At 40.7% G+C, this 143,667-nt stretch overlaps 8 protein-coding genes across 16 annotated transcripts; 4 read left to right on the top strand and 4 right to left on the bottom strand.

Moving 5' to 3' along the window:
• Positions 1–11,479: 11,479 nt before the first annotated feature.
• slc52a3 (solute carrier family 52 member 3) lies at positions 11,480–21,174 on the bottom strand. Of its 4 annotated transcripts, none has more exons than XM_050065515.1 (5): positions 20,902–21,173; positions 18,969–20,019; positions 15,375–16,458; positions 13,451–13,574; positions 11,480–13,219 (listed from the first exon to the last, which is right to left on the bottom strand). In XM_050065515.1, the coding sequence occupies exons 3-5, from the start codon at positions 16,379–16,381 to the stop codon at positions 13,007–13,009; spliced, it is 1,344 nt and encodes a 447-aa protein (XP_049921472.1). In that variant the 5' UTR covers positions 16,382–16,458; positions 18,969–20,019; positions 20,902–21,173; the 3' UTR covers positions 11,480–13,006. The 4 variants fall into 4 exon arrangements, with proteins under 4 accessions (XP_049921472.1, XP_049921473.1, XP_049921471.1 ...); XM_050065516.1 differs by having other exon boundaries at positions 18,969–19,113; XM_050065514.1 differs by lacking the exon at positions 20,902–21,173 and adding an exon at positions 20,149–20,325.
• Positions 21,175–26,505: 5,331 nt separating this feature from the next.
• Positions 26,506–33,373, bottom strand: LOC126402206 (ubiquitin-conjugating enzyme E2 variant 1-like). 2 transcript variants are annotated; one of them, XM_050063977.1, is made up of 4 exons: positions 33,322–33,373; positions 32,111–32,259; positions 30,673–30,798; positions 26,506–28,041 (listed from the first exon to the last, which is right to left on the bottom strand). In XM_050063977.1, the coding sequence occupies exons 1-4, from the start codon at positions 33,341–33,343 to the stop codon at positions 27,895–27,897; spliced, it is 444 nt and encodes a 147-aa protein (XP_049919934.1). In that variant the 5' UTR covers positions 33,344–33,373; the 3' UTR covers positions 26,506–27,894. The 2 variants fall into 2 exon arrangements, with proteins under 2 accessions (XP_049919934.1, XP_049919933.1); XM_050063976.1 differs by having other exon boundaries at positions 33,316–33,368.
• A 4,137-nt stretch (positions 33,374–37,510) lies between these two features.
• Positions 37,511–45,797, bottom strand: peds1 (plasmanylethanolamine desaturase 1). Its single transcript, XM_050063975.1, has 6 exons — positions 45,578–45,797; positions 44,529–44,648; positions 44,268–44,359; positions 44,035–44,179; positions 43,696–43,908; positions 37,511–41,673 (listed from the first exon to the last, which is right to left on the bottom strand). The coding sequence occupies exons 1-6, from the start codon at positions 45,711–45,713 to the stop codon at positions 41,552–41,554; spliced, it is 828 nt and encodes a 275-aa protein (XP_049919932.1). The 5' UTR covers positions 45,714–45,797; the 3' UTR covers positions 37,511–41,551.
• A 4,926-nt stretch (positions 45,798–50,723) lies between these two features.
• Positions 50,724–52,300, top strand: cebpb (CCAAT enhancer binding protein beta). The gene has a single exon (XM_050065178.1). The coding sequence runs from the start codon at positions 50,922–50,924 to the stop codon at positions 51,819–51,821; it is 900 nt and encodes a 299-aa protein (XP_049921135.1). The 5' UTR covers positions 50,724–50,921; the 3' UTR covers positions 51,822–52,300.
• Positions 52,301–61,441: 9,141 nt separating this feature from the next.
• klhl12 (kelch-like family member 12) lies at positions 61,442–90,051 on the top strand. Of its 4 annotated transcripts, none has more exons than XM_050065765.1 (13): positions 61,448–63,143; positions 79,933–80,013; positions 81,971–82,197; positions 83,238–83,391; positions 84,070–84,287; positions 86,173–86,322; positions 86,439–86,553; positions 86,655–86,761; positions 86,848–87,043; positions 87,170–87,328; positions 87,434–87,532; positions 87,617–87,803; positions 89,090–90,051. In XM_050065765.1, the coding sequence occupies exons 3-13, from the start codon at positions 82,015–82,017 to the stop codon at positions 89,214–89,216; spliced, it is 1,695 nt and encodes a 564-aa protein (XP_049921722.1). In that variant the 5' UTR covers positions 61,448–63,143; positions 79,933–80,013; positions 81,971–82,014; the 3' UTR covers positions 89,217–90,051. The 4 variants fall into 4 exon arrangements, with proteins under 4 accessions (XP_049921719.1, XP_049921722.1, XP_049921721.1 ...); XM_050065763.1 differs by lacking the exons at positions 61,448–63,143; positions 79,933–80,013 and adding exons at positions 81,040–81,177; positions 81,277–81,387; XM_050065762.1 differs by lacking the exon at positions 79,933–80,013 and having other exon boundaries at positions 61,442–63,143.
• Positions 70,038–80,890, bottom strand: ptpn1 (protein tyrosine phosphatase non-receptor type 1). Its single transcript, XM_050065767.1, has 10 exons — positions 80,751–80,890; positions 80,317–80,615; positions 78,487–78,577; positions 77,070–77,170; positions 74,562–74,660; positions 74,317–74,454; positions 73,982–74,191; positions 73,630–73,791; positions 73,340–73,500; positions 70,038–72,178 (listed from the first exon to the last, which is right to left on the bottom strand). Exons 2-10 carry the CDS (start codon positions 80,371–80,373, stop codon positions 71,890–71,892), a joined length of 1,308 nt encoding a protein of 435 aa, XP_049921724.1. The 5' UTR covers positions 80,374–80,615; positions 80,751–80,890; the 3' UTR covers positions 70,038–71,889.
• A 139-nt stretch (positions 90,052–90,190) lies between the features above and the next one.
• Positions 90,191–106,698, top strand: tuba5 (tubulin alpha 5). Its single transcript, XM_050065766.1, has 5 exons — positions 90,191–94,439; positions 98,783–99,008; positions 103,039–103,187; positions 105,452–106,132; positions 106,208–106,698. The coding sequence occupies exons 1-5, from the start codon at positions 94,437–94,439 to the stop codon at positions 106,505–106,507; spliced, it is 1,359 nt and encodes a 452-aa protein (XP_049921723.1). The 5' UTR covers positions 90,191–94,436; the 3' UTR covers positions 106,508–106,698.
• Positions 106,699–112,514: 5,816 nt separating this feature from the next.
• Positions 112,515–138,117, top strand: kdm5bb (lysine (K)-specific demethylase 5Bb). Of its 2 annotated transcripts, XM_050064288.1 has the most exons (28): positions 112,515–112,914; positions 114,331–114,408; positions 114,712–114,834; positions 114,936–115,106; positions 115,653–115,709; positions 116,926–117,081; positions 117,210–117,303; positions 119,978–120,096; positions 120,352–120,510; positions 120,732–120,851; positions 120,939–121,097; positions 123,090–123,271; positions 123,409–123,571; positions 123,705–123,824; positions 125,890–126,084; positions 126,351–126,532; positions 126,687–126,811; positions 128,653–128,803; positions 128,948–129,062; positions 131,153–131,508; positions 132,240–132,378; positions 132,483–132,662; positions 134,449–134,610; positions 134,723–135,208; positions 135,305–135,389; positions 135,518–135,726; positions 135,809–136,063; positions 137,173–138,117. In XM_050064288.1, the coding sequence occupies exons 1-28, from the start codon at positions 112,762–112,764 to the stop codon at positions 137,308–137,310; spliced, it is 4,632 nt and encodes a 1,543-aa protein (XP_049920245.1). In that variant the 5' UTR covers positions 112,515–112,761; the 3' UTR covers positions 137,311–138,117. The 2 variants fall into 2 exon arrangements, with proteins under 2 accessions (XP_049920245.1, XP_049920246.1); XM_050064289.1 differs by lacking the exon at positions 115,653–115,709.
• Positions 138,118–143,667: the final 5,550 nt, after the last annotated feature.

Below are 143,667 nucleotides of genomic sequence, written 5' to 3'. Positions count from 1 at the left end.
AGAAGCTAAGCAATGTTCTGCTGTGGACAGGGCTGCACCAAAACTTTTTTTGGCCACTTAAAAAGACCCACCTAAAAAAATCAGTATCAGGTATGCTATGTTTGGATTTTCTTTTCTTTTTTTGCTTAACTATACACACTTACCAATCGAGGCAGTGGTCAGCCAAGAACTTCCCTGTTCTGCAAAGTAAAATGAGTTATTCAATGGAGTCTGGTGGCTTTGAGATAACAGCTTCAGTTCCCCATCGGAAAGATCTGTCCTCAACAAAGCAGTAACAATATTCTCAATATCATGTACACTTAAACTGATTATGATTTTTTTTAGGTGGCTAAAAACTAACCAAATGAGGCAGTGTTTGCCCAGCCCATTTCATTTTCTGCACATGACGTGATGGTTTTGTACCCAGAAGTTATTGTGAACTGACATTGTGAGTCAGTCTATAACGTCATGTTTTGTCATGTTGAGCATCAACATGTTGTTTTGCTGTCACTTTTCTTGGGAGGACAGTCTTGTTTTAGCAGGTAATAATCAAGTTTATTGCCAAGTAGGTTTTTATATACAAAGAATTTGCCTCGGTTCTTTGGTGCATAACAATAAACATAAGCAAATTAGAATTAAAAGCAAGTACTGCAAAAGTCAACAATCATAAACAGTCAACAGAAAAATTAACAATAAAAAAATATGTAATATAAAATATATTTGTTTTTGACGAAAAAGATTAAATATGCAACATATTGGCCAAGAAATGTGCAAACATTCACAGTATAAAGTATAGAACTTAAACATTTGACCTGATGATGGTGCAGATGAAAGTTTTAGGGATCACCATAGTTTCTACAATTGATCCTGAAGGAACCATGAATTTCGGTACAAAGTTTCATGCCGATCCATTAGAAGTTGTTGATACGTTTCACTCTGGTTCAAAGTGGACTAACCAAGTGACACTGACAGCAATATAGCCGAGCTGCTACGATGGCTAAAAAGTGCTTTAACAATCAACAAACTATCTTGCTCTGCAGAACTTTTATGGGCGCTTAATGATGGGTAGATCCATACTGAGCAGAGCTTCCTCTCCTCTGCTCCATTTCCTCTGCACTTGGCCGATCATGTGGCCACCAACACAGGAGACATACTGTAGCACCACTACCTGTTATGGAGGGAACAGGATGCGATGCTCAGGTTTAGAGTGTCACCCTCAGGCCACAGAGTGCTGAGTCAGTCGCCACTGACAAGGTCTCCTCGCCCTGCTTTCACCCTGACAGCTGAATTATTCATTAAAGGAGAGAAAAGCACAGGGGACCCTGCTAATTTCTCAATGGGATTGTTGGCTGTCCTCACAGTGGGCTGTCCAATGAAAAGACAAGCGTCAGAGCGTCGGTTTGAAATGATCTGTGAGTATTTTACTCAATATATTTATGAAATAGGCATCACCCACTCTCCACACAATTAAAAGTGCTCTTAGTGACTCATTGACTTGTGGCAGAGCGGACAGATCTTATGTTTCCTGAACTGATATGGCATTAGCTGCGTTCAAGGACACTGAACGGCGATGTGTGGGAGTCTGAATCAGACCCTTGCAGATTTATTGAGTGCACTCACACCATCGGATATATCCAGAAAGCGGCTCGAGTTGTTTTAAAGGTTGGGAACTTTGCCAGTTGTCGTCATCACAGAGAGTGTGTCTATGTTCGTGTCCTTTCATAACTGGCACCGAGCCAGTGAGGCATGCAGAGGTTAACTTAGCATATGACATTCTCTCCAGCGCCAAATCCCCGTAATGAACTAAATCATGTTAAAGTGAGAGCGTACAGGGAGGGAGGCTACCGGTATGAGCATGACACATTACTGTTTTTCATCTCCGACTATTCTACTTATAGAGCAGCAGAGCAGGCACGAGAGAGAGAGAGATCAGTAATCTGGATGAGATAATGAAATAAATCATTAAAGCTTAAGAACCCACACTGGTTACTAACAAACTACTGACGAGACCTGCGATACCAGTATAGGGAAATACAAAATCCAAATGTCTCATAGACTTAAGACAAGTACATTGCAAATTAAATATATTTTTGATCACAATACATGAAGGAAATAATACAGAACAATGCAAAACAGGCATCTTTTCTGTATCAATTAATCATTTATCAGATTCTTATGACCAGAACAACCCTGAGTCGAGTTACGTCTATCGGAAAGGTTCAGTGTTTACAAGGTCAAGGGTATCAAAAATCATGTTCCCACAAGATAGATAGTAGAGACAAATATTCTTCACTGTCCTACTCAGAAAGATTATGGTCTGTCTGTCAAACTGAAACAGTAAAGGAAATGTTTCGGCTTTTATCCTGGAGATAAAGGTTTAAAGGGACAATTCACCCCCAAATCAAAAATACATATTTTCCTCTTACCTGTAGTCCTATTCATCAATCTAGATTGTTTTAATGTGAGTTGCCAAGTGTTGGAGATAACGGCCTTGGAAATGTCTGCCTTCTCTCCAATATAATGGAACTAGATGGCACTAGGCTTGTGGTGCTCAAAGTGCCAAAAAAATACATTTGAAAAACTCAACAGCAATGTGTCTTTCCGGGAATAATGATGACCCGGTTACTCAAGATAATCCACAGACCTTGTTGTGAGCAGTTTCATGCAGGGACGATTTTCTTACTACTAAACTACACACACCAATTGTATCACCACACAGAAGGAAGCGTGTGTCTACTCATGGATGACAGGCTTGTGCTCATGTGCTGAGCTGCTAGCTAGCTTAGTGGTGCTAGGTGAGTTAGCAACACGCAACAAGTCAATGTTTTGGAAGCCGGTGACATCAAGCTACAAACTGATGCCCGACACTTGTTGTTGTTGACGGGCGTGATGCACTACAAGTAAAAGCAGAGCTGGCATTAACTCTTTTCAGCACTCCAGTGACAAACTGAAGCATCAACCAATTATAGGATTTTGTTTCTAGCTTTGGTACTGTGTTATTTAATGTAGTTAACATTAGCTGATGCTATACTAGCTTTGTGTGGCAGCAAAATGTTAAAATGTGGCTCACACATTGATCAAAAGCAGAGATGTTTTTTTTAACCAATTGAAAACTTCAGATGACATTTAGCGGAGGTGCTCTATGGCAGACAAACACAAGCCTGTGACAACATAACTACGTTAATGAGCGTTGGAGAAGCACTTCAACGACTCAGCAATAACGTTGCTGGTCACGCTGATGCTTTTTTGCTTGTAGTGTGAACATAGCAGTAGATGCACACTTCCTTCTATGCAGTGACTAGGTAAGTGGGTGTAGTTTGGTAGAAAGAAAATAGTTCCTACATGAAACTGCTCACAACAAGGTGTGTGGGTTATCTTGAGTAACTGGGTCATGATTTCTGGAAGGAGACATTTATGTTTTGGGATTTTTTTTTTGCTGCTTTGAGCACCGCAAGCCTAGTGCCATCTTGCCATGTAGTTCCATTATATGCAAGAGAATATCTCCAACACTCAACTCACACCAAAACAATCGAGACTGATCAATAGCACTACAGGTAAGAGGAAAGATAAGTGTTTTTGATTTTGTGGTCCTTTAGCCTTAGAATAAAAAGCACTTTGTACCCTGTGCTGTAACCTTGTTACATGTGTAAAAAATATTGTCCATTAGTCTCCTGCCTTTATGTCTTTGGCTTGTTTATTTGTTCTTACAGTTGAAAAAAATATATATTTTATGCATGTAGACACTGTATTAAAATCATAGGGATATGTTTTACTTAATGAAAAAGCAAGACTCTCTCTAGGGTTATTAATAATTTCTCTGGACCCTCCCTGTGACTTAGAACTGCGACACCCTCCCACAAATAGCTCAAAATAATATGCAGTTTGTGGTAGCACTTTATAATACAGTCTGTGATTTACAGGGTTTATTCATTTAAATCAGAAACCAAAAAGATACTTTTCTGCTCCCATTTAAATGACTATGAAAGAAAACAAAACTATAACGAGACAAAATACCATTTAAAATGTGTGTTTAAGGACATCAAGTCTTTATGTCATGATCGTTTACATTGCTCCTCTGCGTTGATTCTCTTATTGCATTTCACTGAAATAAGACACTCTGGATAGAAAGTCAGCATTTCCTCTCACAAACACAAACACATACACAGGAGTATTTAACGCTGAAGGCATTCAACACCACCCTCAGAAGCCTTTTTTTTTTTAATGTTCCCAGAGAAGATAAGGTGGTCATGAGCGGCAGTATAATGCAGACTCAGCAGGAAATAAAAATCTGTTGTTACAGTATGTTAGAGGGACTGCATCTATTTGTCCTTTTTACCTCAGGTTTCTTCACTCCATGCATATCTTTACATCTGTTTATAGGGAAGATAAAGGGCGCAATATGCTCATTTCATTAGGATGTATGGATCTAAACTCCCCCCCAGCTCTCTAATGCTACCTCTGTTTGTACTAATTACACACCGAGCATCTTGCCACATTTGTTTGTCACCTCTTTCCGCTTTAAATATCGGTTTCATGACTACAGAGAGAGTGAGAGAGCTGCACCTCTGGGAGAAGCGATGTCAACAGGCACAAAACCACAAATCACATATTTTCTGCAACCTCCCACTTCCAACACACACGTGCAGCTTCAGATAGATGCCGACCTGTGCACAAGCACATTCACCCGCAGCCTCGCAGCAACAGATGGACGGCCTTGAGGCAGAGCCTGAGAGAGTTGTGTGAGGGGAGAGCTGCCAATTGATTGCTAAGATCAGGTGTGCGTCTACACAAAGGCACCTCCTGCTCTTTTCAAGTATCGGGGCTACACTCGCCTCAGGACAAATGGAGACACAAAACAACAGTGGCATCTGTGGCAGGTAATGATCCCTTCACCAAAAATCTGGATAATGACATACCTCGACCATTTGTTGCAGTTAAAATCACTGTTGCTCACTCTGAGCTCCACGTGTGTCCTCCAGCAACATGTGCCGGAGCTGTGAGAGCGGCTTGGTCCAGTTACAGCCATAGATCAGCAGTCAGCCGGTGCTGGAGTGGAGCCAGTGAGAGCGAGGCCGGATGAAACGGTGTCAGCTTTTATCTGTTGCTGTTCCAACCTGCATCCATAAATTGGGCTGCGCACATTGCATAAGGTCAGAGGTGGATAAGAGCACACTACATCAGCTAATGAGCACATTACTCTTTTTCTGAACCATGTTTCGGTTCTCTAAACACTGGGAGCAAACACCACAGCATTTTGTATTCTTGTCCTGCAAAAGGCCAACACTTACTCAAAACAACTTGACTTGTGTCAAAGTAAAGAAATGCGTCCACCAAAGCTGCCAAAATAATGTCCATCATAATTACTTAAAGTGGCTATAATCTATATTTGTATTAATATAATGCATTAAATAACAATGTGGAAGGGGTTGCTTGTACTGCTGATCCACAACTTTACTGGTTTTCTTCACTGTCACCTAATCTGTTTTCTCACGTGAACTGTCTGGACAATGTCTGGAGAATCATGTACATTGTCTGGACTCTCTCTTTTACACATGTGGCACACAACAAGAGATTGTCTGTGTCAGAATCCTCTCACCAACTGAAAATACTCCATTTGGTTTAGGCAAGGGGGTGGCACCTGGGTAGAGCGTGCAGGAGGCAGGACATGACGCTGATTACACGTAATTTGGTCGTAAACAACAGAGTCTCTTGCTGTCCCTTTAATTTGTCTGACATTTTCAGCTTCAGCCCTTACCAACAGAAGTTCCCAAATGTCATCAACTCTCCAGTTAGACACTTTCGTTGTGGTGTCTGTGTAAATGACCTTTCTTCACCCTCCGATATTTGTTTTCTTCCGGTTTTGCGCAAGCTGCATGATAGAAACGTCATCAACACGCTCAGTCGCTTGCTGTGAATTCTCCGGACAATTACCTGCTCTATTCACACATGGGCTCAATCACACATCACAACTGTGTAGTTTTTAGCAACCTACAAAAAGGCCCACCTAAAAAAGATCCATATCAAATTAGGTGTATGTCATGTTTAGAATATTTTCATAGCTTTACCGTGCCGTCAGACAATCCTTTCCGATGGGGAACTGGAGCTGTTTCTCAAAGCCACCAGACTCCGTTGACAAAAACAGTCATTTTTAGGGCTGTCAAGGGATTAAAAAAATTAATCTAATAAATTACATGCTCTGTGATTAATTAATCTAAATTAATTGCATACATCAATTTTAGCTGTGAAAGTACTTAAAGAATTTCAATTCAAATGAATTTTAGGAGATGTGTCGTAGTAAAGCTGCTGGATTTTGGACACAGTTGTCCTCCTGTCCTCTACCACAGACACTGGTCTGCAATCCATTTTGCGAGGGAGTTAATTAATCGGTGACAGGTAGACTTACTCAGTTTGCGTTTGAATGCCTGGTTGAGGGTGGCTTGACGTAGTTGCTGCTAGCGTTAGCATCAGGGGCTGTGCCAGCTCGGACGTCCGGGTTTGCTGCTAAATGCTTTGTGTAGATGTTTATTTCAGGCTTTTAGTACTCTGATGATACAAATAATGGCAGTTGCTGGTCTACCGTTTCCTGTATTGGTTAGCATGCAAGGTAAAGCAGAGAAATATTGTTTTCCTGCGGCCCCACAGCAGTGCACTGCTTAGCTTCCTTGCCGGAAGACGCTAGCAAAGCATTACAGTACATAAAATAAGGAGAAACGTCAGACAGGCTGGACCACCATGTTTAACTATACACCTTTAAATGTTACAATTATGGCTGTAAATGTCAACAGAAATAAACAAGTTTGCTGATTTCACATATCTCCACAATTGAAATCAGTGGCCAGTTGTCTACCCAGAAGTGATTGTTGTTGGTGTGACATCATGGTGATTCAGTGTATACTTTTTCATTGCTGGTCTGTTGCCATGGGGAGCAGCTTCAGTCTCTGTTTATTTCCTGTCAGCCGCTGCATTAACAAACATTCCAGCAGGAAATTCACAGGGACCCATTTATATTGCTGTCAAGTTAGAAACGGTGTATGTCTGACTGAAACAGGCGTTTGAATAGTAATCACACTGTATCCAGATAAGAAAGCACAAGACAAACAAATCATATCACCACCTGTTCACTAAAAGCTCCGCTGACATGTTGAAACACAATCTCCACCTGGCTGTGAGTGATCCCATGTCATGTTTCCCCACAATGCCACTGTGGCGTGGCTCAGACGAGCACCCCGCTACCCCTGGACTCAAACATCAACCAACAGGGTCTCCCCTTGATCCCCTCTCCTCTCCTCTTGCTTTAGTAAACACGATAATAGCAGTGCTGTGTTCGTGTGGGCTCCATGTTAACACTGTGGCTGTCAAAGGCCATCATGCCCCTTCAAAGGATGATGGCTCTCTAAAGTGGGCTCTCTCGGTAGCAGCCATTTTCCACTTGACTGGCCCCACACACGAGGGGGGCTGGTAGCCCCTAGCAGCTGGGCGAGACTGGTCACTGGGGGGTGGGGAGAAGGAGATGAATGGGCTGGATGTAAGGGGAGGGGGCTAATAGCAAGAAAGGAAGGGCGTCTATATGCATCAAGAGGTGTGTTTGCTATTTTCTCCTAAAATATACCCTTTATTATTTCCCCCTCCAAAACACTCCTGATAATGTACTTAATGCTCAGGTGTGTTTACACATTTAGTTCGACCTGCTCGTTACTTTTCATCAAATACTTACACCTCCGCTCACTGGCATCAGGGTAAAGCTTTATTTTGCACGTCAGCTGAAACACTTTGTTTCTCGGCGAAAACCTTGGCAGATCTCTTGCACTCCTTGATGAGAAACAGACTGCCAATATCTCATCAGGAACTGGGAACAAAAGCCCATTGAGATGTTATGATATGAATGATAATTCAGCGAGTGTGTGTGTGTGTTTGCTCGGCCATATGGGCTTTGTGTCAACACTCTGGGTCCAGCCAGGTCTCGCTCGGGACCGGCAGAGCAGGATGCATTTTCATAAATCATTTCTTGACACCACATCAAGGTTATGTGGTTGGCAGTCTGTAGCCTGTAAATTGCCTTTGCATTGACAATGCAAAGGAGCTCCGCTGGGATTTAAGTAGTTCAGTAGCTATTTATGGCCCGAAAATTAGGATGACCTTTTCCCAAACTGTGATAATGGTGCCGTTGATATAAACCAATTCACCGAAGTGAAATGTATTCTTATTTACTGGAAACCATTTGTGCAGGAGCTATATGTATACAGACAAGCTAGCTATTGTTACCCCTCCATGATGCACCGGCTGCATGCTACTCACAGTGTGGAGGTAATAATTAGCTCACTACAGCAGGGTAACAAGTTAGCACCCCCGTCCTGCTGTGCATCTCTGTAATTGGTCCCCTCATGTGGCACAGTCGGGCCCCAGAACAAAGGGTTCCCAGAGGGGGAATCTATGCTGACCCATGCTGAACCCTCCACAACAATGACAGGCAGGAAGCATTTACATATGCTGACAGACTTGTCTCTTCCTAGGGTGGAGTGCTAGGCACTTCATTAAAGCAACATCAATACCTGCTGATAGAAAACGAGGAGTGGGCCCGTGTGCATCGCTGTCTGCTCGGAGACACTATAGTGAAATGACATAGGGCTGTCACATCCAATCTCAAATAAATGGACGGCGTTTATTAGATGGGGTGTGTGTGGAAATTGATGGGAGAGAGGCTGTGAGATGCTGTCTGAGCTGAGCCTGTCTGTGAATTGTCTGCATGCATCAGCAATTGGTTTACCCACAAGCTGTTCACCTGAGCATCAGCTGCCAAAATCTGTCGGCCTGTGGGTTCACCCGAGCAAATTTCCACACTTTCTGAGCGTCGTTTTGTTGTTTCCGTCAACAACGAAGAAAAAAAAATTACTGCCTTCCTTTTGTGTGGCCAAATGTTAACATGCTGCTCTGCATTCGTGCCTCAGAGCGAGAAGATCGCGCAAAGTCAGACACAGGTGACATATCTGTCGATTCAGCAGGAGTGCAGGTGGGTTCATTCATTCATTGCATCATGGTGCTGTGAATTCATTCTCTTATCCCGTTAAAGGAAGGGTAAATCCTCCTTCCATTTGACACGCTGCTCATTTAGCTGAGAGGCACAGTGGCTGGCTGCAGGGAGGGGAGCTGTGGGTGGGGGAGCAGTGGTGATAGTGTTGGTGGTGGTGGGTGGGGGGCTGTTTGGGAGGTGTCGTCCTGAGCAGATGGACCTCTCAGTGGCGTAGTAAGTGGAGTCTTCACATGGCAGAGGAGACTGCAGGATCTCACAGGACTGGGACGCAGCATCCAGGTGGCCTCAGCCCCTCCTGACCAGCTGGAGGAGCGATGGGACCATCTGACGCTCGCAGGAAAATGATACACTTTTCTTTGCTGCTTTGTTTTGTCTCGACACAAAAGCCCTGAGCCAATCAAGGAATTTAGCTAATGAAGCTTAGAGAAAATCCCTTTGATTACATATTCAATGTCATGGTAACAACAGGAGGACAGCATTTACATGCAGTCTTCAGGTGAATACTTGCAGTTTAATCACCATAATCACCTCTTTTTTTTTTTTAAATTTCAAGACAAAAATAATAAACCTGATGTATTCCTTGAGGTGATTTCCTCCAAACCCACTCTTCAAATCTGCATCAACAACTGACTGCAGTGATTTCTGTGCAGCTTACACACGTTGCAATGTAGATTCAACAAATCCAAGTGAGAAAGTCCCATCTGTGCTTCTCCTCCACTGATCCTGGGCCCTGGAGGCTACATCGGGCTAATTGTGGCCCCATTTTCCTCTCCTTATCTTTTTGTTTTTACTCAGTGTTGGGGTCAGGGAGGCTCCCAAGTGACCAGCGGCAGGAGCAACAGCCATCGGCCCCCGCTGAGCATCAGTAATTAGAGCCCCCCCTCCTCCTCCTCCCGGCCGGGGAACCTCTCGCTCTCCTTCTGAAGGGCAAGGGGGCAGAGAGGAGGAACAGCTGCTGATGGGAAACCACTCTCCGGTTCCCATGGATGACCAGCGTCCCTCCATCGTCCTCAGAGGATGTGCAGCAGCATCTTTGATAGGGATGATGGGGGCTTGGACCAGACATATTATAGGATCTGTCTGGTTTCTCATGGCTGTTTATCTTGCCTCTTTCTTTGCTATCACCATTTCCATGACTAGTTGGTGATTTCTTAATCTGGTGGTGCTTTACTACTGAGAGCATTTCACTCTGTGTTTGAATACTGGCATTGCAAGACTTACATGCATCATGTGAGCTATAAATTACTATAAGTGGACAATAACATTAGCATGGCCTTTGTGAAGCTTATAATGGTCACTTTAATTAAAAGTGAAACTGTCCACTGGACTATTTAATGGTCCATTTTCACAGGTGGTGACAAAATGTTAGTTAAACCCAGGGGTGGAGGAATTACTCAAATCCTTTACTTTAAAGATATACTATGCAGCAATTTCCTAAACAACAATGTATAGACTCATACAGAAGTAATCCTTCCCAATCATCACTTATGACCCACTACAAGTGTGTCACAGTGTTTTTATCTGCAGAGACTTTGCCCTCTGCCTGAGTTTTCTTATTTTCAGTGTTCAGGACGTTTATGGGCGTGTATCCCCACAGCGCTCAGGTGAGGTCGGGGCTTTATAAAAAGAAAGCGACCAGGTGCCAGACTCAGCAGCAGGCATCCTAGAGGAACAGCGCCAGAAAAACGCAAATATAGCAAGGTGAAACACCCAACCAGAGTGAATCTGGGGTTTGCTTTTACTTTCACTTTCGCTGACATGTGCTTGCAAACAGTAACTGACAACCCTGCATAGTGTACCTTTAAGTCAAGTACCAGTACAGCAATTACAAGAATAAGTCCTGCATTCAGAACCACCAAAATATCATCAGCAAAATGTGCTGAAAGCATCGAAAGTGAAAGAACTCTGTCTTCAGAAAAATGTCACCTGTGACTGATGTAGTCGTACTTTGCTTTTAAAACTGATGCAACAATGTGTAAGCAGCCTTTTATTGCTGTAGCTGGTTGAGGTGGAGGGTTCCTAATCTTGTTTAATTTTTTTCTGTAAAGAAAAAAGATTTCTGTTTAATCTGCAAAGTAATTCTATCCATCACATAAATGTATGTGGAGCAAAAAGTTCAATATTTCCATCTTAAATGTTGTGGCGTAGAAGTGTAAAGTAACATAAAATGGAAATACTCAAGTACATGTGCCGAGTAAATCTGCTTCCCATCACTGGGTCCACCTAAATACAATAAATAAAGTCTAAACTGACAACAATTTATTATGAATTAAACTATTTAAACTTTACAATGTTAATATTTAGGACTATGTTGTGATGTCCAAAGTAATATTCACAGTGATAAAATGCACCAACAACCTGTTTTTAATAGTTGCATGCCTGTTTAAATTTAAAGACAAATGCGCCATATGAAAGGTGTATAAATGTCAGCATTAAATGTTCAGCTCACTTGTGTAACATAAATTGTAACTGTTTTATTTTTTCACATGCACAGTATAAATGTATTTCACTTTCAAGGACTACAGAGTGTGGAGTGAGAGGTTTTAAATGTATAGAAGTGTGCTTGCGCCATCTAGTGGGCAGACAAGTTGACAGTCTCAGGATTGGTACAATGCACCTTTTAGCCTAAAACTACTGTATCAGAATGAATGACAGCTGTGTCACAGTGTTTAACTTATATTTATACAGATTAATAGTATTTCCCATCATAGTGTATTAAATGACTTTAAACACACATATTGATAAAGTTAAGTGCAAACATGATGTAAAAATCACAGCTTCAAATGGAAGAAAATAAATGCAAAAACATCACTTTTATAAACAAAAAGCTGAAGGATGATAAACTCTAAGAAGAACCACAAAGACAGAGTTCTAGACTTAGCTTAGCTTAGCATAGAGACTGGATTTAGGGGTAAACGGCTAGCCTGACTGTCCAAAAGTTTTTAAAATTCTGGTTGCCAGCACCAATAATGTTCATCAATTAACATGTTTTATCTTATTTAATCTGCAAAAAAGAACAAAATGTAAAAACTACACTCCAAACTAACTCCCTGTAAAACCACAGCATTTATACTCGTTGATTTGTGCATGGTTTTAACAAGAAAAAAAACAAACAAACAGATTAATTAGTGAACATTGGAGGTGGCTGTAAGCAGATTTTTTTCAAACAAAGCTAGGCTAGCAGTTACCCCCCTGCTTCACATTTTCATGCTAAACTATGCTAATTGAATCCCACCTCTAGCTGTATCCTTAATGCTGCAATCCATTGCAAGTCGGAAGTCGACAATACGGAGTCGGTGTTCCTGACTTGCGATCTAAACGTGTCCCAGTGCATCTCCTCAGGAAAACATGGACACCTGCAGCAAACTGATGTTTGTTTGTAAGGTCTCTGAGCTTCACAAGCATCTCCAGACGACCCACATCAGTTACCAAAGCGCCATTAGCAAAGAAAAAAAGGCATATAAACTAAGTCAAGTGCTTGTCTTTGCTAGTTGAAATAACCTACAACAGCTCAAAATTGTGTAAACAGGTGCAGTAATAGTGTGAGCCACTACAGTCAATAGCATGAAGTTGTTTTACTCATGATCTTCTGTGAGGCACAAATCAACCGAATAGAAATGGAGATGGCAGCTACAATGTTAGAGCACGTTTCACAACACAAACATTACATAAAACACTAAATAAGGTAAAATAATTCATGAAAATTTCATTCTGCTTGGTTCACTGTGTGTCGCCATGTTGCTCTGACGTCACATTGCTCTGACGTTTCCAACTTGATGACTTGTGTCATACTTGAATGATCGTACCATTGAACTTTCCTGTGTCGGAGGTCATTTTCTTCCAAGCTCCGAGTACAATGGATTGCAGCATAACACACAGCTATGAGAGTGGTATCAGTCTATTCATCAAACGTTTTGTAAGAAATTGAAAAAGCTTGAACTATTCTTTTAACGGAGAGTGTCTCCAGCTTCCTCTGTGCTTCAGTTCTCAGATTTACTGTCATAAAGGACATTTAGTGGTGCAGAAATCTCCCGACTTGAACAGCCGGTAGACGTTAACCAGTGGGAACATGGTGACCGAGCCAACTAACGAGCCAATCTGTGCTGCGGCTCCGCACCAGACCAGGGCGCTGTGGCTCCGGTCTCTGAGGATGACACCCACCATGACTTTGACATATGACAGAGTTCCAGTGAAGAAAAGCCATGAGAGCACCTGTTGAGAGCACAATTAAGAATTATTTTAAGAACAAAATTGACGCATTTGAATGATAATCTGAGAAATGTTGAACATCATTGTCTGAAAAACAAAACAGCCCAAATATGAGGGTTGGTTAAGTCAGTAAGCAGAGTTGCTCAATACTCAGGTCTTTAGTAAAGCAGGGGTTGAACTTTGCCACAGTTATTACCCAGATAAAGCCAGTGAGGATTGTTGGGTTTTACTTACAATGATTATCTCTCCCAGCACTGACCCTTGAAGCAGAGGACATGGACTCAAAGCTGCCATAGCCATGTTATAGCTGCCAAATCCTGTCCCCAGTGCCGTCATCACGCCAAGAAATACCAGTGACCTAAAAACAACAGAGGTGTGTTATCAGTAACTTCTAAGGAATGCACTTAGAGATAAAAGACAGTCGCTCTTTAAAAGGATAGTTTCATTGACTTTTATTGTCCCACATAAACAATGTGCCGAGGACATTCTTTTGAGTTGTCTTTGTTGTACTAGCTTCTGTAACTCATTACATCCTGTCATTCAGGGTTTATTTCATCGGCCTTTCTGAGAAAATGAAGTTTTCTTGAGGTTTAATTCTATATTCTGAGGCAAATTAGCATCCACTACAGCAGTTACTACTAGACATTGAAACCTTGATTTCATGATTTTAATGAAGTTAAAAAACAATTTGTGTGCACAGAAAATACTCGTGAAAATTTACAAGCACAGCATTGCGAGCATGTAGGCCATCATATCTTGGTTTCATCCATATCCATAAAACTGACAAAAAGCTCTCTTTTCAAAGTCTCTGCTGTTATATAAACAAAAATATTAGATAATTTAAAAAAAAACCTGACTACTTTCTTTTAGGTATTAGCTTCGTTATTAATGTCAGTGGGATTTTGAACGAGGTTTTCTTACTTCTGGAGCAGAACCTGGAAGTTCAGCTTTCACTTTGGCTCTGTTAGCTTCAAATAAACTTAACAATATATACTTAATATATACTATATACTATATTTTTGCTCAGAATGAGGACTGTGAATTCAGTGGATTTTTGTGCTCTGTTTCAGTCCGACTGTTTTCAACATTTCTCATTGTACAGCTAAACAGTACACTAAAATATATTTCAGAAAACATCTGAGGTGAGAAATAAGCTGAAGCTGTGATAGATTCTGGCACATGCCATTAGAGGCAACTGTCAGTGTGTCTGCACTATTACCACCCTGGTGTACACCTGTGGTGCGTTGTGTAGATAGAGTCTACACACTTGACAGTTATTGTAGCCAGCAGTTTGCCAGATCCACCGCTAAATTTCAACAGTAAGAACGATGTTTATGTCACCGTGACCATATGGCCCATACAAACATATACAAGTCAGGGGAGACTGACAAGACACAGAACTGATGAATGTCTTTCAGGCTCATAAAATCATTCATTCACTCATTTTCCGTAACCACTTATCCTCTTGAGGGTCGTGGGGGGGCTGGAGCCTATCCCAGCTGACATTGGACGAGAGGTGGAGTACACCCTGGACAGGTCACCAGACTATCACAGGGCTGACACGTAGAGACAGACAACCATTGTCACTCACATTCACACCTACGGACAATTTAGAGTCACCAATTAACCTGCATGTCTTTGGACTGTGGGAGGAAGCTGGAGTACCTGGAGAAAACCCACGTTGACACGGGGAGAACTTGCAAACTCCACACAGAAGGGCTTCTACTACATAAAATCAGATTGTGAACGTTACTGTCCATGCAGGCAATTATTTGTAGACTAGGAAAGCTACCATGGCTTTTGCCCTGTAGGCCGACATTGTTGTTTGTTTAATCAGCTGAGAATTACATGGTTGCTGCTGCTGGCTGACATATAACACTTCATTTAAACAGTTTTCCCGGCCTTCGCCATTAACGTGTTAAGCTGTGCACGAGTGCACTGAAATGGAGCTCATGTAGTGCTGTGTGTATGTCGTGGCAGTTTCAGCAGGTGTGGCAAAAAAGTTATTTTCATCTGTATCTCTAATGGCCGGTATTGATAGGAGAAATGATTACAGCACGTAAAATCAATGCACATATGGGCATCTGGGTTACTTTAAGTCAGACTGCTGTGAACCTATCCTTTAATTTAAAATCAGTCTACACAACAATCATGTTACCTGTTTTGGAAGAACATTGCAATGGTGCAGGCCACTGGATTGGCCACTGATGCCAGAGCAGCAGAGAGGTGATAGGCCAGGTTTCCGTAGGGCTTACAGGAGTACGTCTGCACAGAGGGCAGCAGGCCGTTGGTAGCACCATTAACCCACACCACCATAAAGTAGATGAAGGTCAGCTGGTACACTGAGTGTTTTGGGCCGGGCAGCAGAAGCGTGCTCTGGGCTGCCCCCTCACCCTGGCATTTTACACCCTCGCCATCAGTCTCTGCTCCGGGGTTGTCCAGGCCGGAGCTGACAGATGCCACGGTGTCTGGCACAAGGTTTTCAGTGGACAGCTCAAGCGTCCGAGGGAGCCTGTTCAGTGCAACAAAAGCAGCCAGGCTGATGCACATCATGGCTGCTAGGAAGATGAAAAACACCTCTGTGGAGAAGTTGGGGGGAAGATACTCTGTATGTAAAGACCACATGTTTGAGTCTGTGTGGTTTCCTTCAGTCTGAGATGAGTTGACACATTTAGAGATGCCCACACTTTGTGCCAGAGCGACTATGCCAGGAATGAAACCACTGAGCCCCTCTCCAATAAAGTATGTGGTGATGTATTTGGCTGGAAGCTGCATCATGAAAGGCAGGAAGGTGACTGAGGAGGTGCAGTCCACCAGAGAGAGGAAGAAGGTGATGATGAAGAAGGCAGTGCTACGTGGCGCCCCGGCCACTATTGTAGTCTTGTCCCACAAGAAGACGAGCAGGATGCAGGAGAGGATGCCGATGGAGAGGATGGAGTAAATGACAACACGTTCATTAAGACGACCCGGGCACAGTTTGTGCATGATGGTGACCAGAAGAGGTCCCAGATTGGCCAGCTGGATGATGACTGTCAGGTAGGAGGGGAGCTCCCAGCCCTCTGGGAGAGTGTTGACGATGAGTGGCAGCTCCACCCACAGACCGTTTACTGCCACCCAAGAGCCCAGGCCAAAGGCACAGGCTAGTATGTGCACGAGCAGAGCCATGGTGCAGCCGGGTCAGTCCGAAAAAAAATTGAAGAAGCTGCCTCCCCAAATGGTCCCACGTCTGCTGTGCGTCATACCTAGAACAAAAAGCCAGGAACATCAAACTTCACCATTACATATTATTCCAAAATAAGAAGTTACTAGGTCTTAAATGTTCAAGAAATCCATCCAATCATTTTCATCCGCTTATTCGGGGCCGGCTTGCGGGCGCGGCAAGCCAAGCAAAGCACCCCAGATGTCCCTCTCCCCACCAACCCTTTCCAGCTCCTCCTGGGGGACCCCAAGGTGTTCCCAGGCCAGATGAGATATGTAATCCCTCCAGCGTGTTCTGGGTCTGCCCCGGGGCCTCCTACCAGTTCAAGAAATGTCTTGTAAACTAGATTAATAAAAGGGTTAATCCGCGCTTACATCAGGTGGCATCTTGCCGTGCCAAAAAGTTTGGTTTTAATTTTGGCAGGCAGATTTTGACCAAAAACAAATATTCACATGCATTGTATTGAAGGCAGAAATCTCAGAGATAGAGGTCTTAAAAATTTTCCAAATAAACCAAAACTACCAGTATGATTACCATGCAACTAAACACATACTTTTTTTTTTCTTTTTCTTTTTTTAAGATTATTTTTGGGGATTTTTGCCTTTAATTGACAGGACAGTGTGGAATGGGGAAACAGAGAGATAGTAGGGGGATGACATGCAGCAAAGGGTTGCAAGCCAGAATCAAACCTGCGACCGCTGACCGATCACCAGTGTCTTTTTATGGTTTTAAAGGGCACAATACAGTAATGTGATGTAATATTCTGACCTTACTAGACTGTTCTAGCTGTTCTATTATTTGCCTTAACCCACTTAATCATTATATCCATATTACTGATGGTTATTTATCAAAAATCTCATTGTGTAAATGCTTTGTGAACACACCAATAGTCAACCCTACAGTGCTGTCACAATATCAGTATCAAGGTATTTGGTCAAACATATTGCAATATTTGATTTTCTCCATATCATCCTGATGGCATGACCACTGCAGACCACTGTTCAACACACAACAAACTAGTTGTGATTTGGCGAGGCGAGTCATTGCTGTTTTTCCAGCGGCTTTTTAGGCACCAAATGTGGGTACCTCTTGCTTTGTTTCCAGTGGGCATAGAACCGTGAAAAGCAGTAATTTTTACTGAGGCATTTCTGCTTTTCCAGCAGGGATTGCACCCCCAAAACCAGGTATTTTACAACAAAACAAAGCATTTTCCTAGGCATTTTTTTCTGGTGACTGGGTTGTCACCTGACAGAGGGGAGTTGTGTTGCACATTATTTACCTATAAAGCTCTACTGTTAAAACTGCCAATTTACCTGCTCTCTGATCACATATAAATACAGTTATTTTAATGTTAGGTGACCAGGAGTCCCACACTTATTTTCTTTTTAGCTTATGAAAAGTAAAATTGAGTTAAAGTGAGCTATTGGGTGCAGAATTCAGCATTGTTCGCCATGACAGCATGTGTGCTGTGGAGATGTTGAAGGTGCAAAAGAAAGTGATGAAGAATAGATGGCAGCTGTGGGAAGGGAGGAGCCTGAGCATGAGCCAGTTTATATAGCCCAAGGGCCCAGCTGAGCTGAATCAGCTGACGACCCTCTGCTGTCAGCCAACATGTCGTTTTCACAGGACACACTTTGACTTGTCACAGAAGGAAAAGCACGGGTGTAAATAATCAAACCAATGATGGCTGAATTTCATTTAGCTGGTATTGTGTATGCTGGCTCACTGTCACACTGTGTTGACTTACTGGGAATACAGAGCCTTAATGTTGTAAGTCACATGTTCTTTTCCTATGAAGACAAGTCAACATGTCTGATGTGAAAAGGCCTATTGTCCACTGAGGTTGCCCAGGACAACTAAGAACAAACAAAATGCCAAATAAATGTGGTTACATAGTAGAAATTTAATTATTTCCCTCAGACATGTAGTGAAGTTCAACTGTAAGGTAGCATAAGGTGACATAACATAAATATCCCTGATAATTCATGAGAGCAAATGTCAGCTGAGGCCAGTTGAGTTACTGCATCATTATCAGTAAACTATTACAACCTCATGTGCATTAATGTAACAAAGCAATTCAAGGACAAGAGTCTTTCTACACAGATAACGCCGGTGGGAAACCAAGTCTCTCCTGACAGAAACTAGCAGCAATATCATTTTAGTTCACACCCACAGTACGCTACTCATGTCTCAAGCAGCTGATACAATTTTCACATCCCCTTTCACACGTTGTGGAGGAATCCGACAAACCATATGGACCCGCACGCGCTGTCTCTTGGCACCCATGTGGCTTTCACACTGATCTCATGGTGATGTACAAAAATAGTCAGAAAATGTGCAAATGATCACGTGAGATTTCCACGGTGGTTCAAAAATGTGTCTCAAAGGCTTCTGAGAAAAACAGAGTCATGCCTTTAAATAATGGAATCACTTAAGATAATGGAAGGAGAGTGTGGTCTTTGTAAAGATTTTCATGTTTTAGAAGAAAGTACAGAGTCAACCAAACACTCACTGCTGATCCCACAAGCAAATAAGACACAGAAATGTACTTACAAGTTCCTTCAGTCCCTGGAGGCGTTGGATATGACTTGCTGTCATCTTATATAGAGGTTAGCGACAGGCCTCCTTCGGCTGTTCTTACATGCACACACTGATGAGAATCACATGGGGCTTCTGGGTAGGTCAGAGTCCACTCCAGCTGTTGATCAGCCCCAATGGATAACAGAGGGCAGTGTCTGTATTCACTGAGCTTTCCTCACTGCACCCACCTCTTAATTAGGTCAAGTCAGTGCTGAAGCCCTTTGACGTGCCCATGACATCTTATCTGTCATACATTTTCCTGCCCCAGCAGGATAATAAAATGTGCTGTAGTAGTTGTTATTGACTGTGTAAGCCTGCAGCGCCCCCTGCTGGCCTCCTGTGGGATCTGACACTGAGGCACAGAGCTTAGATCTTGAACACATAAGACAGTCAGTGGGAGGTTTGCAGTCTTGTGCAACAGACAGTTGCAAAGGGAAGTAGACTCTTCTTCATTTCTATTCATAGTACAGTTTCACAGTGTCACAAGGTAAAGAGTGCACTTACAGTTTACCACATACCTCAAACTTATGTCATGTTAGTTAATACTTACTTCATTTATTTCTTTTTATTTAAAAGGTAACATGTACAGTTTAAAGCTCCAGTGTGTAGGATTTATGGGGATGTATTGGCAGAAATGGAATGTCATACAATAAATATGTTTTCTTTACTGTGTAATCACCCAAAAATATGAATCATTGTGTTTTTGTAACCTTAGAATGACACTAAATATATGGAGAGGGTCCTCATCTATGGAGATTGCCATGTTGCATTGCCTTGTTTCTACAGTAGCCCAAAATGGACAAACCGAACACTGGTTCTAGGTAAGGCCATTGCGTTTTGCTTCATCCACTGTGGTTAGCAATCCCTCCATGACGAGCAGTGTCAGAAAAATACTTGTTTTTCAATGTGAAACTGCGTTATTCAGTGGTTTTACTGGTTTAAATCACCTGGTCCGTTTGTTTGGAGAGGAGGAGACCTCTCTGGATGATTCAGCTCCTGTTCAAAACCTCCTAAATGTCTGGATCTGAAGTTATAAGAGAAAAATGTTAGCACACATTAGCAGGTGCATGGGTAGCGGCCCAAAGAGCGTAGGAGAGAGACTGATTTGTAACGTGAAACTGCTTTATTCAGTGGTTTTACTGGTTTAAATCACCTGGTCCATTTGTTTTAAGAGGAGGAGACCTCTGCAGATAATTTGGCTCCCGGTGAAACTCTCTTGGACAATGATCCTTGAAGGAATTTTAACTAGGCGAAGTTTCAGCTGGTTACAATCTGCAGTCCTCATCACCGCTAGATGCCAATAAATCCTCCTAAATCTTACACACTGGACCTTTAAAACATAAATGTCACCCATTTGATACACCATACCAGATCTTAGCTTTAATCTAATTCACATCTGTTGTCCCTCAGCAGGTCAACACAAAGAAACAACACTATTAAAAATATACTACAAAGTTATACAACTTATGCAGTGAAGCCCAGTTAACTAAACAAGACCATGAGTCGGGGCGTCGGTGGCTTAGTGGTAGAGCAGGTGACCCATGTACAAGGCTGTTGCCGCAGCGGCCACTCCAGCCTGTGGCCCTTTGCTGTCCATTAAAGGCTAAAAATTCCCCAAAAATATCTTTAAAAAAAAAAAAAAAACAAGACCATGAGTCAAGGGTCAGCCTCCAAGGCTGAGTAATGAAGCCAATGCAAAAGTGCCATAAACTGCAGTTCATCCCACGGCCACATTAGGCTGGCTCCAACACGGATTAAATCCCCACAGACCCCCATGTTAAAATGCCCAACTTTACAGCATAAATAAACATGTTTACAGCCTGGTACAAAAAAACAGTTTTGGTCTCTGGAGCTAATTACAAAATTCATGACAGGTGTACAGGAGGTTAATTCTTTTATAACTCACCTGTTTACATTTTATTAAGGCCCGAAGTTAGGCATCTTTAAGGGCGGGCCACTTGAGTGACAGGCTGTCTGCGAGGCGTCACCACAGTCTGTGAGTCAGATCCATCCCTTGCTCCTCCACAGCTCCAAAGCTGAAATTCCGAACTCGAGGCCTTAAAACAGCAGTCCACAAACCAGTGGGTGTTGTCACATGGCTACGTCCATTATTTATACTGCCTATGCTGTAAGTCTGCGGCCATGCTCGTGGCTCTGTGAGGCTTCACTTCACTGTGAGACACATGTCAATGTCAGTGTGCTCATAGTGGCAACACTCACATGTTGATGTTAAGCAAATAATGTTTAGCATGTTGAAAATATTAGTTTAGCCTGTTGGCCTACTAAAATTTGCTAATTAGCATAAAACAAAGTACAGCTGAGGCAGGTGGGATTGTGTTTAGTTTTGCAGGTATTTAATCATTAAACAAAGTGTTTAAATTTCAACCTGATGACGGCACAAATACAGAAGTTAAGCTATCACCAAAGTTCATACGTTCACGTGTCATTAAAAAGTCTTAAAATGTCTGTAGTAAATTTAATGAATACTAGGCCTTGTACAATGCATCCAGAGGGGGACATGGAGGTCTGGGCCAACCCATCCCATAGTTATTGAGACATTTCCTTTAAAAGCCACATAGTGGTGCAACAGGAAAAGTCAGTGGAATCACCAAAGCCATAGGATTCATCCTCGGCTGAACATGGATGTCTGTAAAAAACAAAAGAAAAGAAAAAAGATCATGTCAGTTCGTGCAGTATGAGATCTTTCAGTCTGGGACATGGAGTCATGTTTAATGTTATTAGTATAGATAAACCTTTCCCTATGTACCACTATATATATTCATATTATTTTGAGTTGTCATAGCTGGAGAAGCACAGGTTTAAGTAATAACAATGGCTCTTCCCAGTAAATGTCACAGTAAACCAGCATGAACATGAGTCTATAACAGGCTCACCTCGCTGGAATGCATTCATTATTAATGTTATTAGTTACACCTGCGACATGTGGAAATGTCATGAAATCTAACATTGTTGTCAACCTTTTTCACGATACGGTGTTTTTTTGTGCTCATTATCTGGTCAGGGAGACAGGTGCTAATGTCTACTTGTTCTTTTCCTCGCTGCTCGAACTTGTTCTCAGTTCTGCTTGTCACTTTAATTGACCTTCAGGCATACACATAAACATTGTTTTTTTTTCACCACATAACCAGTTTTCTAGCCTTTGGACTTTTACAACTTTAGGTAAACCTCAAAGAAGACTTCAGTTGGGTGTATCTACAGGAGAGTGCTCATGTTATAAAGTCAGCACGTCAGTGACATTTAACACTGCAATAATATAATAAAGTTTATATTGTATTTATCAGAATCAGGTTAAAAAGAGCTTCACAAATGGGCAGTCAGAAGGCTATAAAATAATTTAAAAGGACAACCTGTCCAGGGTGTATTCCACCTCTTGCCCAATGTCAGCTGGGATAGGCTCCAGCCCCTAACAGGATAAGCAGTTACGGAAAATGAACACACACACAATAAAATGCCTAAAACACACATTTACTACACTATCACAGAACACTTTATTAGGTACACCTTGCTAGTACCAGGTTGGTCCTCTTTTGCCTTCAGATCTTCCTTAATTCTTGGTGTCATAGATTCAACAAGGTGCTGGAAACATTCCTCAGAGATTCTGGTCCATATTGACATGATGACATCACATGATGTGAATCTCCTGTTCCACCACATCCCAAAGGTGCTCTATTGGATTGAGATCTGGTGACTGTGGAGGCCATTGGAGTACAGTGAACTCATTGTCATGTTCAAGAAACCAGTTTGAGATGATTTGAGCTTTGTGACATGGTGCGTTATCCTGCTGGAAGTAGCCATCAGAAGATGGGTACACTGTGGTCATAAAGGGATGGACACGGTCAGCAACAATACTCAGGTAGGCTGTGGTGTTTAAACCATGCTCAGTTGGTACTAAGGGGCCCAAAGTGTGCCAAGAAAATATCCCCCACACCATTACACCACCACCAGCAGCCTGAACCGTTGATACAAGGCAGGATGGATCCATGCTTTCATGTTGTTTACACCAAATTCTGACCCTACCATCTGAATGTGGCAGCAGAAATCCAGACTCATCAGACCAGGCAACGTTTTTCCAATCTTCTATTGTCCAGTTTTGGTGAGCCTGTGTGAACTGTAGCCTCAGTTTCCTGTTGTTAGCTGACAGGAGTGGCACCTGGTGTGGTCTTCTGCTGCTGTAGCCCATCTGCTTCAAGGTTGGACGTGTTGTTGGTTCAGAGATGGTCTTCTGCAGACCTTGGTTGTAACCAGTGGTTATTTGAGTTACTGTTGCCTTTCTATCATCTTGAACCAGTCTGGCCATTCTCCTCTGACCTCTGGCATCAACAAGGCATTTTCACCCAGAGAACTGCTGCTCACTGGATGTTTCCTCTTTTTCAGACCGTCCTCTGTAAACCCTAGAGATGGTTGTGTGTGAAAATCCCAATAGATCAGCAGTTTCTGACAGACCAGCCCATCTGGCACCACCAACCATGCCACGTTCAAAGTCACTTAAATCACCTTTCTTCCTCATTCTGATGCTCGGTTTGAACTTCAGCAGGTCGTCTTACCCATGGCTACGTGCCTAAATGCATTGAGTTGCTGCCACGTGATTGGCTGATTAGCTGGTGTACCTAATAAAATGGCCGGTGAGTGTCGCAGGGTAGCAAAAAACACCATGACCAATTTTTAATCCAGGCTAAAACACATGAGAAAGAGGGCAGAGTGCCTCTGTTCAAAACATAAAATCTATTTCTTTCGATATGAAATACTCAAAATCAAAGTCTTGGTGGAAAGTGACCTTGTATGGAAAAGACCTAATTTTGCTACAACACCTTGAGGATCAGTGTACTGATTGTTTTATCCTCAATTATTAAGCACTTTGCAAAATCCATTTCAATATCAGTGCTATTGATTAATCATTGATCATCTTTCTGAGGTTTAGTAACAATGACTGAGATATAACAGCTGATGATGGTTAATGTGATAAATTCATGATACTGATGATATAAATCACTGATGCAACTAGTACCCAGATCTTGTACTCACCATAAAACTTAAATTAAAAGCCTTGTCCCAATTGAACACCCAGTCCCTTTTACGAGCACGGTGTGGCTGCAGATTTTGACAAATTACATCCGTCTGAATTAGACACCTGGTCTGGTTGCCAAGCAGTTGTAGAAGTTCTTCTGATGTGTAAAACTGGGTTGTTGGCCACCTCAAATTATGTGTCTACTCCTTGATTACCCTGTATGTTATTAATTTTCCTTGAGTCGAAAAGGGTCCTCAGATCCAAGAATCAACGGATTTTCATAAAAATTAATCCAAGTTGTGAGGATTGTTTTGACAGGATAAAGTTAGTGTTAGTGTGTTGGTAGGCCGGATGCCCTAACTTACTCTCTCTCTGATGTGCTGTCTGTCGGAGCTAGATCAAATGAATGATTCATTATTGAGATATTATCTGAAGCCTAATTTTTATAAAAATAATTTTCATACTGGTTTAAATAAACTATTTGATTTCAGTGATTTAAGCAAATAATAGCCTGGGCTATTATTTGAAGTTTTACAGTAAGATAAGTAGCAATACCGCAGTGTAGAAATACTCTGTTACAAGTAAACATCCTGCATTCAAAATGTTTAATTAAGTACAAAAGTGCTGACATTAACATACGCTTACCAGCATAAAAAGTACCAAAAGTAAACATACTCATTAGGCAGCATGGTTCATTTCAGAATATTTTATATTACTGAATTTATAATTATTGATGCATTAATATGTTCATTCCTTTAATGTTGCAGCTGATAATGTGAATCTGCAAATTAACTGTCAAATAAATGTAGTGGACTTGTTAACAGAATATATGATATCACAGCTGAGCCAGTCATCCACTTTTGGAGTAATAGGTATGATGTAAGAGGGAACTCCTTTAAAATGATTTCCACTGAGGTGTTTCATTTTCACACTCTGTGCAGTAAATCATGGTACAAGCCTTCAGAGGACGTAGTGCAGGCTAATTCAGTTAACTATTTTAAAAATAGACCGGATAAATTCTGGTCAACAAAGGATATTTTATACAATTTCAAAGCTGATTTGCTATTGTTTATGTAGTTATTATTATCTTTTCGTAGTTGTGGTACAGTAGTGCAATATTGGCTTTCAAAATGCAGTAGAAGTAAAGCATTATAAAATGGAAATATACAGGTAAAGTACCAGTACCTCACACAATGAGTTTGAGCACTGTACTTGAGTAAACTTAGTTATATTCCACCACTGCTATAAATAGCAACACCATGACAGCTGCTGCTGCACTGCTGGAAACGCTGATGCAAAACAGTAACTGAAATTTCACTTCTTCTTTGTCCTTCTTTCCACTGACAGGTCTCTGCTTTGTGCTGCATGCAGACATTTTTCCTAAAGTACTTATCAAACAAAAGTAAGCTGTAGCTGTTTCTAGCCAAAAATGTTGAACAAACCAACTGTACACTGCACAGCACACAGCAGAGACACAGTTGGAGACTGGCTGGTGAACATAGTGGAGCATGTGCAGATACACTGACAAGTCTGTGTTTAACTTTAGGCTACATTTTGTTTCCTCTGCCCCCAAGTGGCCAAAAAAATCAACTACTAAAGGTTTACTGAAGTTATGGCAGAGAATGAAATGACACGTCCTCTGGGTGTGTTGTTAATGGTGCCTCTCTGTATGTTGGTGTGGTAGACAGTCCGGCCACGCCTGTGTGTTAGTGCATGTAAGTCCTTGTCACTTCCACTGGCTGGCTAATTACTGCCACTATAGACTAAGTCCATATGGAGGTTACAGCCAGTATCGCTGTCCTGATCTACTGTGGCTGGACAGTGGCGTCACGGAAGCGTAACACCCACCCTCCAGTTAACACCATTAGCTCTGTCAGCACTGATGCCATGATTTGTTGCACTGTTTCTGGAGTTAGCACAGTTAGCTGCTAGCTGCCAGCTCAGCTGTGTCCATGTTGAGACCTGTGTGCAGCTCCTGTCAGCTTCTCTGTCAGTCAGAAGTAGTTGTAGAATAAAAAAGTGCTGCTGTATGCTAGCTGCAGATAATGAATGATTGGGGTATTGAACATTTAACTATATTATATTTAGGTGGTAAAATGAATCTTCTAAGTTGTCTACACACAAACCTGAACACTAAATGATGGTTTACCAACAACAGCTATCTATTTATTAGCTGTGTTCACTTAAACAATTTACAACAGGCTATTTCTTTAACATGTGGACAGAGCCAGGCTCTTTATTTCTATTCTTTTATGCTAAGCTAAATACATGCTGACTGTATATTCATACTCTGTTTATGCAAGACAGCAGATAAACGTAATGGTCTCTAAGAGAGCTTGCATCACGCTTCTGCTGAATCTGTGAAGGGTCATTTAAGAGCAGCAGTTATGTAAACAAACACTGTAAAGAAGAAAAGTCATTATGTAGAAACGCTCCACATAAACTATCATGACTAAGACGTAGTGATCTGCAACGACACAAATGCATGAATTAAGATTTATGAAAGAAGTGGAGAGAGTAAAACAAATTGTCACATGAAGTAGCAAAGACAGTTTCACAGGTCAGATAAACTCCTCTGACGTTACACAGGACCAAAAGAGGTAGCTGATTTCACTTCTATTTTCAAGCATGGTTTAAAACTGGGACTTGTGCAGACCTACAGTAGATTTGCATACTATGCTACAGATATAGTGGTATAGATACACAATGTTCACTTTGGACAGTTCTTACACAGAAGAGAAGAAAAAAAGCCATGTGTGATGAAGGTGATGACTCCCAGGCACCTTGCTGAGCTGCAGTCATGCGTCATTACAACAGAGGACTGCTCGGGAACAATTACTCTGTGCAAGCCAAACACAACTGGTGAGAATATTTCATTGGACATCTGGCCACATGACAGTACATACAGGTCGAATGTGTTTTTGGGGTTTGAAAGAAGATTATCTCATAACTAACAGCACGTTTAGTGAACTACGTGCGGTTAAGTGGCCGTTTTTCAATGTTACAAAAAGGCAACACACAAAAAGAGGTACACTCAATAAGATTATTTATGTTATTGTACAATCTGCATTTTTTAACAAATAATAATAAAAAAAGATTAGTAACATGTACAGTATTCGAATGATCATATCTGGTGTGGACTGAGGACTCCGCCTGCCTCGTCACATCGAGTCCACCCAGAGCTCCAGTGATGGGAGGGGGAGGGGGCCTGGAATGACTTTCATGAACGCTCAATAAGTGTGTGTATACAGATATATGTGTGTGTTTGCATGTATTTGTGATTGTGTACTTCAGTCTTCTGCAGTGTGTCTACAGATATGTGTGTGTTTGAATGTTTGTGATTGTGTACTTCAGTCTTCTGATGTGTGTGTGTATATGTACGTTTGCAAGTATCAATTGTATCCTTCAGTCTTCCGCAGTGTGTGTACAGATATGTGTGTGTTTGAATGTTTGCGATTGTGTACTTCAGTCTTCTGATGTGTGTGTGTATATGTACGTTTGCAAGTATCAATTGTATCCTTCAGTCTTCTGCAGTGTGTGTACAGATATGTGTGTGTTTGCATGTGTTTGTGTACTTGAGTCTTCTGCTGTGTGTGTACTTTTGCGATTATCAATTATTGTATCCTTCAGTCTTCTGCTTAGTGTGTGAACACAGGTATATGTGTATGCTTTCATGTATCTGTTGCTGTATAGGTCTTCTGCTGTGTGTGTGTGTGTGCTCAGTCAAGGTGTTGGCAGGAGGTGGAATGTCACATATGGCGGAGAGGATGGGGATAAAGGGATGAAAGCAAAACAGAAGAGTTTGGGAGGGGGGGGGTCGGGAGGGTTGAGGGGGTGAAGGGAGAAAAAGATGGAGGCAAAAGTAGCAGGGGCTCAGTTGCTGTAGATCTGGCCCTCAGGTGGCTGAGGAAGCTTCATGTTTTCCTTGCAGGTCATGAGCCGTCGCAGCTCCAGCAGCACCATCCGGATACTGTAGGAGTTCTGCCACTTGGCCAGTGCAGTCACCGCATGCATGTCAACCTGCAGGACACAGAACAGGTAAGGAGTGGTCTTGTCTTAACTTCTACCTTTCTGAATGTAAGATGTTTTATGACATCATGAGATCACAGGTGGCTTCAATTTGAATACACTTATTTTATAGGGACGATGCAAGTTACGAGTTTCAACGCAGAGTATAAAACTAATGTGCTGCACAGAGAGTTTATAGCCATTGCTAATTTTCAAGTATTGTTCCTAGTTGGGCTTTTACACATACAGGCCCTGACACATCAAGCCAACAGTCGGCTGCTGGTCAATGTCGGGCCATCAGTGAGCATCTGTCACCTAATTTTTTGCAGTATGTACCGCACCGTTGGCACTAGTCAGCCTCTTTTGGCTTTTTTTTAGCTGATTCAGCATGTTGAATTATCGGCGGCGAGAAACAAAATGAAAGTAAAGAGGCAGCTAAAATCAAGAGAGTGTGAGATTGAAAAAGGCTTGTTATATTAGATAAGAAGTTTTTGGCACTGAGCTCTTCAGCAGAAACAGTTCATAATTGTTTGTCTTGTTGTTCACTAGCGCACAGTAAATATCCTTTGTTATTTCAATTGGGTTGTGTTGTCAATATGCTAACTGGCTAACTACTAGCGCCTTGAATTCCACCTTTCAGTCTTCCACATACTACAGCCGCCTGTTGCTATGTTGAGTTATTTCCTCTCATTCAGGTGCAGAACGTACGTGCTAAGTGGTCATTGGCTCTAGTCTTTGCAGTGGGTTCATGTGCTACTTGTTGGCTGAGACCCAGGCGACAGGAAGTGACACAATAGTCAGCCTTCGTCACCATGAGTTCTTTGATGTCGGTTTGGTGTGCCTGAGCCTTACAGTGTAATTACATTATACAACTTTCAGTATCATAAAACCACTGTAAATATGGAAACACAATAAAATAAACTTCACACAATACACTAACACACATACACCAATACACCTTGGTAATTTACATAATAAGGTGAAAATAGGCACAGCTGTGATTTGCTTTTATCCAGCACTTAATCTTTGTTGTAAAGGACTGTACATGTGAAAGTAATCTGATTTCAGTTGGTAATGTGTTCTAGAGTTGACAGCCCTTTATGGAGAAAGCTGATTGACCAAATTTAGATTTACGATATATTTTACAGTTGCCATTTGCTACCTGTCACTCTGTAACCATCTTGTCTTTGTATATATGTGGAACGACGCTTTGGGCTCGACTGTTGATTCATTTTAAACCTAATTTATGACAACAAAACAATAATTAAAGCCCCCAAAACTAAGTAGATTGTATCTTTTAAATGTATGACAGTGATGCCATGAGACAGGCTCTTTGTCCATTTTTTTAGTGCCCGATTGAAGCTAGTAATGCTTGAGCCCATACTGTAAATAACTGGGCTGCCTGAGTGCATATATAGCACCTGATTTATCTGAAACACACAAAGGTTGGTCTTTACTTCCTTTATTTACAAGTTTTTAATATTAGCTTTTTTTTGTTTGAGTCCAAGCCTCAGTTTGATTATCAATGATCTGTAGTATGTTTAAATGAACCAAATTTGACATCAACTAGGAGAATGTAGAACAATGACTAGTTGGGCATTGCCACATCTGAACAACTGAAGGGAGTAAAATCACTTGCAAAGACATGAAAGAACATGTGCACAGTCTGCACCACCCAATGTGTCATCATCATGTTGGCCATGTGTGGTATTTTCTGTGCTCCTTCATCAAGAATAATAAACACACTACAGTTTGAGTGGAATCAACTGAAGACCACCTGCTTTTAGTTTTTAGGGAACTGCTGGTGTGAAAGCACCTTAAAATATCTGAATGAAGATGTAGATGTTCATGACTTAGACCACATCTTAGTCTCTTGTGCCTGAATTAATGCAGTGATTGCATCATCTGTCAGAGTATTCAAGCGTGCACTTCCAAGAGGAACTTGCTCATCTGCACTGACAAGTCTACAGAGCAGGCCTGACGAAATCTTTCTTTCATTGTGTGCACATTTTCTTTTTATGACACATCATGCCACTCTAATGTGTTAACAAGCTTTGTGCTGTATGCAGAGTTATTATAGTTTATTTTTCATTAGTATTTAATTTCATTTGTTTTTAATTTTCAATGCAGTTTAGTTTCAGTTAGTTTCCAGAGTGGGTTTGCTTGTTTCAGTTTATTTTTGTGGTTTAAAATGTTTATTTTTAGTTTAGTCATTAATTTCAGTATTAGTTTTAGGGGTTTTTATTTTAAAATGGTGGGTTATTATCAGGGGCAAGATTTAAGAAATTCAGAATAGGTATTACAGTACAAATGCAGCACTTTTTTTTTTTTGCTCTATTTAAGTTGGTTTTGTAAGTACCCAGTAATGTTTTTTTCTAAATTCTAGTTTTTATTTGTTAATTAAAAGGTTTTTTTGACACCTAGTATTCATTTTTGGTTTGGTTTTAGTTAATTATAATAACCGTGGCTGCATGCACGTACTGTTTGATATTGTAATATATACATGAGCCAAATGCTCTTCTTTCTCCAAATGTATACATCAGTGTGGCATGAACAGGATTAAGAGAATTATCCATTTCAAAAACTGCCAACAGTGAGGTAATCGTGTTAGTATAAGAAAATGGGTTTCCAAGATTTACATACCACACCGCTGGAGGTGTGCACGCCATTCAAGTTTATCTTTGTCACAAATCTGACAAACGGTGGTGACTCTGGGTATTCTGGCCCACATTCAACCTTCAGATTGTACATCCTGTTTTCATAGCTTGTCTGTGGACAGAGAGGGGTAGGGAGAGATGAGTGAACAGCATACTAAACATCAGCATACTAAACATCAACAAACAGCACACAGTGTCAAATATATTCAACCGTACCATCCATGGGAGAAAACACCCAAATCATGGTTCTCATGACGGTTAAAGGTATACCAAGCAGGATTGTCGGTTTCTGTTTGTAAGCATGCTCGCCGGCAAAAGTGAAAGTAAGAGCCAACCACAGATTCACTCTTGTTTGGCGCTTCACTTCGTTGAATTTGCATTTTTTTCGGCGCTGTGTCTCTTGGATGGTTACTGCTTACAGCCTGGCATTTAGTTACTGCCTTTTTATAAAGCTCCGACCTCACCTGAGCGCTGTGGGAGTACACGCCCATTGACGTACCGCTACACACTTCTGATGGGTCATAGTGATGAGCGAGAATGTTACTTCTGTAGGGATCTACACATTGTTTTTATAGGAAAATCCTGCATAGTATATCTTTTAAAATGTATCTATTTTTTCCCCAGTTCCAAAGGAACAGTAAATTCGTTGGTTTAAACTCTGTGAGAACATAAATCTACTGAGCCAGCTGAAGTCAGACATACGTTAATAAGATAAGATAAGATAAGATAAGATACACCTTTATTGATCCCATAATTGAGAAATTCCAGTGTTACAGCAGTCAAGGAAAAAGAGTCAGATTTAAAGATTTAAAATTAGACTTAAAAAACTTAAATAACTAGGCATGCAAATAAGTACAAAAATCCAAGAGTCGGCGATAAATAACAATAATAATAATTAATTAGTTTAATGTCCAAACAGTCCTCTGATAAACGCCCCTGAGGTGTCTTCTAGCTCTGTAAATTACGGATGCATATTGAGCTGCACTTGTTGTAAATTATCTTCCAAAGGCAGTCAACCATATCAAAACAAAAGCTTGAGACATTTCAAAGAGTATCTTACCAGCATACAGAATGCCTTTCCTACATTTAGCATTTAAAGAATCAAAACTTAGCTGTAGATTTTTCAAATTGACATTATTTCTAGGATGTCTAACTTGGGACTGTGCTTTATGATGTACCACCTGTTGCTTCCTGTCATTTCCTGACATTATAGCATGTGATATTTTACCTTTATTAAGCTGTTATATTGTGCTGCTACCTCATATACACTGTCACAGCTAATGTAGCACATTCATTAAACCCCATGCATCTGCCTTTATACATAGGCTCTAATTGGCACACTAACATGACAGTCTGCTAATCATACCCACTTAAATGCTTATTGCACAGTCGTTACCTAAGTGTTAAAAAGTGTCACCACTCACCCTTGGGGGGCCAAGGATCACCCCTCTCCACCGTGTTAAGGTCATGTCCTCATCATCCTCCAGACCCCAGCTCACTGTTCCATCTCCCACACCTTTCTGGCCTTCCTCCAGCTCTTCCAAGAGCCGGAAATTGCGAGGGACTTTAACGCCTGTTTGTGGGCAAAACATACCAAACTGAGACTGTTATACTAACATATGCACAGCTCCAACACAGTTAGATCTAGATATCACCGAGGTGACCAAAGCTGTAAATTCACACGAGTTTGTGCCAGAGCAATGACTTGCAGTTATAAAGGTATGAGCAGCTCGCGGGGGCATGAGTCATCCAGACACACACAACGTGACAGGGAAATAAGGAAGCCTTTAGTGGACCGGCTCTCCTCAGCTGTCTGATAACAGGTAGACGTTATTTCATTTCCTCAAATTTAGCATCTGGCTCCGACGATGCTGCATCATTTGGCCTCTGCAGTGAGATACGACGGTGCTGCACCGTTAACTGAGCCGTGCAAACAAACACAGTCACGCTGCCAGACGGTGCAGCAGGTTAGCTCAGATCACCTGCATCTCTACAGCCCCTTCATTCAGACCCATTATACATCATGTTTTCCTGATTATAGGAAGTGTCAGAAAAACGTACCGTCATTGTTGACGTTAAACAGTCTCAGGTTAAACATGCACGAAGGCAAAATGCTGATGCACTATTATCTTTTCACAACATTTAACGGTAAATACACGGTTTGTACCACAGCCGTTGACACAGTACAATTTTATAACGCAAATAAGCTAACGTTAATACATCACCCGGACCGTTAGGTTAACGTTAGCGGTGCTGTGGTTCAGTAGCATCGGCGCCACACACTATTACCATGCTAATTTACTTTATTACACGATAGCTTACTAGTTACACAATGTTATATACACAGATGACTGGTGTTAAATGGTTATTACACCACATGAAATCCCATAAACGCCAGTCATAATGTATCCTTCTGCCCTTCTATCTAACTTAAGTTACGTTAGCTTAGCTAGTAGCATCGCTTCCTATTCATTCCCTTCAGAAGCTCCTGCTAAGCGTTAGCATGCATCTTTCCACACAGCGGATGCATCCGTAGGCACACAACATCACTACGAAACTTAATAGCGACACCATGAAAATTCATTCAGCCGATTTTTCAGCTTCTGATTGTGATGTATTTCTCTCTTACATTTACCTAATCCGGCGGCGACCGCCATCTTGTCGCTACACAGCGGGAGCGCGCACGTAAGTAGTTTTGCCATTGAAGCCAACGGTGCGTGCGCGCGGAAGAAACGCCAAGCATCGCTCTCACTGTTGAATTTGCGAAGAAAACTTTTTTCTTCGCAAATTGATTTATTTATTGACTGGGGACCACATTTATCAACTATATCAAAGCATCCATTTATCTGGTTGTGTAAAGTGTCCTTGGGTGACTTATTATTATAATTATTATAAATATGCACATATTTGGGAAGTATTGAGCATATGACTAGATAAAAAAGACTTGGATTACGCAGCATGAGTTGTGTGAGAATTTGTAAACAGATGTATTTTTTAATAGTTTTGATGCTGTTAAACGTGGTGCCCAATCAGTTAATAAATATGCTGGTTGTTTTCAATGAAGGCATGCTAGGAAAACAAAGTTTTCTTCACAAATTCAAGGTAACAGGGCACGATTAATTAATATACAAATGGTAATTTTGTGGGTTAGGTATTCCTTTGAGGCCATGTGAGATATTTGATGAGATTTTTCAATGACTGACATTGTTATCATTCACTTTGTACATCCAGAATGACTCAGTGGCACGGTTGAGGGTGATCGACCATTCCTGCTCACTCAGTCGCACTGCAGCTGGGGATAGCAAAACATTTCAGTTCGAAACAATGTACTTCTTTTGTGATTGATTGATTGTGACTGTGTTGAAGTATAATACAAGTCTGATTCAAAATAGGTTGAAATATTTCAGCTCACCGGGCTGAGTAGGTTGCCAAGATGGCATCCATTGAGGGTGTATGAGCCATATTTAATGAGAAGTGTCCATAGTTCCACACTCAACTTCTTGACTGTTTTGAGTGCGCCATCAGGGTACTCATAGTGCACTGCATTTTTCACGCGATTTGAGACACAGTATATGACTCTTATTTTCCATAACCGCTTATCCTGTTGGGGGTCACGGGGAGCTGGAGCCTATCCCTGCTGACATTGGGCAAGAGGCAGGGTACACCCTGGACAGGCCTCCAGACTATCACAGGGTTAGTCTGAGTGGGCGGAAGTTCGCTGCATAGATCAGCCTCTCATTGGGCGGAACAAGCCACCCGCTGAAGTCCCGCCCTACCACCTCCGGTTGTGTAGCAGTTTTCAACACGTCCTTTACTAACTTTTGCGGTGTTTGATCTTGCGGGGATGTAGCCATTTTTCTGCCATGGTTCGCGTCCTGTAGGCGATATTTTTGTGGGCGTGTTACACCAAAACCTGTTTCCCCCCGGCAATATTTTTGCAAGCGCACCGTTGCTGTGGCACCGCCCAGAACGATTGTGATTGGTTGAAAGAAATACAAGCAGCCGGGGCGTTTTTTTCTCCAATCTTAAAGTGAGAGTCGGCCCAGCCAGACCTTTCTTTTCTTGAGAAAGGTCTGCTGAGCGAGACTATCACAGGGTTGACACATAGAGACAGACAACCATTCACACTCAAATTCACACCTACGGCCAGTTTAGAGTCACCAATTAACCTGCATGTTTTGGGATTGTGGGAGGGAGCCAGAGAAAACCCACTCTGACATGGGGAGAACATGCAAACTCCACACAGAAGGGCTCCCCCACCCTGGATTTGAACCAGGAACCCTCTTGCTGTGAGGTGACAATGGTAACCACTGTACCACTGTGCACTGTACTATACTATGACTGCTTAATGACTTTTTAATGACAGTTAGTTACTTGAAACACCTAGATGATGAGGTCTCGACACATCCTCAGTGACTATTCCAGGGTCATAGGGTTAGGGTGTTTCGGGTCTTGGGTCATCAGACACCCTCACCTTGGCAACCCAGCCTTGGGTGATCAGTCCGGAGCTGGTGATCAAGCAGCGTGCTACACCATAGATCTGCCCTTTTGATCCACAGCCACCTTGAGGCTTTTTCTGCAGCCTCACTGGTGTTTCTCATGGCTTTCCTCTCCAGGAGCCTGAGTGCTCAGTGCACAGATTGCCCTGGGAAACCCCTGCAGCACGCCTCCACTGGCTCACTGCCGGCCTCCCAACCGCTCTCTCTACAGTCCTCTAACAGCTCAAGGTATTTGGCCTTCTTTCGCTCACAGGCCTCCTCCATCCGGTCTGCCCAGGGGACTTTAAGTCCCAGCAGCAGTACTTGCATTGTGGAGTCAGATGTTAAGACTAAATCTGGCCTGAGTGACGTCCTTGCAGTATGCTCAGAAACTCCGGAAACTTAAGCTATTACTAAACTATCCATCCATCCATTCTCATTCGCTTATCCAAGGCCGGGTCGTGGGGGCAGCAGGCCAAGCAAAGCTCCCCAGACGTCCCTCTCCCCAGCAATGCTTTCCAGCTCCTCCTTGGGGACCCTGAGGTGTTCCCAGGCCAGATAAGATATGTAATCCCTCCAGCGTGTTCTGGGTCTGCCCCAGGGCCTCCTACCAGTTGGGCACCTCTAACGGGATCCTGATCCTGATCAGATGTTCGAACCACCTCAACTGACCCCTTTGGACGTGAAGGAGCAGCGGTTCGACTCCGAGCTCCCTTCGGATGTCCGAGCTCCTTACCCTATCTCTAAGGCTGAGCCCAGCCACCCCACAGAGGAAACTCATTTCGGCCACTTGTATCCACGATCTCATTCTAAACTAAACTATCTGACCAAACTATGACTCTTAAATTAATGTTTATGACATACTATACTATGACTTTTTAAGACTTTTTAATGACATTTTTATGACATACCAACCCTTAACAAAAAATATAACAATCAGCAATGATATAGCCTACATTACACTACATTTCCCACTTTTTATTGCATTTGAAAGTAATGTAGAGTGTTTGACATTGATCGTACCGAACCATGGCTTCTGCTGGGGTACGGCAACGCCACTTGCACAAACCACATGCAGAACTGCAGTACACCGTAACACTTGAGCCAGTAGTAATAATAACGGAAATTTGTTAAGTTTATTTATGGTTAAAATTCCATTTGCTAATGATTACTTCGGACAGCAGTGCATCGATGCCTTCTGTCACATAGCATATTTCTTTGTATTTCTTCTTATTTTTTTACTCATAGCAAACATTTTTAACTTGTCACAGTAGGGGAAAACCAAGTGTTACTAATAAAATGTGCACTGAATCTCTTACTCAGTTTCCTTATTTCATCTGTGCTTTTCTTACTGGGACGTGGTAAAATGTCTTCCTTAGAGAACACTTATGATCCTCTGCTCTGGCTGTAGGCTACTAAAATGGAGAGTATGCAGTTGTGCAAGAGGAAAGTAACAACATGAAGAATGTGTAGCTTAATTACATAAGATAAGATAAAACTTTATTTACTCAAAGAAAAATCGCTGTGCAGCAGCTGCAATATAAAGTGGGAAGGGTGCAAATGAAGTATGACAATAAGGTGAAAATCCAAAATACTGTATGTACAATATACACAGTGCCAAAATCAGGTCAACAGTAGGTGCTGTGGATCATAATAATACAACAGTAGGGATCACTGTAGGTGGGGTTGCGTATGTACAGTATCATATCTGAAGGATAGGTTGTGTAAGAGTGCATGGTCACAGAATATTCATAATTATGCCATAAAATTGCACATTATGTCCCATGATGAAATGATTTAAAAGAAAATCTGATGTAATCCTTGAGACAAGTAATCCACACAGACTATACTGAGTTCCTAAAACCTCTACCAGCATCCTGGGAGTTTTCTTTGCTGTACCTTAGCTGTTCCTAGGACTGTGCTCTTCTGGACAGAGACCTCAGATGTTGTACCTGGAGTCTGCTGGAGCCACTCTCCCAGTTTGAGGGTTACAGCACCCAGTGCTCCAATTACCTCTGGCACCACTGTTGACTTTACTCCCCACATATTTTCTACTTCCTCGTACAGCCCTTGGTATTTTTCAAGCTTCTCATGTTCCTTCTTCCTGATGTTGCTGTCGCTCGGGATTGCTACATCTGTCACCACTGCCTTCTTCTGTTGTTTGTTGATTAACACGACGTCCAGCTGGTTAGCAACTTTATAAAATCCTATTTCCAGTTTCTGAGTATTTTTAAGACTTATGAAAGATCCTTTTAAGGCTTAAAGTATCTGCAGGAACTTTATATTTCGCTACATCTTCAATCTGAAGACAAATAATAATGAAAGAAATGAATCAGAGAAAACAGGTAGCAGTAATTATCAACTGTTTATTTAGTTTATTTATAAATACAGTTTAATATATACATTGTAAGTCTCCCAAAGGGAAGACAACAAAAAGGCATCAAGGCATTATTCTGATATCTAAAACTCCATCACCACCAGCATACATCACCAACTACAACATCCACATGGGCCTTGCCTCAGAACAAGTGAGAGGCAAGTGAAGGGCGATTTAAAGTCAGTCAATAAATTGTTTTCCCACATCGCTGGCAAGATTTACAGTAAATCAATCAGGGAGAGGATAAGGCAATTCAATAAAAAGTCCAAGGATCATTACAAAAGTGATTTCAACACAGCATGTCGAACAAACCAACAATGACTGCCCACCCCACATACCAACCAGTTCATTTGCTTTCACCATTTCCAGTGGGAAAAATATTTAGTGAACCACACATTGTCACAAAATACCCTTTCAAATCCACTGATGTCTGTTTTTAAACAACAAATTCTACCTCAACAACAAGAGGCCAAGTTAACTATACTGATATATGGCTATAATAGAACCTATAATGTATTTAAAATCATCATCTGGCTACTTTGGCCAACAGAATCTGATGAAACAAGTGACTTGAACAACTGTTATCTTTTAAATAACGGCCTGAACTTCACTAATGGAGAGGTTTTTTTTTCTTTTATCCATAAATTCATAATAACCTATTTAAATCACTCTAACCACAATCCTGAGATCATCTGGAGAATAAGAATGAAGAATAAGTTAATGCATGTTAGATCTATACTCACAACTTGACTCCCAACTATCACAACCATAAACAACAATTACAGCCACTCTGTCTCCAAGTCAGGATTATTATTATGATCTGGATTCCTTCTGAGCTCACCATTTATTTTTATTGCGAGGTTGTCAGTTTTGTCCAAACTAATTATGGCATGTCATGTATATCTAACCACTAACCTTTCCTATTTTGCAGTATTACAAAAACACAAAACGTCCTTAAAATTCTCATTACTTTTATATTATCACAAAAAGCAATTCGCTGAAGCGCCAAAACATCCAGTAGAGCCAACGCCAAATTTCTATTCATAAACTAAGTGGTGTGTCAAAGCTGAAATGTGTCTACTATCTGCAGCTAGCAGCGCCCAAACTATTTTGTGCCTAATACTGATCCAAAAGAGCTACAGGAGCACAACTTCTACACACGCCTTTGCAATGAAACATAACGGCATCCATTTACCAGCATATATTGCACAACCTAGCGCACACAAAGCTGCTTCTCACAATACTCTACAAGCACTACGCAATCTGCAGTGTACTTCTGTTGTTGACCTATGGTGGATAATTGTTTATAATCAAGTATATAGGATTCAAAAACTGGAATATTTCATTATATAAAGCTTGATTTTTACCTTCAAAATGAACTAATACTAAACTGTCTACTTTGAGTACAAAGTAGTTCAGCCTTTCATTCAGCCTTTAACCTGGTCAACCTAACTAGGCAACAAACGTAGCTTCCAATTTAAACCTGAAGAATCTAGGATTGATCACATAACATTTTGGTCGTTCAAGGGACCGTTTGGTCAAAGTTTGGGGTCATCTTTTGAAAGCAGCACAATTAATTTAATCTGGAGCGAGCACAATCCTCCCTAATCAGTGTCTGCTCTTCATAAACCCAAAGGAAAGCTGGTGACCCGGTATATCGCTTGCACAAGCCGACATGCTGTATGCATGCACGCATTCTTACGTCTGTGTAAGTGACATCTTAATTAGTAAAAGTAATTTCGTCATGCAGTTTAAGTAGCTACTTTTTTAAGCTCCAGTTTTCCAACTCAAATAGCAAATATGTGTAAACTAGTAGAAAACGAAAGGCATTTGAACCTAATCAGATGAGTTAAGACGTATGGTTAAGGGCCTCAGATTACACTGCATAGTTATTCGCTGTACAATGCATTTACAAATTACTGACTAAAGCATTAAAAAAAAACAACCACAGAAGCCCTTGTAACATCGCCAAGTCTGCCTGTCACGGTTACCAAGACGGTACACAGTGGCAGCATTCCTCATGGCCAATGTTACACTTCGAAGCCGACAGTTTCTTCCAACACAACACAAAAGAATAGCAAGATGCGAGGAGTTAAAACAATGTTACACACTGTTGGCACATAACTTTGGAGGATCTGTGTCTGATTAACGGAGACACAAACCCCAGAAAGACACAATAATTAACACAAAGGAGTGCTGCAAATGAAACAAAAAATAAGCAAAAAGACACAAGTACTGCATCTGTGGTGTGTAAGGCAGCTGGTCAAAACTGTGTCTGCCTCTGTGCTGTCAAACTGTCAGTGTACCAGGGGTTAAAAAAAAGGCTTTTCACAGAGGACACATGATCATCTGATGGACTAGTTATTCAGGCCAGACAGACTCAGCAGAACAGTGGTGTGACTGGTGTGTTTTCTGATTTCCTACTGGCCTAGCATCAACAATGACTACAGTTACACACATTTCAATGTCACTTTTTTCAAATCACTCTATGCATCTTCTGTTTCCACTATTATTTAAGATATATATGAAGCTGTCTCATTAAGACTGGGTATTGGAACTTAATATCTTTAAGGTATCGACTGAAACAACTCAGTACCAAGTAGTATCAAACTTCTCCAGTCAAACGAGACCTGCATTCGATCCTTTTTGCACCCACATCTAGAAAAAAATGGCTATTTGTATGGTTTTGCTTGCAGCCAATCACCACAAGCCGTCTTTGATTTAACGCGACGTAGGAGCTACACAGGAGCTACAACCCATACGCCTGTGGTGTATTTGAGTTGGCAGTTTAGCATGTTGACATGCCACCAAAACATTTAAAAGTTTGGCTATACTACATGCCTGTAGCGCCTGGTGGCATTTTCTGCAGCTGAATGTTTCCATTCACATGGCGGATATTGAATGAAGAACTCTTTAAGGGCACTGGTTTTGGTTCTGGTTTTGTACTTTTTTAAACAACACCCAGCCCTGAATTCAACAGCCCGATAATAAAAAACATTCCATCAAAATGCCCGCTTAAGATCTGACAGGACTGTTTACACAAAAACTCGTTTTCTAAACTGTCAGATCTGTCGTTTAGCATCCTGGAGGAATGATTCTGGTTTTACTGACTCTTCCACTGCAACTGTAGTCATTGTCTCACACTAACAAATCCACAACTAAACAATTAAATATGGCTGCATTTTGATTTGTAGAGAGTTAACAGAAACAACAACAATGGGCACTGGTTTGTATTTGTTTTTTGTTTGTTTTTTTAAATCTAATTGACACCACTCTTTAAAAATGCCCCAAAAGCGTGCATCTAACCAAAATGTGCACGAAATCAACAAATGTAACAGTGATTAACCATTTTGTTCTTTAGCTATCAACATAGGTAAAGCATCCAAAAATCCTCACCCCAGCCCTACTACTTACCATGGCCTAAATCCAATTTTATCATTTGCACATCAATCAGACCCTTGATGAGGTGGAGATGCAAAGACCGATCCAGAGACAAAAAAAATAATGCAGTGCTAAATATAACGTGACTTATCCAGTCTGCAAATGAACAGCTGCGTCTCTGGAGGAGGGAAAAAAGTGAGTGTTCACTCTTTCAAGTATTCTTTCTTGGGATTGTTTGAATTTTCTGACGTGAGGGAAATCTTTTAATCTCCTTAGGAAGCAGTTTCAAATTATCTGCATCTGACCGTAAAGTATCTGATCAAACCGTCTTAACAAAAGCATCTGTAAATTGCCTCAAAAAAGTGATGAGTTGTGTTAGACACACGAAGAGTTTAGGATATATTGCAATTTCACATGATGATCCATGAGAGTGAGTAATGAAAAAATCCCATCAACAGAGCCCTCCTCTTGAAAAACAGACACAATGTGCAAGACTTAAAGCTATGGCATCAGAAAGTGTTTGTTAGTTTGTCTTTTTATGGATTACAGTTTGTGTGAGGCAAAAAAGGGGATGAGAAGCCTGGACAGAGCCAGTGTCTTCTGAGGTAGGGTGAAGTTAGCCTGCAGCGTTACTTCACTTTTTGAGCCCATTTCAGGTCGTCTGCTCTGGGCTTCTCTCCCGTCACGCCCTGGATAAGATCCTCCAGGTTCCTCCAGAAACCGAATTTCTCCAGAGGGTAGTTCAGCCAACCTGGAGAGAAAAGGCTCGATGACAAATTTGCCTTGTGCCTAGATCCCACTGAAGCTGCAACTAACAATTACTTTCATAATCAATAAATGTGCTTATTATTTTCACAATTAAATCAAAAACTTGTGAAAATTGCTCTTCAAAACATCCCAAAGCCCAAAGTGATGACTTCACTTTGGTTCTTTTGTCCAACCAGCAGTCCTAAACCCAAAGACTCGTCATTTACCATCATAAATGACAAAGAAAAGCAGCAAATTCTCACATTTAAGAAACTGGAGCCAGCAAATGTTTTGACATTTTTGCTTGAAAAATGATTAACGGTTTATCGATTATCAAAATAGTTGGCATTTAATATTATTTCGATCGACGACTCTATTTATTAACCAGTTGTTGCAGCCTTAGTTCACACTACACGCCTTTTGCCCTTATTTGCCCTTGTGTAACTTAACAAACACACAAGCCACAAGGGTCCAGACCTTGGAATGCGCCTACTCCACCGAGTTGACTGATTCGTCTGAAATCATGACACGAGACAGCGGTGGAATAAAAAACAAACAATGAGCGTCACGGGACCACAATTAGCCAGTCAGCGCCAAGAGCAGGACTAAAGCTGTAAAGCTTTTGTCGAGCATTGTCAAGTGGTAACCTGTACCAACGAGGAGTAATAACAATAGCAGCACAATAGAAAAGATAGACGCTGCTATAGAAGCTGTTCTAAATCAACATGTGTTCTCAATATCACCTTACATCACAGTTTGTTTTACTTCACGCCCCTCCACTAACGTGGAACTATGTCCAATTTATATGTGTTATTCCTATGATCTAAGAAAGTCTAAAAATTAGTAAACACAAACAAGTCCCTCCCAGATCCAAAAGCTAGAGTGCTAAAACTCTAATATCTGATGTCATCAAATATAAAGTCTGGAGCTCCACAGACAATGAATGGTGAAAGACGTTGAGAGCATCCAGGGGAACGCTCTGAGTATATGGGAACATTTTCTATTTCAGAACTGGAACACTTCAATAGAATAAAGATCATTTGAGTATAAAAAAGAAAATAAACATCTGTGGGTCCATAAATCAGGCTCCTGTTCATTATCTATGGAGCAGCTCCAGACTTTATACCCCATGACATCACAAGTTTGAGACTTACTTCTCTGATATCTGACTTTGAGAGAGAGTAGCTCATGTTAACAAATATTGATTGAACTTTTCCAAGGCATGGAAATAATATTCATTTAGGTGGTGTTGGTCAATGTCAGGCCATCGGTGAGCGTGTGTCGCACTTGTTTTTGCAGTGTATCTCACACCGCTGGCACTAATAGCCCTGTTTTGGCCCTTGTCAGCTGGTTTTTGGCCAACTCTGCATGTTGAATCAGCATCAAACAGTTCAGCTCAGTGCATGAGATGAGAAACGGAAGTGATGAATAAGTATGTAAATAAACGGCTGAAGTCAAGAGGGCGTGAGGCGGTCAGAAAACAGTTCATAATTGTTTTTTGTTGTTAGCTAGAGCATGGTAAATATCCTTTGATTGTTTAACCTCAGGTGATGTTGTTAATGTGCTAACTGGCTTACTAGCATCTTGAATCCGTCTTGTCGGTGTTCCAGTTTCCCTTTTTGAATGACGAATACAGACTACCGCCGCCTAATGGTATGGAGAGTGATTTACTTTCACACAGGTGGAGATCGTACGTACTGGCTGGCCGTCGGTTGAAGTCCTTATTGTATGTTCAAGCACAGTTTTTGGCTGAGACACAGGCGACGTGAGGTGATGCAACAGTCGGCCTCCACTAGTTCTTCGATATCAGTTTGGTGTGTCTGGGCCTTAAAAACATAATGATTTCAAGACTCCCGATTACAAGACAACAAGTTGTGTAGTGTGAACAGCACAGTAAGCTGATGACTTTGAAAGCCACGCTGAGTGAGCTTCGCATCGCTCTCATCCCACAAACTGTGAGATTTTACCTTCAAAACACTATTTACAGGCCGATTTCCACCTTTAATCCTGAGTAAAAAAGACGAACCTGTGGTGATGCAGAAGTACGTCTCATGAGGGGAGACGTGATGGATGCGGTGGTGCTTGCGGGGGAGGATGATGTGGCAGTCTTGCAGAAACACGACCCAACGAGGCAGGCCAAAGTACGTGTGCGACCACTTGTGAATCTGGTTGGTAAGAGTCACAAAGATGCCGAGTGCGTACAAGTAGCAGTACCAGGGGTAGATATGGTAAATCTCCGCTGCAAAAAGGAGACAGACACTCATTTATTTGGTGTTTTTTTTTCCTTCTGTATGGTAATGTTGAAATAGATAAGAAAATCAGACAGATGAAAATGTCAGACTCGGTTTGTTGATACAAAACTCACCAGGGGAAAGGGTGACGAAGCTGAAGGCCATGTGTGCTAGAGGGATTATGGTCAACATGCAGTTGTCACCATTGGTCTCAATGAAGTCGTGACGGGTAATGGCTGTGGGGTCGATGTGGTGCTCTCTAAATGGTCGTATAAAGGCCTGAAAAACAAGAAATACGCACTGTGAATGCAAGAGGATGATCATTTTAAAAGCAGATTATTTAGAGTACAAACAAAAGATGCCTTACCTTTCCAAAGATAGGTAGATCCACTGATCCCCACGTGTCAGCCCCCCAGTGAACAAGTCCTGACGCAAAGTCTGCTGTGAGTATTCCTGCCACTGAAAGACAGTGTGAGGAGCGCAGCACAGATAAAAGGATGAGAAAACCATTAAATTAAAGACAGAGCCAATGCTTTATTTGGACTGCAGCTCTAAAAAAAAAACAGAAGACAAAAACCAGTGACAGTACAACATCAGAACATTATATAATGTTTCAGTCAGCACTTACCAATACTCAGCGGGATGTACCACAAGTGTCCCAGGTGGAAATTGGCAAGAAGGTGAATGAAATTGAAGGCCATGAGAGAGAAGCAGAGGAGGACACATAACCACTCTTGACATCTTTTGCCTTAAAGGAAAACAGGAGCAGACGAGTTAATATGATCCAACACATGAGCAGCACTTCTTAATAGTACGACGTTCCTGATAAGATTATCATGCATATTATGTCTGCAGTCCACCTGAACATGATGTGATATGATGTAATCCAAACTAAAACGTCCAAAGGTTGGTAAATGAGGCAGCGTCAGATGTTTCTTTACATCAGTGACATTCGTCTGCACTTTGCTTGTTACATGACAGGTGAGCAGCTGGGCCTGAAATACCTGTCCACATCTGACAACTCAAAGGAGGCTCCAGTCTCTAAGTGGCTAAAATAAGCCCACTGGGAGGCAGACGTCAAATCAGCAGAAAGTCAAAGCTGAGGAGCTCAAAAAGCATGAAGTGTTTGCACAATGGGTGTGAAGGCCTTTCAATTCATAAGCCCAAGTTCAAATGGTATGAGTAATAGTGGGAGGACTGGCACAGTGTGGACTGGCCAACATCTCCAAACTATCCAGACCGTCAGTTTCTGGTTATGCATTGCTTTCCAGGGCTGACAACGCTGTTACGAAAGGTCACAGCAGCTCCATGGACAAATAAGGCTGCTGAGCCTAAAGCAGAAGCGGTGGATTCTTCTAACCTCTGCCTGATGCTCGAAATGTCAAAGGACAACAGCGGCTCAAACACAAATCCAACCAATCTCACATGATTCCTGTTGTGTAACAAACAAAAGTCTGGCTGTGACCAGCACAGAGCCGTCGCTCATTGCTCGGTGTCATTTAGTTGTAGCAGTTAAACACAAGCTGGTGCTCCTGTTTGTGATTTAAGTAGTTTTTGTCCACAGTTTGTTACTTGGTAACTACGCTATGTGAAGCCTGACGTTATATCACACCACTCGTGGACACTTACACCGGGGAACAAGCGCATAAGACGGAGCTGCTGAGCACATCGACTCACCTGGTGAGTATAAACTGGCCAGTTCTCGTGCACCGGCGTGTTGTGGACCCCATCTGGCCGAGCCCCGGCCCGGTCCCTGCGGCTCCGGGCTCTGTGTCTCCACTCCACACCCGTTCTCGTTAACCATTCTCGCCATTTCTCTACTGTGGGCCCTGCCCCTTCAATCTCTCTACTCACAGTCAGGAACCAACGGAATCATCAAGTTCTCAGCCCACAGACAGCGTAGCGTTTTCAACTAATCCGGCGCAAGTCGTTGAGCGCAGCAGCCAATCACAAGGCGGGGAAACGTTCCATGGAAAGCCGAGTGACCAATGGGGGTGTGCAAGGGGAAAGACCGCATTTCCTGACCCCACCCGTCCTGTCAGCTGCCCGCGCTGCTCACAGCCCTCTGCTGGATGTACAGTAGAGGGAGCTGTGTGTGTGTGTGTGTGTGTGTGTGTGTGTACATCAACAGTACAGCTTCAGCTGAGGAAAGGACCAAAGGTACCACGTACACCACGTACAGTCAGTTGTTTCGATGCTGCAGCCTCATTTAGTCAGGTGAGACCAGTTGGTGGTGGTGGCTAATGTGAGCTAGCTTTAATGCTAATGTTAACCAGCTGACAACTTGTTGCCATAGTTGCTCCTGTTCAGCCATAGTTAAATAGAGTGGCTTCAAGAAAATTATCAATACATCCAGGTAAAAGTACTTTTATTACAAGGAGGCTAAACGTTTTATAATTCTAATTTAACTCAAGTCAAAGTATATAGGTATTATCAGCAAATGTGTCAGACGGTTTACAATAGACACAATGGCCCCTGTCAGAGTATTATATACTGTATCAGTAGTTTGTTGACTGGTTAACTTTATCTGGTAAATATATAGTGAAGTAAATAAAATATATATCCCTCATAATATTACTGCTGTCAGCATTACCCTTTTAAATGTATGGAGCAGAAGTATGAAGTAACATAAACTGGAAATACCACGAAACTTCAGTTAAACGTCCAGTCCCTTTTACTATCCTGGTGTGGCTATAGATTGTGACCAATAAAGGCCTGTCTCAATTAGACGCCTGGTCTGGTTGTTATTCAGATGTGTAAAACCAGGTTGTTGGCTATCGCAAATTATGTGTCCATTCCTTGATACCACTGTAAGTTATTCATATTCCTTTAGTCCGTAAGGGTCCTCAGATCAAAATAATCAAAAAGGTTTTACATGAAAATTAATCCAGGTTGTGAGTACTGTTTTAACAGGATAAAGTGTTGTTGTGTCAGTATGCAATAACTTTCTCTCTCTCTCTCATGTCTGTCGGAGCAAGATTGAATTAATGACTCATGATTGATATATTATCCTAAAGCCTAATTTTTAAACAAGTAATACTGGTTTAAATAAACAATTTGTATTTCCCGAACTTTGCTGAGCAACAGTTTTGTGTGAAAGGAATTAAAGGCCTGTCCCAAATATAGGCCTGCTGATTTCAGTGATTTATGCAAATAATAGCCCGGGCTACTAATTGAAGTTTTATGGTACTAAAGAAAAGTACAAGAGTCTCAAAACTGTACTTTGGTAAAGCACAAGTAGATCTGTTTGTCGCTGCTCAGTTACTTTTCACTGCAGGTTGACACTGAAAGCTTTCTCTCATTCATTCCCCTGGCTTTTCAGTGTGTATTTTATTGTATGTTGTATATGCACGTTGTATTTGGAGCTCTTATTTATTAATTTATTTGTTTGTTTATTTATTTGTTTTAATATTTTTTTAGTTAGTTAGTTATATTAATCCACATTCACCACTACCAAGGTAGCAACTACTCTTCCTGGGGTCCACACAAGTAGACAAGTAGACAATTTACAACAATGAAACTACTAATGACAATAGTTACAACAATGGCAACAAGTATCCTCACTATATGTAAATTGTCAGAAAAAAAAAAGATATAGCTCATATGTAATAGTAGTACTACTAATAACAGCATTAACAGTGATTAAGAAAATGAAAAGACCAGAAGAGTTTAACACAAAGGTTCGTATAGTCAGATATTATCTAATAAAACTTCTCCTATTTAAGATGTGCTGGTGTTCAGTGCCATCAGGTATTTCTTCAACCTCTTTTTAAAAACAGCTGCGCTTGTTAGATGTAAAATGTCCGATAGTCAACCTTTACATAATTTCATTCCTCTGAACACAACAGTGCGTTGCCTTGCATTTGTTTTGGAAACAGGAAGTGAAAAACAACCTCTTGCTGCATACAGATGTATTTATGTTATGGTCATTACCACTATAAGAAAAATGATGGTAAAGAATATTCAGGGTTTTAGACAATAAAATATTTCTCATAAAACAGAGCAGAAAAATAACCATATTGTCCTTCACCAGTGACCAACCTAAGGTTATGTGCAATCTGATTATGTTAGCTCTTCTGTTACAGTTCAGAGGAAGTCATGTGGCATGAGTCATGAGTCATTATTTGACGCACTCAAACACATTACTGGACAGTGATGCAAATTAGTAAGAACCAATGTTTAAAAATGAAGATAAATTCTTGTAGAAAGAATCAAGCACATCTCTTAATAAGTGCCAGACCCATAAATGGAACAGCTTTTCTCTCTGTTCTGACCACTTCTATCCACCGTCTAATATCACTCCAAGGAGTTAGGTTTCCTCTAACTGCTCCACAGGCACTCCCAGCAAAGACGGGTTTAACTGTGGTTTATGTTGAGGTCTGAAAGTTGATCCAAACACTATGCATTTAGTTTTAAGCCCTTATAAACGGGACTTTTTATGCAAAATATGAATCTGCAAACAAACCAGTAACTATAGCTGTTAAATAAATGTAGTGGAATAAAAGGTGTAACATTTCCCTCTGAAATACACGTATAAAGCAGCAAATACTCAAGTAAAGCTTAAGAGTCTAAAAACTGTACTTAAAGGAATACCTCACCGACAAAATAAATCAAAATGTTCGCCGTTTTCTGTGGAGGCATGTGAGAAAAGCAAACTTTGTTTCATGAATTCAAGGTCACTGAGCATGACTAACTGATACACAAATGGTCATGTTGTGGGTGAAGTGTTTCTTTAAGCACAGTAAACGTACTTAATTTACATTTCACCATTGCTGAACAGACAGTATACCATCCAACAGTTTGTGCAACAGCTAAGAAAATATGTGACCTCACAGTATCAGTAAAGGTTCAGTGTTTGCTGTGTTGCTATGTGTAACCACAGTAAAGTACAGTGGGACATGCTTAGCTCTAATATTATGGCACTTGTGTATTACTTGACTAGCTATTTCCATTTCCTTTTTTCCTGACCGCCCACTCCCATAGACTCTGGACTATGTTACCTATATTAACCATATTACCCATAACAGCACCAGCCACTTTAACCAGACGACCAGCACTACCTTATATACTGAGGCTGAGACTGAGGCAAGCTGCTATTCTAATTGTTGCATCTTTGCACCACTTGATTGCTCTTATTTATTTTTATTTTTGTGTTACCTCTTCTATTCTCTTTTACTTCCTTATTTATACTTAACCTTTTGCACTGTCATTTCAGAGTGAAGCGATGTTTCAATTCTCTATATGTCTGTTACATAACTTTAGAAATGACAATAAAGCATCTTGAATCTTGAATTTTATGCTACTTTATACTCACAATTCATTAAATTATTCAGTTAATATTGTACGTTTTACTCGATTTTTATCTTACTCTTACATACAAAACATTCGATCAGCTTATAAAATATAATGCACATTTATAGATCCAACCACACAACAATTTATAAAGTAGTTTTAGAGAAAACATAAACAGTTCTTGCATAAAAACACAAACTTGTGAAATGAAACGCATTATTAAAAGCTAGGGGAGTGAATAAGAGACAGATTTCAGTGTAATGGAGAGCAGCTAAGTACATGTGCGCACGTATTGCACCTAAGTACAGTTTTGAGGTACTTCCATTTATGCTACTTGTTCATCCAGATATGGGGGTCACCATTTCGGGTCACTGCATCATACATGAATAGAGTCACAAACTTCTTTAGTCGCAGAATAAACTGAAGCACCGGTGCATACATATGCTTGTTTAGATGTGCATATCTGTGAGAAAGGCAAGAGATGTTGTAAGATAAGTGTTTTTGGCTGTGCACCAGTGAAACAGTTTATGTAAAGATGTCTCAACTGTGTCACTTCTGTACAGTCTAGCAGCTCGCCACAAGATGGCAGTAAGACCTCACATTAATTACATACACTCAACTGATAACAAACTGTGGAGTAACAGAAGAGCAGAGAGTCATGAGCAGCCTGTTTGATCTGAGGCTCATTAGACCTGCTGAGTGTGAATGATACACACACCTGTTTTGGCACCTGAGCCAAGTCACTGTGTCTTTTTATTGTTTAAATTTAAATTTAATGTGGGAACAAAATCATGATGGCCTTTGAGACATTTATAGAAAAGCTTTGTGGGCCTGAATGAGGACACAGTGAGGTGTTATTAGACATAACCCAGACTGACTAAAAGTCTCACAACACCCACCCTGACCCTCATACATTTGGAGTGGATGCATCATCTGATACAGTTTGACCACATAACAACAGTCTGGTTTGAGCTAGTCTCTGTGTTGTGGGGAAACAGCTGTGTGGAGATGTGTCCAGGGTTGCTTTCATGAGCATCGTCGTTAGGGGGTGATTACGCATGAACTCAGAAAATGGTTGCCACGAATGGGATTTTTCCATTATTATCGAGTTGATGAGATTTGACTGTAGAGGGCGTGTATGGACGTTGTGTCAACAAATGCCGGGGTAAAAAGTATTCAGTGCGCTCTGTTTTGACAGTTGGCACCCTGGCTGTGGGTTTAGACGCTCATTTTCACTTTTGATTTTTGATGTCTTAGTTTCATTTTAACGAAAAACCACTAAAGTTGCATTTCCCATCATTTATTCCGCTGCTACAAACCAATGTCTGTGCCACAACTCAGCGTCACACACACAAATTAAAGACAGATTAAGTTCGTTTCTGGTGTTAAAACACAGACGGTTGACTGCAGGGAAGCTACTGTAAGAGCAGCACAGGTTGTCCGGTTGGCTCCTCGCTGCGCGTCACACACCTGCCCAGTTAAAGCCCCGCCCCTCGCGTCTAATAAAACCCCCCGAGACAGGAAGACCTGTCAATTCCTCCCAATCCATGAGCGCAGCTTCTTCAAAGTAGTTTCACTGCATGTTGTCACAGGCAGTGACACGGCGGATTTAAACTCATCACATTCCAACACTTGAGCCATTTCACAACTGAGGCAACTGAAGCAAAAGCACTCTGGGCGTCTCATCTCAGCGCTCCATGCTCCTGCAATCCGGCGGGTGTTAAGATCCATGGAAGTGGCCGGCTTCTACGACGAGGGCGGCTTTGCTATCCACAGTAGAGACAGCATTATCAGTCCCATCAGCAACAGCTCATACTGGAGGCTCGGCGACTCGATGACGGAGCTGGGCATTGAAGAGCGGGAGAGAGCGATAGACTTCAGCGTTTACCTGGATTCAGCTTTGCACTGCCCGCAGCTGGCGGCGCAGACGCACCAACAGCACCAGCAGCACCAGCAGCAGGGGGACGTTTACTCTGATTTCCTGGCGGAGAACAAGATCAAGAGAGTTACAGCTTTACAGAACTACAAGAACTACTCGCTGCTGAACGAGCTGGAGACGAGTCAGTGCGACAACCTGAGGGACCCCAGGGAGCCCTACGCGCTGGGTTACACTGAGCTGCAGGAGACCCGTGTGGATAGTGTGCTCAGCCCTGAACTCGTCGGGAGCCGCTACAGAGCCGCCGCTGCCGCTGCTGCTGACAGAGACGACAGTCAGGAAGACGCAAAGATGGAGAACGGGTCGTCTGGTTTTGACATGAGGTACCTTCATTACCAGGCCACCAGCGGCAGTCTTGGAAACATCTCCACTGCGTCCTCGACTTGCTCCAGCCCGCCCAGCACACCTGCCCCGTCAGGTAAAAGCAGGTCGCCGTCGCACGGTGGCAAAATGTCCAGCGGCAAGTCGAAGAAACGCCTGGACAAGGACAGTGAAGAGTACAGGGTGAGGCGGGAGAGGAACAACCTCGCCGTGAGGAAGAGCAGGGACAAAGCCAAAATGCGCAACTTGGAGACTCAACATAAAGTGCTGGAACTGGCTGCAGAGAACGATCGTTTACAAAAGCGCGTAGAGCAGCTGTCCAGAGAGCTGGCCACCCTGCGCAACCTGCTCTCTGCCACTGGACAGTGTTAGAAAACCTCCTCCAGAGACTCCACACAGACCTCCGGGCTGCTTGTCTCATCATCGATGGACTTTAGAGCCGGAGGTGATCCACTGAACTAGTGTTGGAAAAACGGTACGCTTCACATGTGAAGACAGCGACCACCAGTTTACAGGGACACTTTGAATGGGACTGAAGGAGTGGGTGCATGGATTGCGCAATCATTCACGATTCTTCACATGTCACCGTAGCTTTATTCTCAGATGTAATTTTTTGTGTATGCAGTATTTCGGTGCAGATTTTACATACATGCGAGTGAATTTCTACATTTTGTGTATCTGGAGCCATGGTTGTCAAGGGAAGAGTTGTGCTGCAGTGAAATGATGCAACTCTTTGTAATAGTATTGGCAATGAATGAAATAAGTCTAATTATTTAATATTAAAAGGGGAAATGCTTTAATTGTACTTGATATTTTATTGAATTAAACAGATTTATACTTTGTCTAAAGAATTTCATTCGTAATTTCTTCCTTTCTGTCCTTTTGAAGCAGGTGCAGACAGGGGTGTTAATGCTCGCCTTCAATATTCACACTCATGACAGACTGTATCACAGTGTGTTTCTATTACAACATATTGCAGATAAAAATTGGCTCGAGGATGAGGCAAATTTGCAGTCTTATAATTCAAGATAATAAGCCAAATTTGAAAGAGACCTCAACATGACGTAGGAATTTGATGCTTGCTTTAGGACTTGGAGTGGATTTTATAAATCTGGTCGTCACGACTAAGGCTACAGACATTTTGATATTGCCTCAGATCACCATCTACACGATTCATTATTATTTATTGTTTCCACAGAGCAGAAAATGGTGTTCAGTACCTTTTTATAAGACAACAGAAACCTCCTCTGTTACTGACTATAAAAAAGGCCTCCTATGTGAAATTGTGTTTCTCTATTGTCATCAAATACAGCAGAAAAGTGAGGTGAATCCTCACAATGACAGACTCTCAACACCATTATTGAGTAACTCTTAATGACACTGCATTTGCGTTCGTCTGTTTACTCATTGATTGACACAAAACTTATCAGATCCTGAAATACATCCAGCTAATTTAGACTGAAACGATACTGCTGAGAGCAGCAAAAAAAAAAAAAAGACTCGGTCACACACTGCACGCAGCACAAAAACGCTAGCTTTATCTTTAGCACACTGCTCTGTCAATACTCTGCTGGGTCCACTGGCCCAGAGAGGGGTTCAAGGTTGCATGGAAATTAATCAGCAACTAACCTCCTCACACCACCTCAGGTCATGCTTCAACAGCCAAGAGAACTGGCTGTGTGTCAGTAAAGATACGAACGATCCCGAGCAAACCTCATTTAACCCTCAAGGGGACAAGATTCAGTAGAAAATGAAGAAGTTAAAAATGGGAGTGACAAAGTAGGTTACACCAGACGTGATAGATAAGTTGACTATTTGTTTGCAGTGGAATTTACCAAGCCCTCAGACTGCATTTCACTGTGTGCACAGTATGAAACTTATCTGTCTCAAGCAAGCAAAGCCCAGACAGAGAGGATAAAGAAAGAGGCATGGTGGGATTTGTAGGTGATCCGTGACAATTCAGGGTGGGGAATGTTTTTCCAACTCTCACTTCAAACAATAGAGAAGAAGAAAAACCACCCCTGCTTGTTTCTCAAGAGGAGGGGGGGGGGTAACATTTACTACATTGTCACTGAAAAGTCACATTATATTCTCCAAATAAAGTCTAAAAACTGGTGCTGTTTGGCAGTGATAGATGACATTTTGAACACAGTGGATGTTTCAACACACTCAATGATGGAACAGTTTAGCTTTTAACTGTTGTGCAATATCCTCCCTTTCCAACACATCACCACTTGAAGAATGCTACACCCACATTTCAATAAGACAATTGTTATCCTCCATGAGCATGACAATAGCTTTAAGTAGTTGTGGCTTGGCGCTAGGTCTCACCGGGCACAAAATAGTTTAAGTAAACATGATTATGTTTTACAGTTTTCAATAAAAGTTGTGGATGTTTAAAACCACAAAACAAAGTTTCAAATATGATTTAACATCCACAGACTCCACAGTTGTGACTTTCTCAGCACATTTTCTCCCCTCGCTTTCCGGTCGTAGCTGTCAGTTTTGGCACAGAGTCATTCAAACATTCTAGGCATTCTTTCTTCGATGACCCCTCGTTTCCTATTGGAGCCCCACGCAGTCTTTCCCTGCTCCTGGCTCGCATGCTGACAGGGGAGAGGGAAATTCCCACACAGGATGACCTCTTTTCTTGAAAGTTTAGCCCGGCCCCCTTTCCACATTTTACCGTCAATGGGCAGTGTCTGTCCGTAAACTCCCAGTTGCATCACAGCCCCTCCGCAGCCCAACTGGCCTCCTGAAAAACTCCTCTGATAAAGCAATACAAACACACACGCGCGCATACACACACACACCTGTCACTCGAATGTCCACTCTGTGCCAGTTGTTGAGAAATGGAAGAATTTTTTTTACCTATGAGTCATGTTAGTATGTTTTTTTGACACTTATTAGCACTTTTGTGTTCCTCAAACCGCTTTTATGCAATGTTGTACCAGAGTGTTTCCCAAATAAATCAGAAACGTTGGAAGATGAAATCTCAGCCTTCTATCTTTTTACACTTTGGCTTTGGTCCTCTTTTTTTAGCAGTTTTTCTGGCTTGTTCAGTTTGACTGTGTATCAGATAGATTCATCTGTTGCACTGCATCCACTTTTCGTAACATCTGTGACTTGTAGTGCTTGTACTGTGGTTTTGTTGTTTGGTTAAGTGTTGTTTTGTATTGCTTTATTTATAGTTGATGTCCTGGGATGCAAGACAAATTTCAGTTTCTTTCTGACAAACACATTTGTTGCTGTTTCTCATCATAAATAGTAACACAAGTGCATTGAAGTTAAATTACACAATGAACATGGAGCACAACAGATTGGTTAGAGTTTTGTTGCATCTCAATAGATCAGGTTATATAGAAAGAGGTATGTCATAAAGTAATATATGGAAATGAGCTGCAACAATTAGTTGAATCATCGATTAGTCTACCAACAAAATCAATAATCAACTGTTTTGATAATCAAATAAACATTAAGTCATATTTTCTGTCGGCCAGATGAAACAAGACATGTCAAGACGTCACATTGGTCTATGGCAAATTAGAGCCGGCATAAGAGGCAGATGATTGTATAATGAAAATAATCATTAGTTTTAGCCTTAACATGGTACTTGCCGAACCAACATTTACCTTTTGTTGTATGAACAAACTCAAAGGAGCCACAGTATGCAGCAGGAATGAGTCCTAAAATGCAGAAATGAGTTAGCATTTTTTCACTTCTGGTTCCCTCGTCTCTAAGTCAGTGGCTTTTTGGTTAGATGCCTGAAAGAAGGTCTGTGGTTAACACAAGTTTAAGAGAATAGCATAAAATTCGTCAGTAAGTACCCCACCCGCTAACAAGTTCTAAATGAGACTACAGAACGTCATCACACCAAACATGACTTTACAGCCTCGTTGTGACTTTGACGTTTGACGTGAAGTGGTTCGATTATAGTAAGCTTTTTACCTCTGGCGACTGCATTTATGCTTGGAAAATCATAAAATTGGTGTTCATTTGTGGAGGTTACCCTGCTGAACAAATTGTGTAACATTAACGTTTGCCACAGAGCTTATTTTCTGCAATAATACAAAATCCAGTGGAAAAATACCATTGGCTCTTTGACGAGGGAACCAGGGTGACACTAACTAACACATCAGCCTACAAAAGAACATCATCACTGCAGCACTCTGACAGTTGCCTCAAATGTCTAATCACTCTTGCTACAAAAAGCAAGTCACCACATGATAACAACACAGTAATTACTCTTTCCCTATTATTTCAGTTAATGGTTGCAGATAAAAAATTACTTTTGAAATAGTTAATCGATGCATCTAACAAGAGTAAGGCAATCAAACCTTTGGCCCAGTGATTTAGACAAACAGAAGAAATGAGTGGCATAAAGCTAGATAAAGAAAAATATAAATTGAGTTTATTTGCTGATGATTTGATGTTATACTTAACTAATATTAAAACATCTCTTCCAATGGTAATGGGGATCATAGATGATTTCTCTAAAATATCATGTTATAAGATGAATATTGAAAACATTGAATTGATGCAAATTAATAAAGGAACTAAGATTTTAAGAATTTTAAATGAAAAAAAACCTAGGTTGTAGTATTAGCTATTTAATTAATGACAAATGACAAATGGTTAGACTTGCCCATAAACGTACTTAGAAGGATAAATCTGTTTAAATGATATGGTTGCCAAAATTTCTCTTTATTTTCCAAACTATACCATTATTCATCCATCCATCCATTTTCAACTGCTTATCAGAAGCCGGCCCGCCTAAACATTTCTTTGTTCGACTCAATGCCTTATTCACTTTTTTTGTCTGGTCTAATAAAGTACATCGGTTACGTAGAGCTCTTTTATAAAATCCAAGAACAGTAGGAGGCCTTAAATTCCCAAATTTAGAACTGTATTATTATGTCTCACAGATATTTAACATGGATCATGTAATTAACAACACAGCTGAAGAACCCTGGATAAATGTTGAATGCAAACAACTAAAGCCTAACAGCCTTTTTACATGCTTTTTTTTTTTTTTTTTAAACCAAAAACAATATTAAAGCATCTAATTTTGTCATGAATGGTGCAATAAAATCATGGAATAAAATAAAACAATATATTATGAGTGCAACTTGATATTCCTAGGACCACAAAGCTTTGGAATAATCCAAAAAAATCTAGAATACTGTGCTCAACTGGGACACTTGGAGTACAAGGGGAGTTAAATATGTATCAGATATAATTCGTCACAATAATGTCCAATCATTTACAAAAATTCACAAACAAATAAATTCACATCGGCTTATCAAGATTATTTTAGATATTTACAACTACAAACTTGGATCACTGGCAATTTTGATTTAAACCATAATTTGGTTCCAGGACCCTTTGAGTACCTCCTATTTAAAGACGGAGAAAAACAACAACAATGAATTGGCAGAATATACAACATGCTGCTGTAGGAACAATCTACACCTATAGGCCTATGTACCATCAGCTCCAGTGTTTCCCTTTTTTTTTGTTAAGAATTACAAGTGCATTCTGTAGACGTTCATCCTTTTACAAAACAGATAAACAGCCTGAGATGTCTTAAGTGCAATTTCAACAGTATGCCTCAGTTTTTCCAAATTCAGTCAGTCTACTTCTCACTGTCATTACATGTGCATTTATCTACACATTTCCTGATACAGATTCTTTTGAACTGAAGCTGCTGGTTGATGATATTTTGCACAATGTTAAATATCTTTAAACATGGCTATTATAAGTGTTCATTGTTATATCAGAGAACTGTATCCTGGTCAGGGTGGAAAAGCCTCTGAAGCAGAATTATACATGAAGTAGGCAACGCATTGTTTAACTTGCTCCTGAAACCTAGCACCTCTTAGTCTGGTCATCTAGTGGTCTGGATTGGATCCCTTGGTGGGCTGGTTCTGGCCCATGGGCTGTATGTTTGACACCCCTGATCTAAACAGTACTCATTGCAAAAGATGTATGATGAATAGAAGAAGCCAACACAAAATGGAAGAAATGCGTAAATCTTACTAACATCATTATGACAAATGAAAAATGGGGTTAATACAATATAAATTGATAACTAGACTCTATTACACCAAAGATAAAGGTAATAAGTTTTATCCAGACTCCTCTGATAGCTGTGTGAAGTATGGCTCCCATGACTCTCCTCTGCATTCTTTCTGCCTTTGTATAAAACTGAACAAAGTGTGGGATGAAATCCAAAGATGGATTTTTTTATTACTTGCAAAACAAAAATTCAGTTCTCAGCTGAGCTGTGTATTTTTCAGAATGTGGGAAAAAATGAGATATCCTACAGGATGGCAGATTATGTTTTTGTCCCTTGTTTATGAAAGGCTCATTTTAAAACACTGGAAAAAAACAGAGGCCCCGACTTTACAGTCTTGGAAATAACTGATGAGATATTATTTGACCACAGAAAAGACACTGTCTGAGGACAACAATAAAACAAAGCAATTTAATGATGCATGGAAGGACATTTATGAGGCCCTAAAAGACTAATAAAGAATGCAAAAATGTAGTAATAATAATAAAGTAAATTAAAAAATAAAAAGATGGCTGGCATGGCTTGGAAGGGACGGAGGAGATCTGTTGGAGTATATAGGACATAGAACTGATGTAATGTGTGTGTGTGCGTGTGTGTGTGTGTGGTGTTTGTGGTGGTGGGGGTGAAACTGTAAGCAAAAGCTCATGGTGGAAAGAATGAAATCAAATGAAAATAATGATCAAAATAAATAAATAAATAAAACGGGTAAGGCTGGCAATATTCAATATTTTTATTACAGTTGATATGACCAGAACCAACAGTGTGTTATATTGTCTCTTAATACTTTACACACTTCCTTATCTGTTAAACTCAGCTCATTTTTTCCTACTCATCTTCAAACAGTGGCTACAAATACACTTTCACTGAAAAAATGCTCGGCCATTTTCTAAAACAGCTGGACAGCTGTAGTTTTTAGCAAACTTCCCTCAACAAGAATAAATAGTGCATCAGTTGGGGCCTATTTTCATCCATATTTGGTGCTCTAGAAATATTTACAGCAGCAGGGCGGTGTATGTGGAATTGAGTCAAAAAAAAACCCACAGCGCTCATGTTCATCATAATGAAAGGACGTGTCACCCAGTGCCACAGTGTGGCTAATTGATGGGTTTTAATAGTTTTTGGACAACAGTTTAGGGAGTAAAACATTTAAGGCTTTGGCTACATAGACAATATTTGTTAGTAGATCAGTGCATTCAATCAATCTGGTTTATTGTCATTTTATCATACATCTCTCTGCAGGGCAGAATAGGAGGCTTCTCTGGGATCAAGGTGCAGTACAAACAACACTATGTACAAGGACACACACATTAAAAAAGGTTGTTAAAAAGGTGTTCAAAGATAAGATGCAAATTAAAGGTCTCATATAAGTTAGGTGGCACGGCGGTCCAGTGGTTAGCATTGTCGCCTCCTGGTTCGAACCCCGAGTGGGAGTTACAAACTCTGGGGTGGGGGAGCCCCTCTGTGTCAGTGTGGGTTTCCTCCAGGTACTCCAGTTTCCTCCCACAGTCCAAAGACATGCAGGTTAACTGGTAACTCTAAATTGTCCGTAGGTGTGAATGTGAGTGTGAATGGTTGTCTGTCTCTATGTGTCAGCCCTGTGATAGTCTGGTGACCTGTCCAGGGTGTACCCCGCCTCTCGCCCAATGCCAGCTGGGATAGGCTCCAGCCCTTCCACAACCCCTGACAGGATAAGTGGTTATGGAAAATGAATGAAAGAATATAAGCTAAGCTACAGCTAGCAGGAATTCATTTTTGTTTTTTGTCTTTTTTTATGGGATTTGTTGACACTAAGAAAAACATAGAATATGAACAAAGTTATCTTTTAACTGATAATCTGTTTCTGACAGATTCTCAGTTAGTTTGTACTCTTTCTCCCAGAAACACAGATCTCTTCTTGCTGTTTGTTATTCTACATCCACCTGATCACAATTAAGCTGCGGAGTACCTCAAGGTTCTTTTCTGGGTCCTATTTTGTTTTCTATGAAAATGTATTTTTTTGTAAATTTCTTTCTTTAATGTCTCAAATTACCTTGTGATAAATGCAGATAAAGTATAGTTAGTTGTTTTCAAGTAGTTCAGTGATACTCTGAACTACTCTTTCTAAGATGTTTTTTTTATCTAACAAGTGATAGCAGACTAGAAGTCAGCTTTTATTCTGGTCATAGTTTTGAGTAACAGGTTTAAAGAGGTTGTTACTCATGTGGTTTCTTCCATTTTTGGATCCACCCTCGTTGAATTTGATAAACTTGTTCATAAAGCTCATGATCTTGTTTCATCTCACAGACTGACTTATCACCAGAGCTAAAATGAACTTACATAGACTTGCAGTTGATTTTAAAGTACCTTAGTACACTCAGATACTGAAGTAGTTTGTGTAGAAACATTTCAGCATGAAGCTGTAGATAATCTTTGAGAAAGATATTGTTTATATTTTTATGGTTGTAGTATGGTATCATCCCAAAGAACATTTTATCTACATTATAGGCACCATTCAGAGTTTTGAAGACTTTTAAAGCAAATGATTGACCAACATAAACCAGATCATGATTCTTAAGTCTAGACAGGATACAAAAGGTGGTCAAGGTGTCTGGGCCGTGTGAAATTTTGAAATACTCTGTCGAAATTAGCCAAAATTCATATCATCTTTTTAACCACAATTAAAACAGATATTTATAAATTTGATTTCTAATTTGATTTAAGCTGCTGGGCTTTTAACACTGTGATTTTGCTTGTTTAATTACAGTTCCTCCTCTAAGTGAAAGGAACACCGGATATCCGTACCATGGGTTGTAACGGGAAGCAAGACCGCCTGAGCTACGGTAAACGGGCCAGAACATGATCTGTCTTGAAGTGCACCAAGATTTCAACATCTTAGTTCACTTCTGCTATTTTTGCTGTAGATGACTGTGAAAACACTGAACTGACGTGCAGAAGTGACTTGCGGTCACTACACAGTATCACTGTGTATCACTGCCCAGATCTTGTGTAACACCAGGCAACCCTTGCAAAACGAGCGTTGGCGTAATTATTGGAGACACATATGTGCATGAGACGACTTAAATTCAGTACTCTCACAATGTATGAAGGGTTAATTGATGCTTTATGTAGAGTGACCATCAACAGGTGTTTCCTCACTGCTTACAGAACATTTTAATGAGGTATCATAACTAAATTAATGCAAATTATTAAGTAAATGAAGTGATGCAATTTTACTTACCACTGTGTTTTTACAAAATTTTGGAATCTGACAGGAAAGTTGTTAATTGAAGTACAATTTAAAAAAAGGTTAAGTGCCATTTGGGAATAAATTGTGATACCCTTTCAAAGTATGTACAAAATGTTAAAATATGACCCAATAGTAATAATCTTTAAAGTAGCTGTTATGATAGAAAATCCTGCACTTTAATTTTAACCCCTAAAAAGTACATAAATATTGTCACCAAAATTTACCTGAGTAGAAATGCCCCATTTTAGAGTGTCATATATTTTATATATGTTGTATAATTAGATTAATATTACAGATGTATTAAGAGGTACCTATCATTTTAATGTTGTATTTGGTTGAGGTTGAGCAAAAATTATAACTTTATAACTGTAATAACTATATCAAATTTTACAGTGTGAAATTTTAGTATGTTAAGCAACAAGTAACGGTAGCAATAGGCGTAGATTTCGGAAGGGTGACACAGGGGACACTTCCCCCTCACATTTAGAATATGTGTATTTGTTTCCACCAATAACAACATGAAAGTAGCAGAGGACTTTTATTTTGACAAAATTAAATACATTTATACAATTAATTGATGCAGAAAAGGCATTATTCGGTGCATAAAATTCCACCAGAATGCGGGAAGTTAAGTGTTTGACAACCTCTAAACACTTTCACATGTGTTTCCCCCAGTGTTGAAATTTAACCTACACCCTTGATTATAGCTGTAAAGTAACTGTAGTTGAGCACAAAAGTATCACATTTTTCTCTGAACTGCAGAGGAGTAGAAGTATAAAGTATCATAAAATGGTAATTTAAGAGTAGATAAATAAATAAATACTTAAGTAAAATGCAAGCACCTCAAATTTGTTCTAAAGTTCAGCAGTATATTTACTGAGCAAAAGATGGCATTTGATACACTATATTTTCACTATTAGATAATGAACTGTTAACATTTTCCCCTATTCAATATTCAATAGAAATAGTGGTCAGTCAGGGTCTTCTCATATGAAGAAAATCATTCACAGTCAATGAATAACTTCTCAACAGATACGATTTAACACTAACTAACACTATTATCATTGTGGCTCCTCTGCACACACAAGCAGGCCTCAGTAAAGCCTCATGTGGGTCATTACTGTAGGACTTGATAAAAAAGGAAGACACCCAACAAGTATTTCGAGGTGTCGCAGTTTCTATCTGTGTTGAAAGTTCAGCCCAATGCACTATTCCTCAAAACTCTCCTCTAAAACTTTCCTAGATTACCAGACACTTTGACATGCTGCTCAGTTAAGATGACATCCTTGTTTTATTTTGACAAGTGGGAGTTGGAAATTGTGAATATTATGCAAGTCAAAATTTGTCCTCTAACACATTCAAGAAATACCACCACTTGTTGTGCAAACATAATGGATGAGTAGGGCTCTTACCGTAAATTGTGAGTATTAATTAAATCAGGTGACGAACGATGAACACAGTTTAATCGAGCCAGCTCTGCAGGGAGTTTAAAATTTAGCAGCTAAATTAAAGCCTTAATTTCAGTTTAAACAAAGTTAACCCCACCTGAAAGGGGCAAAAATATGAAATGTATTAAGAGAGGATAGATGTAAATTTAGACCAGTGACTGGAAGAAAAAGCTGAGGGACGACTGTTCCTTCTGCTCTGATCTTGTGACAGCATGGATGACAGAATGAATATGTAAAAATTAAACAACACTGTTTTGTTGACAAGCTGCTGCAAAGATAAACAGTAAATGTTTAATCCTACGCTTATGAAATCACAGACACCTTGAAATAATAGTAGTAGTCGTGTGGGCTTTGACATGTAGAGATTACTCAACAGGAAGTAGGGTGTGTTGACAATGGTGGCAGCCATGAAAACATTCCACCCACACTAACTTAACTATGTGACCATCCTCACGTTCACAACGCTGTACCTTTCACCTCATTCACAGAAGTTGTTTTTAACAAACACACTGTGGCAGACTTGCATGTGTGTGCTGATGTCACAGATTCTGTGGTGCATTAACCTCACACTCCGATGCAACAATTTGTATCTTTTTTTTTTCCACAGTTGCTATGAAGAGAGCATCAACAATAAGCCAAAGGAACACAGTGGTGACATCCGTGCTGAGGCAGGCAGGTCAGCCAAACTTTGTTTACATGTGGACCATATGTCATCGACGTCATCGCCTTGCTGCGTTCGACAATAGGAAGGATGCGGAGCTTTGAAGCGCACCAAAGGGGGAAGCACCAGCTCCAACCTCTAAGTATTTACGCTATGACCTACATGCATGAACCCAGCCTATGACAGTCGAGGTACTATATGTCACATCAGTGCCTGCGTCTGACGGTTGGTCCTCAACAGCAGCAACCAGGGGGACAGGAACAGGAACAGGAACTGCTCACGGGTGAGTGTCTCAACACGTAACCAAAGACATCAGCCTCTGACAGAGAGGATGCAGTTTAATGAGAACAACAACACAGAGTTTTTTTCCATTTCAGTCAAAAACAATCATGTTGCTTGGTCAGGGATAGCAGTTATATATTAATCACAGAACACTGTGCCATGTTTAATGAATAAAGGGTGAGCTCAGATCCTTCCCCTAAGTAAGTAAGTAAACTTTTATTTATATAGCACCCTTCATAGTACGCGTACACAGAGTGCTTAACAGTACAACCAATAAAACCACAGTTCAATCAGTCACAATAAACGTGCAACCAAAACATTCTAGAAAACATACACACAAGGCATATGGCAATTCAAGGTCAGTGCATGTAGAAGCATGTAATAAAATACACAATCTAAAAATACTCCATTACAAGTAGAAGTCCAGCCGTCATAATCATACATAAGTACAGCAAAATGTCCTTATGATATCAAAAGTGAAAGTACCAGAGGTGGGACCAAGTCATTGTTTTTAAAGTCACAAGTGAATCTCAAGTCTTTGCACTCAAGTCCCAAGTCAAGTCCTAAACTTTGAGTTTTGAGTCCTAACTATCATAAGGCTTTACCGAATATAATGCCACTTTAACAACAGAGTAATAATATATTGCATTTACAAAACTCATGAATGCTTTTTAATATTTACTTATTTTATAAAACAAGATTGTTGGAAGTCGTTGCATGTCTGTCTGTAAATTACGACCTGAACGGATTGCATACTGATCAGATTGGGTCAAACTCATGTGGGGCATTAAGTGTCAGCTGGCTGGGAATGAATAGCATTTATGTTAGCTGATTCAAAAATTAAAGAGAAATAACATACTTTTTAATCTTTGGGCTGGGGGGAAGATATCAAGCATTTTCAGGTCAAAAGGCTGAAGTCCAAATGAGGTCAGGAGTCACTGGTGTTAAAGTCTAATTCCAAGTTTTGCAAGTCTTTTTTGATTCTGCCAAGTCAAGACAAAAGTCATCAAATTTGTGACTCAAGTCTGACTGGAGTGTAAGTCATGTGACTCAAGTCCACACCCCTTGAAAGTACTTGTATTCCAGGGAAATGCCTCTGTGACTAAAACACCATCACACTGTGAGATGGTTAAAATTGATGGATTAATGCCTAAGTAGCATTGTTATAACAAGATGAGATGGAGGTGACTTTACTTAAACGTCCAGTGTGTAGGATTTAGAGGGATATATTAGCAGAAATGCAATATAATATAATAAGTATGTTTTTCTTAGTGTATAATCACCTGAAAATAAGAATCCTTGTGCTTTTGTTACCTTAGAATGAGCCGTTTATATCTACATAGGGAGTGGGTCCTCGTCTACAGAGGTTGCCATGTTTCTACGGCAGCCTAGAGCAAACAAATCAAACGCTGGCTCTAGATAGGACCACTGTCCATCATTAGCAGCCCCTGAATGCTCCACATTTTATAAGCTTGTGTTGTTTATGCAAAGTATGAATCTGTAAAGTAACTGATAACTAAAGATACACTTCAGATAAATATAATGAAATAAATAAAAGTACAATACTAGAGTGTGAAGGAGCAACTGGAAATACTTAATATAGTGCAAGTACCTCAAAGTCATACTTGAGTACAGCACTTGAGTAAATGTAGTGAGTTACATTCCTCCACCGGTCGATACTGAGAGCTGTCTATGTCTCATTCACTCCCCTGCCTTTTGTCAGTTTTGAAATGATAAGGGCATGAAGAGACATGGTACACCTGACTGTACTCACACTTCCTTGTATCAGGCTTCCATTGTGCAGCGCTGGTGTGTGGGGTGACTCAGACTTTGCAGAGTCACACTTGGAAAGATCTGACTCCCCTCACATTCAGGAATTTCCTGATGCCTGTTCGGCTCCCTGCGCAAATGATCCGCAGGCTAGAAAAGAGACTTACAGTCAAAGATCGTCCCACCCACCCTCATGGCTGGCCAGCTATTGGGAAGTTCCAGGTTAATAACTAAACTGAGGACACATGCTGAAGGAGTCAGCAGGGCAGGGCAGATATCCTTTTTGGTCGATTGTGACTGTGGAGTCAGCACTATGCACAAACAGGCTGAGTAAGGAGGCACTTCAGGACAACACGTATTGCACGTTTGACATTTGACAGTATGATCAAAGAGCATGGATCCAATTCACAAACATTAATACGTGTAGGCTTTGGTAGATGACATATTTAGATAAGACATTTGCAGCATTATTATTAAAGTAGCAAACTGACAATACTCTTCATCATAGACAGCGTGAGTCAACACTGTCAGATCAGACGGACTGCAGTTTCAATAGAACAACTGTCGCTTTAAGACGACTTCCGGTCCTTGGTCACACCTTGATTGTAGTTTTCCTACTGCAGATGAGAGCAGCGTGTTCCATCTTGCCTGCTCGCTTGACGTCAGCAGAGTGTGGTGGTTGGGAGTGCTATTACTCACTCCTGTACAGCGTGTACTAGTGCCTGCCTCTTATTTCCCAAACAGGAAGTTCTAGCCAAGACTGTTGCCAAATCATCTGTACTACATCAGTGTGGTGGGGCTTACTAAAGCAATGCATGTGTCTCAAGACATGTTCTTCCTTCCTTTAGAGTTACTGACCATCATTGTTGTAGTCTTTTACACTCAGACAAACCTAATCTTCAATCAGCCTTAAAGTTTTGTGTGTTTTATGTGTTTTAAAAGGAACTGAGTGTGTTTTCAGTGGGCAGAATAGATATTCGAATTTAAAGTATTATAGCACTGTTTTCATGAAAAATACTTTTGTAATAAATTCTACTGTTGTAAAAAGCAATTGAAACTTGAATAAATTCAGAGCATGCAGCACCATAATCCCAATTAAACTCAGAGGCAGTGTAGGCTCTGCCCGTAGAGGAACACTCATGACTCCATCTTACTGTAAAGAAAAGTAAACGAGCAATTAAAAGTAATTGATGAGCAAACCCAGGTCAACAAAACAGGAAAGAGTGGGCTGCAATGAAAGCCAAACCTCCTTATTCTCAGAGAGCAGCAGCCAGGAACCAGCCAGTTTTACAATCTAACAGCGCCACCTGGTGGTAGTTTTCAATCATGTCACCCAGACCCTCTTGAAACAGAATCATCAGTACTCACAGCATGGAAGAAGTACTCAGGTCTTTACTGAAGTAAAAACAGCAACATTACAGTGTAAAAATACCCTATTACTAAAAAAAAAAAATGCATTCTAAATCTTATTGAATAAAAGTACAAAAGTATTGGCATCAAAATATACAGAAAGTACCAATAATAAAAGTACCGATTGTGCAGAATGGCCTATTTTATAATCATAGACATTACACTAATGGATTATAATCAGTGATGCACTAATAAATACTTTAATGGTGCAGCTGGTAAATGTGAGGCTAATTTCAACTACCTTTATATACTGCTGGGCAGCTTAATCTATAATAATACATTATAATTTATCAGTTGATATTCTATTTTGTATTAATAAAGTTGTTAAATAAATGTAGTGGAGTAAAACGTACAATAATGGTTTTCTAAAGTAAAGTGGAGTACAGGTAACATCAATTGGAAATACTGTAAAATAAAACTGTACAATGTCAATTAAAAGCTGGGCTATTATTTGCCTAAATCACTTAACTCAACAGGCCTATATTTGGGACAGGCTTTTAATTCCTTTCATGCAAAACTGTTGCTCAGCAAAGATCAGGAAATATAATCAAATTGCTCATCTAAACCAGTGTGAATATTATTTGTATAAAAATTAGGTTTCAAATAATATATCAATTATTAATCGTTCATTTGATCTAGCTCCATCAGTGCATCCAACACAACTTTGATTAATTTTTATGAAAAACCCGTTTGCTTCTTTTGATCTGAGGACCCTTACAGACTAAAGGAATATGAATAACTTACAGTGTAATTGAGGAATGGACACATAATTTGAGGAAGCAAACAGCCCACTTTTACACATCTGAGGAACTTCTTTTAAAGAAAAAACTGCTTGGCAGCCAGACAGGCGTCTAATTGAGACAGGTGTTTATTTGTCAAAATGTGTAGCCACACTGGGCTGGTAAAAGGGACTGAGCTTTTAATGGGGAATAGGCTTTACGGTACTCAAGTAAAGTAACAAGTACCTCAAACATGTATCTATGTAGAGTACTTGAGGAGTTACTTTCCACTGCTGAGTATTCATGATTTTAATACAGTTTCCTCAGTGTAAAGTGAGTACTAATGCCTGACGCTCAGATTTGAAGACTGCTGACATCACTGGGCTATTTGACCACCTTTAAGGGTTTATAAGTTGTTACTAATGCTGGATTTATTTTCTTAATAAATATTTACTAATGTTTCACAGATCATTAAAAAAAACATTAATAAAATATAATTTTTTGTTGACTGGTTAAACTGTTTAGTCATGTATGTCTACAAAAGCTGCAGACAATGGACCAAAATCTATTTATGAAGACCTTATTAACACTTACAACTCCAGAGTTAATCAATAAAGCCCTTTAGTAATGACTTATTAACATTTATTCAACAGTTAGTTCCAACCGAGGCATTTGATTGGATAGGAGGCATCCATGAGTGTGGAGAACTATGTATCACTCCGCTGTACAGGTGTCCTAAACCGTTAATTACTCTAACTGTTAATTTGCCTACAATAAAACTGTTGTCCGCAGAGATAAACATATTTTCACAAATATCATCTGAGTCAAATCATAAACGGTCGTCAGAAGAAGACGAAGGGAAGGAAAGAAGTCTGGATACTTCACTGCAAACCCCCAGGTGTGCTCATCAGCCGATGTCGCAACGCACTGTGATTAAGCTGTTAACTCATTGGAATCCACACATGCCACCAAACCGTCTGTCAGCACACTCTAATTTCACTGGTTGTGTAATAGATGGAAACCCACAGATAAATGTATATGATGCAAAGTAGCTGGCCTGAGGTCATACGTAGACCTACACAGTGTTGCAAGCAAGTGTGCAGGAAAATTATTACTGCTGTCAACACTTAAAGCACTAGACACTGTCAGACTTTAAGATGTGATGTCTTAATAAAATATGCAAACTTGTGTTTCATATACAAAGTCTCTCATGGCTGAGCTCCACCACCACTTGTAGCCTGTATCAGCAGAAGAGCAAACATTAATCGTGTCACTGGGGGTCCTGTAAGAGGAGATTGTATATATTTACTGAGGAAAAGTGCTCAAGAGGGTGGTATGTAATTCCAGTTCATATCAGAGAACTAAATACCTATAGATCTGTTAGTAATCAATTAAAACAGTGGGTGATTAATACGAACATGTGTAAACACTAACTCTTTTCTGCTGCTGCAAATAATAATACGTCCTGCTGATGTTGCAGTGTTGCTTTATATGGAAATATATAACCACTGCCTCTAGTGCTTCTAAAAAATTCTATTTTCTTTTATATTGCATTAACCTTGCCTCAGGTTTTAGCACTGAATCACAAATTTGATGATCATTACATTCTTGTGACTAAAAAATAATTTATTGTTGATGTGTTCAAACACGTCTTTTAAAGTGTTTGTATGTTTTTTGTTTTGTTTGTTTGTGTTTTTGTACTTTGTTGTATTTTAGGTAGCCTTGTGTAACATCTTGGCCAAGGGATTACAGATGTTGATTTTGGCATTTTTATACCATGTGTATTTATTAATTTGCACTTGCCTTTCTAAACTAAACTGAACTGAAACTAAAGTAAACTAAACTAAAACTAAACTAAAATAACTAAACTAAAACTAAACTAAAGTAAATTAAACTAAACTAAATTAAAATTAAAAGTAAAAATAAACTAAAACTAAAATAAACTAAATTAAAAATAAACAAAAACTAAACTAAAAGTAAAACTAAACTAAACTAAAACTTAAACTAAAGTAAAACTTAACTTAAACTACACATAAACTATACTTAACTAAAACATAAACTAAACTTAACTAAACTACACTAAAACTAAACTACACTAAAACTAAACTAAAATTAAACTAAACTAAAAATTAACTAAAACTACACTAAAATTTAACTAAACTATACTTAAATAAAATGTAAACCTTAACTAAACTACACTAAAACTTTACTAAAATGTAAACTAAACTAAACTAAACTAAATAAAAGGTGCCTAGAACCGTTATATAAAAGCAATATCACTCTTGAGGGAGTGTTGTTGTACTGAACGTCAGCACGGCTGTGATTTGGTCGTAGGCACAAGGCCATACAGCTGTGGACTGAGTCACAGACGTGCTGATACTGAGTACAACATCACTCCTTCTCGTGTGGTGTTGCTTCATTATAACCACAGACATGACAGCCTGATAATAAACCCCTGAGCAAATATGAATAAATAACCAACATTAGTAACTGCATAAATACCAAACTGAGTTGATAAAGACTTTACAATGGGATTTTTACTCTGGCCAGAATGGTTTATAAATGATGTAAGGAGCATAAGTAAATTACTCATTAAAAATGAATAAAGCTAACATATAACAGGCACCTTATCAGACAGCGATACCAGTATTTCTGAGCTTTCAAATGTGGATATGTTGTTGCAGTGTGCAGCAGTTTGATTGACTGATGACTTGAAGTTATTACTAATTATCATTAAATGCACGTGAGCACCTTATTCCTGTTGTTAAATTTCTAAACTTGTTGGCACTTACTGTGAGAATGTATTGCACTTAACAGGACTAAAATACACCTCTCTTCCTATTCATATCACTGACCTGACAATGAGATGAAAACACAGTGATGTGTGACCTTTTATTACCACAGTCATTGTTGCAGAGGTAAGACTTGGAGTGAGGTCATAGACTTCAATTGTTTCTTTAAAAAAACAAACAAAACAAAAAAAACAGAACAGATTAACTTTGTTTTTTATTTAAAAATGAAAACAACAAATGTAAATAAAAAAATACATGTTTTTGAGCTCAGCAGAAGTATAGAAAAAAAACAGGAAAACCTGGTGCAATGGCTGCACAGGTGCTGAGGTTTAATCCCTTGCTAAAGCAGAACAAAAAAAAAACTCAGCACACTGAAACCTGATTTGAAAAAAATATATATATATCTAACAAGGGTGCGTCCTTGTTGAGGATGTTTATACATTCTAAAGAAAAGTACAGCTGTCAGACTCAAGTACTGAACTTTGTCGAGTCACAAAGGTAAACTGAATGCTAGCAGCTTAGCTAATCTCTTTTTATGACAAACCTGTTGATTCACAAATGCAGCATGCTAGAAAAAAAAAAAAGAATCATACAAAACAATATTGCCAGCTCAGGGCCACGCCATGATACAACAGATCATCACTACAGTGTATTGTTTTCATCCCTGTGCTGGTGTTTGATTTTTGGTTTGTTTAAAATCCCTGTTTCCCTGTTTTAAACTCAAGAGTTTGATAAAGGGTGACACGTTATTATTAAGTATTTGTATTGCTGGCGAAAAGTTGGGTGGTAGCTACTTTGTGTCTCAATAAGCTGGCATTCTTGTGTCTAACTGAACACATATTACTTTATAAGAGTTGCATTTATGTTATATTACACATTCTCTTGGCATTAAAAGCCTCCACACATTTTTATCCACTGTGACTGAAAAGATCCAAAACATTTAAATCAAAAGCCAATGTCAATTTGAGAATGCCAGATAAATGTACAATCAGACATGCCACCTTGTCTCTGCACCATTTTTTAAAGACATTTCTGTGTCACTGTTACGATAAGATAAACTTTATTGATCCCACAGTGGGGGGAATTCTTGAGCCACCAGGGAGAGAAAACGCAGAGGGAATCAGTTACCCGGAGGTAACTCAGTCTACAGCTCACATCTGACGTTCTGTAAATGTTATATTAATCATTTCTCACTGAGTAGATTTAACTCAAGCATCAGTAGAAAGCTCCACTAACTACCACTCGCGCCAAATACGCAAACACACAAAAACACACACATGTACTGTATGTACTCAACTAGCATGCCTCCTGCAGCCCTACACAGGCCAACCAGTGAGGGCAGATAATTCAATGCCCACCCCAGCATGCATCTCTTATCTCGTGGGCACAGGATTGCTTCCCTCTTACGTTCACATACTTCACCTTACTGTTGGGTTTAATATTGACCCATTAGAAAAAAAAAACAGTTTATAAAAATGTCTCCCTTACTGGCATGTTTTCAGACAGGCTGGTCAAAAATCTGGCTCTGTGATTTCTGATCATTTGTGAAAGCAAAAGAAAGAGAAGGTGGAGAAATGTGTGAAATCCTAACGGACACCTTCATAAAGGATGAAATGGAAGAACACATAAAAGTGTCATTTGGTAAATAAGAGAGGAAACACGTGTAAAATGTCTGACAGGCCATTCATCATGTTCACAGAACAGGGGAGCTAAAACAAAACCCTCCTCCTCGACAGACATGTATCATCTGTGTTTAAGTCGGGACACGTATTTGCGATGTGACACCTGAAAAACTGAGGCCCTGAGCATCCATGATGACGTATTGAAAGTATATTTGAGTGGGGCAATGAGGACTGGCAGCCTGTTAATCCCAACCAGCCAACCACTTCGCACTGCATTTGTAAAATAAACGAGTGAACCTGAATCTGCAAGTCCAAACAATCCACTCACTCACAGAGTAAACTCAGAGTCAAAGCAGGCTGATCGGTCAGCCGAGTCCACTTTGCAACATCAGTGGAGAGACAGGGAAAACAAAAAAAGGAAGGAAGGACAGACATCAGTGGAAACAGGCTCGATAACAGACGTAAGCACTGAGAGCCAGCGCTGTGCACAGGCACACATTGGTTAGTAGAGGGGACCAAGTCCCCGGCACAGGAGAGCTTTCTTTTTGCTGCTGCGCTGCCTCTGGTAACTCCTGCTCCTCCATCTCCTGCTGCTGCTCAGATATGGTCGGAGCTTTGGAGGAATGATCTCCGATTCCCATGTGGCCATCGAGCTGGGCACCGTCAGCAGGAGGCTGGGGGGCAGCAATGTTCCTTTGTCGCAGCCCTGAGTCTTGTGAGGACCTGAGTTGAGTAAAGGATGGCTTTAATGTCCCCGTGCAAGTTAGTTAACATTCATTTAATGTATTTGTAGTGGCCCGTCACATTAACATTCACCGCCACATATTGATCTTCTATTTTTGAGGTTGTGCTCCGCGATCCGTCTCTCTTTCTCACAAACACATTTGGTGCATTAGCAAAAAGTCACTCTGAGCGCTGAAGCACACTCTGGCACAAACTAATTTGGAGTGCTGTTAGAATACCACTGGGTTATTCAGAGCACCACACTCTCCGAGCAGCTGATCATACTCTAAACAGCGGGAGCAGCAGAGCACCAGGTGCAGTGTCAATGAAACTTAACCGTTTGTCCATTCATATCTTCCTCAGACCCTGTGTTCTCATATGAGGACATCAAATTTTGGGTTTCCTTGACCTTATACTTCATTCTACTTAACTCAGACCTGTTCTTCTCATTCTTGGACACTTTTTTATCCCATCTAGTGGCCCTGGCAGAGCGCCGAGAAGACGATCAACTGATCCAAAATAGCTAGGAGACATTAAAAATGCATACCAAACAAAAGTCCTGGTCTCAGGAGGATATAGAAATAAAAGGCTACATTAAAATAGTGTGTAGAGAATCAGATTGGATTTACGAACACAACAACCACTTTCGTTTTTAAAATCTACGTAAGACGTAACAGGCTGTATCCTCATGGAAACTGAGCAACCCACGGCTTAGCTTGCTAATAAAACATCTTCAGAAACAGTCATATCAAATATGGTTGACACATCCGCCCCAACACTTCATAAGACGGTGTTTAATAATGATGTAAACAAGGATTATTTTAATGTACATTTCACCAAACTAACCAAATGTAATGTTATTACCTTGGACTAAAAGGACCAAATGACGTCAGTTAGGTTACCCTAATCAAGTATTTTAATATTTTAGGAGTACTCATAAATCCTCTAACTGTGGAACACATATTTCTAATGCTTGCACATATAAATAAAACAAATTCATTACTGTATTTACAAGTTTTGTCAGGTGTTCACTATATCATCAAGCTGGTTTACAAATAGCTGATGCAACCAAATACTGTTCTGCTTTAAAAAATATTTTCAACTAACGACGATAGTCAAACTGAAACAACATTTTTCAAAAAACATTATTCAGATAATTACCCCAGACTGCGGATTTCCATCTGTTGGATGACCTCATCATTTTCAGGGAAAAAGGATGGCTCAACTCTGCCATTGTAAGGGTCTCTGGGAGGAGGAAGAGGAGGCGGAGGGGTGAACTCTGGAGGATCATCTTCCTCGTTCGAGAGCTCTTTCCATGACTCCTTGAGAAAAAACAAAATCTCTTTGAGTATTTGCAAAAACTGGGAGTTTTGCCTTATGTCGAATAGCGCATAAACTTAGCGAAATTTGTAACTTCAGAACAAAGAGCAGAGTAGAGAGGAAGGACTTGCCTGCACAGATGTATCTCCTTTGATGTACTTGGCACCTTCAATGACAGCAAGGTAGGAGAAGCGGAGTTGATCTGCTGTCTGAATCAAGCCCATTCGATAGCGTCGCATCTCCAGCAGAATGTCACGAATACGCACTGAAGACGGGTCCTTACGCATGGACATCTACATAACACAGCAAAAACATTCAGTTTTAAGAGTCCTGAGTCTTTAGCTACTGAATATAATTCAGTTCTACAGCAGCAGAGTCAGTTTCATTAATATTGGTTTAACAATGATCACAGGCTTTAGTGTTAATCTATTTTACAGACAGACAGTTAATGTCGTGATTCCTTAAGCAGAGCTCTGTACAAACCAATAAGAGGCAGGTGTCCACAAGACAAAATGTCCCGGAGCGTCCAATGCCGGCGCTGCAGTGCACCACCACCGGTCCGTGGTCTGAATTCAGACAACCCGACTCCCGCACCTTAAACAGGAAGTTAAGGAAGGAGGCAGGAGACTCTGGTACCCCAAAGTCAGGCCAGGTGGTGTAGTGAAAATGTAAAATCTCACGAGTCTCTTGAGTCTGTAAAAGAAAATCAAACATGCAAAGAAGAATTAAAAAACCTCTTAAATAAAAAGACTTCAGTCCTAATCTGAAACCATGTACACTTTCACACACACAAAATCTAAAGAGGAGAAAAAACTTACAGACAGACTTTCCAACTCCAGCTTACGGACTGTGTAGTAAGATTTGATGTCCTCTGAGACAAAGGTGAGCTTGAAATCGGTATCTTCAAAGATAATATCTCTCTCCTCTCTCTGTGGCCAATATTGGGCACATTTAATCTAAAACAAAACAAAGATGCACATAACAGAAAGAGAAGAGCAGTGAGGTTACTAGGACTGTCACATTTTAAGAAAGTCACACTGTAAGAAGAGAAGCCACTGCTTACAGATCCTTTCTCTATGACTCTGTTCAGCATCACTACACCACGGGTCCTCTGCTCCCACACCATCTCCCAGAAGTTGCCACATGTATTTGGAAGGGGTCCCTGAGGAAAAAAAAAGAACAACTGTTGTGTTCGCAGAGAGGAATTTATTCTTAGTATAGCTAAATAAGAACAGTGCATCTATTTAAAGATTTCTGCAAGGCATTTGATATTCTTAAAAAAGACTTCTACAGAAGAGACGGATATATTAAATCTTCAGTGTACAGTCTAAATACTCGGCTCAACAAACACTGAAATCTAAACTTCAGCTGCATACTAAAGACCAAGTGGGCATCTCCCATTGGGACCTCACTGCTCTTACTGTCCAGCTGCCAAAATCCAGATGAGAGATGGGAATAGTTGATAAAAATGTTGAAACACTCAACTGAGTCACTCACAGCGACAAGCTTCATGAGCAGCAGCAAGGGATTTGTGGACTTTGTTATACCCACGTTTCACTTCTCAGGCTACTTACAGTAAGCAATCTGAGGATTTAAAAAAAACCTTTTGCTGTTTGTTCATGCTTTTGGGGTTAAAAAAAATAATTTAATTCTAAGGGTATAAAATGCTCTGGGGACAGATGATCAATTTAAAACTCATCAAGAGTCTATCCACAAACTATTTTTGGACTGCTGGCCCATACCGTGGACTTTCACAGTGAGTAAGCTGGACATCCATTGCTTTATTCCTATGTGACCACTTGCACTCTCCTTTTTACGATCGCCTACACTTAGTGTCTTCAGCCAGTGCAGCACTCCCTAATTTTTTTCTCAATTCTCAGGAAGCCACATAAGAATAAAAAGTAATGGCTGTCCAGATTATTCAGTGTTTAAGTCCAAAGTATGGGCTGGCAGTCCAAAAATGCATCTGAGGCACTCTGATTATGGTTAAAAATCCTTTACGGGTTTTGAATAAAGAGTCTTCATCAGGGTATTAAATGCACTGGGGACAGATAGTCAATTTAAAACTCATCAAGAATCTATCCAAAAATTTATAAACTATTCTACCACAGTCAGAGTGCCTCGGATGCATTTTGGACTGCTGGCCCATACCATGGACTTTCACAGTGAGTAAGCTGGACATCCATTGCTTTATTTTCCTATGTGACTACTTACTCTATCCTTAATAACACCTGATTTTTACGATCGTATACGCCTAGTGTCTTGAGCCAGTGCAGCAGGAAGCCTTTGATTTATTAGCAGTATATAGACAGAGTGCAATGTGTCATACTCAAAACCAAACATAACAAAACCACACCCACAGGAAGCATTCAGAGATACACAATATACAACCAAGCGCTGAACTGCTAACAAAATTCTCATAGCTAGCTAGAAACATTAAGGCTATGACACACCAAGCTGATATTTGTCTGTCAGTTAATGTTGAGCCATCGGTGAGCATCTGTTGACCCTTTTTAAACCCTGTTGTTTTTTGTTTTTTTTTTGTTTTTTTGGGGGGGGGGGGGGGGGGCTGATTACGCATGGTGAATCGGTGACAGCTACGGTAGAGTCCGTAAGTGAATGACATCACTTTGCAGCTTACCTCAGTGTATGAGAAGAGAAATGGAAGTGAGGAAAGTAAACAAATATCTCATTTTAAGAGGGAGAAAGACCAAAACAAACTTGTTCCATTAGATGAGATTATTTTTCTTTGGCCATTGAGCACTTCAGCAGAAACGTTACCCGATGGTTTGTGTTATTGTTCACTGGCGTACAGTACATATACCTTGTTCTTTCAAGACTGGACGGTGTTGTTAAAGTGCTAACTGGCTAAAAAGGAGTCAAGACAGTCTTCCAGTTTCCCTTTTTGAATGGTGATTACAGATAACCCGTTTGCTAGTGTGGAAAGTTATTTCCTCTCACGCAGGTGCAGAACGACAGTGCTGGTTGGCCGTCAGCTGTAGGCTTTGCAGTGTGTTCATGTGCAGCTTTTTAGCTGAGACACGGTGATGTCAGGCAACGCAGCACAGTGTTTTCATTGCAGCTAGTTCTCTGAAGTCGGGTTGGTGTGACTGGGCCTTTACATGTCAGCATGATAAGGCATTATTTTAGTGCCCTATGTCTACCAGAGAGAAAAAACTTATACTGACAAACTAAATATTGTCATTCTGTTTCAGTGTCCTTTCTCCTTGCCAATAAATCCGACCTTCATGATGTTCAGTTGAAACTGTTTCAGAGGGGCTTTTGAATTGTCAGCCCCATGTTTATAACTTAGGGCAGGCTAAATCTCTCTGTCTTTGTCTACATTTATTTATTTTCTGGAGAAACCTTTGACTTAAGTGTGAAGTTTTCCATGCCACAGCACGGACAATAGCCCCACCCATACCTACTTCCTTGCTGCTGTCACACAATACTTGCATCACAGTTTTTCTCTGGTATAAACATTGTGCAATATCATATAAATAACAGGTTTGAATTCTGTGTAAGCGTGGGACCATCTGTGTCTGAGGAGTGTGTACTGACTCGTGCTTACCTGAGTGAGGATATAGTTCCTCTGTGTCTCTTCTACTGTTATTAGGCTGGCGTTAATGTAGTCGTTCGTACCCAGCTGCAGACATATTCTGCTGTGGTCAACTGAGGAGAAGAAGAAAAATATGCCTGTGTGCTTTAAACATGTCACAACCCTCAGGGGACTAAAAATGTACTTCTCAGACCGACACAGCTGCTGGGAACATATGACCGGTCGTGTCTTTGAACAAAACACAGCTGGTAGCTTTTTAATACTGAGACACATAATGTCAACTTTGTTTTTGATGCGTCCACTGAAGGAACATTTCAGTTAAAAAGTAAACAGCGTGAGCGAGTTTCAGTTTACGGTTTTTCACATTTTCACACACTCGACGGCACATATACAGTAACTACTCTGCATAATTTGCATAGCTTATTCAGTGTGAAAAAGAGGAAACCACATAGTTCAGCTGTTGGATGGTGATATTACAGGAAAAAATATTGAATAATAATTCATTTTAAACACTGAACCACACCAAATAAATATTATTACATGGAAAGACACATCTGTGGTTAAAAACAGTGTGTCTGCTAGGATGGCTGAACATAAATGATAATAACAATTAAATGTACTTATATAGTCCTTTCTCAGATATGTTCTCAATGTGTTTTAAAGAATAAAATGTGAGATTAAATAGGAGAAAAGTTCAAAATAGATACAGTATTTAAAAATGTGAATAAAATCTGCTGAGACAGGCACTCGTGTTTGATGTGACGTTTTAATAGGTCAACTGAAGCGCGTCCACAGAGTTTTATACTTGTCTGATTGTTTGGTTTAAGATGGTTATGACAAATTGGTGTGGTTCATTTCCTACTGTTTCCTTTCTCTCCAGTTTCCAATACAACTTTACTTTGTTTTTTAATCATTCGTCAGTGTCTAGTTGTGTGATGAGAATACAGGTGCACATAAGCTGTTGAACTAACCCTGCCACATTTACACCCCTGTTGTTAAATGTCATTCAGCATTACATAAAAGCCAGCCTATACAAATGGGTTTTAAATACAGATGATTATTATGTTGCCACCCTCATGTAGCTTCACCTCTTTGTACTTTCTCTCTTCAAAAAAAAAGAGCAGAAGTTATTTTATGTGAAGTCACATCCTTTATTACGTGCGTCCACAGTGAGGCAGCGCTCTGCCTATTGTGTAATACTGACATTGTGTTGTTTCAAATGACTGAGGTCAAACAGCAGTAAGCTGGCATGCTTGTATAACATTCAACTGTGGAAGACTCAGTTTAACATTGTGCTGCTGTAACGTTACAGAATAAGTTACCGCTGGCTTACGCTTGAACATTAACAGCCGATCACAGAGCTGTCATCAATGTAAAGGAGTATTTTTTTTCTGTGTGGTGCATTCAGAGAGACAAAAGAGCAACTTACATGGGCTAACATCTCTGTAACGATTCCGAGTCTTGTTTTCAGGTAATTTGGCAACCTTGCACGGGAGTTCACATGACTGCTGGCGAATCTCCTGTGACAGGATACAAAAATAGCATTACATTAGCATTACATTTACATGACATTTGAGTTCTGATGTAACATGAATGGTGCAGGTTGTGTCCCTTTGGTTGTTTTAAAACCTAAAATCTTAGCATGTATAATGACTCTTGAAAGGGGGTTGTTTCTTTATTTAATTATGTAGAAAAACATTTTGGTGTGTGGTATGTTAGCACGCCCACTCATCTAAGTAAACTGTGAAAATATAATAACACACTGAGCTGTAAATAATGGAAATTCTGTGCAGGAAACTGTGGACAAACCATTAAAATAAGTTCATTTAAGGCAGTGGTTGGAATATAACTAAGCATATTTACTCAAATATGTTACCTTAATTGAGAATTTCCATTTTATACTACTTAGACTTCTTCTCCACAACAATTTTGGTGCCAAGTTTTTACTACTGCAGATTCAGACAATACAAAATACAACTAAAGTACCAACTAATACATTAAGCTTCTCAGCAGTATATTAAGTAGTCAGAAATAGCTCCACAGTTACCAGCTGCAACATGAGTGATGCTTGCACAATATCTGCATCACTTATTTTAACCTAGTGTTATAATATATTTGATTCTCACCGATGAAACCAATGTTTAGACTGATGGATTAAATGTCTTGGGACAATTTTGTAGTTAGCATTAGTGTAGTTTAGTCTAGATCTTTGGTTAGTCTTGGGAGTTTTGTAGGCTATAAATGTTACTGTGAATCCTTTTAAGACCCGAACGTTTGTTTGGTGTGCATTTTTAATTCCTCCTAGCTATTTGGGATCAGTAGGACCCAGTTAAGTCCCAATGTCCTCAAACAAGTACTTCCTAATAAACAGCTTGCTACTGTTGCTAAAAGTGGTCAAATTTGTTATCAAATCAAACTACAATTATTAATCATAAATAAATAAGTTTCAACCATGAAATGAGATCAGGTTTCGAACCTTGTGTATTGTGCTCTTACTACCACTAGATGGCACAAACAAGTGTCCACGAACGAGGACAACAGGTCTAAGTTAGGCAGAATGAAGCATTAAATCAAGTAAACCCAAAATTTTGTGTCCTCATGTGAGGACAAAGGGTCTCAGGAAGATATTACATGCACTTTTCCTAAATTCTAGACTACTTGTTAGTGAGCACATTTTAAAAATACAATCAGCCCCTTAGCTCAAGATTTGATAGCTTGTCAGATAGTACCATTTCACATCTTGATTATTTCCTATGTATTGTAGAATTGTACTATTGTATTTTTAATCTGTTTTGTGAATAGCCATTCTGTATGAGTATATTTTTAATATTTACATATAGTTGGTGCTAATACTTGTGTACTTTTACTTAATTAGGGTTTGACTGCAGGGTTTACTTGTAGTATTGCTGCTGTTACTCAAGTACAAGATGTGAGTACTTCCAACCACTGATCCAAGGTGAGTAAAAGCTGAAATATTCATGTCTAAACAAAAGGTGACACCACATGTACAGTTTGTATGTAATATACAGTAATATAACAGTAAAGTGATGGGAGGTGCTGCTTGCTTGAGACCCAGGGAGACACATCAATCATCGGATTGATCCGCGGACTCAACTAAACACGAACAAGGCTGATAACTACACTGACTGGTAGCTCCGCTGCTGCAGTCTCATCGTACATTACAGCTAACATTTGGCCCTGAAAGTATGAGCTTCACTAACAGTCCATTTCCACCTTGGTTTTGCCGGAGAGGTCCTACCTGATAAATGGCGCTCCAACTCCCGTTTTCATCGATTTCCCGAAACTCGGCTTCCATTGCTGACAGTCCAGCTGCCACTCCTTCTTCTTCTTCCTCCTCAGATATGGACACCCGCAGATCCCCGGTGATTTAGCAGTTTTTACTCTTAACAGTGTCCCGCAATAGCTGACAACTGTTCCGCCAATATCCTGTAATTCTCAGCAGGGCAGCATAGATTACCGTGTTACCTCTCTCGGCGCTGGTTAGCGGAAACACGCCGCTGGCTCCTCCTACACGGTGCAGCCGCCGTCCTCCGGTGGCTAAAAAAAGAGCACAATGTGGGTTTTTTTAAAGAGATTATAATCCACTCCGGGTTCTCCGGGTGTGTTTCGCGATTTAAATCTCCTGATAAAACCAGAATACACAACTTTAGTAGCAAGAAATTCTCACTTTACCATTTCAACGGCAGCTGTAGAAACAGAGCAGCGAGGACGCGCGGAAGGCATCTTGTGTCTGGGACGTGACGCGTCCTACTGTGGGAGCGCGCACGTACACTCACGTAATGGTCTGTTTACGTCCAATCTGTGGAGTCTGTGCTGCTGTGACCTGCTGCAGTTTAATCAACGAGATATCCGAGCTGGTTAAAACTCGCACCGAGGACGATATGAGATTATATGTGACATTTTAGACACATATGTCTTCGAGGAGGCGGCGCGTGCTGTGACCTATCAGAGGTCATCATGGATTAGCTGTAGTTCAGTGGCTGTTCTCCAGGCAGTGTGACTGACAGCAGGAACTGGGACAAGGGACTTTGGTGCTACTAACGTTAGCTAGCAACGCAACTTAGCTAGACGTTTTGAATCAGCTTTACGGCTGCGACAGGTATTACACAAATTCTTGCCAAGTTCTTCTGTGTGTGTCGCTTCATGTGTTGTCTTCCTCTGGCCTCGGCTCACTTTATATGCCTGTTTGTTTTCCTAGTTGTTGTCTAGCGTTGGCGTTAGCCCTCAGCTGTCGTTGGCTGCTGCTTGCTAATGTGTAGCTATAGTTATTGCCTCCCAGTGGTGGAAAAAGTATTCAAATCTTTTAACGGTAAGTTGCATTAGCAATAACACTAAATTACTAAGTTATAAGTGACTCACTTGCACTCAAAAATTCCCTTAAGCATCAATTATTAGCACAAAAATGTGTAGTTTTATATCAAACCTCAAATTCCTGTTACTGAAGATGGGACACGTTTTTATTAGTTTGCCATGTTTTGCATGAAAAATCTTAATCTGCTGACTACAGCTATCATACAAATGACATAAATGAGTATACAGTACTATATTATACTCAAAAATGAAATGCAAGTCTCACAAATTGTACAAGTTAAGCACTAATATCTCAAAACAGTGTTAAAGTACAGTACCTGAATATAATTTACATCTTTGTTTCTCTGGCTTTCTAACTTTTTACACATCAAGCAAACACCCTTTTCTGTCACCTTGAAACACAAGTTGCAATCTCACACACTTTCACACTCATTTAATGCACTCATATATACTCAATCACTCATCAAATGATAAGACACACAGTAAGTGCTTTATGTGCAAATGATGCAGTGAAAGGTGAGTATAAAGAAGTGTCTCCTCCTCAAGATTGTTCTCAACAAAGCTTGTCTTATCTGTTTTAGATTCCTGGAGTAGTTTGAGATCTGTGAGCGATTCTCAAGGCAACATGGCTCCCAAGGACATCATGACCAACTCTCACGCCAAATCCATCCTCAATGCCATGAACTCACTTCGCAAGAGCAACACACTCTGTGATATCACACTGAGGGTGGAGAACACAGATTTTCCGGCGCACCGGATCGTCTTGGCTGCCTGCAGTGACTACTTTTGTGCCATGTTCACCAGTGAGGTAATGCTATAAATGCTGGAGTGCTCCGAAAGACATTGAATTGTTAATATTATTTGACTCTACAAGAGCAAGTTCAACTTCATTGTCCTACAGAGTTGGAAATTTGTCTTGGGCCCTACACATATACTGCAGCCACAGAAATACAACATATTACATAGCACATAGACAAATCAACATTATACCCAACGTAGCAAAATCCAATGCCAGATTTGGCTTTATCTGCCATTGTTTAAAAGCTTTACAGACAGAGGTATGAATGGATTTTTAAATCTGTTCAGTGTTTTAACGATTCACTCTAAATCTCCTACCAGAGGGCAGCAGCTCGTACTCTGAATGCAGAACGTGAGAGGAGTCAGTGATGATCTTATTGGCTTGACTTAGAGTAGCATGATCAAAAATCAACTGCATGGAGATGTGTTCTTTGACACCTATTATTTTCCACGCAGTGTGGATCAATTGAAACAGTTTGTTTTTCACATATGGCTTTTTATTTTCAAGGGAACAAAGGAATCTTCTCAGGGACAAAGATGAACGCATCTGAGTATGATCTGTTTATTCTTCAGTCTTTTATTGGCTTTTCTGAGTCTAAGTCAAGTCAGTCAAGTCAGTTTTATTTGGATAGCCCAATATCACAAATCTGCTTCAAGGGGCTTTACAATGTGTACAACATATGACACCCTCTGTCCTTAGACTCTAGATTTTGACAAGTAGAAACTCCCCCAATAAAACCGTTAACGGGGGAAAAAATGGAAGAACCGCAAATGAAGAGGAATCACTCTTCCAAGACAGACACACATGTAATACATGTCATGTGCACAGAATAGACCAAGCAGTAAAATTACAGTTCAGACAATCAGGACAATAAAATTAAAAATTGATGCTAGACATGCATATATGAGGAATAAGGCAGTGTTTGACTTTAGTAAACAAGACAATTATCGGTATTGCTACAGGAGAATACCCGATGCTTCTGACTAATCCTTCTACATATATGTTCCTTGTCACTGTGCCTGATATTCTCTGTTTCTGTGATTCTGCAGCTCGCAGAGAAGGGGAAATCTTTTGTCGACATTCAGGGGCTCACTGCAGCAACTATGGAGATCCTTTTGGACTTTGTGTACACAGAGACGGTGCTAGTTACAGTGGAGAACGTGCAAGAGCTGCTTCCTGCAGCGTGCTTACTGCAGCTCAAAGGTAAAGTCAGGAGTGCTTGCTGTACGCTCGTGAAAAGTGTGTGTTTAAGCCATCTGATATTGTGAGTATAATCAAAGGGTATCTGCGGGTCTTGAAAATAATTGAATTTGGCACAAAAGTGGATATTAAACAGTTTTAACTTATAAACAAATGTTTTAGATATTTTCTCTTGCCTGCTGCACATAGATATTTTAGTTAGAAAATGTCTTTGTTGTGTGTGATTGTGGGTGGTTGCTGGACGTTTTATACACTTCAAACTAAAAGTGGCATTGTTCGACAGTAGAGTCGTGCTGCAGGAGGCTGTTCACTTCTTTTTTGTGGAAATTCAGTCAGCAGCAGCATCAGACTTGCAGCAAACACTGTCAACACTGCTAGCTACAGTACACGGGAATCTTACAGTCAAATGTTAAAATGTCAAATAATTTTACGCCTTATCATCTGTACTTGTTTTCCATCACACTTTTAAACTTCGGCTGGTATGATCAAAAAACGTGGTCTTAAAATAGATCTCAAAAGGTTTTAACTTTAGCTCATTGAACCCTGCAGAATCCTTGAGGCAAGACACCATTTTACAGTTGTCTTTGGCATTTTCAAATTAAGAGTTGCTGAATAACATGAGGAATTTGAATGCCACACAAGTGTAAATAAAAACAAATGTGTTTTCTTTGCCTTCCTTAGGGGTAAAGAGGGCGTGTTGTGATTTTTTGGAGAGTCAGCTCGATCCTTCCAACTGTCTGGGCATTCGCGACTTTGCTGAAACTCACAACTGCCTCGACCTGATGCAGGCCGCTGAGCTCTTCTCCCAGAAGCATTTCTCCGAGGTGGTTCAGCACGAGGAGTTCATGCTGCTCAGTCAGACAGAAGTCGAAAAGCTCATAAAATGTGATGAAATCCAGGTAAGAAAACGAGTTGTTTTGTACTTTATTCTCAGTCGAGGCCGCTTGATCTGCTATAACTGAACACTGTAATAGAATAGAATAAATTTTTGTTGTCATTGTGCTCAGAACAATGAAAATCAGTTTAGCAGCTCCTCAGTAGTGTGCATAAAAGTAACAAACAAATTAGTAACAAGCAAAATAAACAGAGTCAAAATACAGACAAGCAAAATATAGACACAGTGTCACACAGTTTGAGTGTGTTTTTGGGAAGGGTTGATGAGGTTAATGTTTACAGCATGTAGTCTTTTTCAGTCTCTGCCAGTGAGGAGGGGTAACAGAGGACATTTCTAGGAAAGAAGCTGTTTTTCGGTCTGTTTGTTCTGCTTTTTATTGTCCTAACGACAAAAACACACTAAGCAGCTCCAAAGTGCAGCCTGCGGTGACCTGCCCTGCAGTGTCCATAGAAAGCAGGAATGGCAGCTCAGGGCTTCGGCTGTTTGATTCTGCAGCGAAGTGCGGTCAAACTGAAACTTTGGGTGATAGTTTAACTTTCAGCCAGAATTGTGGCCAGAGAATAACCACAGCTAATCAGTGAACAGAGTCATGTGACTTCTGTGAAATGATGAACTGTGTTCAGTGTTGGGGAGTAACTAGTTATTGAGTTACATAATTAGTTTACAAAATAAAGGCAATTGTAATCAGTTACTTAGTAAAAATTTGTAATTAAATGACAGTTACTGAACAGAATGTTGGCGATTGCAAAGGGGTTTGTCCAAAAATATACGTGTTGATAAAAAGGTTACAGGTAGATTATAAAGCCCTGTTTCCATCAAACACTTTCAGGATAGTACCTTTGAAACCAAAAGTCCAATCGTCCACAGAATGAGGCTGCACGCCGACATTTTCAGAACAAAATAGAACAGGCTGCAGTGAGAGTCTGTCTCCATGGGATATTTAAAAATAGTGGGTTTTGTGCATTTAGTCCTTCTCAGGCAAGCTCAAGGGTTTAGTGTTGTTGGAGCCCACAGGAAAAATGCTCCGCAACACTTTTTTTTTTTTCTCTGAGTGAGGATTAGAATATATATATGGATTTACATAACCCAGTCGAAATTAATATATATAAACGCTTGAAGATCCACTCATTGCTAAAATTGTCTGTCATATAAAAACTAAAGTGATGGTCAAAATTGTCATATTGAAATTTAAGGTGTGTTGATTGAAACAGGGTTTATAATAACGTATCTGCTCCCCAGTACATTTATGTTTCTACCTGTGTTTACTGTCGTGGTTAGAATTTGTGTTAAGGTGCCTGACAAGCAGCTAAAATAGCAAAGTGTCACCTGACTTTCACAGCTCTCTGATTGTCTTTCACACACCTGACTGCACAGACAGAAAAACAAGTACCAACCTGCTGTAATCTCAGTCGGTGGGCCCCCCTCTTAATTCCACTCGGTTTTGCGGATTGAGCTGACAATAAAATTGCAGAGAAGAAAACCTGATTTAGGTTTGTCTTTGTGCTCAGGAAATTCCTGCCCCCAACCGCACGCCCTGCTTTGTGAAAACAGCTATTATCATAAAATGATTTATACATCATCAAATCTCTCAAATGGTTCATCCTGTCATTTTTGTTGTTTTTAACACAAAACTAGACCATACATGTCATTCACAGTCACGCTCAGTGAAACCATGTGTCATCGTTCTCATGTAAAGGAATTTACAGCTTCTTTCACCTTCAGCAGGCTGTGTTGTTGCACATTGTGTTTTTTGATTACACAACAATTAATGATTATAGTTGGAGACGAATGGCAGAGTTAGACAATGAATATTTTACTGCACTTGTCAGCTAATTGTTTAATTAAATGGAGCTGTAACTCTTCTCTGTGTGTGTGCTGTCTGTCTGTAGGTGGACTCAGAGGAGCCTGTGTTTGAAGCCGTGTTAAACTGGGTCAAACACAACCGCAAAGAGCGAGAGCCCTACCTGCCAGACATGCTTGAATTCGTCCGACTGCCACTCCTGACCCCCCGCTACATTACAGATGTCATTGATGCCGAGGTGAGCCAGACGACATGCAGCAGGTTGATGTGTAAATCACACGGCAAGCTTGGATTATGTGTTGAAGTATTTATCACAGTTAGCACCATAATTAAGCGTGTTTTGACACGTTTCAGCCCCTCATTCGGTGTAGCCTGCCATGTCGAGACCTTGTTGATGAAGCCAAGAAATTCCACTTAAGACCAGAGCTGAGGAGTGAGATGCAGGGCCCACGCACACAAGCAAGATTAGGTGAGAATCCTTTTTTTTTTCTCATAGCAATTTAGCTACATGCATGTGCCCTTATTTTGTAATCCACACTGACAGTAAAAGTGATTTATTCGTCTCTTCAGGTGCCAAAGAAGTCTTGTTGGTTATAGGTGGGTTTGGCAGCCAACAATCACCGATAGACATAGTTGAGAAATATGATCCAAAAACACAAGAATGGAGCTTCCTTCCTGTAAGTACTGAATATTTATAAGAGAGTGTGGTGACATTCTTTATCTTTGTAGATTTGCCTAATACAGACTGGTGTGTGTTTAACAGAACATTGCACGGAAAAGACGTTACGTCGCCACGGTGTCTCTCCACGATCGAGTTTATGTCATCGGAGGCTATGACGGACGGTCGAGACTCAGCTCTGTGGAGTGCCTGGACTACACAGCAGATGAGGACGGTGTTTGGTACACGGTCGCCACCATGAATGTGCGTCGTGGCCTCGCTGGAGCCACGACACTCGGAGGTGAGCAAGTTTCTGTCTCTTCCTAATGACTCACACCTTCGCTGGAGTTTATGTGAAACTTTCTATGAATGTTTTCTGTTAGAAATTGACACAATATTCTGTTCCATCTGATTTTGCTCTCGACAGACATGATCTACGTGGCTGGGGGCTTCGATGGCAGCCGGCGTCACACCAGCATGGAGCGATACGACCCTAACATTGACCAGTGGAGCATGCTGGGAGATATGCAGACTGCCAGAGAAGGAGCTGGTCTGGTGGTGGCCAGTGGACTCATATACTGTCTAGGTGTGGATAGATCATCTTTGACACGTCATATTCAGGCTGCAGCTTACATATGATTATTTTTGTAAGCATCTCTACACTCGTCATGTCCCTGATATTTCCTCACAGGTGGATATGACGGACTAAACATCCTAAATTCAGTGGAGCGGTATGACCCACACACAGGCCACTGGACCAGTGTTACACCCATGGCCACTAAGCGGTCAGGTAGGTAAGAAAAGAGGATGAAGTTAAATATTCCAGCTGACTGTGTGTGATTCTGTGTATCTGAGACTTTTCTGCTGTTTTCAGGCGCTGGTGTGGCGTTACTCAACGACCACATCTACGTGGTGGGAGGCTTTGATGGTGTTTCACACCTCGACTCTGTGGAGGTTTACAACATCAGAACAGACTATTGGACCACTGTAGCCAGTATGACCACGCCTCGATGTTACGTAGGAGCAACTGTCCTCAGAGGACGTCTCTACGCCATCGCCGGGTAAGAAAGAGTTCTAATGTCCTTCTGACTGTGACAGTGGGTTTAAAGGGTAGGTTTAAATTTTTAATGCCTCCACTCCAGCGACAGCTCTGGACAGAGGCATTATGTTTTTGTGTTGTCCCTCTGTATATCTGTACGTCCATCTCATTCTTGTGAATGCGATATCTCAAGAACCCAAATTTTGTGTGTGAAGCATCCACGTTTTACAAACAGTAGCTTCTTTGCAGCAACATCAGTTTTTGAAGGATTGTCTACTAGGGCTGTAGGTGAGTGCAATGAAAGATAAAATGATTGCTACTGTTATGTCAGTCCAGAGCAGTGATATCCTCCCTTGTAGTATTATAAACTTCTGTGTGATGTTTTGGTGCCTGATAAGCTTCAGACCAATGGATATGTAACTCAAACTGGACTTCCTGCATCATATTTTATCATCTCACCGCACTTTGTTTCGCCGATCAGTGTTTACAGTTGAGCATCAGTGAGGGCATATCATGGATGTATTATTAGATCTGGAATACTCCAATGACAATTGTGCACCTGGTGGATATACCCAAAAAGTTTCTAGCTTCCAGCCTACCTCTTGGGTCATGTGGCCCGCTGAGTATATGCAGAAGTGTTTCTCTCGCTGGCTCCACGCGCAAGTTCCTGCTCGGCTAGTAGACTTTACATTGTAATGACATCACAGTTTTTTAAAATCACTTTTCTGGGGAAGTTTTACTTATATAAAACCTGCATAGATCTCTTGTGGTCTATGAAGAAAATGCGTTTTGGGCCACGGGGGATTTTCAATGCAATGATGAATGGCCACTGGAAAAAAATGGAAGCAGGGCTGAGCAGTGTCACCGTATCCAGTTCTTTAATATATCCATGGGGCATAGTAACAAAAAGACTGTAACATTGGAAGATCCCCACTATATTTGTCTACCTTTTTTGAACATGTTTGTGCACAGGAGGAGGATTGTGAATTTTGTCCTAAATCACTTACACTGAAAGCACTTCAGTAAGAGATCTCTTAATGGCCAGTATGAACAGGAGGAACGATTACAGCAAGCAAAACCTGTTTAAATGTTCACACAGGCATCTGACTGTTGTTTTTAGAAAGATCTTAAAAATTGTGAACCTGTCCTTTAAGTGGTTTCAGACTTAAATTAACTCTTTCATCTTCTTCTTCTCTCCTCATCAGACAAGTCATCAGGTTTATGTGGATCATTATATTGTGAAACATCCTCGTGCTGATCGTTGTGGTTAGAGCTCTCAGTTCCTCTGTTTGTCTCACATCTCTGTAGATATGACGGGAACTCTCTCCTCAGCAGTATTGAATGTTACGACCCGGTCATCGACTCCTGGGAGGTTGTCACTTCGATGGCGACGCAGCGGTGCGACGCGGGCGTCTGCGTTCTACGAGAAAAGTGATCTTTGCCAAGAAGAAGAACCTCAAGAGGAAAAGCAGACGGGAGGACGGGCAGCTAGACTAAAATGCCACAAAAACAGAACCACACAAAGGGAGATGTTTGTTTGCCAGTATGCAAATAGGTACTCTTGAAAAAAGTACAGCAGTTTGGGGGCTGCCTCCTCGACTGGATGGTCAACCCTTCGACAGTCGGACTGTGCAACAGAGATTCAGCTTCGCCGTGGTAGACTTCACCTCCGAGGAGCCCATCACCACTTGCATGACTCTCTTCAGTGGTACTCGTTGCTGTCGTTACCTGTGAGATTATTTTTTCAGTTTGTCTTCAAAGTGCAATATATTTCTACTCATCATAAGAAAGCGTGAATAGACGGAGTTGATTCAGACTCCAGTTGCTGCTATATGCCTTATGACTTTGGCCTACATCAAACAGTGAACATCCGTGTTGCCTCCCATTTGACTTTGATGATCGTTACACTACATTGGCTTCTTATCGAGTGCACTCATTCGGCATTTGCGAGGTCATTAATGGGTCAGTACTTCAGCCCTTTTTGTAATTCTTTCTGTAATCAGTGCTTTTAGACTCAAATCACTTTAATACAGGAGGTTTAATACTTATCGTTGCTCTCAGAATATATATTTAGAGATCAATATCGTTTTAGAAAATGACTGAATTGTACCAGCTGATTATTTTGTCCCTGAAAACCACAAACCAATAAGTATGAGGTGCATGTTTTTTGTTTTTTTCCCCTCAGCTTATAAATCTGGACATGTACATGTAGGACACAAAGTCCCAACATCACTGTTGCCTGGGAAGTGAATAAACACTCTGAGAACTGACGCGTTTTCTCCTCTCGGTCTGTGAACACCTGATAAGTGATGCAGAGAGACAAAACGCTGTATGTTCGCTTCACACATCGTCAGCTGAGTCAGTGGCATCATCGTCCACATCCACAGAGCAAATGTGAAGAATCATCCAGCTGCTCGAAGCACTTTGATGTCTCAAACTCAGCAGACTGTGCAGGGCATCTTTTTTATCCCCGCACAACTATTGTGCCTTTTTAAAGGGACAGTTCCCCCCAAAATCAAAACACAATTTTTTTTCCTCTTACCTGTAGAGCTGTTTATCAGTCTAGATTGTTTTGGTGTGAGGTGCTGAGTGTTGGAGATATCAGCTGCCTTCTCGGCAGTATAATAGAACTAGATGTCACTCAGCTTGTGGTGCTCAAAGGGCTGAAAAATATATTTGAAAAACCCAAAAGCAATGTCTCCTTTCAGAAATCTTGACCTGGTTACTCAAGATAATCCACAGACCTTGTTGTGAGCAGTTCCATGTAGGAACTATTTTATTTCTGCCAAACTACACCCACCAACTGTATCACCGTGCAGAAGGAAGCGTGCATCTGCTGCTAGCTCACCTAGCACCACTGAGCTAGCTAACCTTACAGCTCAGCCGAAGAGGACGCCATTAATAGCCATCATCAGACCGAGGTTTTTAAAAGTGGCGGTTACCAGTGCTGCTGTATTCGACCAATGGCACCCTCGTCTCTCATGGTTGCTCTTGTGGTGTAAGAGTACCCAGTCTGCAGTAGGAGCTAAAAAAGTCCCTCAAAGTAGGGTTATAAGGATTACAAATGTTCCTAGTTCTGTTTTGCAGACACAACAAAAACTGGGGGTTCTTACAACAATGATGAAGTTCCTCTGGTTTGAAAACACAGCCTCTTGTCTATGAGTAGATGCACGCACATTGATACGGTTGGCGGGTGTAGTTCAGTAGAAAGCAAATAGTTCCAACATGAAACTGCTCACAACAAGGTCTGTGGATTATCTTGAGTAACCAGGTCATGATTTCTGGAAAGAGACATTGCTGTTGAGTTTTTTGGCGCTTTGAGCACAACAAGCTGAGTGCCATCTAGTTCCATCATTATCAAAAGAAGCCAGACATCTCTATGGCTGATATCTCCAACATCTGGTGACTTGCACGTAGACTGATGAATACACACATGGACAAAATTGTTGGTACCCTTCCGTTAAAGACAGAAAAACCCACAATGGTCACTGAAATAACTTGAAACTGACAAAAATAATAATAACACCCTTAATTTAATATTTTGTTGCACAACCTTTTGAGGCAATCACTGCAATCAATCGATTTCTGTAACTCTCAATGAAACTTCTGCACCTGTTAACAAGTATTTTGGCCCACTCCTCATGAGCAAACTGCTCCAGCTGTCTCAGGTTTGAAGGGTGCCGTCTCCAGACTGCATGTTTCAGCTCCTTCTCATAGAAGGCCACTTTAGAATAGTTCACTGTTTTGTTCTTAGTCAATTTGGGTGTTTTTAACTGTGTGTTTTGGGTCATTATCCTGTTGGAGGACCCATGACCTGCAACTGAGACCAAGCTTTCTGACACTGGGCAGCACATTTCGCTCCAGAATGCCTTGATAGTCTTGAGATGTAATTGTACCCTGCACAGATTCAAGACACCCTGTGCCAGATGCAGCAAAGCAGCCCCAGAACATAGCCGAGCCTCCTCCATGTTTCACAGTAGGTACAGTGTTCTTTTCTTTGTATGCTTCATTTTTGCATGTGGGAACATAGAGCTGATGTGACTAGCCAAATAGCTCCAGTTTTGTCTCATCTGTCCAAAGGTCAGTACAGAAAGATAAAAAACAATACATAAAATATAATACAAGTGATAACAAACGACTAATAGCAAAATATTTTCGACTGCAATAGATTTTGCCAATAATACTTTTGTATTTTTTCGTATGTGAACTTTTTACTTGTAATTGTGTATTTCTAGTGTGATATCACTACCTTTATTTAAGTATTCGATTTGAAAACTTCTTCCACCTCTGGTTTTAAAAGTAAAAGTTATTGGTCTGCAGGAAAACGTCCCCTGTGATAGATCACATGACTAAAATAGTATTACTGTTGCAGCAGGTCGCAGTGGAGCTGGTTTAAATTACTTTAGTTGGTGGTTTTGTCCAATGGGTCCCAACTTGGGTCCCCTCCAGAGGGTCACAAGATGAATCTGAGGGGTCGCGGGAAGATTCATGTGAGAGGGCCAAAGGCAAAACAAAGTTCTGCTACACAAATTATAAACGACACAAGGGACCAAATTAAATAGTTTTTTATAAAGGTCACAAAACAAAAAGGCTGAGTAACACTGATTTAATCTGTAGCAATGTATTTTAAAGCAACAGAAACTTATTATGCTCGAGTTAAGTACAAAATGTTATCTGAGGGCTGAATTAAATTGTTGGATACAATTCCTGGTGTTTCCTGAAAAACAAAGCTCTCATGTTCCCCAGAATAATAATAATAACTGCCAAAATATTCAGTCCCAGAGGAAATATTTAATCACACGTCAGTTATATTACAGGGAAGCTTTGTGTGATTTGCTGAATTGTGTAATCAGATTCAGTTACACCTCAGTTTCCTAAGAAAGACACAAACTGATAACTAATAATGAAACAGGATCTTTTCAGTTCGTCTCTTTTGATGAATGGAAACATTAAGATTGAATAGAAGGTAAGTCTGCACGTTAACCAAACAATGAAACAGATTTCACCATCATCTGTACTTCCATGTGCAATTTTAAAGCATAAAGAAACAGCAGGATGATCAAATGCAGATATATGATCAGCTCTTTCACTGGTTATCATTTTTATAACTTTAAAATCATAAATTGTCAGTGCTGCAAAGTAAATACGTCTACTTGAGTGTTGTTGTTAAAGTAGGATTTGAGGTACTTGTTCTTTATTTGAATATTTCCCTTTTATGCTACTTTATACTTCTAGTCCACTTCATCTATTTGACAGCCAGAGTAGGTTTCATTTGACATATGAGGACATAAAAAACAGGGTGTTTTGGGGTCCCCTTTGAGAAAATCTTAAGCATCAAACACATAATTTCCTGCATTCTGGTGATTTTTTTACGCATCGATTTATGGTGTAAATGTCTTTAATTTAGTCAAAATAAAAGTGCTATTTTTAGGAGTTTGTTGGAGGGGACAAATGTACATGTTGAAATTTTAAGGGGGACGTGTCCCTCTGTGTCCATATCACTTCATAAAATGTGATATATTGTAGATTAAACTACAATGATGCAATGCGATACGACAATACGCCACGATACGATATGATGCGCTTTATTTTCCCTGTAGGGAAATTTGTCTTGGACTCAGGAGCTGCACAAGTATTGCTGCCTTACGATAATAGTCAGGAAGAAATGAAGCATACACCATTAAAACATAAGAACACACACTACACATAACACCAGCACACAACAGAGCACTGTAAGCAAAACACAACACAACCCCTAAATATCAAGTGACATTATTTAACATCTTAATTGACGTTGGCACAAGTTAATTTTTAAAACAGTTTAGTGGGCTGTATAAATGTTCCATTAGTCCCAGTCTGACTGCAACATAAATATGTGTGAGTAATAACAAATACGGTAACATATGAGAATGAATGAAAGAAAAGCAGTTCATTTAATTTTCACAGTTACATTTTCAGACCTTCATGTCTTCAACATTTATAAATCACTGAGTAAACTACTTTAGAAATATGAATAATTATTTGCTAAAAAGTAACAACTGTTCTTTTTAAAATCGCCTGTAGATCAGTTTTGTTAAATAATTTCATAGAAGAATGTCATTAAATCACCACACTGCTGAACAGTACAAAAGAAAATGTGGTTCCCTTTCCACCTCTTCCAAATCACACAGCTTATTTCGTCTGGTTTCCTTATTCACGTCATGGATCTGAATTCCTCTCCATCACTGTATGATGTTATAAAAAGTGACAGAACCATTGTTGGCCAGGTGTGAAATAACCTTTGGCACAAAGTTGGATTGATTCAGATGAATAAATATGAATTAAAAGTTCTTTCTTGTGGAAAAAAGTGACAAAAGTGAGGGAGAAGTAGCTTCATGTGGGGGGAGGAAGACTTCCCTCCCTCTAACATGAAGCCTGAATAAACATCAGTCAGTCACACACCATCCTAACACTAACCCAGGTGAGCCCGTCTGTCTGTCTGCAGGTATAAAGCAGTGCTGCAGTAGGCGGTACGAAGCATCGCTGTGTCTGTTAGGACACGTTACACACCCCTGGATCAGTGCAGAGGAACTGCTCAGTCTGTGCTGAGCCTTGCGGACAGAATAACGCACAGTAACCTGAAGCAAAACCACCGTCTCATCTCATCTCCAGCGACATGGTAAGATTATTACACTTTATTAGAAATGTGAAAACTTAGTTTGTTTTCTCTGAAATCACCAGTGTGACTGCTGTCTGCAAGAGAAATCTTAACATATGACTTCTTTCTTTATCCAAAAATATCCACAGAACTCTGCACTGACTCTGTTTGCAGCCTGTTTTAACTCACATGCATGTTTTGTAGGGTTAAATGAAAATTTTATATTATTGTCTACCCTTTGAGTGTTTTATGAGTTTCAGCAAGAGGGGCTCAAAGCTTCATCTTCAGCCTCAGACCCTCAGAAGAAATGTGAATATTCAACTTTTCAAATGTGTTTTATCAATGCTCATATTCCAAACTTTAGTTCAATCCCATGTCTTATAAATTCAAATCACTCCGCAGCAACAAAAAAAAAAAAATCATTTTGGGGGATTTTCTTTCTGCGGGGAAAACAAGATTCTGAACATGTTGAAACACGACTGCTGAAAGTGCTTAGCAGATGAAAAACATTAAACCGTCTGAAAAAGGCCGACCTGTTGTTAACAGTGTTCTCACTTTAAAACTAGAAAAGCACTCAGAGAGCGCAGACCTCCGCCAAGCAGCTCGGATTTCCTGCCATTTTATTATTTTATCCACTTCGCTTCAGCCGATCACCACCAACATTTTATCATCTGTTCCTTGTCCCATTATCAACATTTCCTGAAAATTTCATCAAAATCCGTTTAGAACTTTTTGAGTTATTTTGCAGACAAACAAACAGACCAACGTCGGCGAAAACATGACCTCCTTGGCGGAGGTAACAAAAGGAAAAGCAGAGCACAAATAAGTAACACAGGATGTCATCAGATATTTGTTTTATTTTTGCACACTGAGCTGATGGAAGCAAAGACATGTCAAATGGTGCAATAAAAAAGTTCCAAATTAATGTTGAAAATTTAAATGTTCAAATGTTCTGGGTCATGGTGCATAGATTTTATACAGTTTAAGCCATTTGATTTTTTTTTTTTATGCCTTCGTGCCGGCAATAGTCTCGGCCGGAGGCATCATGTTTTCAGGTTGTCCATCTGACCGTATGTACGTCTGTATGTGTTCCTGTGCATCTGTCTGTCCCATCCTCGTTCACATTTGGCATAAATGTCTGTGGACTTAATGATGAACTGATACGTTTTTGGTGGTTATAGGTCAAAGGTCAAGGTCACTTTGACCTTGGATCAATCTCATTCTCATGAACTTGACATCTCAAGAACACCTTGAAGGAATTTCTTTAAATTCGGCATAGAAGATTCACTCTGACTCGAGGATGAACCGATGAGATTCGTGGTGGTCAAGGGTCAAAGGCCAAGGTCACTGTGACCTTGCATCCATCTCATTCTTGTGAACGCAACATGTCAAGAACAGCTTAAAGGAATTTCTTCAACGATAAACTGATTAGATTGGTAGTCAAAGGTCAAGGTCACTGTGACCTTGTCTGTCTTATTTTTGTGAATGTATTATCTCGAGAACACCATGAGGGATTTTCTTCAAATTTGGCACAAACGTCGACTTGGACACAACAATGAAGTGATCAGTTTTTTAGTGTTCATAAGTCAAAGGTCAAGGTCAATGTGACCTCACAAAACATGTTTTTGGCTATAACTCAAGAATTCTTACGCAAACAAATTTCACACAGATGTCTAATAGGATAAAATAATGAAGTGATGACATTTTATATTCAAAAGGTCAAATGCCAGCTTCACTGTGACATCATCATGTCCTGCATAAAACACTTTGTCAGGGGACAGTGGGTGTGTATCATCCATGTTTCCACAGACATGAAGGTAAACTGTAATAGAAACTGGTGCGTGGAGGCATACAGCTGCGAGGTGGTTATTCTAGTTTATTATTGCACAAACGTTTATGTTTCCTGTCGCGCCTCCAGCAGATTTTTTTCCCCACAACTTTTAGCTTTTAGTCAGCATCATAGTCATGAGTCAAAACCAGAGTGTACACAGATCGAGACAAGACCAGGACAAGACCAGGACTAGACCAGTGTGAGTCCCATTCTACATGACAGACTGGAACATGCAAACCAGGAACTCCTCAAATTGATTTAAAAGATCCACATTCCCATTAAAACACCCACAGAAAACAAATGAGGATTCCTCTTCATGTATCTCTTTCCGTGCATTCTGTAAATGTGTGTATGTGTAAGTAAAACTGAATGAAAAAATGTCTTCGTAAAATAATCAAGTCATTGCACAGATTAAGTTTATGTTTTGAAATTTTTCTTTTTTTTCAAAGACCAAACAAATTGAAACACAAAGTAGCTGAAATCAATTTAACCATCTTTATTTACTACTCCTCTTTGCACAAGAAATTTTGTTTTGTAGTTGTGGTCTTTACTGGTCTTAAAATAGCATCCTGAGTCGTCTTAGTCTGAGATAGAAACAGCCAAAATGCGGTCGAGTCCAAGACGAAACTTCAAAAACTCTTAAGACCAAGACCTCTCTTGGCACAACCACTGTGCCTCAGTACAGTCTCACAGAGCTGCTGGCAGAACTGTAGACTCAAGTTCAAGTTCTTTATTGTCAGATACACAACAGTAACAGTGGTGCAGTCACTGCTGATTAAATCTTTAGATCTCAGGCTTCGTCTTTTAGTCGTCTTTGAATATTGCACAGTTGAATTTGTGACCCTTAAAAACAAACTTTCTACCAGCTCATTCTGCCTGTAGTTATCAGTTATATAAGTTATCAAACTTTTCAACTCCTTGAATGGACCCGTCAGCAGCTACAAGCCCATAATTTATTTACAGTATTATTTATATTTTCAGCTGTGCAACACTGACTCAACTGTACAATAATCTTTGCAATAATTCAACTATGCAGTACTCTGGCCTCAACACTGTGTTTATACTGCACATTTAAGTTTATTTTACTATTTAAACTATTCTTCTATTTATAATTGTATTTTTTCCGCATTTTTTATTTTCATTGTTTATTTACATTTTGGTTATTATAGTCTGATGCCAGTATTTGTATATGCTTGTTATTCTTATTTTTCTGTTTTCTCTGTATATATTGTTTTATATCTGACAGCAGCATAATGCGCATATTTATGCTTCTTTTTTTAATATATTTTTTATTTTTGTATAATTTCTCTATGTGTGTTTAAGAGCGACTGCAACGTGACCCAATTTCTCTCTTGATTCTGATCAGTCTCTTTAGCTGCTAAATGCTGCACTATTTTCACCAGATCTTTAACTGTGTCTCTGTGCTGTGTGGTGCTGAGCAGGTGGTGTATGGTGGGTTTCACTGAAAACAGCTGGCTGCTGCAGCTGAAAACAACACTATAAGAGCGAACCAGAACAGTGAAGTTATAGGTGGAACAATGAACAATGAGCTGAAACTTCAACCAGAAAAAATGTTGGTGTTGTACATTTGTTAAAAAAAAACAACAAAAAAAAAAAACACAGATTTGTCACATTTGTATTATGTAGCGAATATGCTGAGAATTCATGTTTCAACAGTGCTGTGGTTAATATGTGGTGGGGTTTAGGCACAAAAACCACTTAATTGTAATTAGGAAAAGATCATGTTTTGGCTTAAAATAGGCCTAACTGGCTGGCACAGTCACGGCTGGGAATGTGGCGATGTCTTGGTCAAAAACGGCCGCTTTTCGTGGCACTGACAGCCACAAAACAGCAATAGGTCACTAAAAAACAGCCGGTATTGTTGTTTACTCGTCTTAAACAGTCATTTGCAGCAGGCCATCTACTGTGTCACTTTAGAAACTGTTTGGAGTCACTTTGGACTGCCCAAAACTCTACATCCACTTTTATTTTCAACCTGCAGGTTTAGATTATGGAATTTGAAGAGACCTGAAACAGTAGATTTTATTCATGGATAGCAGTGTACATATTTCTAACAGAGATTACAGGAGGAGACAAGGCTCACATTTGCACTACATGCTTACTTACTTACTCCTCTTCATCCCCTATGGAACATAAGGCTTCAATGAGCTCTTTACACTGCATTCGATCCTTGGCAGCATGTTGCGCTTCTCCCCATGACAGGTTCATCTTTTCCAACTCCAGTGTCACAGTTCTGCACCAGGTGGTTTTGGGCCTTCCGGGTTTTCCTTTGCCTGGCTCTTGTGATCCAGCCCTGTTCCATTCTTAGCACATGGCCTAGCCATCTCAAACGTCTGTGTTTGATTTGCTTGGTGATGCTCCGGCTACCTGTTTTCTTGTACAGTTGAAGGTGGATTGATTTAGTTTTTGGGAGTCATAATGTTGAGAATGACTTTGTTTTACTTTGAATTTTGTGTTAGGAACTTTGTGACAGACGTCTCAGCCTCCACCTGTCTTGTTTCTATGTGTCCAGAGGGAGTGCATCTCCATCCACGTGGGTCAGGCAGGTGTCCAGACAGGAAACGCCTGCTGGGAGCTCTTCTGCCTCGAACATGGCGTCGGTCCTGATGGCGTCTCCTTGGAGAGTCCTGCAGAACCAAACTCTCGTGAAGACCCATTCAACACCTTCTTCAACACTGGCAGCTCTGGGCATCATGTTCCCAGAGCGATCTATGTGGACCTGGAGCCCACAGTGGTCGGTGAGTCGTCCTGAGTGTGTCATTATTTTCATCCTCCTTATCTCTGTTTTTTTTTTTTTATATAATCGTTCCTGACATCCTGTTATGTGCGTTCGTATGTGTCTAGTGTGAGTGCATCTCCATCCACACAGGTAACTGCTGACGGGAACACTGGTATCCAAGCAACAAGTGCAGTGGCGACTCCTTTGTTCTTTTATTCAGTGCTGGTTAACATTTACAGAAGTGTGTTGTGTAAATAGAAAATTACAGAGTGCAACATTGGATTTATTTTAAACAAGCAAAGTGTCCCCAGTATGTGTCATCAATTTATGCTTACATTAAATTTCAAAGACAAAATATTTTCCCACATTTTTCAATATATTTAAAATTGTAAAATTTCTGTGATATAATTTTTGTATAGTTTGGATTTTGAGGATATTTAATAATCTGTTTGTTGATATTAAGATTAAACACTTTTTCCTTCTTTGCACTGCAGCAGCTACAAAACAATTTCCCTCAGGATAAATAACGTTTATGATATTTCATCTTATCTTAAAATATTTTATAACCAAATACATAAATAAATTATACTTTTAGTTTGATAATTGAAATGGAGTGTAAAAGCAAGTATAAAGAGTTATACTACTTGTCCTTGACCCCCTGATTATTTTGTTCAAATAAACTAAAACAGGGGCGGGACGGTGGTGTGGTGGTTAGCACTGTTGCCTAACAGCAAGAGGGTTGCCGGTGGGAGCCCCTCTGTGCGGAGCTTGCATGTTCTCCCCGTGTCAGCGTGGGTTCTCTCCGGGCACTCCGGCTTCCTCCCACAGTCCAAAGACATGCAGATTGGGGACTAGGTTAATTTATAACTCTAAATTGTCCGTAGGTGTGAATGTGAGTGTGAATGGTTGTTTGTCTCTATGTGTCAGCCCTGTGATAGTCTGGCAACCTGTCCAGGGTGTATCCTGCCTCTCACCCAATGTCAGCTGGGATAGGCTCCAGCCCCCCCGCGACCCTCAAGAGGATGAAGCGGTTAGAAGATGAATGAATGAATGAATGAATGAGTGTCCACCAAGCTTTTTTTTCCCAGCTGAAAACACCAGGCGCTCCTCGGGAAACACCCAGCTGGGAGAGAGTGCTTTCGAGGTGCTGAGTTTTTTTTCAGCTGAAACACTTTGGTTGCATCTGGTTGCTATGATACGGAATATCCGCAGATGTAAATATGTCGGCACAAGGTAGAGTACTTGTTTTAAATGAGAGGAAGGCTGAAGCATGCAGGGAGAGAGGATGACCTGCCGGTCTGTGTGGGTTCATGAGAGGAAAAATAATATTTTATAATATATATATATTTTTTAGATTATATTCATTGAGTTGAGGATGATCACAATACAAAATAAAGGGAATGGAGGATATACGTCTCTTCATATACATCCTCTTGTCCAGCATATTCCCTAATTAACACACACACACATATATGTATGAATACATAAGTCAAAGAATCAATCAAATGGGGCGTCGGTAGCGTAGTGGATAGTGCCGGCGCCCCATGTACAGAAGCGATGCATCGCTGCAGTGGTCGCAGGTTCGACTCCGGCTTGCAACCCTTTGCTGCATGTCAACCCCCACTCTCTCTCTCTCACCCCATTTCAATCTGTCCTGTCCATTAAAGGCAAAAAGCCCAAAAAAAAAATCTTTAAAAAAAAAAGAAAGAAAAAAGAATCAATCAAACAATTTGACCAAACCAAACAACCAAAAAAAAAGGAAAAAAAAAATTTAATTATAGAATCTTACTATATAATGACATAAACTCTGTCTGTGTGTCTGTTCCACGTTTTTCTCCTCACTGACTTGGTCAATCCATGTGAAATTTGGCACAGTGGTAGAGGGTCATGGGAGGATGCGAATGAAGCAATATTACATCAGTTGGCCAAAGGGGGGAGCTATAGCAACTGATTGAAATTGCAAACTTTGAATGGGCATATCTCATGCCCCGTATGTCGTAGAGACATGAAACTGCACAGAGATGACTCTCCTCATGAGGAACACATTTGCCTCAAGAACCCATAACTTCCAGTTATATAGATTTTCCGCCAAATTTTTTGAAAAACACTTCAAATCGATCTCTTCCTAGGAAGTTTGAACGATCTGCATGAAACTCGGTGAACATAATCTAGGGACCAATATCTAAAGTTCCCTCTTGGCAAAAGTTGGAAAACTTACTAAAACTGAGCTTCTATAAGGCAATGAATATTGCGGAGGGCGTGGCTCATCACAAAGGTGTGTAACATCTCAAGGGTTTCACCCATCACCACGCAACTTTGTAGGCATATGACCACACATAATCTGAGGGGACCCCTCCATTATTGACCCCATCAACAACATGGGGGCGCTAGAGAGCTAACTTCTTATCTAGGCCTAACCGCCACATCGATTTTTACTAAACTTGGTAGATATGTAGAACAGGACGCCTCAAGGTGACTGGAGAAATTTAACTCTAATTGGCAACTGGGTGGCGCTATAACAACAGAAAAATGGACAAAGTCCGGATTCCAACCCCCACCGTTGCAACAAGGGCTAGCCACACCTTTCCCATGTGAATCCATCTACTAATGTACAGTTTTAGCCCACTAACTATCCCACTATTGGCAATGTTACTACTGTACTTTCAATAAAGCAATCATACTATCAAATTCACAAAAACTCTGAATACATATGCTTTTCATAATGGATTCAGTTGACTATTTAATCTGCAATTTCCTATGACCTGTATCCCAAACACACACCATGATCCCAAACACACACCATGTAAAACTGTACGTGGGCAACTGTGCACTCAATGGGTATGGACTAGTTGTAGTATATTAACATATTGGGTTGGGAGGTTGGGTTTCATGTCTGCAAAGATGGCATTATCAGCCATAACCGCAGTAATATGTGCAGCACAGAGCAGCAGAGTCAGTGGGATACACAGGGACTCATGCACGTGTTGCCGGACCATCTACCACAACAAAGAACAGAGAAGCATCAATTACAACACACACAGAGGGAGCTTGACTTCATTCTCTCCTCAGGATGCCATTACTTCACTATATCTTTGCATAGCTAATAGTTGTTTGCTGCTATAACAATGCTCTGAACGTCGTACACAGCACCTTTAAAGGACAGGTTCACAGTTTCTGAAGTCTGGAAAAGGAGGAATTATTGCAACAAGCAAAATCTGTTTCAGTATTCAGAGGAGTACCTGACTGTTGTTTTAAGGCAGACTTAAAAAAATTGGGGAACCTGTCCTTAATTATCTTTTTCCCAAATAACATTTACAGTGTTGTTTATATAATAAGGAGACATGCACGTATTGATACATATGTCCAGTATTAATTATGAGTATATGCAGTTACATTTTTGACTCGTCAATTTTGGAGCTTCATATGAAACGTACAAATTAAAGGCGCCACTTTTAAGGTTTCACCATAAATTGAATGAAAAATTCAAGATTTTAAGTTAGTAAATCTTTGTAAATCTTCAAACTTTGGCATGAAAATGAAGTCTGGTTAGTCATGAGTTTGTTACATCAATTGTGGAGTCATCAGTGTGTCAATAACATGACAGTAAAAATGCTAAACTACTCACTAATACAGTGGTTCCCAAATGGTCCAGCCACGGGTCCAGATTTCTCCTTAGTCATTAGTTCTAGGTCCACACAGTTTAATATATTCAGTGTCATACTTGCCTTTGTCCACGCCGTTGGGCTCTGTTAAGCAGCTTCCTGTTATTCACTCACTCTACAGCAGGAAACAGCACTTCAAAATAAAATATCTGTGTCAGATTCAAAATAAAATGTGATTTTCACAAACTTGACGCATTTTCGAGTCACTTGCAGCCCATTCAGAATGGACCCATGACCCACTTTTGGATAATGACCCTCCAGTTGGGAACCACTGCACTAAGATACGTCTGTTTCAGTGGAAATTTCCACATTTGGCACTCGTCTGGTCAAGTTAAACCACACTGAAGTTAATTTCATTGACCTTTGTGATTAAAAACTTTCTTTCAGATGAGGTAAGAGTTGGAAAGTACAGAGAGCTTTTCCACCCTGAGCAGCTGATCTCTGGAAAGGAGGATGCAGCCAACAACTACGCACGAGGCCATTACACTGTCGGGAAAGAAATCATTGATGGAGTCATGGAGCGTGTCCGTAAAATGGTCAGTAAGACTGATAAAGACCTGACTGAGAAACTGCTGTTGATGTATTTTGAAAGAGTTTGAGTGAGTTCCTTTTTTGTTTCATGAAAGAGCTGTGAAGACAAAGAAAAGCTTTTCCTGCTCTTTTTAAATCTAATAGAGGGAATAAAGATGCTTTCTCATTAATCACAGCTTCATCACATGAACTCTGATTCCAGATGTCGGGATATAAGGAGGAGTGAATTAACCTTTTGCACAGACCTGAGACAGTATACCTCTGTCTGATGCTGAAGATCTAAATTGTTTATCAGCCTCACAGTTGTTTTCTTTGGGATGTTTTGAGAGAATTGAATGTAATTGGGCGTACTGTAAGAAGGTAATTGTGTTCCTCAAAGGGTAAAAATCACTCCATTCTCTATGATTTGTGAAATTACTGGGATGTTATGTTTCCTCCATATGTAGTTTGACAGTGGATTCCCTGCTGCTTTAAAGCCTGAACCCAATCTTCTTTTCTAACTCTATATGAGAAAGCAAATAAGTGCATTTTGCAAAGCCCTTACTTTATAGGCCCTCCTCCAGTGAAAAACAAGATTTTAACGTGGTTAACAGGTCCAAGTGGTGTTTTTTATATGATATATTATGAGCAAAATATACAGTCAGTGCCACAACCTCCAGGGTTTTTTCCATCACACATCTAAGGAACCAATCCCGTCAACATGGGAAACGAGGGGTATCAGAGTTCCGCTTCCACCTCAACATGTCATTGCTGGCGATCAGGAACAAGACTATCTAACATCAGCAGCACATTATTAGCTCTTTGATAACATCAATTCAAATGTTATCTAGAACTGTTCACAAGCAGAAGTTTGTGTTTGATGGAGAGAGTCAGAGGTGCGCTGGTTCGCTTGAGCTGCAGGTTAGCAGCGAGGCTAATTTACATATTACACCAGCACACCGGTATTTGTCAGTCCTCTCTGTCCCGCCTCCAACTGGTTCATAACGCTGCTGCCAGGCTCCTCACAGGCTATCCAGAGGAGAGACCATATCACACCTGTTTTAGCCTCTCTCCACTGGCTGCCATTAAAGTTCAGAACTGATTTTAAGGTTCTTCTGTTTGTAGACCTCCTAACCCCCTGCTCCACCCCCTGGTCACTCAGGTCAGCTGACTTGGGGCTCCTTGCTGTCCCACGCACCAGACTTAAGCTTAGGGGTGATCGTGCTTTTGCTGTCTCTGCCCCCAAACTGTTGAACAGCATCCACCTCTCAATCTCCATCCAGCCATCCATCCATCCATTTTCATCTGCTTATCTGGGGCCAGGTTGCGGGGGCAGCAGGCCGAGCAAAGCACCCCAGATGTCCATCTTCCCAGCAACACTTTCCAGCTCCTCCCTGGGGGGCCCCAGGGCATTCCCAGGCCAGATGGGATATGTAATCCCTTCAGTGTGTTCTGGAGTGCCTGAAACACCTCCAGCAGGCGGCGCCCAGGAGGCATCCTGATCAGATGCCTGAACCACCTCAACTGAACCCTTATGAAGGAGCAGCAGCTCTACTCTGAGCTCTCTCTGGATGTCCCAGCTCCTCCTCCTATCTCTAAGGCTAAGCCCAGCCACCCCACGGAGGAAACTCATTTCGGCCACTCGGTCACTACCCAGAGCTCATGACCACAGGTGAGGGTTGGGACGTAGATGGACCAGTAAATCGAAAGCTTTGCCTTCCGGCTCAACTCCCTCTTCACCACGACGGACTGGTGCAGCACCTGCATCACAGCAGACGCCACACCAAACCGCCAATCCATCTCATGCTCCGTTCTACCCTCACTCGTGAAGAAGACCCCGAGATATCTGAACTACTTGAACCGCCCCCTCCACTGACTTGTTTAAGTCCAGGCTCAAAAACCACTTTTATTCATTAGCGTTTGAGTCTCCATGATGTGGTTTTCCCTGTGTGTGTTGTGTCTCTAAATATGTGAGCTGTGTACCTGACACTTATGTTGCCTCTCATGTATGTGTTTTTAGCATTTTATTCCTTCTGTGCAGCACTTTGGTCAGTGATTTGTTTTTAAATGTGCTTTATAGATAAATTTGAGTTGAGATATTCATTCGATCGGCGCATAATAAATGAGGTAAAGATGTAGAGTCACATTTAAGACATTTTGAAAGATTTCTCTCATCGAAAAACTTCTAAATATGTAATTTTGATAAACAGAGATGAGTTTTTAGGAGTTTAATCAATGCAAGCAAAGAACCTTTAATAGAGTCTGTCTGTCTTTCTGTCCCTCTCATCAGACGGACCAGTGCACCGGCCTGCAGGGGTTCCTCGTCTTTCACAGTTTTGGAGGTGGAACCGGCTCCGGCTTCACCTCTTTGCTGATGGAGCGTCTTTCTGTCGACTATGGCAAGAAATCCAAGCTGGAGTTCGCTGTGTACCCAGCCCCTCAGGTGTCCACCGCTGTGGTGGAGCCCTACAACGCCATCCTCACCACCCACACCACCTTAGAGCACTCTGACTGCGCCTTCATGGTGGACAACGAAGCCATCTACGACATATGTCGGCGCAACATGGACATCGACAGTCCCGGTTACACCAACCTCAACAGATTGATCGGTCAGATTGTGTCCTCAATCACGGCCTCCCTTCGTTTCGACGGCTCCCTCAATGTGGACCTGATGGAGTTCCAGACCAACCTGGTCCCGTTTCCACGTATCCACTTCCCTCTGGTTACCTACTCGCCCATCATCTCTGCTGAGAAGGCGTATCACGAGCAGCTGACTGTGTCCGAGATCACGAGCGCCTGCTTTGAGCCGACCAATCAGATGGTCAAGTGTGACCCTCGTCATGGCAAGTACATGGCGTGCTGCATGCTGTACCGAGGCGATGTCGTCCCTAAGGATGTAAACGCTGCCATCGCAAACATAAAGACCAGACGTTCTATTCAGTTCGTCGACTGGTGCCCAACTGGATTTAAGGTGAGTGACATCATGACGGTATGAGATGCAGCTTGAGATACATCATCTCTCTGATCATTCTCTTTGTCTCAACAGGTGGGCATCAACTACCAACCTCCGACTGCGGTCCCCGGTGGAGACCTGGCCAAAGTCCAGAGGGCTGTTTGCATGCTGAGCAACACCACGGCCATCGCTGAGGCCTGGTCACGTCTCGATCACAAGTTCGACCTCATGTACGCCAAGCGTGCGTTCGTCCACTGGTATGTAGGTGAAGGTATGGAGGAGGGAGAGTTCACAGAGGCCAGAGAGGACCTGGCCTGTCTCGAAAGGGATTACGAGGATTTGGGTCAAACATACCCAGATTCTGAAAATGATGATGAAGACCAAGAATACTGAGCAAGGCTGTGACAGCTGCATGGCATTTTATCCTGAGTCAGTAACGATGTCATATCTGTACTGTCTGTCTTCTAAAGCTAGCCAAGGTGATGATCTTTGTCACTGCCATGTTTTTGTAACGTCAGAAGAAGACAGACTAACACTAAAGCTGTATTTGAATTGTGTTGTGAAATAAAGTTTGTCTTTGCATATTCTGTGTGTTACACCCACTACAGGTCTACAGCATAAGAGATGACAGGAAATGAGGTAAGGGAGAAGAGAGTCATTTTTTTCATGTTGGTGTTTTGTTTTATTTTTGTATTAAAAGGCTGTAGGTTATTAGTGGTTTAAAAATCAAACACTTATTAATAGTCAAAGGTAATAGCTTTGATTTGAGTCAACTTGTAGCTAGCAAGCCAACGCCGTGTGGTAGCTAGCTTAAAATGGGGGTTGGTTGTCACGTGTGAGAAAGTCAGTCAGCATGGCAAACATGTTATGGTCCATATGTTCTCAGGTGTTTTTGATTAGACACATACATACACACACACACACACACACAATGTTGCTTTAGTTCCTCATTAGAAAAAAATGCTGTAGCTAAACACTTACATACTTTAGCCGAGGCTGTTTGACATTTTAACAAAAGTTCCTGGTCATATTGTGACGGAGAATAATCTTTTCCAGTATCACTGTTTCATTTAATCTCATATTCATAATTCATTATTATTAGACAGTGGCTTTAACAAAGGCTAGATTTTTTTTCAGAACTGTCAGTTCCTTCATTTTACTGTCATTTCAGAGGATAATTCAAACAAAGAATCACCTGGTTCAAATTCATGGTTTAAACACAACGGACATTGATTACTACTGCTACTACTAATAATAATAATAAACTTTATTTATATAGCACCCTTTACAACACAGTTACAAAGTACTGTATAATAAAACTAAACACAATTAAAACACAAGAAGAATAAAAAATAAGATGTCAAAATGTCATCAAGTAAAAAGATAAAATAAGGAAGGTCAAAACTAAAATCAAGATAATAAAAGGTAAGTAAAATCAATGAGATAGCAATGAAATAGACAGCTCAGATAAAGTCAGGATATGCTTTCTGATAGAAGTACGTTTTTAGGAGAGACTTAATGAAGCCAGTGACTCAGACAGCCTTACATCATCGGGCAGGTCGTTCCAGAGCCTCAGGGCCCTGGTTGCAAAAGCTCTGTCACCTTTGGTCCTCAGTCTGGACTCTGGGACAAGCAGAAGACCTCTGCCCGAGGATCTCAAACTACATAAAGGTTCATGAGGGACTAACAGTTCTGAAATGTAATCTGGAGCCATGAAGAGCCTTAAAAGTAATTAATATGATCTTATAGTCAGTGGTAATGCCTGGTACACAATATGCGATATCAGCCCGATTATAGCCCTACGCAGAGACGTACAGTGTCGGCTCGGATCGTGAACAACAAGTGTCGTACATGATAATCCATCGTTTCATCTTCCGTAGTGTGTCATAATTAACATCAACCGACACCCCGTCTGGGACGCCTGGCGACGTCCCGACGGAGAGTCTAGCAAGTTTGATTTAGTTTTTGTCGTTCACGACTGCTCCCGTCACTTTGACCAATAGAAACACAGAGCGACCTGCTGCTGTAGACAACTGCACGACGACACCCCAGGGTTTTGATATTTCCTCTACAGACGTTACCACAACAGAGAAAAAAGGGAAACATTATGGTGTTAAACAGCAGAGGCACTTTATCAACCCGCTGAGTACTGCCATTATCATCAGGCTAGCAAAAAACATTATTTCTTTATGATGGAGACGGACATAAAATAAGAAAATTAAAAAATAGTGGCTTTTACTCACCACAACTGCAGACGCCACCAGCTTCATTTGAAACAGACTGCATTATAAATGAGTCGTTTTTTATTATTCCCTCTGTATTTTTATTATTTTTACTTTTTATCTGCTATCGTTTGCCTTTCAAACTCAACACTTCCTGTATCTCTTAAAAATTAAAAGCCCCTTATAATCTCAGCTGAGAGAATCCCTTCATTTTCTAAACAGGTTTTATTGTGAAACATTTGCAGGAACTTGTGGAGGATTCCGTGACTTGCATGTTTGCGTATGGTACTTCAAATGTACCTCCTGCCATCTGGTGGCACTTTTTACATTACTACAACATTTCAGCTGGCACATGAACACACACAGTGACTGAAATAATAGTAAAAGTAATAAAAATAGGACAAGAATAACATGATGACACACTACACGACATTTCTGTCTGTTCTGAAAGTCACTATGTCACATTACGTGATTGTGGAGTCATAACATCGTGCCGTGACTTTGCCGACAGACATGACACACTACACGATGGTCCACACCAATCATCCCCCGTCGTCTTTCACGACATGTGTGATGTACCAGTCATAAAAAAATTGAGCCAATAAAGAGGCTAAGACTGCTGTGATGTGGTCGTGCTTCTTGGTTTTGGTTAAAAGCCTTGTGGCTACTATTGTAGAGGTAATATTAATTTCAAAACTTATTTGGTGTCTCTATCTTAAAGAACTAAAAAGTCAATTTTTATTTTTTTATTTTTTACAAATCTTCATTTTTTTTAACTATAGGGACAACCAATCCCACGTCTTTGATGGTTAACTACTTCTTGTTACAATAAGTTGTAAAAACAAGAGGGACACCCATTTCAAGCAAAGATCTTAAGATTTCATTTGATATAGGATATCCTGTTAAAAGATGTTCTGATGATGAGCAATTCACACAGGAGTAAAAAGTGTGACAACCAACCCCGGTCTCCCCTATCTTACATCAAGTTTCCCATTAGACAGAATTTAAGTGTCTTTATAAAACTGTTATCTGGACCCTGAACTACATCCAACAATATAAGTTTGATTAACTTTGTGCATGCGATCAGCTGACAGTGTGTGATTGTGTGTGATTGTGCAGCAGCAGATGTTATAAAACGATTATGAGAGAAACATCCAATCAAACTGCACAGACTGGCTATTTAAACAACGAGTCCCGGCAGCCGTGAAGGTGTCACCTGAACATATTCATCCGCGCATAAAGTGTAAACATAAGTCGGTCCACAAAGAAGAGAATAGTTCCACAGCTCACAGCTGACCGTGTCTTAATAACACGATGAGATAATGATCTGTAATGTGTTTATCACAATTAGATGCGATTTACTGTTCTGCAGTGATGAAGAGGGAAATATCCAGAGTCTTAGACGTGATGAAGATTTGAGGCTGCAGCCTGTGGAGCAGACATCATCACCGCCTGAGCTGATCCTCCTTCAAATATGGACATCTTTGTGTGTTTATTAACCACACGACATTTCAGTGGTGTATCATCAGTAAGGCTTTGACTAACAGTGGTAGGAAGTACTCAAGTACATTTACTTTAAGTATAATGTTGAGGCACTTTACTTGAATATTTCTAATTTATGTTACTTTATACCTCTTCTACATCACAGAGGATAATAATGGACTATTTCACTATATTTATGTGATAACTTTAGTGGTTTCTTTGCAGATTCAAATTAGTAATCCATAATATAATTAATAAATAAGGATGTATTACTACAGATTCAGCAGCCTAGCAGTATATACATTTATTATAAGTAGCCCCCACCATCACCAGCTGCAACATTAAAGTGATGCTCACTCAAAATGCATAATTATAAGTCAACTGCATAATATATATTATTCTGACACGAGCCATTATACATAATAAGATCAGAGATAAGGTAAGATAAAACTTTATTGATCCCACACTGGGGAAATTCGCATGTTACAGCAGCTCAAATAGCACAGATTGCATTGCAATAGATTACTTATAGAATAAAGACAAAATACAAAAAGATACATATCAGAATTAGAAAAATATAAAGTGTTAAATTTAGACACAACTGTACACTCAATACTATTTACACTATATACACCCTTCACTTATGCGATATAAGTTTTTCAGTACTTTAAGTTGTACTTGTGTGTAAATAAAATTTTGAATGCAGGACTTTTACTTGTAACTGAGTATTTCTACTCTATTGTATTGATACTTTTAACTACTTAAGTAAAAGATTTACACCTTATGTACTTCTTCCACCACTGATGAGTATTGTGGTTTAGTGTTGGAATATCCTAATTCACATTTTTATTATAGCCTCAGGTGTAATTAATATTTTACTTCATTTAGGCTTCAGTTTCATGCTTACTGGAATACTTTAAGTACATTTTGTTGCAAAAATATTAGTGCTTTTACTTAAGTCAAATTTGGAATGAAGAACTTATACTTGTGAGTATGTTTATTGTGTGGTATTACTACTTTTACTTAAGCAATGAATGCTTCTTACACCACTGATCATCAACAGTAAAACCATTACAAATCAGAAATCAAGGGGAAATATGTATACACACATATGGTGAGCTTACACAGTCTAACTTGGTAACCTTACTGTTTATTTTCTTATATTTTGCGCCTACTATCAGGGGGCGTTGTAGTCAGGGGGAAAGTGGGACTGATTCCCCAGGGCCCCAGTGGGAGGTGGGCCATGGAATCACCTGGCGTTTGTTTTGTTTGCAGGTTTAAATTTGTAAGTAATTAGTGTCATGACTAAATTAAATTGGCTGAATTAATATGTTGAATAACTTAACTTTGTATAAAAACATAGTGGAAGCTCTTTGACACCCCTCTCTCCCCTTATTCAATTCAATAGAACTTTAATTATCCCGGAGGAAATTCTTGTGCCAGAGAATCCTTCAAATTACAGTCACACTAAGTACAGTAACCACAATTTCAACAATTCACAACCAGTAACAACCAGTGAGTTCGCAGAGTCACTCACTGGGCCCAGTTTTAGAAACAATAGAGTGTCAAATATCTGGCAAAATAAAAAATATAGACAGGATAAGAAGTGTTTTGAAGGAGCAAAAGCAAAAAGCAGTGCCTAAAGGTGCAAAATGGTTTAGTCCACCCTTGCACTAAGATGCGTCTGAATGACTGCTGATGCTGCTGAAGCACCAACACACGCTGTCATGTCTTCCTTGAAGAAAGGAATATCTGGGTTTCAAAAAGGAAAAGAAAGAAAGGAATCTGCCTTTGTAAAAAAAAAAAAAAGGCGAAGAAAGGAGGCGAGACGAAGGATGGGGGGCCCATGGGGATTGCCTATTCACAAGGCCCAGAATTTGGTGCTACGCCCCTGCCTCCTGTGTAATAACTACTTTTACTTNGGAAAAGAAAGAAAGGAATCTGCCTTTGTAAAAAAAAAAAAAAAAGGCGAAGAAAGGAGGCGAGACGTAGGATGGGGGGCCCATGGGGATTGCCTATTCACAAGGCCCAGAATTTGGTGCTACGCCCCTGCCTCCTGTGTAATAACTACTTTTACTTGGACACTTTACGTTTAATTTGTGGCTAAATATTCAGTACTTACTTCAGTAATATTTTTATTGCAGTACTTTTATGTATGGTATTTTTATAATGTGGTACTGCTCCTGTTACTAAGTGATATGAACACTTTTTCCATCACTGATCCTCAAAAATAAAACCATTCTGAATCAAAACATCAAGATAGAGAAGAGCATACACCTGACCTGCTGACCTGCTTTTGATATTGTACTTGGACTGCATCTTTGTTGCACCTTACTGCTATCTATTTTTTGTTATGCAGTTTTATTCTTTTGTGTATTTGCACTCGTCCAACTTTGTATTGCAACATCTGCACAACAAATTAGGCTGAATCCAGGTTTAGATTGTGTGGCTACTCAAGTTGAAGTCTATGAGTAGATTAGAAATCAAACTAACAATATGATGTCTTTATATAAAATTTAGTGGAATAAAAATGTATTTATTGCATGATAGTGCTGACAGAAACGGAGGCCGCATTCAGCTGTAGTTATTAATGAAGACGCAAACACTGTTCAGACTGATGAATCCCTCCCGCATCAGTTAGAGCTGCGCGGTGTCTAGTTTTTTCAGCGGACGTGCTCACTGCCTTGGAACATTCTCCTCACTGTGCATGGATGTGTGTGTGAGTGTATGTTTGTGTGTGCGTGTGTGTATGTAGGCTGTATGTGTGTAAGCTGTCTCCTCTCGTGCTGGTGACGACTGACTGCCACCGAGTCTCACGGTGAACAAACGGGATTATAAAAAAATAAAAGAAAAAAAATCACTCCTCCAGAACGGAACCGTAGCACGGCGGTACTTGTTGTGTGACCCGTCCTGTCTGAGCTACCACCGGGTCGGTCCGAAACGATGAGCCAGCCTCGGCCGGACGAGTTCAAGCCTCCTCCGGAGTGCCCGGTCTTCGAGCCAAGCTGGGAAGAATTCAAAGATCCGTATGCCTTCATCAACAAGATCCGTCCCATCGCCGAAAAAACTGGCATCTGCAAAGTCCGCCCGCCACCGGTGAGTGCGATTTAAAAACGGTTTCACGGATGCTGAATCGGTTCACCGTTAAGACGGCTGTAGATGGACCCAGTGCTTAGGATTTAAAGGGACTGTTAAACATGGCGGATATCACGTACGACTATGTTCATTCTTTGTGCAGCTCGCCGCTAGCTAGCTCTCATATGTGGTGACACACAACCCCAACCGCGCTGTTTGGCTCGATTTAAAGCTCGTTAGCAGCAATATGAACGTGTCAGTTAATTAACGGTGGATTGTAGCCGTTGGTCACCGTGTGTCAACAAAGCCTCGGTGCTCCCTTCATTGAGCCGCTTAGCTAGCATGCTAACGCTAGCTAGCAGCTCAACAACCAACCTGTCATAATTCAGTACACGGCTTTGACATAGGTGGCTATGCGGAAGCCATTCTCTTTCTCCTGCGTGGAAGAAGATAAAGATAAGATAAATATGGATGTGGACACGTTGTATTCCGTTTTGTCCTTTAATGTCCTCGCAGCCCTGCAGTTGAGGTTAATTATGGATTATTTGTTGAGGAGCATCATGATGCAGTTGGGTCAGTCAGTGGACTTCATCCATCACTTCTCCATCCACCTCCAGTGTGTGATGAATATCTGAAGCAGTGTGTGTTTATTGCTTTGGTTAAGCTTAATAAATATTCCCTTTATTGGTGCCACAGAAATTGCCCCATGATGGGACAAGGAGTACTTTGTGTTATTTAAATATTAAGCCCTCTATTATTGTTAAAAAGCAAGTTGTGGCTTTTGAAGTTGTGGCCCAACTCGCCATATTACACAACATCACAGCTGTGTTGCATGTTTATGATGATTTAAGTTTCTTGGAAGATAAGCCACTGTTCATGTGTGAGCCTGTGTTGTAAGGGTGTTGTCCTCCATGTTGGCTTTGTGGTAAGCTGGGCTGGTGAGTGAGTCTTCCATCTGGCCATTTTGTGTGCCAGTGGGGGATGTTGGCTACTGACTTAAAACAAGAACTTGAATCTCTGCTCAGATGATGCGATATTGTTGTTATACGTGCCTGGCTGTGTGTGATATTGACATGGATATTGATCTGTGCTGTGGGTTATAAACTGAAAAGGATCACTGTGTTCTTTCAGTATTCACAGGCCTTGCTTTTCTTGCAAACTTGATTTTTAAACCCTGTAACCATGCAGTGGTGTTTCTCTTTTATCTGCCCAATTTAAGTTAAGTCACCATGGGTAAAGAATATGGAAATTTCCCAAATTTGGGTCGATGCTTTGAACAACAATTGTCACAAGAGGGCCATCTTCAAAGGAAACACAAACAGACTATAACTATTAATGCAAAAATAAAAATCCTACAATTTTCCACCTGTATAAATATCCAGTCACATGTTATGATGACCTTCATGTGGCGTTGTGTGTATTCCTGTCACTGTTTAGGGTTGGCAGCCTCCATTTGCTTGTGATGTTGACAGACTTCACTTTGTTCCTCGGATCCAGAGGCTCAATGAGCTGGAGGTGAGTTTTGTTATTTAACAGCATCTGTGTTTATGCCAAAATTGTAATTGTAAAATTGTTTGTTAATTAATCCCTAGTTTTTAAAAAAATTAAACCAAAAGCATATTTAATTATTTATTTATATTAAACAATAGGATGCACCACCTGTGTTCTTGCATAAATAGCAGCCTGTTCAGATTATTTTTAGCCCATATGTTATTTTCCCCAGCGATCGCCTTGGTTTTCCTTGAAAGCCTCAGTTAATTTCCTCTAATTTAATTAATTTGTGGCCGACTGTTATCATTTATTACGTTTTATTCCCAGGCACAGACCAGAGTCAAGCTCAACTTCCTGGACCAGATTGCCAAATTTTGGGATTTGCAGGGAGTTGCCCTTAAGATTCCTCACGTGGAGAGGAAGATTTTGGATTTATATAAACTAAATAAGGTTAACAATTGACATCACATTTATATATATATTTCAGAATGCAATTAAACAGCTCACACTAATAACCTAAATCATTTTTTTGTTGTTTTTTTTCACCACAGCTGGTATCGGAGGAGGGTGGCTTTGACGTTGTCTGTCAGGAGAGGCGATGGACCAAGATTGCACTACAAATGGGTTTCGCCCCTGGCAAAGCCGTCGGTTCACACCTGCGAGGCCATTATGAGAAAACGCTCTATCCTTACAATCTGTTTCAGAGTGGAGCGAACCTGCTGGTGAGTTGGGACGCACGCATCATTTTGACAGCCTATCTTGTTCCTGATGATACTCACAAAGAGAAGCTGTCATGCATATTAAACAGTGTGTGGTTCGCTTATAAACAAAACCCTAATAATGCTCATTTATATCTTTTATTTCTACTAATTATTCAAGATTACAGTCAAAGTTAAATTGCATATTTATGATGCCGTACAGTTGTGTTTCACTTTGAACAAAAAAATGAATGGAACTGAATGCATTATTAGGATACGCATGTTCTGTGTTGGACTGCAACTTATACAAAATATGTTTTATGTTGTATTTTATTTAGAGATAACAATTTGTTTTTTACAGTGTGTTTTTATTTGATGATTTAACTCTGTTGTCTGACTGATATACTGAGTGTCAAATTACAATCCGGTGTGTAGTCATGTCATTTAAGTACCCAAATATTCCCTTACATGTTATAAGAGAGCTTATCTAAGGTCATTTGATTGGTGCTGTGTGACCGTCGGAGAGGTCACTTTAAATTGTTTAATTACCCGAGCTCTCTCTCGCCTCAGGCACCAGAGCCAGCTTCCAAACTGATGCGTTTGGAGGCTGATCCTGAACTTGAAAAGGTATGTGTGCGTGTCATGATTAAAAGCCACTTGGCCTCACAATTAACAGAATGCATGTTTGTCTGTGGCTGGACACTAAACTGTATTTCCAGCATGTTGTTATGATACTTAAAGGCATGGCATGCTGAATTAAACCCTTTTTTAAAACAGTAATCAGCTGATTTTACAACAAAAGGATCACCTCAAACTAATTAGTCCATCTACACTTAAAAGGATAGTTTGGATTTTTTTCAAGTGGGAGTGTAGGAGGTATTTATCCATTGTCAGTATATTACATAGTCGGCATGCCCCTAGTTTCAGTATCATTCTCTTCAAAGCCCGACTCCATTCATTAAACAGTAATTTAACATCACTGAAGTTCGGATTCACCAAAGTCACACAATCACACAACAGACCAGCAGCTCCTGTGTTCTGCAAGGTAAAATGACTGTAAATGGAGTCTGGCGGCTCGGACAAGAGCATAGATGGGGAACTGAAACCCTCCCCATCACAACATTGTGCCGTCCACAGTCTACTATCAATAATACACTGAGTGTGGATAAGTACCTCATAAAAACCTACTGCACACAATCCAAAACATGCATCTTGGGAATCATTTAAAATATATTGTTTTTGGCAGCAATCAGGTGCTAATTATTTATCAGTTCGAATATTATAGTAGATTTTCTCCTCTTATCTGTCCTTCCCAAGTGCTACTATAATTAAACTGCCAACTCACGGCCAACTCCTTGAAAGTCTGATATCTGTCACCTGTACACCCTCAGCATATATCTGTCTTTATCTTTGATATGGCATGCTCCTCCTCCTCGAGTTTCTGTGCTCCCTGTTTGGGGTGACAAACTGTGACTAACCACATCCTTCTTATGGCCTTTTTTTATCCTGAAACTATGTCAATATCAAACAGTCCCAGTCTTACAACTACTGATACTTCCTCATATTTATTTTATTACTGCTGGTAAACAGAAGTAATGATCATAGAAACGCCACATGGCTTTAAAACGCAGGCTGTGGTATGCTCACACTTCCTGTTTGAGACACTTTAATGTGTCCTGTCTGTGTTTGCGTAGTCATATTAATAGCTTTATCTAGTCCTCCATTTACATTATATCTTACTGTTTGCAGCATTTGCACATACAGGTATTTCCAGTTAGGCACACACGTGTCTTTTTTAGTAGCTGCTGAGCTGTAGTTTTAATTGGCATGCTGTTTCCCTCAGTGTGTTCAGAAGCCTGTTCAGCCAGTGGAGAGCACAGAAAGCGTGGAGAGCATGGACATCAAGGAGTACAAGCTGCAGGAGCAGGCTCAGAGGCAGACTGCCCAGACGCCTGACATCGGCCCCACCGCTCGCAGAGCCAAGCGCATGAAGTGTGAGGTGGGTGTTGTTGAAGAGAGCGACAAACACCTGATGAAAACCAGCAGCACATTCTCCATTCTCCACATACTAAACTATTTAAGTATTTTTTAAGTTGCCTGCAGTTTAACTTCTCATTTCTTCTGTAGGCCGCCTGCGTGAAGATTGAGCCAGGTGAGCCTGGCGACAGCAGGCCAAACCTGAGGCGGAGGATGGGTTCTTTTGTCGCCAAGCAAGAACCAGGTCAGACTCCACACCACAGAGGGAAAGAATAGTCACACTAATGACATTTACAGTATTTATGGTAACACTTTACTTTAATCCTCCTTATTTAGCACCCGTAAGCTGTATATAAACATTTCACACGTAGCTGATAAACTATAGTGTAGCTATAAGCAGAGGCTGGATTTAGTGGCAGATTACAACCAGCTGAAGCTTCTCCCATGTGCAAAGCATGAACTCCCACTTAGGATTACTTAAGTGTTCATTATTCAGGAGTGTTTTAAGTGGGAGCTAAACTTCCTCTCCAAAACAACAAACCAGGTGATTTAAACCGGTAATAACACTGAATAAAGCAGTTTCCCGTTAAATAAAATCATTTGTTTCTGACACTCCTTCTCACAGAGGAGTTGCAAACTACGGGGCTGACACAAAAATGCAAATGGCCTTTTCTAGAATAAGTGTTTGGTTGGGCCGTTCTGGGCTACTGTAGAAACAAGATGGTGCAACATGGCAGACTCCGTGGGCAAGGACCTGTTGTTGATGGAGATATAAACGTCTCATTTTAAGGTAACAAAAACGCAACAATTATTATTTTCAGGTAATTAATCACTAATGAAAACATACTTATTTTATTGTATTCCATATTGCCAATATACCCCTCTAAATCCTGCACACTGAACCTTTAATACAGCATCAAACCAGTATTTGCTATGTAAAGATATAGCGGAGTTATGGCGTCCTGAGCAGAGAATAAAATCACACTCCCTCTGTGTGCGTCGTAATCCAAACTCCCCTATTCTTTGTTGAGGAAGCTGGTCTGGCCACGACAGTTATTGCTGATAATGCCATCCCAATCCACAGTAGCAGAACAGCGTTGTTACAAAAGTGTTATACTCACCCTCAAGTTCATGCCTATGTCAACAGCGTTGGCTCCGTCAACCCTGTTGCCTTCGTTAGCACTATATGCACTGTTAGCTGCCAGCTTAGCCACCTCCATGTTGAGAACCGTGTGCAGACAATCCCACCTTAGACCCTGAATTATTGATGGAGGCTGCTGTATAAACATAATGAATTACAGCATAGTAATAAACAGTTGTAAATTATAAAATATGTCTTCATAGGTGAAGTTATAACAGTTAACAAATACTGAACATTAGTAAACACTTAAGTAATGTCCTAATCGCTACATACAGCTATTACAGTGTGTTATAAACAGAGTTGTGCAAGTCACTGAAAATTTGTCATTTGTTTCAGTTACTAATTACTTCTCTCAAAAACAATTGGATTACTTTACCAATAATGCATATAAAAGAAATGAGTTACTAAGAAAGACTTAAGACTTTTCAATTAAAGCACACTATATTATTTTAGTGTTGCTGTGACTCAGTGTGGGACTTGACAACTGTCAGTTTTTACCCAAGATTGTGCCCATTATCACTGTGATGATGACAAGTAAGTAGTGGAACAATAAAAACACAATATATTTTTCAGTAGGCGTGTTTATTGTACCGTGGACAGGCCGTCAAATCAAACAACATGAGTCAGTTTTTAAATTCTCCTGGCAGGGTAAAATGAAATAACAATTGTTTCTCTGACATGTGACAATGATTTTTAATCACAATGGGCCCCATGAAATAAAAGTGATAAACACATTGAGGTTTGTCCTTGTTAACCTCAACAGTAATTCAAATCCTGCACATAGACTACAACCCACTATTTTTGTCCATGATCTTGAGGAGGGTAAAATAATGTCCATATCTCCAGGACAGCCAGCTCAAATTGCCTGAACTGTCAGCCAGTGTGCACAGTGACGGTCTAGTGCTGATTGATTTACATCATTTATTGCACCACTGTAAGGTCGGGTGAGTCACCATTACACAGTGTATGTGTGGTTCAACCTGCAGCACTCCTAGTCATGTTAATTTATCAGTAACCCATGGAAACATTGCGTGCAATAGTCCACCTTCTCCCTCCCTTCCTTGTTGCTCACTCTCACTCTCTGTAACACACACACACACAAGACAGAGGGACCATCTTGTGTGACCCAGGCAGACTCACCTGACCCAGGCATCTCTACAGGTGATTTAAAATTATAATCTCTAATCTGGGGACTACACCGCGTTTGTCTGCTATAATGAACACAGAGGTAACGCGTAGCAAGCCTATTTAAATTTCAGTCATTGTAATTGTGTTATTTAATCTGAAAAAGTAATTAGTTACCACCAAAAGTAGTGGAATTACCCATTTATTAAAGGTCCAGATGTAGTGGTATCCAGTGGTGAGGTTGCAGATCTGCAACTTCTCCCGTGTGCCAAGCATATGAGAAAACTACACTGTCTGAAAGGTTTAATATAGAGCCAGCGTTTGATATGTCCATTCTGGGCTACTGTAGAACAACATGGCAGACTCTGTGGAGCAGGACCTGCTCCTTATGCAGATATAAACGGCTCATTTTAAGGTAAAGAAAACACAACGATTCTTATATTCAGGTTATTATAACCTAATGAAAACATAGTTATGAATATTACACACCGTTTCTGCCAGTAGATGCCCCCACGTCCTACACACTGGACCTTTAAATGCTTATATCCTGCTTATGAATGCTAAATAGGGGACACTAAAGTCAAGTGAATTAACTGTAGATGTTCTCATTAAAATGTAAGTGGTGTCAGCAATGTTTCCTGTTGCCTTGCAGAAAAAGAGATTCCCATTCCAGTGAAGCAGGAACCAGTTGAAATTAAAGAACCAGTAATTGAAGCTGACAAATTCAAGTCACGGTACAAGAAATTCATCCCTCCGCTTATTTCAAGTCCAGTAAGTAAATTTGTCTTTAAACTCCTCTTTTGGATCAAATTTACGTGCATGAGATATTTAAGTTCTTGGTGAAAAATGAAAAGGCTTGTCAGTTTAATATATCATCAGAAGCTTTAATGACTTCACATTAAACTTGTGCTGTTAAACTGTCTATTATGCATTTGAAGTTTGTTTATAGAAACACACAAGCTGCTTTAATCAGGCATCACAGCTCTTTAAACAGATTCATCACAGACTCCTCCTTTTGTTCCTCAGGTGGATCTGGTCGTGTGTCTGGTGTGCGGCAGCGGGGGAGATGAAGAACGTCTGTTGCTGTGTGACGGCTGCGACGACAGCTACCACACCTTCTGCCTCATCCCTCCTCTACCCGACATCCCCAAAGGAGACTGGCGGTGCCCCAAGTGTCTCGCTCAGGTGAGGATACACTGCAAAGACTGATGAATGTGATGCACATTTATTCTTGTTTAATGGACTGTGCAGTCATCGAAACAAATCTGTCTGTCTAAGAGAGACAGATTTGTTTAAACATTATACGTATACGTTATATAAACATTTATAATATAAAAAAGAGAATATAGAAATGGCTCCAAAACGATTTAACACATTTGTTCAATGTTGGTTTTTTAAACCCGCAGGAATGCAACAAACCTCACGAGGCATTTGGCTTTGAACAAGCATTCAGAGACTATTCTCTGCGTGCATTTGGGCAAATGGCTGATGCATTCAAATCTGATTACTTCAACATGCCAGTTCATGTAAGTAGAAGGAGAATAACTCAGTCCGTCTCTTTTGCTGTGAGTATTTTTTAAAGTTTAAATGTCTCTTTCATGTACTCATCACAGATGGTACCCACGGAGCTGGTGGAGAAGGAGTTCTGGCGTTTGGTGGGAGCCATCGAAGAGGACGTTACTGTCGAATACGGAGCAGATATTGCCTCAAAGGAGTTTGGGAGCGGGTTCCCTATTCCCAATGGGAAATTCAAGGTTTCCCCAGCTGATGAGGTAAACATGTAAAACAAGCCACCTGAAATCCTCAGAGATATGATGTCGCTGTGTAAACAAAATGTGTCAGGGGTATAAAGCATTTGATTGGGTGTCCCCGGTCGCTCACTGTGTAGAGCGCGTTGCATTAAGTCCTTATCGCAGTGGCGAGGTCCAAGTCTGGCATGGGGCTCTTTGCTGCCGGTCGTCACCTCTTTCTCCCCTTTCATATCTCTCTGTCTCTCCATAAAGCATGAAAAATGTCTATAACTTATCTTAAGAATAAAAAGCATTGAGTTCAGTTTCCTCATAAAAAGGCCTTAAGAGGTATTAAAAACTCTTAAATTTCATTTTCAAAAACCTTAGATATTTTCTCTTGTCTGTTGAAGGCAGTGATGTTATAAAATGCTTCTGTATGAAATTGCTGGCTGTCAGGAGACCTTAACAATCATCAGCCATTGTTTGTTCAGGGAAAATTGACATTAAGCATTAAACTCTTTTACAGCAATGCTGTGAGTTCACATCCAGTGGGTTAGAAGGATACAAATATATATATCATTACAATAAAGTGATGGAAAAAAGTCCATAAAAAGAAATTAGTAGCAGCAATGTCTGTCAAGAATTATGAATAGCAAATAGACAAACAAGGTGAATAATTAGGGATGGAGTCTGCCATAAAGGACAGTTGCATACAAATAAAATGTTTTTTAAATAGTAGAAGTATCTATAGGAGTCAGTCAGTACCATCAGACCTGCAGCACTGTCACCACTGTTAGCTACAGTAGCTCGGCGGTTCAACAACTCATTATGGGCGAGTGAAGATTGCAGCAGAAATGTTATTGATTAATAACTTTTAATTGGTTATTCCATTCATCCATTATATGTTGCTCATCCAGGTCCAGGTGCATTAATTAAATTGATTAAAACATTAGGAACTTTTGTCATTTACTGCTGACAAGTATTAAAAATGTCATATAGTTATAGATAATTAAAGGCTATAGTGTCCTGACAGAATGATCACGAAATGGGTATTAAATTTGCATTCTATGTGGTATTACAAAGGTCTGAAAAGGTCTTAAATTTAAGACTTAACCCGCAGAAACCCTTTGTGGCAGTCATATACAACAGTGGTTCCCAATTGGTGCAGTCCTGGGGTCCAGATTTCTCCTCAGTCAGGAGCTCAAGATCCACTATTTTAATACATTCATACTTGTGTTTGGCCATGTCCTTGCTCCAGTTCTCTGTCTCTGTGAAGTAGCTGTCTGTTAGTCACTCACTCTACAGCAGAAAACAGCACTTCAAAGTAAAAGCTCTGTGCTGGAAATCCACTGTACTTCAAAATAAAGTGTGTTTTTTCAACTTTACACGTTTGCAAGTCACTGGTGGTCCATTGAGAATAGATCAGCGACCCACTTTTGGACTGCGACCCATCAGTTGGGAGCCACTGATATACAACATTCAGGGTCTAGGTCAGGATTGCCTGGACGCAGCTCTTACCTCAGACGTCTCAAGCAAACATGTGGATGGCTAAGCTGAAGTGGCGGTGGCTAACATTGCTAACAGTGGCAACAGTGCTGACAGAGCTAACAGTGTTAACCTGGTGGGGAACTGGAGGGAGGGTGTTACACTTCCATGATGATGCCTTCCCGTCACAGTGGGTTGGGACGACATTATCAGCTGTAACTGCCGTATGAGCACAGCACAGATTGGCGGCAATTAGCAAGTGGGATGCACACACAGGGACTCATGCACTAACATGCACACGCAGCCAGACAGTTGATCACAACAAAGAACAGAAAAGTTTGAAACACAACACACAGAGGAAGCGCGACTTCATTCTCCTCTTAGGACACCATTAGACCTCTATGTCATTACATAGCAGTGGTTCAGTTCGACATTAATGCTCTGAATGCTGTACACAAAAACTTCTGTTTATGACATTCTGTATACGAGAAGTGTTATCAACAGTGTGTCCCTGTGTTATTAAATTCTGTATGTTGCCTCGACTTGCAGAAATACCTCAAGTGTGGCTGGAACCTCAACAACCTGGCGATGATGAACCCGTCTGTACTGACTCATGTGACAGCTGACATCTGTGGGATGACGCTGCCGTGGCTTTATGTTGGCATGTGCTTCTCCTCCTTCTGCTGGCACATTGAGGATCACTGGAGCTACTCCATCAATTATCTGCACTGGTACTTAAGACTCTAAGACTCAGGGCTTATTGATAAGACCAAATATATTATTCATGGTGGTAAACATCAGGAAGAGACTTTAAGAGACTTTGTGTCATTTTAAACTAAATCTTACGTTTATCTTATTTGACTACAAGGGGGGAGCCCAAAACCTGGTATGGAGCTCCTGGCTTTGCCGCAGAACAGCTGGAGGCGGTGATGAGGAAACTGGCCCCGGAGCTGTTTGAGTCTCAGCCTGATCTGCTGCATCAGCTGGTCACCATCATGAACCCCAACACCCTGATGGCCCATGGAGTTCCAGTATGTATTTATGCAGCTTGTTTGAGACACACTGACTCCTTCTGTCTATAATCCACAGTAATGCACAGCTGACACTTTGACTAACAAGCAGCTGGAACATAAATCATCTTCTTCTGTCTTCTCCTGTCTTCAGATTTACAGAACAAACCAGTGTGCTGGTGAGTTTGTCATCACGTTTCCGAGAGCCTACCACAGTGGCTTCAATCAGGGCTTTAACTTTGCTGAGGCGGTCAACTTCTGCACCGTGGACTGGGTATGTATCACTTAATATCTTGTTTGGAGAAGTAATCAAAATACTACTAATATAGGTGGTTGCCAACCAACACACATGTAGTGGTGTGCGTTTGTGTTATAGGTTAATGCATCAAGATTTGAATTAGCTTCAGTATTTAGTATTTTAAGTGTTTTGCATCAATATAAACTGAAGAGGAAGGGACAGGCACCGTTTGTGTATGTGTGTGTGATTTTATTTCATGTGGGACATGTAACTAACAATATTTATTATTAACTAAAGGAACATCTCACCCTCCAAATGAACATTTGTATATCAATAACTCATCTGGTGTTACGTTGAATACTTGAACAAAAAACTTCACAACAGCAAAACTATATCAAAATATCTTTTTACAAACTCCGACAACTTGCTTTGTATAATTTAAGCCTCATTTATCCAGCCGTATGCTCAGTACTTCCCAAACAGACTGCCCTATCCGACAGCGAACTGAAATGAAAGGGAAACTTTTATTTTTTATTTTAATTAACCTTTTTGCGTTGCGACGTGCCTCACATTTCTGTGCTCTAGGTTTTTGCCGGAACGCTCTAAAGTCCTCGAGTTGAAAAAGCCTCAACTCAGAGCGGAAAAACTCCCCACGTCATCTCCGCCTTTCCCCATTGTCAACCGAGAGAAAGAAGATGACGGTAACGTTACTTACTCAGGAATAAATCAGCAGAATGGAAATATACGGGTCAAAGGACAAAGCACATGGTGTTACATCGATGTACCTTCCTGGTCAGGCAGCTCACTCTGCCAAATTCTGGCAGCAACACAGCAACATTAGCTGCTCTGTTTTAACAATGTCAGGCTGAAAATAAAATAATAATAAAGCGCTTTTCAGAACAGACTTACAAAGTGCTTTACATGTCAATAATTAAAACAGACAAGACATGAAAACAACTTTTAAGAGAACTGATAAAAACACTAAAGTATATAAAAGCTGAGGAAATAAAAGACAGTCTAAATGAAGTTAAAACTGAAGAAAAATTAGGCAAAGCTCTCAGACTGAAGCATGTTTTAAGAAGGGACTTTAAAGAGATCACTGACTTTGCAAAAAAACATTCACGCAGGCTGAAATTTAACCGTGCTGTTCTGTCAGGAGATGCAGTGACTTAAACTGACGGAGAGAAAGAAAAAGTATAAACAACACATGTAATCTGTTAAGCTATGAGAGCAGGTAAACTGCGCTAGTGGCTAGGCTAATTTATGCATTGTAAACATGGTTAAACTAATATTGGATGACAAGAAAAAAACAGTTCTTTGTCTATGAACGTTGACAGTTATTACTGAGCTGAAATTTATGCTTTTGTTAAATGATCTTGTTGTTAATCTGTGTTTTATGGCTGTTTGGAGAAGTTTGTCTTCAGGGATTTAAGCCAGTGAGACAGTACAAAGTAAACTGAACATAACCTGTTGTTATTGACATTATTTATGTGTTGTTTGGTCTTTAATGGTTATAAGCAAAAAAAAATAAAGTGGTGGCAGCTTCTTCTTTAACAGTCAAATAGGTGAATAACATCATCCCATACTGATTGCAGGCCCCTGAATCGCATCAAAACAAAATCATACCGTAGCAGACCTTGTGATATCGGCAAATGTCTTTGCGTTGTCCAAAGAATTTATATAATATTGTATCATGATGGAACTATTTATTTACACCCTTAGTGGATAAATGACACCTGGAATATACTGCACGAGTTGTGTGAGAGTTTGTAAACACGTGTTTAGATACAGTTTTGCTGTTGTTAAACAAGGTCGCCCATGACTTTAATGACTTTAATTCATCAGTAATTTTCCCAGCTTTTGGATTTTGAAGTTTTCTTCACAAATTCAACATAACATGGAGCAAGTAATTGATATACAAATGGTCAATTTGGATTTGAATTTTTGTTCCAAAAATTACTTAAAAGTACAATCAATTGTCAAAACTGTAGCAGAAATATTTTCCCATGAATTTCATGTATTAGATTAGCTGGTTCTGTGACTCGACACTTGATGAATGAACTGTCCCTATAACTCATTTCTGTCCTCTCTACGTCACCAGATGCCTCTTGGCAGGCAGTGCGTCGACCACTATCGTATGTTGCACCGGTACAATGTGTTCTCCCACGATGAGATGGTGTGCAACATGGCCTCGAAAGCTGACACACTCGACGTGGTCCTGGCGTCAGCTGTCCACAAGGACATGATCGCCATGATCCGAGAGGAGCAGGAACTGAGAGAGAAAATGAAGAAAATGGTAAGACTGTCTCCCTTTTTTAAAAATGTCATTACACCATTATAGGGTGTGTTGTGGGGAGCAAAATAAAATTTCTGCTCAGTGTGTAAAAACATATAATTGCGTTTTCCTTTGCTGTTTGAGTCTTGTTGATAGCTAGCCAGGCTTTCTTTACAACAATTACATGTTGAGTAAAGTGTTAAAACAGATATCATGTTCGCTCAGGCAAACAAGCTCAATGTGTGGATTTGCTTTTTAACACCTCTGTTGTTGTCTCACGCCTTCAGGGAGTGTTACATGAACAGACGGCAAAATACGATCACCTCCAGGATGATGAGCGGCAGTGTGCCAGGTGCAGGACCACCTGTTACCTGTCTGCCATCACCTGTCCCTGCAGTCCAGGAGTACTGGTCTGTCTGTACCACACCAGCGACCTCTGCTCCTGCCCCATCAGCAACTACACACTGAAGTAAGTCCCTCTGACGTTGATACACAGAGGCAGTTAACAGGCTTTGGTCGGTAAAAATATACTTTATCACAGAGTGTTCTGGGCCATCTGAAGTAGATTTGTGTCTTATTATTACCCCGACCTCATAAATTCAGTGTTCTGTTTGCTCCTACAGTTTCAGATACACACTGGACGAGCTGTTCCCCATGATGAATGCTGTGAAGCAGCGAGCTGAGCTGTATGATGAATGGGCCTCCCACGTGACAGAGACTCTAGAGGCCAAACTGGAAAAGAAGAAAGGTAAGCAGCAAGAGCAAATAAGAAAACAGAGCGTTAAAGGACCAGACCAGTGGTTTTTAATGAGAAAGCCAAATAAATCTACGTACACCCTCCAGTCATTTCTCAAAATATGCAGCCGTAACGTTCGTGAGCTTTTGGTCATACGGCTGAATTGTTAAGATAAGATGTTGAGGTGATACACACACCTTTAAAACTTAAAACTAATTGAAACATGCAACTACCTGCAATGCACCGTGTAACGTTCTAAAAACCTGCCGGTTCACACCAATGCAACTAGATGAGACAGTGTATCATCTCTCAGCAACAACTCTCTGTACGTCTGTTCTGATTTGCAGCTTTTCAGGTTCATTGTGTGGCTGAATTTAATTTGTAGCCTCTTAAAATATGAACGAGGATAGTGAGAGTGAGATACTGGCTACAGCTGCATTTGTAGTAGTGATGAAACGGTGATAAACATAAACAAAACGAGCATCAGATGGACTGTGTTCATCATAAATATGCCACAATAATATAAATAACCAGCACCAATTAGTTATTCAGTGAGAATGTATGTGTGTGAGGGGGCATAAGCACATACAGCGAGCAGCAGCGACCAACTGTGCTAAAACGGTTTTGTCTCGTCTAGAATCATTGGTCTGAACTGGGCTTTACATTAATTATGATTTTTCTCATTGAAAAATCTTTTATCCTCACACTCGTTTTCAAGGTGGAAATTACGTTCCTCCTGTGTGGTTTCTTGGCTGACTTACGGGAAGTACGTGCACTTGTTGCAAGTGAGCAGAATATCTGTAGGGCTAGTCGCTTGTGTAGGTTTGTAAACTGCATCGCTGCCTCGCTCGAACTCGGAACAGCAGTTCCAAAATGTCCCAGTCGGTGTTCACATTACACCGTGGCTTCCAGGAGCCCTTTTTTTCAGGGGTTTTCTGATTGCCAACACCTGTCTGCCAAGAGCACACCCATCATCGCTCCCTGTCTCTCTCATCGACCACACACTCACTGCGCACACATGATGCTACTCTTATAACGTATTCATCAAACTGTGTCAGCACCCCACAAATATTGAATTGAAGCACCACATGTTTGATACACATATACAGGAAAGGCGGCACGGTTGTGCAGTGGTTAGAATTGTTGCCTCACCACAAGAGGGTCCTTGTTTGAAACCCAGGTTTGGGGGGCCCCTCTGTGCAGAGTTTGCATGTTCTCCCCGTGTCAGCGTGGGTTTTTTCTGGGTAGCTTCCTCCCACAGTCAAAAGACATGCAGGTTAACTGGTGACTCTAAATTGTCCGTAGGTGTGAATGTGAGCGTGAATGGTTGTCTGTCTCTGTGTGTCAGCCCTGTGATAGTCTGGTAACCTCTCCAGGGTGTATCCTGCCTGATAGGCTCCAGAGTCTCACATACAGGAATGCTGCATTTATGTGCTGTCATGTAGCTAAAACTGTTTTCACTCTGAAGTCAGCAAAATCATTTTATTAGACCGATTAATAGAAGTCACTGTCATATTTGATTATCTATCATTCGTGGTGAGTGAGATTCGTGTTGTGTTCTAACATAAACTGAAAACTTGACTCCTGGAAGGAAGGAAAACGCATTTAAAAATTCCAGCCCTAGTACCATGAATTGGGAAATCGTTTTCAGTAATGTAATTATAGACACACAGGATTTACTTTGCTGAAACCACTGGTATGGTCCTTTTAAAGCAAATGTTACAAAGCACAGTCACTGTGGCCAAAAATGAAAAACAAGCAGAGGCAATGTGTTTATTGTCATCTATGTGTGTTTATTGTAATTTAAACCGTAAATGTGTCAGACTGTGATTAACCAGGTGTTCTCTCCTCAGGCCTGCCAGTTTTCCGCTCTCTTCTTGCTGAATCAGAGTCCAACCTGTTTCCCGACAACGACCTGCTGCGTCGGCTACGTCTGGTCACACAAGACGCAGAGAAGTGTGCCTCGGTGGCTCAGCAGCTATTGAATGGCAAGAGGCAGACCAGGTAGCGTTAATACACTATCCTACATCAGATGAAGTTTATAGATTAGCTGTCTTCACATTTCTCTGCATGTTTCCTCGAGTCAGGAGGCAGCATTAGTGTCTTAATAGGGTTCATTTCTTTAATTGATTGGCCGCTCTCTCCTAGGTATCGGTGTGGAAGTGGTAAATCATGCAGCCAGCTGACTGTGGAGGAGCTGAGGTCATTTGTGAGGCAGCTGTACAACCTCTCCTGCAGTCTCCCTCAGGCCCCCATGTTGAAGGTAGCTGCAGTGGACAAATAAATTCTACCTCAGAAAATCAACATTAATTTGAATTCAGGCTGGGCAGACACTGTAAACACTTTAAATTAATCCTCACACCACATATTTTAATCTTCACAGACAATATCTGCAACTTTCATGCTCACACTGTACAGATCTAATGAGTGGTCACGACATGGAGCTCAAACTGAACATACATGCATGTGTAAATTCAGTGCTAAAACACTTTGAAATATGTGTATTTGATTTAGCCAGGTCAGACTGTTGAAACCTCATGTTACTGTTAGATAAACTTCAAAATATATTTATGTACAGAACAAAGACTGTGGATTTTGTCACTTACAATGGCAGCACAGTAGGAATAGAGGTCTTGATTACAGCAAGTAAAACACTTCAGTATTCATATGGACACCTCACGAGTGTTTTTAAAGTTCTAGTGTGTAGGATTTAGGGGCAAATATTGGCAGACATGGTAGAGAAATATGTTTTCTTTAGTGTATAAATTACCTGATAAGAAGAATTGCTGTGTTTTCATCACCTTAGAATGAGGGTTGTATATCTACATATCTATATCTCCATGTTTCTACAGTAGAATCGACAAATCAAACACGTAATTTGTGTTTTCGAGTCAGTGACCGTAGTTAGAAGCCTATCTGCGATGAGCTGTGTTGGAATAACACTGATTTGTAACGTGATTTGTAACGTGAAACTGCTTCATTCAGTGTTTTTACCGGCTGAAATCACCTGGGGTTTCATTGATAAACAATGCATACGCACAAAATGAGGCCTAAAAGAGGCGTATGCCACTTCCATAGGAAAAGTTGTGATCTATAAAGACAGACTTGAAGGAATAAAATTTGACTTGTGCTTATGCACATTTTGGAGATGGGAAATAGGCGACGCAGAAGGTGAGGTGGAAGCCTGATGGTAGAAATTGTCAAATAATTTTTGGTGCACACCATTTTTGGCTTTTCTCTGTTCGTACATTTTTAGTATGGATCCTACGCACTGTTTTATAAATGAGACTCCTGGTCCGTTTGTTTTGGAGAGGCAGAGACCTCTGTGGATAATTCTGCTCCTGGAAAACAACGTCCTGAACAATGAACACTGAAGGAATTCTGACCAGAAGGAATTTTGGCTGGTTGCAATCTGCAGTCCTCACAGCTAGATGCCACTAGATCCCCCTAAATCTTACACACTGATCTTTTAAGGCAGAAAAGGCAGCTTCAGACAACTAAGTAGTTTGCTGAATGAATGTGAGTTGAACATTGAAATTAGCTGGACTGTGATGGTTTGTGTGTTAGTACCCCGCCAATACAGTATGGGGGTCATGGTTCACAGCCACATGCAGAATACACAGGATGTAGATAGAAGTTCAAACGCACAAGTTCTGCCCATAAATTTTTAGCCGTACACCACTAGTAACAGATGTCGAGGTTAGCACAACAAGCAGATTGGCGTGTGAATCAGTCACACTATGGCGAGTGCAAATGAAACACCACAGCTGGAAGACCTGTCTGTAGGATCCTGGTCAGCTGCAGCAGCCCCAGAGAAAGACTTGTGTATAAACAGACTATCGGCATAGCTTCACCATTGTAGAAGATGTGAATGGAAATATATCGAACATGCTCACACACATGCAACAGTATCATCAGGTCGAGGGAAAAAACGAACCGGAGCCAAACTGCTTATCCCCGCTGCCTTCAGGTAGCCTTTAGATGCAAATGCAGGATGAGATAAAACAATTACTGAAGCAGTTGGCATTTACATTGGCATATAGCCTGTAGCATTTCTCCTAATGCACAAGATTCATTTCTTATTATTAATTTATTTTAGATTTCATAGCATAAAAATGCTTTCAGTTCAGTGTATTGTGACCTTTTGGGAAAGTGCTCAGTCTTCATACAGTCTAATACACAAGTGTTATAAATGATGCTTATTTTTATAATGAAAATAGTTTACCAACGTTGTCACTTGGCAAAATGTTACCTCGGTCCCCAAAAAGAGGATTGTGCCTGTCTTTGACACTTACTCTAATGTCACTGTTCAGGTCTGCAAAGGCATTGATTTCTTTCTGTGTCTTTCTTTAGGAACTCTTGAATCGCATTGAAGACTTCCAGCAGCACAGCGAGAAGGTCCTGGCAGATGAGGTCCCCAGTGTCGCTGAGATCCAGAGCCTGTTGGACATCAGCTTCGACTTTGACGTGGAGCTGCCTGAGCTGCCCCGCCTGAGGGTGAGGCTGGAGCAGGCACGCTGGCTTGAGGGCGTGCAACAGGCCAGCGCTCAGCCTGCCACCCTGACTCTGGAGACCATGAGGAGGCTCATCGACCAGGGAGTCGGGCTGTCACCTCATCCGTCTGTGGAAAAAGCCATGGCGCGTCTGCAGGAGCTGCTGACTGTGTCCGAGCACTGGGAGGACAAGGCGAGCAGTCTCCTTAAAGCCAGGTGAGGGCAGCAGATCGGCGGCGGATCCATAATGTTAGCATCGAAGCCACAGGGCAGAAAAACATCCAACACCTAGAAGACACTGTGATAGGTTGTCATGCTGTTAATACCTGTAACTTTCTGTCCAGGTATTTGCACTGATTGTACGTGAATAATGTAATATTTCATCAGTGCTCCTGATTTTGCTTCATTTTAATTACAGCTAGTGCAAAATGCTGCTGCTAGAATATTCAACAAGACCAACAAAAAAGTGAGCATCATATTTAGTTCTGCTCTCATTCCATTGGTACTCAGTGCTGTTCAGTATTAACTGTCACAAGTGCTTTTTAAAGGCTTTAATGGCATGGCTGTCAGGAATGTGCATCTTTTTCTCGCCATTATCAGAAAAACTAATTTCAAGTCGAGGCTTAGATTTTTACATTTTTCAAAAGTGTTATGTTCCCTCACTGTGCTTAGTTCACTGCAGCCTTGAATTTTGGGTTTCACAGTATTAAAAAAAATGTTAATACTTAGATTTTTGACACTTCTCATGGCTTTAGTTATATTCCATCAAAAGAGTTTTGGTTCTCCTGTAAAAACTGAGCACACAGGATATTTTGAAAGTCTTGGCCTGAGTATTAATTTCAGAAAGCTTCCTGTGAAGGTGCCATGATGATTCTTGTTACAGTGACTTAACCTGGAGGTGCTGTGAGTATTTAACCTACAGTGTATCATTTGTGTTTCACTATCAGACCACCACACTCCATAGAAACCCTCAGTGCTGCTGCCGAGAAGGCGTCTGGCATCCCCGCTTATCTCCCAAACTGTCTCCTCCTGAAAGACACCATCAGGAAAGCCAGTGAGTGGCTTCAGGAAGCAGAGGAGCTTCAGGTTAGGACGCAATCGACATTTCGTGACTTTGGAGGGGTGTTGATAGATGGTATTCTTTTTGATTTGAGTCTGATTGTAACCCTGAAATCACCCGCTTTCTTCAGGCCACTGGTTGCACACCGATGATTGACAGCCTCTCTGACATGGTGCTTCGAGGACAAGCCATTCAAGTCCATCTGGAGCCTTTAGACAGGCTGGAGTCGTTAATGGTAGAAGTGCAAGAATGGAAGGAATCTGCAGCCACAACTTTCCTACAGAGAGACTCGACCCTCACCTTACTGGAGGTAAAATCAAACAAATTCAAATTGAATGTTAAATCCATCGTCTCACTCGCTCCTCATGTCCACTGCATCTGATCTCATGATTGCTCCTTTTTACCATCCACTGAAAATGCCCTTCAGCTGCCACATTGCTGGTGTAGTTTGAGCTGAATATGTCATTAAAAGCATATTTGCAGCTCATTTAGGTGAAGAAGACCGCCCTCAAACTTTTGCTGCAGTTACTCATTTTAAATGTCGATATAGCCGATTAGCAGCACAGCAGCCTGGTTAACACATATTTATGAGCCATGATTAAATCTCTACTTCATCCTTTGTCTAACAACAGAAACTGTATATTAATCTGCAAATATGTAAAAAGAGTGACTACCTCGAGAGGGTGGCTGCATCAAAGCAAAGTATTTACACATAATAGAGAGCAGAGAGGACATAATAGGGTTTTAAAGAGACTGTCTCCCTCCTTCACTCTCTTCCTTCTGTCCTTCCTCTCCCTCACTAATTGTTGCTGTATATGTATTAAGACAAATTTAGTGACAAATAAAGGTATCATTATGTATTCATTTTAGGTTAGTTGCCAATAAAAATACAGTTATTCCAGGGCTTGATATTAGCAGTTGCCAGGTTGCCATTGGCAACCTTTTTGCGTAATTGTCCACCAGTTCCTGGCCTTTAGTTGCCATTAGTAGCAACCACTTTTAATATGAAAAAACAGGGACAGCAAACAGAAAAACGTGCTCTGCAAAATAAATAATAGTTTAGTTTTTGTTGCATTACTGATATTACTCATTACTAAATATTGCTGTGACAGTCAGAGCTGGAACCAGACTGCGCTGCATGTCACAGTGCTACTGTGACATGTGCGTTGGTGCGTTTAGTCGTGTGCGCACAGGCATCTGTTTTGGAGACAATGGTGAAGAAGATTAAGTAGTTTGACTGTGCAGTGAAACATTCGACTAACCCTTCAACATCACAAATGAGTGTGCAAACTGATCCACACGACAAAGAACCAGATGAACCTGAATGGAAAACTTGGGAAAACGAGGGAGGAGAAGAATCCCAGCATCTTTGAGCTGGACCGAAACATTGAGGTCACTAGTTCAGCATCAGCGATCCCACAGAACCATGGAGTTAGACAAGCACTGGAGCTCGAAATGGCATGCAGCTCAGTGACACAATGAGGTGGAGGCTGCATGAGCAGGCACACCCACTGAAGGGCCAGTAACCACCCCAATTCACTAAATTAATGCTGCCTCCTCTTTATAAAAGTTTTAAACACTGCAAATTATGTCCTGACAAATTAGGAACCCCATACAGTCTTACCTCATCTGCTGGATCACAAATGGTAAATGGACTGCACCTTTCAAGTCTTCTGACCACTCAAAGCAAGTACACTATGAGTCACATTCATCCATTCAGAGTTTTTTTAACACACTTAACACACCAATGGAACAGCCATGGGGAGAAATATTGGGTTCAATATAATTTAATATAGTTTAATTAATATGTTGCTCAAGGATACTTCGACATGCGGACTTTATGACTCAAAATATAAGGTGACATAAAGTAGCAGCTGTGTTTTTGGCAGCCAAAAGCCGATGCCTGGTTGTCAGCCTCGCAGACACTTTTAAAAGTTAGTTTTGAGCCCTGCATTCATATACATTTAGAAAAGATTTTTACACTCCAGAGATGTGAGCCACTCCGGAGCAGAAAAAAAAGAGCTGGTGGACTTTACTCTTTTACTCCTCTGAGCCTGTTGGTGCAAAAAACCTGACCATTGTTTTGTTCATCACAGGTCCTGTGTCCAAGGTGTGAAGTTGGAAATATAGGTTCTCCAAAGAGGAAGGCCAAGAAAGGGAAAGAGTCACCGAAAAATAACAAAAAGAAAACGCCAAGGCTCAACACTCTCAGTGATGTGGAAAAAGCTCTCTCAGAGACCAGGGATCCTACCTCTGCAGTAAGTGGAGTCACTCTGAGATAAATGTTTAGGAGGACTGTGGCAGTGGATGGGATTAATAGACTCTCACCATCAGGAGATGTTCTGACTCAGTCTGTGTTTTATTCACCAGATGGCGACTCTGGAGGAGCTACGGGCGAGGGAGATGGAGGCTTTCTCTAATCTCAGGGCAGCAAATGAGTCAAAGCTCCTTCCCACAGCAGACTGCATGGACCTGAAGGTGTGCGTCTGCCAGAAGGCGCCCATGGGTGCGATGTTACAGTGTGAACTCTGCAGGGATGCTTTCCACAGCGTGTGTGTCAGAGACCCGTCAGACTCCTGCGAAACACAGCCGTGGCTCTGTCCGCAGTGTCAGCGATCAGAAAAGCCCCCCTTGAACAAAGTCGTCTCTCTGGTAGCATCTCTGCGGCGCACTGGGGTGCGTCTGCCGGAGGGCGATGCGCTGCACTATCTGGTGGAGAGGACAGTTAACTGGCAGCAGCGAGCGCAGGAGATCTCACAGTCTTGTAATCTGCCAGAGCTGGAAGAGAGACCGGGAACTCCGCCTACTTTAACCCGCTGGGCTTCAGGCAGCCATGACGCTCAAAACAACACTCAGGTCACTCTTCATCCGCCTGTGACACCTTTTGTCTCATTTAAATGAAGTCGTATTGTGTGCAAATGTTAAGTTTGGGGTTTGGTGCTTTTGATACAGGCTCCTTGTTTGACTCCAGAGTGGAATAGGACAAGCCATGCTCAAACCGTCTTCTACACCGAGCAGAGATGCATCCCGCTGCAGGGTCAGTGTCATCTTATTCTAACCTGCAGCAGCAGCTACATAAGAAACCTGTTTGAAAACATGAGTCGTGTTTAATAGTGTATTATAGATTATTATTGTTAATGTTCTGGGTGTTTTTCTGTGTGACAGGTCTGAGCCAGGACCTGGAGGAGCTGATGGTGGAGGGACTCCTGCTGCAGGTGTCTCTGCCAGAGGTCCAGAGCCTTTTTCATGTTTTGCTGGACAGAGCCAGCAGCCAGCACACGAACAGATGCACGTCGCCACCGCAGGACGAGTCCTCCGACTGTGACAAACACATGCAGTTCAACTCTCAGGGAAATAATCTGCCTCTGAACCAGGTACAAACTCTTACCACCAAACACAGTGATTAACCCCTCAAACCTGCCTCCACATCAGCTTTAATTTGCTTTTATTGTTTAGGACGGTGCAAACGGTGTGAGGGAAACTATGATCGGCTCAGAAAAGAAAGCAAAGCGGCATCTGGAGAGGGAAGGATCCGACGCAGAGCGCAGGGTGAAGGACAAAAAGCACTCTCACAAAAGACAGAAGATGAATAAAAAGAGGCCGACCTCGACCTCGTCTTCTCCATGCTCTGATTTCTCCCAGTCTGATGACTCTGATGAGGAAATGGCCGTGTGTCCGGCAGAGAGGTGTCAGCTGCCAGAGGGAGACGAGGTGAGGAAACTTCTGTCAGGTCACAATACAACATCTGAAATATAGATAATACTTTTAGAAAGTGTGGATAATACGTGTTGTACGTAGCTAAATTAAATTAGTTAGATGTGTGAATTGTCTTTATTAGATTTAGGCCACAAACATGAAACGTAGCAGCTAAAGGAAAACCTCAGGTCAGTTTCTCTGAATATCCTGAAGCGATGCCGTTAACAGAGCTTTACAGAGCAGTAGATCTGAAAGACAGAGTGTCAGCATCGCAATGATATTTTAAGAACAGCGTCTGAAGACCACCTGCAATGATATTTTAAGAACAGCGTCTGAAGACCACCTGAGTTTACTATAGTTCATTTACACACACTAACCTCATTGTAATTATATAAGGTGGTTGAAAATTGGCAGAGTTTACCTTTAAAAACCTGCTGGTTAACATACTGGAGCTTTAGCAGCTACAGAGCCGGGGGCCGGTTGCACAAAACACCTTTAATTAGGATTTTCTTTTAAGTCCATGTTAAGGCTTTCTTAAAATAAAATCAGTTGTACAAACACATCTCCTTCAGGTTACCTTAAAATATTCACTGAAGAACTTAAGGTTTTCTCCTTATCTTGGTCTTATACTTAAGGAATCCCTTAAAGTTAGTTAAACCATTGCACAAAAGACTTCAGGTATCACAAACTTGAGCGCAAGCAAACAAATGCTTAACTATTGTATTTTACCACTTTAAAAAAGTTCAATGCAGTAAATACCATAACATATTTACTTAACTAAGAAACCCTTTAAGGGATTCTGTGCTACACCCTTAAGTAGGTACCTCAGCTTAAGAAAAATTCAGTTTGAAGTGTTTGTTGCAACTGGCTCCAGATATTTTCCTCAGGAGTAGACAGAGAGCTGAACAGAGTAAATATTGGAGTAACATTCATCAGGTCGACACAAACACGACTTCAGATAAATGATAATGTTGCTCCGTAACTGCTGCATGTGTCAATAAGCTGCCACTAAGTTCACTATGTCACCTTAAATATGTCAGCATTGTGTTTACTGTCAACTGGCAGATTAAATGATAAATCATTTTCCAGAGTGGTTAAAACACCTTGTGTGTGTCTGGCTGCAGGTGGACTGGGTCCAGTGTGACGGCAGCTGTAACCAGTGGTTCCACCAAGTGTGCGTTGGCGTTACGGCCGAGATGGCAGAGAAGGAGGACTACATTTGTGTCAGGTGTACACTGAGTGATGGACACGCGAGAAAATGAAGAGATTTTTCTGAAGGTTGGCTGGAGAGGTCTTTCTGTCATCAGTCCGTTTATTCGAGCCACCAGTCTGGATGTGTCACTGATCCTGCCCCCCCCAACCCCACCCTCACCTCCGTCATGTCTGTCCGACCCTTTTGTAACAACGGTGCTATCTCCTCTTTGACTTGTTGTCCAGAACTATAATGTTTAGTTATTTTTTTGTATTTTTACATATATATATTATATATATTTCTTTCTTCTTATGAATTGTTTGTGGTTGTCTAAATGAAAACAAAAACAACAAAAAAATACACAGGATGTGAAGTGTGCTGCATGGGATTCCATTACGTCGGCGCTAAAGGAGTCTTACAACAGTAAAGAGGGTGAATCAAGGGTTAATATTATCTTCTCTGGAACCTCCTTGCATGTTAAACCAGAGCTAAGGGGACACAAGTCACAGTTTTCATCCCCAACGCCCCAAAAAATGACTATTACAGTTCTTTTCTTTGAAATCCAGTGTTTAGTACATGCATCTTAATATAATTATTCCCTTTTTTTGTAGAATAGGTTTATTTATCTGAGCAATAATTTTTTGTCTGAATCGACTTAAATGGCTTGATCTCCGCTGAGTTGTGTTGGTGCTTTAGCGATGGTGTGATGTACAGAGAGCTACACAAATGGATGGGTTACATCTGCGGAGTGGCGACGCAGCGCTGCCGACACGTCGCCACCGCAGCATATAACCCGGCATAGGATACTGTGGGGAGGACGCCCGGGTAGCTGAAGATGTTACAAGTTTATATTGTGGAATAAAGCCCTTTTGTTCTATGGAGAAGTCTCGTCATTTCTCTTGAACACACGGAGGAAAGAAACCACTAGATGTCCTCGTAAACATGATTTAAAAGGCAACAACACTGTCTTATATTTAATGTACATTTAACACAATTATTTTCAGTCTTTGTTGGTGACCAAGTGTTGAAAACACAAATAAAAGGGAGGGATTATTTCCACACAAAGGCTTTTTGTCATCCTGTGGGTGTAAACAGATTGACAGTATCCAGAGACAAATGTAATGGCAATGATAATAAAAAACACTCGGACAAACTGATGGATAATCCTCTGGTTTTCACAGCTTGCTGAACAAGAATTAATGACTTTAAAGGCGTGTTCTGCCGACAGTGGGGTCACAATCATCATAAACTTCTTTATTTTTCCTCTCTGACTTCAAATTATAAAATCAATCCATATTTTAGCAGCTGAAGCTCTGCAGGCTTTTATGGTGTTTTTAAAAACCCCAGCTCTTAAAACCTGAACCTAAGGATGAAGAGGAAGCTAATGACAGCAGGTAGAGCCAGGGGGAGATCCATTAGTGTGTGACCATAAAATATCTGTGGCAGGAGATAAAAATACAACACATGAACCGTGTCGGCTGTATCCTTCAGACTGCCTGTTATCAAGCAGCAGTGACGACCACTGAGTGCAGAGGAGCTGCAGAATAAAATGATAATAAGCTGTAGTAGAAGAGATTTCAGAAGAATTGTTTTACTTCTTGTCATTTTAAACACCTTGTGACAGCTGGTGTTGTTTTCACCATGTGAGTCTGTGTGTGTGTGATGGCAAAATGTCCAGGTGACACCATTTATAGCAGGAACTACAACAGAAGCAGTATTTTGCCAGATGTTTATACACCGGCTACTTGACTAGGTACACCTGTTCAACTGCTTGTTAACATAAATAGCTAAACAGCCAATCACAGGGCAGCAACTGAATGCATTTAGTCACGTAGACATGGTCAAACTGAGCATCAGAATGAGGAAGAAAGGTGATTCAAGTGACTTGGAATGTGGCGTGGCTGTTAATGAGTATTTCAGAAACTGCTGATCTACTGGGATTTTCACACACAACCATCTCTAGGGTTTACAGAGGACGGTCCCAAGAAGAGAAAACATCCAGTGAGCAGCAGTTCTCTGGGTGAAAATGCCTTGTTGATGCCAGAGGTCAGAGGAGAATGGCCAGACTGGTTCAAGATGATAGAAAGGCAACAGTAACTCAAATAACCACTGGTTACAACCAAGGTCTGCAGAAGACCATCTCTGAACCAACAACACGTCCAACCTTGAAGCAGATGGGCTACAGCAGCAGAAGACCACACCAGGTGCCACTCCTGTCAGCTAACAACAGGAAACTGAGGCTACAGTTCACACAGGCTCACCAAAACTGGACAATAGAAGATTGGAAAAACGTTGCCTGGTCTGATGAGTCTGGATTTCTGCTGCCACATTCAGATGGTAGGGTCAGAATTTGGTGTAAACAACATGAAAGCATGGATCCATCCTGCCTTGTATCAACGGTTCAGGCTGGTGGTGGTGGTGTAATGGTGTGGGGGATATTTTCTTGGCACACTTTGGGCCCCTTAGTACCAACTGAGCATGGTTTAAACACCACAGCCTACCTGAGTATTGTTGCTGACCGTGTCCATCCCTTTATGACCACAGTGTACCCATCTTCTGATGGCTACTTCCAGCAGGATAACGCACCATGTCACAAAACTCAAATCATCTCAAACTGGTTTCTTGAACATGACAATGAGTTCACTGTACTCCAATGGCCTCCACAGTCACCAGATCTCAATCCAATAGAGCACCTTTGGGATGTGGTGGAACAGGAGATTCACATCATGTGATGTCATCATGTCAATATAGACCAGAATCTCTGAGGAATGTTTCCAGCACCTTGTTGAATCTATGACACCAAGAATTAAGGAAGATCTGAAGGCAAAAAGGGTCCCACCTGGTACTAGCAAGGTGTACCTAATAAAGTGCCCAGTGAGTGTATGTTTCGGTGCAGATTTTTGTCACAACCATGCAAGATGCAGTCAAATCTTTACAGGTGTGTAGCTGAGATCAAAATGAAGGCTTAGTTTGAAGATAGGTATTGTGTAAGCAAGGGCCTAGAAGTAGAGAAGGGGCTATTGGCCCTCCATTTTATGCTTCTGGCCCACATTCGTTTTAAGTTGTGGATTGCTGTATCACAGCTTGGGTGATCCCATCACAAGATGGTCTCTGGTTTATGCGTTACTGTGACAGTGAGAAAGATATGGAAGGGGAGAGACCTGCAGCAGACGGCCCTGAAATTGAACCTGGGCTGTTGTGGTAAGGTCCCAGTCCTTATAATTTGTGCTCTACTCAGTGGGCTAACAGGGTGACCTGTGAAGAAGAATTATTCTCTATCAGTCTGTAAGTGATGCTTTATCGGGGTGAAAATCTGTTTGGAGGCTTTGTTTTTCTTTTTACAGAGGAGTTTTCAGATCTCACAACACAAAGACAAACACTGAGCAGCCTCAGCAGGAGCTGGAGAAAGACAGAGCAAAGACAAGTGACATGTCAGCGAGATTAAAGTCAGTTAAATACATCCTTTCAACAGCTGATGTTTGTTCCATTTCATCAAAACAGCCACCAGACATAAACAATGACTGTCACAGTTTATATTTCAGATTACAGCAATGATCATTAAAGTATGTTTTAACGGTAATTGAGATAAAGCTGTATTAGTAAACCCAGTGTTCATGATGTTATGCACACTAAGGATGCACGATAATATCGGCACGTCATTGATATCGGCCGATATTGGCCTTAAAATTAACTGTCGAATTGGCCATCATCATCAAAATATATATTTCATGTCTCCATCTGCTGGTGGGCCGTCACAGTAAGAGTATGCACGCAAAATATGATGTTAATTCCACCACAGGAGAGACTTCATGATCACTTAAATTAGCTGGCGATAAAAGTGGATACATGAACATTGATATCAGTTAGTGGTCAAATAAGTTGTTATATATTGGCATATCGGATATCCCTAGTGCGCACATTTCCCTCCCTCGTCTCACGGCAGCAGCTGAGGGAATGAAACCGCTCATGTGAAGACAAATTAAATTCCTGTACAGGAAGCTGCTGCCAAACCATGGAGGCCTTTTAAGGACTGGATATACAAAGACCATCCTACAGTCTCCACCAGTAAACTGAAACACTCTGCAGCAGCTTGTCCTCGGTGCACTGACCCTGAAAATATATCCACAGAGCATTTAACTTTCTAAATAGATAAACAGATAAACATGTCTTTTGTCCAGCTGCAGTTTGTGTTTGCTGCAGACTGAATGAATATTAATTTAACTTTGGTGCTTCTGACAGTGTGAAAGCCTTAAAGACACTCAGCTGTTAACCTCTCACTGAGGGGGAGTCAAAATGTTTGTGCTGATGTTTCAGATGTCTCTAAGCTGTTAGCAGATCCACCACAGAGATATTTCTCCTCTGAACTCCTCAGATGGTTTGATTTCAGTATCTGTGTGAGGCCTGAAAAGCAAAGATATGTCTACAAATCAGTGAAAATACATCAAATCAGTCACAGAGGACATTTTACTGCAAGAAATGTACTTTGACATTTGACATTTTAAAGTGACAGTTCACCCCAAAGTCAAAAATACTTTATCAGTCTTACAATCTAGACTAATAAACAGCACTACAGGTAAGAGGAAAAATATGTGAACTGTCCCTTTAAATCTTCCGCACAAACAGCCTCTGAAATGTGCAGGGTGTCGACAATGAAAAGAAACACGAAGCATCAATGAGACAGCTACTCTTTCCTTAACTGACCTTCACTGTAACCAAGGTCACATGGCAGACTAACAGTGGACAATCTGCTCCTCCAACATCACACCTGTTCCTGTGGACGTCTCCTGTTCCCATCTCACCAAATGAAGCAGCTTGTTGGCAGACAGAGCGACAGAGTGGAGGGAGAATGTGCAGGGATCAGTTGTTGGACTTCATTCAGACAGCATAATGAAAAGCTGAGATCAGATCAAACTCATATTATTTCATTATGTGTAACAAGGAGTGGGAGGCTACAACGCCACATTGACTCACTTCAACTGGATGGATTTCCATCATTACACATTGTGAATAAAAATGAGTTAGTCTGAAATATTTTGTTACTGATTTGTTATAATTCTTTGACACTTGGAGCAGGAAGTGACCACAGCTGAAAGGGTGATAAATATGTGCGGGCTATGACACAATGGGCCCCTGGGTACAGATATGCAAATGGCCCCATCACCTCTCCTACACAGGGGCAAGACACACAGACTTTGTGGTGGTTATTTATCTCTTTGCAGTCATTATATGTCTCATTTTGGTTGTTCTGTCTCTTTGTAGTCGATTTGTGTCTCTTTGAAGCCAAATCCTGTCCTTTTGAGATCATTTTGTGTCATTTTTGGTTGTTTTGTGTCTTTTTGAGGTTTATTTATTTATCTCGTGGATGTTTTGTGTCTCTTTGAGGTAATTTTGTGTCTCTGTTTAGTTGTTTTGTGTCTCTTTGTGGTTGTTTTATGTCTCTGTGTGGTTGTTTGCCTGGTTTTGCAGTTATTTTATGACTTTTTGCAGTTTCTTTGCTTCTCTTTCTTGTCATTTTGAGTCTCTTCCCGGTCGGTACACTTTAATTTGAGTGACATCTTGCAGGTGAAGGCCGGGGGCTCTCTGACATGTTAGGCCTTTGGGCTGTGTCCTGTAGGCCTGTTCAGGAATCCATCCATAATAATGTAGTATTTTTAGAACCTTTTTTTGGATTCTCCTCTTATAATACACTATATACCATTTCTGTTGTTTTCTTTTTTAGCTACAAGTTTTGCCCACAGCTCAGTCACCAGTGTTACACTGAACTGACAAATGAGACCATGTGTGTGTCTATTTGTAAAGTAAATGTGTAGTTTGTATGATGAGCTCAAAGGACAACAGCGTCAGTGTTCAAAGCTTCTGCTTGCAGTACAGCGGAGCACACCACTGAAGCTGATGCTACGTACATTTCTGTTTACTTTACTCAGTTTTATTTTAAGGCTTCTATTTATAACCCCCATATCTGCAGTTTATGACGACGACTGTGGTAACAGCTCTTTAATTTGTTTATTCTCAACAAGGGCAGGAGCCCTTTGTTAGAGTAACATGGCAACACTGTCCCCAGTATACAGTACATCAAATGATATGTACAGTCATAAGTCATCTGATGATGCACAGCCTCTTGTCTGTCACAACCTCCATATTTAGCCAGCGTAATGAGGAAGATATGCGGCGAGAGAAACTCATCTAATCCATGCAGTCACTGGGCCGTGACCAGCTGGGTGTCTTGCTCTTTCATGTGGGCCTTTGTCATGCCAGCATTCACAGAGTAAAAAGTGACAGAGGAAATCTGTAAATATAAAGTGGATGATCAGCTGAAGGAAATATTTATAATAATGTGACACACCTACATAAATTAAATATGTCCCAGGGAAAAAATGATGTTAGCTAAGCAAACAAGTGAAGTGCAAACTCCACTCGGGTTTCATCA

This window comes from Epinephelus moara, chromosome 16, assembly GCF_006386435.1.
Source record: "Epinephelus moara isolate mb chromosome 16, YSFRI_EMoa_1.0, whole genome shotgun sequence".
Taxonomy (NCBI): Eukaryota; Metazoa; Chordata; class Actinopteri; order Perciformes; family Serranidae; genus Epinephelus; species Epinephelus moara.
Note: the sequence above shows the minus strand (reverse complement) of the source record. Positions and strands in the feature narration are given on the sequence as shown.

Coding starts and splice junctions, on each gene's coding strand:
- slc52a3 (XM_050065518.1), bottom strand. CDS start 16,381: ATGGCTCTGCTCGTGCACATACTAGCCTGTGCCTTTGGCCTGGGCTCT. Junction 13,575..15,374: donor GCAATGTTCTTCCAAAACAG/GTAACATGATTG, acceptor TGTTGTTTTTAG/GTCACTGGTATTTCTTGGCG. Junction 13,220..13,450: donor TGCTGGGAGAGATAATCATT/GTAAGTAAAACC, acceptor TGCTCTCAACAG/GTGCTCTCATGGCTTTTCTT.
- LOC126402206 (XM_050063976.1), bottom strand. CDS start 33,343: ATGGCGGTCGCCGCCGGATTAGGTAAAT. Junction 32,260..33,315: donor CGCCGCCGGATTAGGTAAAT/GTAAGAGAGAAA, acceptor GCCCACAAACAG/GCGTTAAAGTCCCTCGCAAT. Junction 30,799..32,110: donor TGATCCTTGGCCCCCCAAGG/GTGAGTGGTGAC, acceptor CTCTGTCCACAG/ACAAGCTATGAAAACAGGAT.
- peds1 (XM_050063975.1), bottom strand. CDS start 45,713: ATGGCGAGAATGGTTAACGAGAACGGGTGTGGAGTGGAGACACAGAGC. Junction 44,180..44,267: donor ATCTACCTATCTTTGGAAAG/GTAAGGCATCTT, acceptor CTTGTTTTTCAG/GCCTTTATACGACCATTTAG. Junction 43,909..44,034: donor CTTCGTCACCCTTTCCCCTG/GTGAGTTTTGTA, acceptor TCCTTTTTGCAG/CGGAGATTTACCATATCTAC.
- cebpb (XM_050065178.1), top strand. CDS start 50,922: ATGGAAGTGGCCGGCTTCTACGACGAGGGCGGCTTTGCTATCCACAGT.
- klhl12 (XM_050065762.1), top strand. CDS start 63,059: ATGTCACATCAGTGCCTGCGTCTGACGGTTGGTCCTCAACAGCAGCAA. Junction 82,198..83,237: donor GTGCCATGTTCACCAGTGAG/GTAATGCTATAA, acceptor GTGATTCTGCAG/CTCGCAGAGAAGGGGAAATC. Junction 86,762..86,847: donor AAGAATGGAGCTTCCTTCCT/GTAAGTACTGAA, acceptor TGTGTTTAACAG/AACATTGCACGGAAAAGACG.
- ptpn1 (XM_050065767.1), bottom strand. CDS start 80,373: ATGGAAGCCGAGTTTCGGGAAATCGATGAAAACGGGAGTTGGAGCGCC. Junction 74,661..77,069: donor GGAACTATATCCTCACTCAG/GTAAGCACGAGT, acceptor TTTTTTCCTCAG/GGACCCCTTCCAAATACATG. Junction 73,792..73,981: donor TGGACACCTGCCTCTTATTG/GTTTGTACAGAG, acceptor TGTGTTATGTAG/ATGTCCATGCGTAAGGACCC.
- tuba5 (XM_050065766.1), top strand. Junction 103,188..105,451: donor TGGAGCGTGTCCGTAAAATG/GTCAGTAAGACT, acceptor CCCTCTCATCAG/ACGGACCAGTGCACCGGCCT. Junction 106,133..106,207: donor GGTGCCCAACTGGATTTAAG/GTGAGTGACATC, acceptor TTGTCTCAACAG/GTGGGCATCAACTACCAACC.
- kdm5bb (XM_050064288.1), top strand. CDS start 112,762: ATGAGCCAGCCTCGGCCGGACGAGTTCAAGCCTCCTCCGGAGTGCCCG. Junction 112,915..114,330: donor GCAAAGTCCGCCCGCCACCG/GTGAGTGCGATT, acceptor GTCACTGTTTAG/GGTTGGCAGCCTCCATTTGC. Junction 114,409..114,711: donor AGAGGCTCAATGAGCTGGAG/GTGAGTTTTGTT, acceptor TTTTATTCCCAG/GCACAGACCAGAGTCAAGCT.